The sequence below is a fragment of the Lampetra planeri genome, chromosome 37 (genome assembly GCF_965212315.1).
Source record: "Lampetra planeri chromosome 37, kcLamPlan1.2.h2, whole genome shotgun sequence".
Classification (NCBI taxonomy): domain Eukaryota; kingdom Metazoa; phylum Chordata; class Hyperoartia; order Petromyzontiformes; family Petromyzontidae; genus Lampetra; species Lampetra planeri.
This window is the reverse complement of record NC_136143.1, coordinates 306,080-450,258: the sequence shown is the minus strand read 5'-3', so window position 1 is coordinate 450,258 and position 144,179 is coordinate 306,080. Positions and strand designations below refer to the sequence as shown.

At 48.7% G+C, this 144,179-nt stretch overlaps 1 protein-coding gene across 2 annotated transcripts; it reads left to right on the top strand.

The window, feature by feature from the left end:
* The first annotated feature begins 58,974 nt into the window (after nucleotides 1-58,974).
* On the top strand, nucleotides 58,975-120,683 carry LOC144730847 (nitric oxide synthase 1-like). Of its 2 annotated transcripts, XM_078611620.1 has the most exons (26): nucleotides 58,975-59,360; nucleotides 60,861-60,903; nucleotides 69,711-69,830; nucleotides 70,145-70,290; nucleotides 70,432-70,594; nucleotides 71,348-71,439; nucleotides 72,093-72,234; nucleotides 72,488-72,624; nucleotides 77,858-78,032; nucleotides 78,677-78,778; nucleotides 80,117-80,311; nucleotides 80,423-80,490; nucleotides 80,924-81,068; nucleotides 83,987-84,091; nucleotides 84,310-84,389; nucleotides 85,203-85,377; nucleotides 86,056-86,194; nucleotides 86,597-86,675; nucleotides 87,847-88,040; nucleotides 93,035-93,204; nucleotides 97,659-97,869; nucleotides 100,919-101,006; nucleotides 102,650-102,771; nucleotides 103,352-103,500; nucleotides 103,852-104,046; nucleotides 119,344-120,683. In XM_078611620.1, exons 1-26 carry the CDS (start codon nucleotides 59,167-59,169, stop codon nucleotides 119,431-119,433), a joined length of 3,519 nt encoding a protein of 1,172 aa, XP_078467746.1. In that variant the 5' UTR covers nucleotides 58,975-59,166; the 3' UTR covers nucleotides 119,434-120,683. The 2 variants fall into 2 exon arrangements, with proteins under 2 accessions (XP_078467746.1, XP_078467747.1); XM_078611621.1 differs by lacking the exons at nucleotides 58,975-59,360; nucleotides 60,861-60,903 and adding an exon at nucleotides 66,528-66,709.
* The last annotated feature ends 23,496 nt before the right edge of the window (nucleotides 120,684-144,179 follow it).

The following is a 144,179-nucleotide window of genomic DNA, read 5'->3' as shown; positions in this document are numbered from 1 at the left end:
CAAAATCGCAATTTGCCATCTTTCTTCTTGACCAAAACAACAGGTGCGCCCCATGGGCTGTTAGACGGAGATATTATGTCCGCAGCCAACATGTCATCCACTGCCCCTCGAACATGCTCTCACTCAGCCGGACTCATCCGATGCGAGTTCAACCGAATAGGGGCAGCGTCCCCTGTGTCAATATGATGGTAAAGCAACGAGGTGCGTCCTAAGTCCAAATCGTCGGAGCTAAACACATCAGAATAGCTCGATAATAATTTACGAATCGCACAACGTTGTTCCCCGGAAAGAGCTGAATTCTCCCCACACAATTCAGCAATCTAGCGGTCATCTGCAGCTCCGGGGCCCGAAACACCTCCAACAAACCTCCGGCTGGACAGATCATCATGAGCTGTAAACGCAGTAGTGGCATGTGCCACAACGGTACCCGCTGGCACACACACGCTTTCGGCACTCGCGTTAAGCACCTGCAAAAACGGCTGCTGGTCTGGCCGAACAATAGTTAGTGCCCCAACCAGCGCCGATACACCCGTGATGGTGGCGGACGGCGACAACAAAACCCCAATCGCTCCTTGACGACCAGGTACAGGCTTCCGATAACGCAAAGGAATGAGAATCTGTGAGCCAGGTGGAATATCAACAGACACTTCGGACAACGCCTGCACCTGTGCGACAGGAGCAGGTCGCCCCCAGGGCGACGGCAAAAACGCAATTTTACGGCCTTCCGATAATTGAATGCAGTTCTCATTAATTCTAATTAGAATGGGCATTTTGGCCAGAAAATCGGTCCCTAATAAACAAGGAACCGCAAGAGACCTCGAAATTAACACAATTCCCGAGGCCGACACTCCCCCGATAGCGATTGTAGCGTACACCTGGCCCACAATGCCCATGCTACCCCCGTTCGCGGCGACGCAGGAAGCGTAAGCCGGACTCACGGCCTCTGGTGGGATGTTCAAGAGATGGAATATTACATCCGAAATAATGGTCGCGGACGCTCCGGAATCTACCAAAATCCGTACGTCCACCCCTTGTATCGACCCAGGTACGGTGGATGAACCGGTAGCGGCCGCGACGACCCGCCGAGCCAACTTACGCCACTGCGTTACCGAACGACAAGGCGCAGTCAATGGCCTCCCGTTATTAACAACACCCGGATCGCATGACAACGGTGATGAGTGAGGTGTCAAGCCTTGCCGGGTGTCTGGTGCGCACCGACTTGCCTGTGCTGGCGAATCCTTTCTTGGAGCGGCCGCTGTCGAGGCCTCCTCCTGGGGCGGACCCGGGACGCGGGCCCAGCAGTCCCTGGCATAATGGCCCTTACGCCGCAGCGGAAACAGTCGATGTTGTTGCGCCTTGCTGCGGGCGCCCCGTCCCGACGCGGCCGTGTCGGCGGCGCAGCCCGCGGCCCCGGCCACGGAGCAGCAGCAGCCGACAGCTCCTGCGGGCTCCTGTCGTCCGGCACATAAACTGCCTTCTTGGTGTCCCAACCCACGGCTCCCCCTTCGACGATGGGCCCCCCCGTCCACGCCGTAACTTGCTTCCACCGGCGCAGGTTGAACTGGGCGTCCAGACACCTAGCCGCAGCCCGGGATGTGAGCTTCTCGTGACCGCACACCGGCATGGGAATGCCGAGATCCCGGGACAACTCCAGCATCTTCCCCAGGATGAGAGGTTCCAACAGGTCAGGCTCCATCTCCGGGTATGCGGCCATTGCCAGCTCCAGTACCGCGCCCCTATACGCCACCGGAGACTCCTCGGGTGCGCGTTGTCGTTGCACAAACCGGCGATGAGCATCATCCGGCGGCTCGTAAGCGTCTGCCATTTCGTCGAACACACCACGCAATGTTTTCTTCTTCGCGGCTTTTATAGAGCGAAAGAATCGAACGGACTCGTCATCAAGGAGAGTCGGAAGAACTTCTAATGCCTCGGCGTCAGTCCACCTCGCCGAGCGTACCGCTGCCAAAAATCTGCAGGCGAACGCACTCCAATCGCCCCCGATGGAGAATTCCTTGACAGTCGTTAGGTGACGACTGCGACTCCTTGGCGCGCTCCCTCCAGCCGCTGACTCATCCGGTGGCATGTTCAACATGGCGTCGCAGCGTGGTGTCGACAAGATGGCGGCCTTCCGTCGTGGAGGGCCCAAAATGGCGGCTTCCCGCCTTTCGTCGTGCGCCACGCCCAAGATGGCGTCTTCATGCCGCGTGGCTGATGGCGTCAACATCGAAGACAACCCGGGCTCCTGCGGACCACCAACATCTCCTTCCGACGCCGCCCTCGGCGTAACGAGCTCACACAACTGTGCAAGTACGTTCTTGAGAGTTTTAAGTTGCTCCGCCATCTGACTCCTCTTAAATCCGCGTCCTTTGGTGCAGACTGGTCCGCCGACGCGGCGACATCTTGGACCCCCGGACCCGCACTCGTCCCAGCACGGATCTCCTCCTCTGCCGGAGTCGGGTCCACCGCAGGAGGAAGGTCATCGTCGTCGGAAGATGAAGCCGATGCCGGAGACGGAATATTCTTTTTTCTCAGTTGTTTAGCCATGCCGTTACACTTCTGACACCAGTGTAATAAAAGACTCGGACGCTTCTCTCTGTCCTGTGTCCTTTATTTGGGTTCGATCTCTTTTCCCTCACGGCACTCCCCTATATACTCTCTGCTCTGCAGCCCCAGGCTGCTGTCGCTCACGTAGCCCAACTCCCTCCTAGAAGATCCGCTGCTGTCTCGTCGCGCAGACCCCTGCTGCCCAACTCCTCCTTTGCAGACCCGCTACTCTCTGCAGCCTCCTCGCTGCTCCTGCTGCCCGGGGGTCGGTCACCGTTGGCCGACGGTGCCGATCCTCGTGGCCCGGGTGTGTGGCGATCTCGCCACTCTCTCTCTCTCACCCTTCGCCCTGCGTGGCCTCACACTTTCCCCAGTCTCCGATCACTCCCCACTGCTTCCGGTTACCCCCATTATAGACCTCTACCCTCTCCCCCACGTGACGTAACTCCTCCCCCCATGACGTCACTTCCGGGAGGTCGTTTACGCCCGCATTACAGGTGTATGGCCTTTATTTGAGTGGTGTGAAGTGCAAACAAGGTCATATCCACCTATCCGAAAACACACTGCCCAGTCATCTGAAATATGGATATCCTGTTTGCATAGGACATTGATATGTGTGGTGGCTAATTCACAAATCACATGACGTTTAGCCGAAGATTGTCCTTAGACATTTGAACTGAAAAATAGCAATGCTGGCCTCATGGCACAGGAGCCCAAGGCCTGGTCGAAAGGTGTAACTGTTGTCACTTGTTGGCTGGGATCACACATTCAGCCCCTAACTGCAGGTTTGGTTTCCCTGAACATGCCCGTGTTCGTGCGGGGGACACGACGAGAATGTAGCTGAAATGTCCCCCCTATGATGAACATTGCGTGTGCATTGTACTGTATGTTTAGTACGGAGAACATGCTGCACTTATTTGTGTTTATGTTGTTAAACAGCACACTCCTTAGGAACGTATGTAGCAGGCTAAAAAATGGGCAACTGATCACACATTATTTAGATACGTTGTAGTTTTTGACATTGATTTATGTGACACATTGCCTTGGGACACATTGCCTGATGATGGGATGGAATAGCTGACAGAATTATAACCTGTAAACAAATCAATAATACCATGTGGTAAGTTTCATGCCCCACCCTTTCACCCCACACTGTCTAAGAACATTTGTTTTATCAAACATTTTAGAACACTATATTTGTTATATTTCCATGGATATTTTAATACGTTTACTGGAGTGTAGACATTTTGATGGTAACATGGCATAGTGTTGGCGCATTTGCTGCTTGTTGCATGGGTTAGCGGTTCGAGAACCTCGGCCACCCTGGTCAATACTGTGGGTGTATTAACAAATGGGATGCGTCCTCTGCATAAAATGGACATAAAAAATCCCATAGCTTATACATGTGTAATGAGATAGTGACATCTACTTGATGGAAAAGGGAAGCACGGGTACAGGCACCACTGTAAACATTATCTAATCCCCAAAGGGAGAGATATGTGGGCAAAGGTGAAGGGTGGGGCCAGCCGAGAAAGACCGACTAGATAGTTCCACGAGAGGGCGTGGCCGGAGGTGGGGCCTAGCCACGCCTGTGGCAATATAAGTGGAGGTGGAGGAGGACTCAGGGACGTTGTGGGGAGTCTTGGGTCTGGACTGCGTCGCTGCTCGCTGTCATCTCTCTCCGTCGTTCGGCCACATGGCGGATCTCCTGCGGAGCACCACCGCCCTCCCCGGCACGCCGTCAGCCAGCAACGAGACCCGGAGCGGATGGGCAGAACCCACCGTGTGATTAACCGTGTGTGTAGTCAGTAGAACGTAATAGCTAAGTGTGTACTTGGAGAGTAATCCGATACCGTTGGTCTCTGCTGTGCCTATACGTGGAATAAAGAAGAATATCCTCTACACGACGTGTCACGGAAGTCGCTCATTACATTGGAGTCAGAAGTGGTTTAAAACACGGAATATAGCTGACAGAAAATGTCTAAACATCAGAAGAAGCGTAACCCACCTGTGGCGTCTTCCGACGACGATGATGAAAATGGTACCCAAGACCTGCCGGCCCCAGGAGCCGTGATCCCGGTTATGGAAACCACGGTGGGAGAGGTCGCTGCGCCGGAGACGGTCGGCATGAACGCAACGCCTCCGCACCAGTAGCCCGAAGACGGCTGGAGGAGGGTGACGGAGCAACTGGACTTATTGCGGGCAGTGGTTGTGCAGCTGGTGTCGCTCCTCACCGCTTCTACGGTGGCGGGGCGCTCAACGCACGCATCGCCGGGAGGTAGCGATCGGGAATCTGGCGGGTTCATCTACAGGTGTGACGGCCGCCATTACGCGTGCGGAGGGAAGCACACAGTCAGACGCTGCCATTTTAGGCGGCGCGGGAGAGGCACGGACGGAGTCCGCCATTTTTCAAGAGACGCGTGGTGCGCAAGATACGGTGGTCGCCGCTAAGGATGCGCAGAGCGTAACCTATCGTACTCGAAGACTTCCTCAAGTTAAAGAATTCGTTGCGGCAGGCAGCGACTGGACTGCCTTCACTTGGCGATTCTAGGCGGATTTCCGTTCAGTACATTGGACGGAGGAGGAGGCGCTGGTCGCTCTGCCGACTGTTTTGGATGACGACGCTCTTGCGGTCTTCAGAGTTATTCCTGCTGAGAAAAAGTCCATTCTTCGGGGTGCTTATGCTGATGTAATGCGAGCAAGGAATGAGGGGGCGGAGTCTGGGTCACGTGAGGAGAAGGAGGAGTCAGGGTCACGTGAGAGAGAGGATTTAGGGGGAGAACAGGAAGGGATCTGGGAGTTGAGAAGGAGTGGAAACAGGAGGAGGCCACGCTGGGCAGTGGCGAGAGGGTGGCGCGATTGCCACGTGGTGGAAGGCCACGGCACCGTCGGCCAGCGGTGTACGTGGGGCACAGCAGAGCTAGTGGAGTGTGGGAAGCCAGCCGGGCGTGAAGAGCTGGCAGAGTGTGCGGGGCACACAGAGCAGCAGTGGGGCTGCAGAGCGGAGCAGCGGTGTGGCTGCAGAGCGGAGCAGCAGTGTGGCTGCAGACGGAGCAGCGGTGTAGCTGCGGAGCGGAGCAGCAGTGTGGCTGCAGGGTGTACGGTGGAGGAGGTGCGGGTCTGAGCGAGGACACCGTAGGGGCGAGAGAGAGACGAGAACCCGAATAAAGGACAACGGAGATCTACACTGGTGAAGAGTCCTTATATTACACTGAGATGGCGGACGTCTATGAGCCACCTTCCGACATGCGACGCAAATTTTTACAACGTAGGCGAGGGCAATCCGAGATGCCTCTCGCCTATCACAGCGCGCTGTTGGCGTTAGTGGGTGCTGCTAACCCTGGCGTGAATCCGGAGGCCCTCGACTCATCATGGAAAGAATGTTGGGACTGGCTAGAGACATGGGGGTGGTCCTACCTGTGTGTGACGAAGACATCCAAACGTCCCGGTGGGCCGCCAGGTGTCTTCAGGCCCACGATAATCAACAGCATTGGTCTCAGATGGGTTCGTGGACGGGGGACCCCAGCCGAGACGGAGAACCGAAGGGATGGTCACCGAGCAAGGTGGTGGTGGTGCCGGCCGGTGATGCATCTTCGGTGGGGGTTGTCGCTGCTCCGGTTCCGTCGTGGAATCGGACACAGGGGGACGCTGTGCGCCGTCGATGAAGCTGGAGACCACGTCAACGTGGGGACTGGAGGGCACAGAGGCTGCCTTTGACCTGTTTCCGCTGCGGCCAGCCGGGGCACTTTGCGAGGGAATGCCAGAATCGCCCTCTGACACCGACTGCTGCTCCGGTGACTGCTGCCCCTCCGACGGCTCAACCTCAATCCCAACAGGTGAGTTGATACATATCAGACACCCGGCCTATTTTACAATCTCAGACATCTGATAATTCGGGGTTCACTCACACGTTGGCACCGGGCACCAGGGTTCAGTTGCGCAGGGGTGGCCTAGCTTGAGGACACAGTGGAGAAAATTGGCGCGTCGCGTGGTCGTGGTGGCTGCAGGTTCTTCGGTGGTGTCGGGTTCCGTGCAGGGAGTGGTACGTGTATTGATGGACACGGGAGCCTCGGCTACAATTATTTCGGACATTATATTTCAATTGTTGTCGATTCCGGCTCATCAAATATGACTTGTTGTTAATGCTTGTGTAGTGGCGAATGGTGGGAGCATGGGCATCATTGGTCAGGTGGATTCCCACATTGTAATTGGCGAAGTGGCCGTGCTTGGGCCTGTCCTGATCTCGAGGTCGCTAGCAGTCCCCTGCCTTTTGGGTACCGATTTCCTAGAGAGGATGCCCATCAAAATCCTCGTTGACCAGGGTTGTTTGGAAATGCTGTCGGGTCAAAAATTGCTTTTTTTTGCCATCGTCACAACAACATTCGGCAGCATGTATCAGAAATCAAGCCCTTGTTGATGTTGCGGTGGAGATCCTACCGGGATTCCGGATGCTTGTACCGCTCCGCTATCATAAGGAAATTAAAGGTGTTGATTTGACGGCTGGGGGTCTTTTTGATCCCTTCGAATACGGCGACTTGTGGACTGGCGCTAGTTTGTGCACAGACGGTCCTTTGCTCCGACCAGGCCCCGTTCTTGCAAGTGCTTAACGGGGGCCCGGATGCGGTGGTGGTTCAAGCAGGTACGGTGTTGGCTAATGCCACCACCGCGTTTTGTGAACATGATGCCGTTATGCCGCAGACTGTTGTGGGTGCTATTGATCGCGTTGGGGTCGTGGATGAGATGTGGGCTGAAGCTTTGTGTCCGGAGAATTCGCAGTTGTCTTCTGAGCAACGGAACGACTTGCGGTTGCTCTTGTGCGAATTATCTGACGTTTTCAACAAGAGTGAATTTGATAACGGTCGGACCTCCCTGTTGCATCACCGTATCGACACAGGGGAGGCCGGCCCTATTCGTCAGAACTTGTACCATTTGAGGCCTGTGGAAAAAGAACGTGTACAACGGGCGGTCGATGACATGTTGGCCGCTGATATTATTTCTTGATCTGATAGCCCTTGGGGAGTGCCCATCGTGCTTAATGCAGATGTCTTGTCCCGGTTGCCTCAATTTCCTCGTTGTCCATGTTCGTCAGGGGCAGGCCATTGTGTTGCAGCCAGCTGCCGTTATGTCAGCGGTTGCTGGTTCGGAACCTGCAGGGCCAGCTACGTCGGTTGATAGCATGTTGCAGCTTGCACTCTGCTTGGGTGCACGAGCAGCTGAATGACGATTGCTTAGGGGTCTTGCGGGGTCGCACGGAAAATGCACGGGAAACTATCGTGTCAGCTGATGGGCCCCGATTGATCCTTCATGACGTCCTTTTGCTATGCAGAGAGGATGGCGGCTTGTCGTCCCCACCACTCTCCGGGGTGACTTGGTTTGCACGCTGCACGAGGATAAGCTGTTGCAAGTCCCTCTTGACACTGCAGCGTGACTATTATTGGCCAGAGATGACAGCCGATGTTTCCAGATGGATCCAAGGATGTGTTCAATGCGCACGCAGGAAACCGCCGCAGTGGAAGTCCCATCCGCCACTACAATCCAATTCGGTTTCGCGTATCAACAAATTGAGGATACACCTGCTGCTGCTGAGCTTGCTGCTCCTGTGCCTCCTGTGCTGCAGTCCATGCCCCCGGTCGATCCGGTGGTTGGGGCACCGCCCGAGCGGGAACAGGAGGCCGTCCCCGTGGACAGACCGGCATTGCGGACTCGGTCCAAATATTTGTGGTTCCATTGATCCTTACTCTCGAATTACTCAGGAATGTCGGAGTGTCTAGGGTTGTTACGTTTGGTTCCCTTCCTCTGTCGTGCCCCTTATATATTCCCTTCTCGCCGTGTTCCCTCGTATTACGGGCTATTGTTCCACGCGTTGTCCCGCTCTTTAAGGCACACGTCACGAGTCCTCCTTTACTCCTCTTTATTGTCCATCTTATGCTGCACGTATGTGCTCTTACGTTACTTGAATATTATCCGGGACGGATACCTCTCCCCAAAGGGAGAGGTATCTGGGCCAAAAGTGAAGGGTGGGGCTGGCCGAGAAACTCCGAGGACCAGCTAGAAAGTTCCACGAAAGGGCATGGCCAGAGGCAGGGCCTAGCCGCGCCCGCGGCAATATAAGCGGAGACGGAGGAGGACTCGGGGTCGGTGTGGGGAGTCTTGGGTCCAGACTGTGTCGCTGCTCGCCGTCATCTCTCTCCGTCGTTCGGCCACGTGGCGGATCTCCTGCGGAGCTTCACCGCCCTCCCCAGCACGTCGTCAGCCAGCGGCGAGACCGGGAGCGGACAGGCAGAACCCGCCTTGTGATTAACCGTGTGTGTAGTCTGTAGAGCATAATAGCTAAGTGTGTACTTGTGGAGGAAGCCAATATTGTTGGCCTGTGCTGTGCCCATACGTGGAATAAAGAAGAGTACGCTCTACACGACGTGTCGCGGAAGTCACTCTCTACACATGTGTAGTGTAGTAATTCATGCGCAGCTGATGAGAGGCATGTGTGGTAATTGAGTGACGCACATGCAGCTGAGGATAGGCGTCTGTGTGTGGGCTGCGGGTTGGCTGTCGGGCAGATCCTGGAAGGTGGGCGGAGTCTAGCTGGGGGAATATAAGCTGGTGTGTGGGAACGCACAAGGGTCTTCTTCTTTGTCCTGAGCAGGTGTGGGCGGTATAGGAGAGAGTAGGGGTAGCTGGATTAAGGTGTACCACGCGTGGTGTTTTGCGTGAAGTGTAGTGTGCGCTCACAACTGGCGTGTATGGAGATTAATAAAGATTGCGCAGGTGTTATGTTACCTTGCCTTCGAGTGAGTTCCACACTACACATGTGTAGTGTCGTAGGTCTCTTCTTCCTTTTCGAGGCTTGTGTGTGTGCGGGTGGCGTGTGGCACACACACTCATTCGAAGACAAGGTAGTTGCAGGGGGCACCATCCTTCTTTATTATCTCTTGTTCACGCCACCAACTCCGGCCCCTTCTCTCTCTCACGACCACGCTGCCATACAACCCGGCCCAGACACGACCCTGTCCGCATTGCCCCGACGTCGTCGACCGAGACAGCCAACTATTGTCCAGGAGTGCAATGATCGGGCGAAGGCAGCAGCGACGAAGGGGGCAGCGACGACGACACGAGTCCGCTGCCAGAACCAGCAGCCCAGAGCTCTCGCTCTCCACTGCTCATATTCCCCTCAGTGCGGCTTGGCTCCGGCTGACCCGCGCCTCCATTCTCCAACCCACCAGAGGGTTACAGGGGCCTACCCACGAGGTCTGCTGTGACCCTTGCCCCAGTTCCTCTGCCCTGCCGGTACACCCGTGTATATGCTCAACGGCGTGTGTGCTAAGTGTCTACCTGTAGTTGCAGCTGCTTAGCAGCAATCAGCACTGTGTCACTACACATTAGATTTGAATGACGCGAAAAAAAAATATACTACATTATTCATCACTATTATTGATGTTTTTATGGGGCTATATAAACCTGTCAACTATTCCATCAATGTAACATTTAATAAAACAGTACTGTAGTGAAACCAGCATGAGGTCAGACAAGGATGTGGGGTCAAATAGATCAAATGTCAAGATGTGCACTCCAAAGTAACCACCTGTGTGGTCACTGCAAAAAAGTTCACACAACACCCTCCCCCTCACTTGCCTTATTTTCATCTGTCTTGGACTATATGAAAAAATGCTGTTAGTGGTTATCATTCACTGTGGTGAGATGTTAAGCTCATTGGATTCCTTCAGTATGAATGAATATTCTGATGTTGAACACCCTCGTCTGGTATGGTGGAGTACGTGGGTTTAATCCCGACTCTGATGCCTGTATATTTGGAGTTTGCATGTTCTCCCCGTGGTCGCGTGGACTCTTCTCCGGGTCCTCCGGTTTTGCCCTCCACATTTATAAGCATGCATTTAGAGTATTTGGCTTCTATACATGTAAACGTGATAAGCCACTTCATTGAGCTTTCATTTGTGGCCAGGTCTCTTCAGAAAATAGCTACTGTATATAGCTCAGTGGGTCTTTCCTGGTAAAATAAAAAAGTGTTTAAAGTTTTAGTTTATTTCTGTGGTGGCAACATTGACGATAAATGTTTGAACTTTGGACCCAACCCTAGGTAGACTTATCATTTACTGTTACAGTAAAGCCAGTACCAGGGCAGCAGAATTGAGACAACGTGGCTGTTGTGCTTATCTGTGGAGCGGTGTGTTTACACGTGTGTATTTTTCTGTGCTTACGCAATTACTGTTGTGTAAGCTTACATGTGTTATAAAAGACTCCATCAGGCACTGCTGGTCTCTGCTTGTCTTTTATTCAGGTTCTTCTCCGCACCCCGCTGGTCTCCACCACGGACCAGCGTCGTCTCGCGCGCGCCACTCGCACGCTCCCTCTCGCGTGCCACGCACGCTCCTCCGTTAGCTCCTCTACTCCCGCACTCCGCACACCGCTGGCTGACGGCATGCTGAGGTCCTTCGGCCACGTGGCCGATGGCGCGGATCTCTCTCTCACCACCCAACGTGGCTCAGACTCTTCCCCGACTGCCCCGATCTCTTCCGGGCTCCCACTTATATCCATTCCCCCCACGTGACCCTGACTCCTCCCCTTCCGGATCGTCAGATCCGGCCTTCCCATACTACCCCGCTGGCTCCGCCCCCATTCACCTCGCCTCCCATTGGAGCCGAGGTGAATGGTGGCCCCTCCCACACGCCCCGCAGACCAGGCTCCGCCCCCCAATACCCCGGGCCATGTGATTGGACCAGAACCCAGCAACAACCCTATTTACGCTCGCATTACATGACCCCCCCCCTGATGAAAAAGCCAGCCGTCCTGGCTGCAATAGGACAAAATAATGCGAACGACAGCATCACAATCAAAAATCACCAGACACAACGAAGAGTATAACAACAACACAATTAACGAAAGGGAAGGGATTTGGAACGAGTGCGGGTCGCCGGCCCGTCCTTCACGAGAGGCGGCGCCCTCAAAGGTCACAGTCCCGACAGGGTTTTAGGAGCGGCGGAACCGGAACCATCCGCCGCTGGTGGAGGCCAGTCCGTCCCAGCACCCCGTTTCCCCAGAGAGGTCCGTAGTCGGGGCCCCCTGCAACTGCATCCATGGCGGGGTTGGAGGGGCAGCGGGGCCAAGTGTCCCCGTTGCCGTGGTAGGCCCACCCGGTGCAGGAATCCCTGTGTCCGGCAGGATCACAGCCGGCCCGTCTGACACGGTTGACTCTCCGGCGTTGACGTCGCGTCCCTGGCCGGGGACTCCGGCTGAAGAGGCGGGCGAGGGCGACTCCGACAGTCCCACGCGAAGTGTCCAAGACGCCCGCAGCGGTAACACGACGAGTCGGCCCGTCGCCCAGCTCCCCCTCCGTCTCGGCGATCCCTCAGCGGTGGCCTGGAGCGCGACTCCGCTCCCCCTCGAGGAACCCACTGGCCCACCGCCGCAGTGAGATCGCCAGGCCCCCTCTCGTCCGGCACGAAGACGGCCTTCAACGGAGTCCACCCGACGGCGTCTCCCTCCACGGTCGGGCTCCCTGTCCAGGCGGTCATCTGCTCCCAACGGCGCAAGTTGAACTGCGCGTCGAGGCACTTGGCTGCCATCCGGGAGGTCAGCTGCTCATGGCCGCACACCGGCAGCGGAAAGCCCAAGTCTTTGGACAGCTCCAACATCTTACCCAGTTTCGATTTAAAGCTTTCGTGACTGCAGGGATTCATCTTCTTGGTTATTTCGGTAAAGTCACGTAGAAGGGAAGTAATAAAATAATAAAAATAAAACATAATAAAATAAAAAAAATTATTACGTTTTATTTTTATTATTTTATTACTTCCCTTCTACGTGACTTTACCGAAAGAACCAAGAAGATCTTACCCAGTATCAAGGGCTCCAACAAGTCTGGCTCCGTCTCTGGATACGCGGCCATGGCCAGCTCAAGCACAGCGCCCCAGAAAGCCACAGGCGATTCCTCCATTGCCCGTTGCCTCTGGACGAATCTGTGGTGTGCGTCGTCCGGAGGCTCGTACACTTCCGCCATTTCGTCGAACGCCCCTTTCAGCGTCGCCTTCTTCGCGGCTGCGATGGAGCGGAAGAATTTCAAAGATTTGTCATCCAGGAGCGTCGGCAGAACTTCCAAGGCCTCCGCATCCGTCCACTTGGCAGATCGGACGGCCGACTCAAAACGCCACGCAAATGCGCTCCAATCTCCTCCAACTGAGAATTATTTAATCGTCGTCAGGCGATGGCTGCGAGTCCCCGAGCTGCTGTCTTCCGATGCAGGCATCCCATGTGGCGGCGACAAGATGGCGGCTTCCCGCCGTTCGGCCGCGACCACACTCAAGATGGCAGCATCCTGCCCCGTGTCGGAGAGGGCGGGAAGCCTCGCAGAGGCCCCAATGGTGGACGGCTCGGCCCCACCCGAAGGCTCCCCACTTGAAGGCCCGCCGCGTGGCTGTCGCGGCATCGTCGCTGGCACGACCAAGGAAACTAAATCCAGCAGAACGGCCCGCAGCGAATCACGCTGGTCTGCCACATGTCGCCAGCCGTCCTCGGCACCCGTCGACGCAGACGGCCCAGCCGCCGCGATGACATCTCGTACTCCTGTCGTGTCGCTCGCCGCCACTTCACCCACGTCCTCCATGGTCAGGACTGCTACCGCCGAAGGAAGGTCCTCTTCGTCTTCTGAAGATGGTGCAGGTATATTATTTTTCTTGAGATGTTTTTACATCTTGTTCCACTTCTGACACCAGTGTAATAAAAGACTCCATCAGGCACTGCTGGTCTCCGCTTGTCTTTAATTCAGGTTCTTCTCCGCACCCCGCTGGTCTCCTCCACGGACCAGCATCGGCTTGCACGCGCCCCGCGCACCGCTGGCCGACGGCGTGCTGAGGTCCTTCGGCCACGTGGCCGATGGCGCGGATCTCTCTCTCACCACCCAACGTGGCTCAGACTCTTAACTTCCCCAACTGCCCCGATCTCTTCCGGGCTCCCACTTATATCCATTCGCCCCACGTGACCCTGACTCCTGCCCTTCCGGATCGTCAGATCCGGCCTTCCCATAATACCCCGCTGGCTCCGCCCCCATTCACCTCGCTTCCCATTGGAGCCGAGGTGAACGGTGGCCCCTCACACACGCCCGGCAGACCAGGCTCCGCCCCCCAATACCCCGGGCCGTGTGATTGGACCAGAGCCCAGCAACAACCCCATTTACGCTCGCATTACACATGTAATCTCGTCCATGATACTGCAACACTTTCTCAAATGCTCATATCTGTTTTGTTGTCCTTAATAGGTGCTCACTAATCGCACTTGTCCATGTAGTTTATAAGAACTTTGTCTTAAAGTGTGTATTCAGTAAGGAATGGTAGAGTCCTGGCTACTTAAGTACAATTCTCACTCACAGCCATCATCAGTGACATATTTGATCTGGTCCTGGCCCTCCCCTATGTCGACTCACCCTTCAATAAGTATCTGGTGCAGCACTGCAACCAGACATGGTCCTGACTATATCATCCCATCTTTCCCAATGTCACCCTTCAAAGGTTCGCGAATAACACTTGTCCCAAGCCTATACAGAGATGATTTCGTGACTGCAGAAATTCATATTCTTTGGGTCTTTCTGTGAAGTCACGTCGATAGGTTCAAAGAAAATAACAAAAAAAGACACAAAGAATATGGCTCGAATGTATTATTGACTTGCTCACAAATACGCTTGAACACGTAAAGAAATATATCCTACGCAACCAGAGTGTGTCTCTACATGCGTGTAACTTATTTCACAAATCAATGGGAATCCAATTTTTGGAAGACTCTACCAATAAAATGACAAGTCATTCTTCTGGAAGATGTTGCCTCTCATTGGTTTGTATTGGACATAATAAAAAAAAATTCTGGGAAGAAAATGTTGTGAATTAAAAAAGCATGTTTTAGCTTGATGATTGTTTTGGTTTGATCCATGTGTAGTGGGCTACGCAGAGGCGCACACTCGAACTTGGAGGCAACACGTTAATTTCCTAACACAATGGGGTAACTATATTATCACTCGACAGATAACGATCTAGGATGGTAACCACCATGGGTAACTACATAACCACTCGACGGGATAACTATACAATCGGACTAGGTCAGCGAACACACTGCGTGGTCCACGATGCCGTGCGCGGAGCCCGAAGACCGAAGACTGAGGACCAAAGACCGAGGACCGAAGACTGAAGAGACGTAGCAACGCGGGTTGATTCCAGAAGACAGCCGCAATTGCTCTCGGGCCGAACGTGGCCTTGCTTGAAGTATCTGGAGCCAACATCACGTGTCCCTCAAGTCCCCTTTTGGGCCACCTTGCTACCCCGTGCCGGTCACGTGTCCTATCGGGTTCACCCAGACGTCAAGTCCTCACCCGACCTCTCTCCCACTGTCACCCAAACTATGCTCGCTAGGGGTCCTTCTGTTCCATACTCATTTTGGTGCTAAAGAAAGGCTCCACACATACAGTACTGCTCTTCTGTTGGTACTGGCGCTACACCACATTACCCCCCCTTTGTAAAACACAGCTGTCCCGGCTGATAGCCCCCGTAAAAAAAAAAACACGAGTGTGCCTCTAAAGAATGAAAGCATTTCAACAGTTAGAACAGACGACGACGGTGCAATAAATACGTTATACACACTATGTACAATTCCCGAGAAGGGAGAGGGCGAGGGAAGAGAGGTAAAGAAGAAAAGATAAAAAAATGTGAGCAATGTACAATGGCCGGTTTACCCTCCCACGAATAGCACAAACATACTCCCATGTGTGTGTCAGCACACGCGAGCACAAGAAGAGCCAGGATCAGCCAATGACCCATCTGACTCGCGTGTGTAACCACCAGCAGATGGCGTAGAAAGGAATGGCACGCTGTCATTTAAACTGGGCAGTCTTTGAACGAGTCCTTGTTGCCAGGCCCCCAGCTGAAGTGGGCCTGAGCTCCCTGGAGGTCCCGGGGGAAAATTGAAGATGGCCTAATGGGCGCAGCCCCTCTCGAAGATTCACAATGATGGGCGGAGAATGGGCAGGCGATGGACGCCTTGCACCCTGCAATCCGTCCGGGGTTGGCGTAACCGGCGACGTCGAGGATGTCAGGCACTTCGATCCTGTGGGCGGAATGACAGAACTCCCCTGAGGCACGACATCAGCAGACGCACGCTCCAGCTCAGCAGACACACCTGACACCCGGCCCTTGGGTAATGGAGATGAAGGGATCTCGCAAGGCGACTGGTGCACAAACCAACGCCGGCGACTGCACTGTATCTGCACACACTGTGGCCTGTTAACCTGTACCACGTTGACCGGACCCGCCAAGGTTTGTAGAGTTTGGGCGACATACCCACAGGTACCTGTGGACAGTGCAGCTAAGCCTTGTCACCTGGTGCCCATTTATTTCCTAACACCCGGAGCCCCTTAACCTTTCATTTGCCGACTGCCGCGAGATCGAATTCTGCCTGTAAGCCTCCCGTGCTTCCGACACCCGCTAGAGGGTAAGGCGCATGGGGCCAGGCATGTCAACATTTTTCCTTGTAGGCTCTGGGTTTAGTTGGACATCAATCGGAGGATCGTGTTCCCTCCAGTACATTAAAAAGAACGGCGAGCACCCGGTGGAAGCACGAGGAGTCATCCTGTAGGTTGCAAGAACCCCCAGAATGTGCAAGTCCCAGTCGGACTGGGCTTCGTTGACCTGCTGACTCAACATAGAAGTCAGGGTCCTGTGCAGCCATTCCACCATTCCATCTGTCTGGGGGCAATAGGGCGATGTACGCACTTTTTTTTTACCCAACAGGTCACACACCTCCTTCAACAATTTAGATGATTTTCTTTTGCCTTGGTCAGTAAGGAGGCGTTCCGGAACCCCCTGATCCAACACATAGCCGTGGAGGAATGCCTCAGTAATAGCTGCAGCCGACTGGTTTGGAAGCGGCCAGGCCATTGGCCAGCGAGAAAAATATTCGACACCCACCAATAAATATTTATTACCTCGCAGTGTGGTTGGAAATGGCCCGAGGATACCGAGCCCGATGAGTTCGTTTATCCGGGATATACCAATAGATTGCAAAGGCGGACAGCACATTATCGAAGGGGGTTTTCGGCGAGCGCATTGCACACACCCCTTCAGTACGTTGTACACGTCACCCGACATTCCAGGCCAGAAGAAATCGAGTCTGAGGGTTGCAAGTGTTTTCTGCACTGCCAGATGCATTAGCCGTTCGTGCACAGCCCAAATGACCCTCCTCCGTAGGACAGTGGGCACCACGACACTGTAGCATCCCATTGCATCAACAACCCCCCTATAAGGATCACTGGGACAAACCCACGTCGATCCTCCCCTCCTTTCACGTCCCCGACCCGGCGCCTTAGTTTTAACAAGGAGGCATCCTCGCCGATGGTGGTATCACATGTGTAATGCGTGTCTGACGAGGCACACACTGGGATAGGAGGCACCACACTTTATTCACTTTAACAGTAACAGCTACAACAAGGCTACTCTATACCCCAACGAGAGAGAGGGAGGATTCTTCATACCCGGAGCCTTAACACTCTCTGCTCCCGCTTCCACCAGCGTGACCATACCCCATCAGTTCCCCACACTGACTGTCCCACACTGTCCGAAGGCCCCGCATCTTCCCTTTCCCTTCCCCGAGCGTCACTTCCCCTGACTCTCCCGATGGCACCCGAGCCAGCGTGACAGGCCCCTCGAGTCCCCATCGGCAGGTAAGTGCAGGTAAGAGAGCGTGTCTCCTCACAACAGTCACACCTCAGGGATGCCATTTTCGTCCCTACATCACCCCCCCCTCCCCTTTGTGAAACTCAGCCGTCTCGACTGACCAACCTACATATACAGCGCTACACATAGGCCTCCAACATCAAAGCAACAACAATAACAATAATAACAATTAACCCGATCTAAGCGAAATACTTATTTACACAATATACAGAACACGGCGAACGAGAGAGCATACCGGGATCAATTGGCACCCTCCCACGGGTTATAACTATTTACAAGGCAAACCCATCTCTAAGACAACACCCCCCCCCCGCACATGTGGTGCCCCGCCCAAACACACGATGAGCCCGGATCAGCCATTGACTCATGTGGCCGCGGTTGGCACCCACGACTGCCGAGTGCCGGTGCTCCTGGACTCTAAAGGATGGTCATTTAAACCGCGCATTCTTTGTCCTCGACGCTGGTCCGTCAAGCGAGGGGCCCACAGGTCTCCTGGAAGATCCGGGAACAGCCGGAGGATGAGCTGAAGCCCCTGGCATCTCCTGAGGCGGGACCGTGTCAAGCGGCGGGTCAGGTTATGGTGTCCTCGGACTTCCCCGTTCTTCATGGACCGGAACCCCCTGCGACGTCGAGGGCGCTAGACGCATGGACCCTGTGGGCGGAATCACACAACTGTCCTGAGGCGAGACATCAGCCGACGTGCGCTCCAGCTCGTCAGGCCGATCCGACACCCAGCCCTTGGGAAGTGGAGATGACGAGTCCACATCAGGTGGGAAAAAACGTTTCAGCCGCGACGGGTACACAAACCAACGGCGACGACCCAATTGAACCTGCATGCATTGAGGACTCCTGACTTCCACCACTTCCACAGGCCCCTGCCATGGCCTGTGCAATTTGGGGGAGGTGCCCGTTGGGACCTGGGGGCAGTGGAGCCACGCTTTGTCTCCCGGTGCCCATATTGTCGAGGACAGGCTTGGTTTGAAAAGCCGTTCATTGGCCGCCGGCCTCAGGGCCGAGTTGCCCTTAGCCGCCTCCCGAGCCTCTGCCAACCGTTGCAGGGTAAGCCGCATGGGGTCAGCCATTTTAGCACATTGTTGTGTCGGTCTGAGCTGCGCGTCAATTGGTGGGTCGCGCTCCCGCCCATACATAAAAAAACGGGGAAAACCCGGTAGAGGCATCCGGAGCGGACCCGTACGCGGCGAGCACCCCTGGAACGTGCAAGTCCCAGTCGGACTGGGATTCGTTGACACATTGACATAACATTGAAGTCAAAGTTCTATGTAACCTCTCCACCATACCATCTGTCTGGGGATGATAGGGAGACGTGCGGACCTTCCGGGTACCCAATTGGCCACAGACATCTTTCAGCAGTTTGGAGGAGAAACTTTTGCCCTGGTCCGTTAAAAGACGTTCAGGAGCGCCCTTATCCAGCACGTAACCCTGAAGGAACGCATCCGTAATGACCTGCGCCAATTGGTTCTGTAGTGGCCAGGCCATTGGCCAACGGGTCAAATATTCTACACCAACCAATAAATATCTGTTCCCCTGTGGTATGGTGGGAAACGGGCCGAGGATATCCAGTGCGACGAGTTCATTCACCCGTGACACAACAATGGACTTCAGAGGCGGGCGATCTGCCCTCGAGGGAGATTTCTGGCGAGCACATTCGGTGCACCCCTGCAAAACGTTATGCACATCATCGGCCATGCCCGTCCAAAAATTTGAAACTTCAGGGTAGCCAATGTCTTACGAACCCCAAGGTGCATCAACCGTTCGTGCTGCAGCCGTATAACCTTCCCCCGTAGGACGCGTGGCACTACCAGTGCATAGCATTGAAGGTCAGCGTCCCATTTCGTGAGAAGTCCCTCGTCCAGAACAACTGGTGAACCTCCTCGTCTGGCACCCCGATCCTCTACCTCTGAGTAGGGAGGCGTCCTCCATCTGGAGTTTCCCTCATTCATCATGAGTAAGACCGAGCGTTCAATCCCGCATTTGGACTGTACAGCCGGCAAAACGTCCGCCAACGCCACCACGGCCTGAGCCAAATCGTCTGACAGAATCCTACACCGCCCGGAACCCATGAGGCATGCACATGAGACGCGAGGCGGTAACCTTGAAAGAGCGTCCGCGTTATTATGGCAAACCCCTTTCCTGTACAAGACCGTAAAGGTATAGTTGTGCAGGACTTCCAACCACCTCGATAGTTGCCCGGACGGTTGTTCCACCCGTAGTGCATACTGAAGGGCCGCGTGATCCAACCACACCTGAAACTCCCTCCCATAGAGGTACGGACAGTATACCTGCACAAAATGTACGATGGCCAGCAATTTACGGCGCGTCACGCAATATTGTTGTTCAGCCGGTGATAACACACGACTCCCATATGCCACCACTCTTTCGATACCCTCAACGACCTGGGATAGCACAGCGCCAATCCCGGTGTCGTTGGCATCCGTGTCGAGAAGAAAGGGTCGTGAGAAATCGGGATAGTTGAGAGGGGGTGCTTTGATCAATCCCTCCCGCAAAGCTACAAATGCCGCCTCTTCTTCGGGCTGCTGCAATGAAGCTGCCGGACGCCATCTTGGGAGGGGATGCTACCACGCAGCCGCCGGACGCCATCTTTGGCGGGGCTGCTGCGATGAAGCCGCCGGACGCCATCTTGGGCGGGGTTGCTGCCACGCGGCCGCCGGACGCCATCTTGATGGAGCCGCGAAATACGCGGGAAGCGGGAATGGAGACGCTCGAGGCGTCGAACATTCACCGCGGACGTCGCCTTCCTGAAATCAAGGAATTTGTTGCAGGGGGCGATTGGAGTGCGTTCACGTGGCGGTTCGAGTCAGCCTTTCGATCCGTACGATGGACGGAGGCGGAGGCACTGGAGGTGCTGCCCACGCTGCTAGATGATGTCTCCCTGGCAGTCTTTCGATCCATCCCGGCGACCAAGAAGAAGACGCTTCGTGACGCTTTCACGGAAATGACGGAGTTTTACGAACCGCTGACGGCGGCTACCAGGAAATTTATGTCACGTCGTCGAGGAGCAGAGGAATCGCCCTTGGCCTACCGAGGGGCGCTGTTGGCGCTGGCCATGGCCACCTACCCCGACTCGTCGGCTGATCTCCTGGATCCTCTCATCCTTTCCAGAATGATTGAGCTGGCCCAGGAACTAAACATCTCGTTGCCGGTATGCGGCCACGAACCGCTTACGTCGCGATGAGTGGCGCGCTGCTTGGAGGCCAAATTCAACCTGAAACGCTGGGATCAGATGGCGGCATGGATGAGGAATCCCGAAATAGACGGTCCACCGTTGGGGTGGTCTCCACGTCGGGTCGTCCACGGCTCCGATGACTCCGGCGACGACGAGGTGATGGCTGCTGTTCCTCGCTGGGTCACGAAACGCCGGCTGCGTGACCAGCGTGATGGAGCTGGTCGACCACGTGCAGGGCCCGGGACGAGCGACCGCCGGGCGACGACGGCCACGTGTTTTGGGTGTGGCCGACGAGGCCATTTCGCCCGGGATTGCCACTGCTGACCTCAGCCTTCTCAGCTCCCATCGGGCCGGCTTCCATCTCCTCCACCGGACGCGGATCGACGGCACCCTCGGGCAAGTTGGCACAAATCGGACACCCGGCAGGTCTTGTCACATCACCCATCCACTCGCACACATGTTGACGCTTAGGACGGAAATTGTTGTACACCTGTGTCGATGCCACACTCTACGACACAATGGAAAAAATTGGCCCGTAGAGTGGTAGCTGCCGCGTCGGGCTCATCGACGGTACGAGGTACCATCGATGGGATCGATGTCCGTATTTTGGTGGACACAGGCGCGTCTGCCACCATCATTTCCGATGTCATTTTTCATCTCCTGTCCATTCCCACGTCACGGATCCGACTGGTTAATGACGCATGTGTTACTGCCAATGGGGGTAGCATGGGTATTTTCGGGGAGGTTGATGTGCGCATTGCTATCGGGAATATTACCGCGGAGCGACCAGTGTTGATTTCTCGCTCACTGGCCGTCCCATGCCTATTAGGCACCGATTTTGTTGACCAAGGTTGCTTAGAAATGCCAGGGGGCCGTAGGATGTCGTTCCTGCCTTCCCTGCTGGGCCGTTCGCCCCCGGGTAACGCAGTTAACGCGATTGTTGCTGCCACGGTAGAGGTGCCGTCGGGCTCGCAAATGCTTATTCCGCTGCGTTACCGAAAGCCTTTGGATGCTGCGGATGGTGCAACGGGTGTGCTGTTATCCCCGTCGAATTCGGTGGCTAAATCTTTTTCCCTGGTAGCGGCTCAAACTATCGTTCGGCCGGGTCAGGCCCCGTTCATACAAGTGTTGAATGGGGGCCCGAACCGGGTCGTCGTTTCGGCTGGATCGGTATTGGCTCACGCCACTACCGATTTCACCAGCTTTGAGGGTAAACCACCCACTAAAATAGCCGCTGATGGACCTTGATACGATCGTTCACAGGATCGATGGATCGCGAATTTGTGCAGGGAAAATACATCTTTGTCGACCACGCACAGGAGCGCTTTGCATTCATTATTGTTAGAGTATGCTGACGTTTTCAGTAAAAACGATTTGGATCTCGGCCATACCTCGCTCTTGTCGCACCATATTGAGACCGGTGCGGCGGGACCGATTTGTATGCACCCGCATCGCATGAGCCCTGCTGAAAGGGAACACGTGCGCGGCGCGGTGGACGATATGTTGGCGGCTGATATTATTTCGCCGTCCAACAGTCCTTGGGGCGCGCCGGTGGTGCTGGTTAAGAAAAAAGATGGTGGGACGAGGTTTTGTGTAGATTTCCGCCGATTGAATAAGATATCCGTGGCAGACGCATACCCCTTGCCACGGATGGACGACTCATTGGACGCTTTGTCAGGGGCTTTTCTCAGCCATTCATCTTTGACACGGATGCTAGCGATATCGGCATAGGAGCCGTTTTGTCGCAACGGAAAGACGGGTTCGATGGAGTGGTGGCATACGGCAGCAGGGTTCTATCCCCTGCTGAAACGCGATATTGCGTGACGCGACGGGAACTGTTAGCAATAGTACATTTTTTTCGCCAGTACCGGCCGTACCTGTATGGAAGGAAATTCCTCGTGTGCACTGACCACGCGGCCTTGCAATATTTGTTGAAATTGGACCAACCATCGGGGCAATTGGCTCGGTGGTTGGAATTGTTACAGGAATTTTCCTTCGATATCACGTACCGCAAGGGTACTCGCCATGCCAACGCGGACGCTCTCTCCAGGTTGCCACTCACTCCTCCCTGCGCTTGTCTGATGGGTATGCACCGCTGTGCAGCGCTGCCTACCTCGCCTTGTCCGGTTATGGGGGCAATGTCGTACGATGAAGGCCAGGATGTACCCGTTGGCGCCGACGATACACTGCGGTTGCCGCACTCGGTGTGGCTACGCGAACAGGAGGCCGATGCCTCTCTGGCTCCGCTGCGGAAACTGATCGGGAAACCGAGAGCTCATTTGGCGGGATCGAAATGGCAGATGTTCCGGGGCCATTGATGTGTACTGATGGATTGTCTCACCGTTCACGCCTGGTTGTGCCGATATCCCTTCGCCACGACCTGCTCCGCGCTCAAATTGATGCACCTCGGCGTGCAGAAAACGTTGGCCGCGATGCAGCAGGATTTCTTTTGGCCCGGCATGACGGCAGATGTCACTGACTTTGTCCGGTCATGCCATGATTGTGCGAAGAGGAAGCCGCCTCGGCAACATTATGTTCCGCCACTATGTTCGATTGAGGTATCTCGTATCAATGAACTAGTTGCTCTGGACATCCTGGGCCCGTTCCCTCCATCGGCCAGGGGAAACAAATACCTTTTGGTCGGGGTCGAATATTTTTCTCGATGGCCTATGGCCTGGCCTCTGCCTGACCAAACGGCAGCGTCCATCACCGAGGCTTTCTTGAATGGTTATGTCATGGATAAAGGAGCACCCGAAGGGCTGCTCACGGATCAGGGACGTAACTTCTCCAAATTGCTCAAGGATGTATGCACTGCGCTGGGCACAAAGAAAATCCGCCCTTCCCCTTACCATCCGCAAACGGATGGCATGGTGGAACGGTTTAACCGTACCCTTTCGGCCATGCTTTGTCACACGGTAAGTGAAAAACAAACCGATTGGGACTTGCACATACCGGGCGTCCTGGCGGCATACCGCATGGTTCCGCACGCGTCCACAGGATATTCGCCATTTTTCCTGATGTATGGCCGTGAGAATGTACCCCCGATTGATGTGCAACTGGGTACGGTGGGTAAACAATCGTCCCCTTCCTTGCCTGATCACGTACGGGACTCGCTTAAATGGGTTACAGAGGCGTGAGAGGCTGCCAGATGTGCGACGGCCCGTACGCAGGCAAGGAACGAGAGGTATGCGCGTAGATCACGAACTGACATGCCTTGGTCAGTGGGCGATCTGGCATGGCTCCATTGCCCTCAGGTGCCAGTGGGGAAGTCCCCTAAACTGCACAGGCCTTGGCGGGGGCCTGTGAGGCTGGTGGACATTCGGAACCCCCAGTGTTCGCATCCAGTACGGCCAACGTCGTTGGTATGTCCATTCGTCGCGACTCAAACTCTACGTTGACCCGCGTGCTGGCCCCTCATCTCCACTTGTTGACCTGCCGGGGTCTGGCGTGCCGAATGTGCCACTTGCCTTGCCCGTTGATCCCCAGCGGGGCTGTGTTGTACCCCCCGCAGATGAACAGGTTTTGAGGGACGAGACCCCGGACGTCCCTCCTCCAACGGGACCTATCCCAGATACGACCGAAACCGAACATTCTTCTTCTTCTTCTCCACGGCAAACACCTCCTGCAGATCGGGCGGCGAGGCGACCATGCCTGAAAAACAAAGAGGGTCCTGCGTCGCGTACGCGGTCGAAATCTCTTCCGTTTCGTTAGTAATGATTGCCTTGCGGTCTGTTACCCTGTTGTTACTGCGCTACAGGGGCGCCCTAATGTATGTCTGTTGTTAATGGTTGAATTCCGCGGCGCGTAGACGCCTACTCCCCCCCTTACCTTGTTAATGCGTCTCAGACGCCCTAATAATTATCTAAATTGGATTCGGCTTGTCACCCTTTTCCCAGCCGAGACGGCTGACTTTTTACACCGGGGGGGGGGGGGTGATGTAATATGAGAATATATCCGGCTCACTGACGTATCACAACTTATCATGGTGATTGGCTCTGCCGGTCCTGGTTTACAGCCAATGGAGGGAAGTCTGGGGGCATGGCCCTGACGTGATGGAAGGGTGACAGCTATGGAGATTGGTTCTGCTGGATTTGGCCTCAGCCAATGGGGAGATGAGTCAGGGGCGTGGTCCCGGGAGCTGACGAGGGAGCCTGGAAGATTCGATGCAGGCTAACGAGGATTGGCGGAAGCGTACTACGTGACCCGGGTATTAAATAGGGGTAAAGAGGAACGACACGGGGTCAGAACGGGAACAAACGGAGGAAGGGGCCACACGGGAGCGGGGCTCCGAGTTGCCACGTGGCAGTGCGTCTCTCTCGGTCTATCTGTCCCTTCACGCTGCCTATCAGCAGCGTGAAGTAGTTTTAACCTAAAGTGAATAAAAGACGGATTCCAGAAGTCGTCTGAACGAGCTTTATTACACATGTTTAGGCTTGATGCATATTTTAGCTTGATGCATGTTTTAGCTTGATGCATGTTTGGGCTTGATGCATGTTTTAGCTTGATTCTTGTTTTGGTTTGATGCATGTTTTAGCTTGATGCATGTGTAGTGACTGACTCAGAGCCACTACGAGTAGGAGGCACTCTTTTTATTAACACGGCCTGACAGTAACACTTAGTAACTACAGTTCCCAGTCAGGACAGCTGGTAGACTGCCTGATTGGTGACGCCTAGTTGGTGAAGATGGAGACGACAATGAAGACTCCAGCAGCACGACGGAATCCCACTTCAAATGACAGCCACGAGGTCCCCTCCTGGGGCTCCTCTTATACTGTGCGTGTGGCCCAGCTCCGCCGCCCGGTCACACCCCCTTATGGAACCTCCTAGCGGGTTCTCGGTGTGCCCCTTACGTGACCCTTCCCCTGCAGATCCCCTTCCCTGCCAGCAACCAGCACAATGCTGCTACGTGACTGATTATATGTCTATCACCCCCCCCCCCCCTCCTCATAGCGAGGAGCTTCAAGAACAATAGAAAACCGACAGGGAGAATGAACAATTTCCGGCGACAACCCACGGTAATGAACGCATACCCCAAAGATTAAAAAGGGGCGGGTTATCGAAACATAACACTTTTGGAGCGGGTCCTCGTCACTGGGCCCCCAGGTGGGAAGAGAATTGACATCCTGGGGTCCCCTGGGACGATGCGTAAATGGCCTCACGTGCGCTGCCTTTTCCGAGAAGAAGACGACAAGATGACGGCCGTTCTGTCACCCCTGGTCCGTCTACAGGAGGCGCTGTCGGTGGGTCTGTGGATGTCAAGTGCTGGGATCCTGAGGCACAACCTCCGTGCCTGCTCGCCATGGCTCGCCGGACACATCAGACACCTGGCACTCAGATGGTGGAGATGAACTGGCATCACAATGTGGAAAATAGTGTTTCAACCTACCAACTTTGATACGCACGAACTGCGGGCTCCTGACCTCGATCACCTCAAACGGGCACCTGGGCACGTTCCCTAGCCCCACAAGCTTCTCATTTGCGGCCTGCCATTTGGCCGAATTTCCCCGAGACACCTCCCGCGTTTCTGTTGCCGCCTAATCGTAAGCTGCATGGGCATGGCCACAAATAACGTTTTTTTCGCCCTGGTCCATGCCTAACTGAGCCTTCATGGGGGGGTCACATTCTGTCCCATACATGAGGAAAAAGGGGGGTAACCCTGTTGAGGTGTGAGGGGCCATCCTATACGTGGCCAGAACACCCGGAACGTGAAAACTTGGACGTAAGAGTCCTGTGCAAGCGCTCTACCATACCATTAGTCTGGGGATGGTAAGGTGACGTCCAGATCTTTTTAGTGCCAAGGAAGTCGCACACCTCCTTAAACAATTTTTACGAAAAATTTCGACCCTGGTCTGTAAGGAGATGTTCCGGGGTCCCTTTGTCCAATACGAATCAAATCAGAAATGCGTCCGTGATGGACACGGCCGACTGATCTGGCAGAGCCCATGCCACCGGCCACTGGGACACATCCTCCACCCTGACAAGAAGGAATTTGTTTCCCCTCTGAGTGGCGGGAAACGGGCTGAGGATGTCGAGGGCAACGAGCTCATCAGACACCACGATGGATTGCAACGGTGGCTGGGCCTGCCGCGGTGGGGGCTTGTGGAAAGCGCACTCAACACAACTGTTGATCATGTGGTACACATCCTCTGACATCCCGGGCCAAAAGAAGTCATGTTTCAAGGTCAACAAAGTTTTTTGCACCCCAAGGTGCATTAACTTTACATGGACAGCCTGCAGAGCAGTTGGCACGACGATGCAATAACGTTGGAATTCTTCATCCCACCTCATCAGCAGCCCGTCATGAAGAGCTATGAGAGACATCTCGTGAGTACCTTTTTGCTACCCCTCGTTGCAACGCGATGCCGTAATTTTAACAAGGATTCATCCTCTACTTTGAGGCGGCCCCATTCAGCGTGTGTGAGACCAATCGTATTGTCACAGGGAGTGGTTGTTGCGGGTGGTGGAACATCGACCGATGTTACAACAGCGCATGGCAATCCTGCAACCGCAGGTTTACATCGGCCGGCACCCATCAAACACATGCAGCGGTCCCTTGCCGGTAACCACGACAACTTGTCCGCTTTCCAGTGATGTACACCCTTCCTGTGAGTGACCATGAAGGAGTAGACCTGCAAAATTTCTAACCAGCGGGAAAGTTGGCCGGAAGGCTGGTCAACCCGCAATGCATATTGCCTTCCGTAAAGGTACTGCTGTACAAAATACACTATGGCCAACAACTTTCGGCGCATCACACAATAATGCTGCTCTGCGGGGGAAAGTACACGGCTCCCGTAAGCCACGGCCCTCTCCACATCGTTCACGACCTGGGACAAGACAGCACCGATTCCAGTGTCGCTAGCGTCTGTATCCAATACAAAGGGCAGAAAGAAATTGGGGTACCCAAGGAGAGGTGCATTGGCGAGGCCATCACGCAGCGCGACAAACGTGGCCTCCTCCTTCTTTGCCCATCGAAATCTCTAGTCCTTAGCGGTGAGTGCGTGGAGCTGCTTAGCGGAGATTCCGGCCGAGCAGCAAGAGAGGGACATCGACCCCTTGTTGTCACTGGTCGGAGAGGGGTGGTGCGACCTCACCGGATGTCTTGCGAGCCTGCTCTCCATCGCAGCGGAGCTGGTCGTCCAGCTCGGATCTGTGACGCCTACCGGAGATGCTGCAGCACGGGGGCAGTGGGTGGGCAGCTCGACCATCGCCGCCGTGCCAGCGCAGGAAACAATGGAACTCCTGCCCACACAGGCGGCCGCCATATTGCCCGCCGTGAGCGGGGCTCAGCAAGTGACCACCTGTAGAGATTGTCGCTGCGGGGGACGGCATCTTGCGACCTGGTCGGGTGGTTGGACGAAGAGGCGCTGCGAGCTTTGCACTGGACGACAACTGGCAGCATTCGAGGCCATCCCCGCAGCGGACCGAGCAATGATGACTCAGGCATGCGCCCAGATGGCCGCTATTTTTGACCCGCCGTCCAACGCGCGTCAAAGATTCATGCTGCCAAGGCGGGGGGAGACCGAGACGCCTCTCGCCATCTGCAATGCCTTGGGCCAAGCAGCATACCTGTGGATGGAGCAGACAGTGCTGGATTCCCTGGCGCTGGAGAGACTGCTGTCGCTGGCCCAGGAGCTGGGCGTCTCTCTCCTTGTCACGGAAGAGGACGACCTGTCATCCCTGAAGGTGGCCCGCTGCATCCAGGCCCAGTTCAGCTTGCAGCGGTGGCCCGGGATGGCTGCCTGCGTGGGATTGCCGGAGGACACGGAGGAGCTGGTGCTGCAGGAGATGGAATGAGCCTGCGCATCGTTCGTCCGAAGTCCACACGGGAGGAAAAGCGAGAGGCGATGACTGGAGTCGGAACGGCGAGGTGGGACCCCCCTTCCAGTGTGGAGGTCCCCAATCACCTGTTTTAAATGCGGCCAGCTGGACCACATTGACAAGGGGTGCCGCACCGGCTGTGGATCACTCTCCTCGCCTTCGATGTCCTCCGCCCCGCCGATCTCAGCTTTCTCGGGCCTGCAGGCGAATCGCGATGCATCAGACACTCGGCTGCTAATGTCACTTCATGCATCTCCATTGTCGAGCGCGTCGGGTTCACACATCGTCATCCATCATCGGGTCATGGAGTGTGAGCGGCGGACTTCGGCGTGGAACAGGTGGCTGTGGGGCGTGGGGCAATGGACCACATTGGTGCACCGTGTCGTGGCGGTGGCGGGATCATCCGCGGTGGTCGGGTTCGTGCAGGGGGTAGATCTGAGGGTGCTGATTGATACGGGAGCATTGGCCAGTATGATTTCCAAGCTTATTTATAACTCCCTGGCGCCGAGGTCATGTTGTTTTAACCCGGTGAATAGTGCGTGTGTTGCCGCGAATGGTGGGAGTTTGGGTATTATAGGCCAAATATTGGTGAAAGTCCGCATTGGGGACATTGAGTTGACATGGCCATTGTTAGTTTCTGAGTCATTGGTTGTGCCCTGTCTTTTGGGCACCGATTTTCTTGGAAGGATGCCCCTTAAGATCCTCGTGGATCAAGGATGTATTGAATTGCTGTCGGGATGGCGGTTGGCCTTTTTGAATTCCCCGACTCGATTGAAAAGGCCCCACACCACGGTTCAGGCCCTAGTGCTCATGTTGGTGCCCTTGCGGTTGCGGAAGCAGTTTGATCGTGCAGACACCATTGAAGGGGTCCTTTTAACCCCTTCGGACAGGGCGATTCGAGGTTTCGCGTTGGTGGGGGCACAAAAGATAGCAAGGGGGGGCCAGGTGCCCTTTTTGCAAATGTTGAACGTCGGGCTGGGAGCCGTGGTGGTCCAAGCAGGTACAGTTTTGGCCCACATGATGGCCGTGTGTTGTGAGAAGGCCGGCGAGAGGGCCACAGAGGTCATTGCCGCAGTGGAGCGTCACTATTGCAGCATCTTATCGACATGGGTAACGCCGCTCCAATACGTCAAAATTCGTATAGGCTGAGTCCCAAGGAAATGGACCATATTCGCCAGGCAGTCACCGAAATTTTGGCCGCCGACATTATCTCCCCTTCCACTAGTCTGTGGGGGGCTCCCATTGTCCTGGTTAAAAAGCGGAATGGGAGTTTGCGTTTTTGTGTGGATTTTTGTAAATTAAATAAAGTCTCCGTGGCGGACGGGTACCCACTCCCACGGATAGACGACTCCTTGGATGCCTTGTTGGGTGCACGTTTTTTCTCCACCCTAAACTTGCTGTCAGGGTTTTGGCAATTGCCCTTGTGTAATAAAAGACTCGGACGCTTCTCTCTCTGTCCTGTGTCCTTTATTTGGGTTCGATCTCTTTTCCCTCACGGCACTCCCCTATATACTCTTCGCTCTGCAGCCCCAGGCTGCTGTCGCTCACGTAGCCCAACTCCCTCCTAGCAGACCCGCTGCTGTCTCGTCGCGCAGACCCCCGCTGCCCAACTCCTCCCTTGCAGACCCGCTGCTCTCTGCAGCCTCCTCGCTGCTCCTGCTGCCCCGGGGTCGGTCACCGTTGGCCGACGGTGCCGATCCTCGTGGCCCGAGTGTGTGGCGATCTCGCCACCCTCTCTCTCACCCTTCACCCTGCGTGGCCTCACACTTTCCCAGTCTCCGATCACTCCCCTACTGCTTCCGGTTTCCCCCCTTATAGACCTGAACCCTCTCCCCCACGTGACGTAACTCCTCCTCCCATGACGTCACTTCCGGGAGGTCGTTTACGCCCGCATTACACCACCCTCCCCCGTAGAGAAAATCCAGCCGACCTCGGCTGAACACAACTCCAACAAGCAATGCGAGCGAACACGACCGAATACGAAAAAGGACACAGAACACACAATAATTTACCGAAGAACAAGAACACAACACAATAATTAACGAAATGTGAGGGATTTCGAGCGGGTGCGGGTCGCCGGGCCGTCCCGGACGGTCGGTGGCCCTCCCGCCGAGCGGGAACGTGGCAGGGTTTTAAGAGCGACAGGCTGAAGTTCGTCGTCGCTATTGGATGCCTGGCAACATCCCGGTCCCCTATTCTCGAAGGCGCAGCATCAGAGGCGTCCCGCAATCGTGTCCGCGGCGGGGTTGGAAGGGCTGCGGGCCTCAAAGGTTCCGCAGCCGTGGTAGGCGCACCCCGAGCTGAGTCTTCTTTCCCCTGCCGCGTCACGGCCGGCTCGTCTGTGAAAGGCACAACAGGCGCTCTTGCAAGGTCAGCAGGCAGAGGCAAGGGCGAGTCGGCAGCAGACCCCGGCAAGGCAACCTCAGGAGATGACGCATCCGTTCGAGGGGCCACGTATGGTTTCAACCGAGATGTGTGGACGAACCAACGCCGAGAACCAAACCGAACACGCGCCGACTGTGGGTTGGGAACCTCGATGAGGCGAACCGGCCCTTGCCATGGTTTATGTAACTTAGGAGAGGTACCTGGCCGCACCTGTGGACAATGGAGCCAGGCCAGGTCCCCCGTTTCCCAGGGGCATTCCCCGATTGAAGGTCGCGCACACCGCTCGTTCCGAGCCTGGGCTTTGGCCGTAGCCATGCGGGCCCCTTCCCGCGCCTCAGTGACCCGGCGAACGGTGTCCTGAATATAATCAGGAAGAGGCTTAGCAGGTCCCCTCGCTCCGGTTCCCAACTGTTCATTAATCGGCGGTACGTTTTCACGACCGTACATTAGAAAAAACGGCGAATATCCTGTAGCCGCATGCGGCGTCATCCGGTACGCTGAAAGCACCCCAGGGATATGCAAATCCCAATCCGATTGTTTTTCACTAACCGTGTGGCACAACATGGCGGACAGGGTCCGATTAAGCCGTTCCACCATACCATCCGTTTGTGGGTGGTAGGGAGATGTCCGTATTTTTTTTGTTCCCAGAGCCGCACACACCTCCCCCAACAATTTAGACGAAAAATTCCGGCCTTGGTCTGTAAGGAGCCTCTCCGGCGCCCCTTTGTCCATAACATACCCAAATAGAAAGGCGTCTGTGATAGACGCCGCTGACTGGTCAGGCAAAGGCCAGGCCATCGGCCAGCGGGAGAGGTACTCCACCCCTACCAGCAAATATTTATTTCCCCTAGCGGATGGCGGAAAGGGTCCCAAAATATCTAACGCCACGAACTCATTAACTCGAGACACCTGAATAGATTGTATCGGCGGCACATATGGATGTTTAGGTGGCTTACGGCGGGCACAATCGGGACACGCGCGAACGTGCCCGACGACGTCCGTCGTCATGCCGTGCCAATAGTAGTCTCGCTGCAGCGTCAATAGCGTCTTCTGCACCCACAGATGTAAAAGCGTGTCACAATGCAGAGTCCTAATCAATTCGTACCGCAATGATGCCGGTACAACAAGACGCCAGCGTTCCTGCATCCCTTCCCTCCACATCAGCAAGCCATCACGGAGAGCGGTTTCTGGCACGCCTCCCGCCCAGAGTCCCCCACTCCCCTTCACAGGCCGCTTACGTAACGTTACCAAAGAATCATCCAACATTTGTTCCCGAATCCACACAGACCTCGGGAGATGTAGAATGCCATCAGCCGGTCCCCCATCAGCCGGCCCCGGCTCAAGCGGAGCTTCAGGCACTTCGACTGCCAGCGCGACAGGCTGAGGGGGGTGCTGAATCGGGCCACACCTATGCGTCCCCGACGCACACGCGCAAGAGGATCGCTGCGGCAGCCTGGAAAGTGCGTCCGCATTAGCGTGACACACTCCCTTCCGATGGTGAATTTGGAAGGAAAATTCTTGCAGCGTGTCCAACCACCGCGCCAGCTGGCCGGATGGGTGGTCCATTTTAAGAGCATACTGCAAGGCCGCATGATCCGTGCAAACAATAAACGAACGACCGTACAGATACGGTCGAAATTGGCGGAGAAAAAAAACAATAGCCAAAAGTTCGCTGCGAGTGACGCAGTAGCGGGTTTCAGTGGGAGACAAAAGCCGGCTACCATACGCCACCACGCGTTCCACACCACCTTTGGACTGAGACAACACCGCCCCAATGCCCGTGTCACTCGCGTCTGTATCCAGAATGAAGGGATGTGCAAAATCCGGATAATCCAACGTCGGTGCCGTAGCCAATAGATCGCGTAGGCCTCGAAACGCCGCATCCTCTGGCGGTCCCCAAGCAAATTTGTGTCCTTTACCCGTAAGGAGATGCAAGGGCCTCGCGATCGTAGCAAAATTTGGAACAAACCTCCGATAATATGAGGCGAACCCCAAAAACCAATGCACATCCCCCACCGTGGCAGGGGTTGGCCAGTCACGGACGCACGCAGTTTTGTCCGGATCTGTGGCCACCCCGTCCGCACTGACGATGTGCCCCAAATAACGCACGGAGTGTTGCAGTAGGTGACATTTCTTAGGCTTAAATTTAAAATTATCAGAACGCATCCTGGTGAACACAGCCTCCAACCGCGATAAATGGTCGTCAAATGTGCGGCTGAAGACGATAATATCGTCTAAATATATAAGACATGTCTCCCACTGCAACCCCGTTAATACCAACTCCATCAACCTCTGAAAAGTGGCAGGGGCTGCATTCAGCCCCATCGGAAGACAGTTAAAATGGAATAACCCCTGCGGCGTACGGAAAGCAGTCTTTTCTCGCGAGGACTCGTCAAGGGGAAGCTGCCAGAAGCCCGAAGAGAGATCTAGCGTTGAAAAGAACTTCGCCCCCGACAAGGCATCGAGAGAGTCGTCCATACGCGGCAGGGGATACGCATCTGCCACCGACACTTTATTCAATTTACGAAAGTCTACACAAAATCGCAATTTGCCATCTTTCTTCTTGACCAAAACAACAGGTGCACCCCACGGGCTGTTAGACGGAGATATTATGTCCGCAGCCAACATGTCATCCACTGCCCCTCGAACATGCTCTCGCTCAGCCGGACTCATCCGATGCGAGTTCAACCGAATAGGGGCAGCGTCCCCTGTGTCAATATGATGGTCAAGCAACGAGGTGCGTCCTAAGTCCAAATCGTCGGAGCTAAACACATCAGAATAGCTCAATAATAATTTACGAATCGCACAACGTTGTTCCCCGGAAAGAGCTGAATTCTCCAAACACAATTCAGCAATCCAGCGATCATCTGCAGCTCCGGGCTCCGAAACACCTCCAAAAAACCCCGGCTGGACAGATCATCATGAGCTGTAAACGCAGTAGTGGCATGTGCCACAACGGTACCCGCCGGCACACACACGCTTTCAGCACTCGCGTTAAGCACCTGCAAAAACGGCTGCTGGTCTGGCCGGACAATAGTTTGTGCCCCAACCAGCGCGGATCCACCCGTGATGGTGGCGGACGGCGACAACAAAACCCCAATCGCTCCTTGACGACCAGGTACAGGCTTCCGATAACGCAAAGGAATGAGCATCTGTGAGCCAGGTGGAATATCAACAGACACTTCGGACAACGCCTGCACCTGGGCGACAGGAGCAGGTCGCCCCCAGGGCGACGGCAAAAACGCAATTTTACGGCCTTCGGGTAATTCAATGCAGTTCTCATTAATTCTAATTAGAATGGGCATTTTGGCCAGAAAATCGGTCCCTAATAAACAAGGAACCGCAAGAGACCTCGAAATTAACACAATTCCCGAGGCCGACACTCCCCCGATAGCGATGTTAGCGTCCACCTGGCCCACAATGCCCATGCTACCCCCGTTCGCGGCGACGCAGGAAGCGTAAGCCGGACTCATGGCCTCTGGTGGGATGTTCAAGAGATGGAATATTACATCCGAAATAATGGTCGCGGACGCTCCGGAATCTACCAAAATCCGTACGTCCACCCCTTGTATCGACCCAGGTACGGTGGACGAACCGGTAGCGGCCGCGACGACCCGCCGAGCCAACTTACGCCACTGCGTTACCGAGCGACAAGGCGCAGTCAATGGCCTCCCGTTATTAACAACACCCGGATCGCATGACAACGGTGATGAGTGAGGTGTCAAGCCTTGCCGGGTGTCTGGTGCGCACCGACTTGCCTGTGCTAGCGAATCCTTTCTTGGAGCGGCCGCTGTCGAGGCCTCCTGCTGGGGCGGACCCGGGACGCGGGCCCAGCAATCCCTGGCGTAATGGCCCTTACGCCCGCAGCGGAAACAGTCGATGTCGTTACGCCTTGCTGCGGGCGCCCCGTCCCGACGCGGCCGTGTCGGCGGCGCAGCCCGCGGCCCCGGCACACCGCGGCCCGGCCACGGAGCAGCAGCAGCCGGCAGCTCGTGCGGGCTCCTGTCGTCCGGCACATAAACTGCCTTCTTGGGGTCCCAACCCAAGGCTCCCCCTTCGATGATGGGCCCCCCCGTCCACGCCGTAACTTTCTTCCACCGGCGCAGGTTGAACTGGGCATCCAGACATTTAGCCGCAGCCCGGGATGTGAGCTTCTCATGACCGCACACCGGCATAGGAATGCCGAGATCCCGGGACAACTCCAGCATCTTCCCCAGGATGAGAGGTTCCAGCAGGTCAGGCTCCGTCTCCGGGTATGCGGCCATAGCCAGCTCCAGTACCGCGCCCCTATACGCCACCGGGGACTCCTCGGGTGCGCGTTGTCGTTGCACAAACCGGCGATGAGCATCATCCGGCGGCTCGTAAGCGTCTGCCATTTCGTCGAACACACCTCGCAATGTTTTCTTCTTCGCAGCTTTTATAGAGCGAAAGAATCTAACGGACTCGTCGTCGAGAAGAGTCGGAAGAACTTCTAATGCCTCGGCGTCAGTCCACCTCGCCGAGCGTACCGCTGCCAAAAATCTGCAGGCGAACGCACTCCAATCGCCCCCGATGGAGAATTCCTTGACAGTCGTTAGGTGACGACTGCGACTCCTTGGCACGCTCCCTCCAGCCGCTGACTCATCCGGTGGCATGTTCAACATGGCGTCGCAACGTGGTGTCGACAAGATGGCGGCCTTCCGTCGCGGAGGGCCCAAAATGGCGGCTTCCCGCCTTTCGTCGTGCGCCACGCCCAAGATGGCGTCTTCGTGCCGCGTGGCCGATGGCGTCGACAGCGAAGACAATCCGGGCTCCTGCGGACCACCAACATCTCCTTCCGACGCCGCCCTCGGCGTGACGAGCTCACACAACTGTGCAAGTACGTTCTTGAGAGTTTCAAGTTGCTCCGTCATCTGACTCCATCTTAAATCCGCGTCCTTTGGTGCAGACGGGTCCGCCGACGCGGCGACATCTTGGACCCCCGGACCCGCACTCGTCCCAGCACGGATCTCCTCCTCTGCCGGAGTCAGGTCGACCGCAGGAGGAAGGTCATCGTCGTCGGAAGATGAAGCCGATGCCGGAGACGGAATATAATTTTTTCTCACTTGTTTAGCCATGCCGTTACACTTCTGACACCAGTGTAATAAAAGACTCGGACGCTTCTCTCTCTGTCCTGTGTCCTTTTTTTGGGTTCGATCTCTTTTCCCTCACGGCACTCCCCTATATACTCTTCGCTCTGCAGCCCCAGGCTGCTGTCGCTCACGTAGCCCAACTCCCTCCTAGCAGACCCGCTGCTGTCTCGTCGCACAGACCCCCGCTGCCCAACTCCTCCCTTGCAGACCCGCTGCTCTCTGCAGCCTCCTCGCTGCTCCTGCTGCCCCGGGGTCGGTCACCGTTGGCCGACGGTGCCGATCCTCGTGGCCCGTGTGTGTGGCGATCTCGCCACCCTCTCTCTCACCCTTCGCCCTGCGTGGCCTCACACTTTCCCAGTCTCCGATCACTCCCCTACTGCTTCTGGTTTCCCCCCTTATAGACCTGAACCCTCTCCCCCACGTGACGTAACTCCTCCCCCCATGACGTCACTTCCAGGAGGTCGTTTATGCCCGCATTACACTTGGATGAAGGATACAAACCTATGTTAGGTTCATTATTGACCAAATTAGTTACGACGCTGTCTGGCAGTTGGCCGCATACGCGAGCCGGGCTGTGGCTACCGGTTGATCTGGAGTCCTTCCTGACACTCGCAGACTGTGGCACGCTGGCAGTCGTCGGACATTGTTCAATCCCTGGGGTACGGGTTCATTATTTTTGGTTCTCGCCGAAAGTTGTTAATTCTCCCTGACAGTTTTATATTTTTCATTGAAGCCCCCCGTTACGAGGGTGAATTATGTCAACCAGGATGGCTGATTTTTATTTTTATGGGGGGGGGGTGATGTAGTGACATAGAATCAGTCATGTAGTAGCATCGCGCTGGCTGCTGGCAGGGAAGGGGATCTGCGGCTTACAGCGGCCCTGACCGACAGCAGGCCAGGTGATAGACCAGGTAGGGATCTAGGGGAAAGGTCACGGAAGGGGCACACCAAAAACCCGCGAGTAGGTTCCAGAAAGAGGGCGTGGCCGGGGGCGGAGCCAGGCCATGCTGACAGTATAAAAGGGGCCCCTGTAGGGGACCTCGGGGCTGTTGCATGGAGTGGGATCCCGCCGTGCTGCTGGAGTCTTCGCCATCGTCTCCGTCTTCACCATCTCGGCGTCGCCAGTCAGGCAGTCTACCAACCAACCTGACTGGGAACCGTAATTAATTTCTAGATGAATTATGAAAGTGTTTACCTCCTCCTTTGCCAGTACCAAAATATAATAATAGGGGTTGTCCCATTTTTTCTGGCAATAAAACTGACACCTTTTTACAAGGATTCATGTCTGCATTAACCACAATACTTGCAGTCAAAATGCCAAAAAAAAACATGCTATGATAATATATGCATTGTCCTTGAAACTGATTGGTCCACACCAAAGGACGGCTTTCCCTGATTTCGAAAGTTTTTTGGTTTGGCCATGTTTGTTGTTGTAGTACGGAGTTAAACTGATGGCTTTAATCTAAGTTGTCTTGTGGTTGTTGTTGTTTGACTTGCATCCCACTGGGATTTTTGCACACAGCGTTGGTGTACGGTGCTTTTTCTGGAAGATTTTGCTGTTTTTTCCTGGATTTTTCTGTATGCGCATAGTCACTTTAACATGTTTTCTCGTTTTTTGTTGTTAAGGTTGCACCCGATTCAAGAGCCGAATGGCTCACAGGGCTATACCTAATACATGAAACTGAAACCTCTGGTGTTCTACTCATACTTTGCAAAACGTTCACCATAACCCCATGGCTCATTAATTAGCACACTCTGACTTGCTTCCTATTTCCACCTATGCCCCCAACACATCGGTTGCTACATTTGTATCCTGCCTTCTCCATTGGTTGACTCACCCCAAATTTATCAGTCGCTACATTTGCATTTGTCATGCAATGCAGAGTTAACCCTAGTGAGAAAAGGGGGCATTTGCTCCCGACCTCATCCAGCACCAACCACAAGAGCCTCCACGATACTCGTGCTCAACTCGGGGGGAGGCTGATGTGCAGTAAACACGAGTGACCACTGGCATAGACTACTTTATATGGCCCTCGCGATCAATCAACTCAAAGTTGCTCTTCTTGGCCCACCGCAGTGCGTTGTGCATGCCTCCAAAACCAGCATCACAACCGTAGTCCGTGTCTCTCTGCACCACTTTATGAGTCCACCTGAATGTACAGGTACCTCAAGGGCAATGTGTATGTTGTGATACAACACCACTTGCCTTACTCTCGAAGAAATGCATACTTCTCGCTACACAACATGAGTCTACCCGTGAGATAATGCACGTGCAGGGACCAGAACACCGAGGGATTTGATCAAAATCCACTTGAATATTCCCATAATGCAATGCGCCTATCAAAATAACAACACTACAGGCATGTATTGCTTAATGAGCGAGATACGTTCTGCGAAAGTTGCTCAGTAAGCGAAAACTCATTAAACGATCATTGTTTTGCTATTGATTCAGCCCCAAAATGTCCACTCTTGAACGACTTTTTAATGTAATAAATACAAAATATAACTTTAAAATAATGTAATAAAAAGAACCACAGTGCAAGATCCCCTGTATAGTCTTTACAGATGTTTGGGCCAAGTGCTGTTAGCAAGCACCTATGAAAGCTGGTATGGCACACGAGGGGTGGGTGGCTAAGCACCACGCCCAGCCGCCTTAGTCTCCAGTGGCGATGTTTAGACATTGCACCAGGTACTCATTTGAGGCTGAGTCGACCATTTGTGGAAGGTACATGCACATCTGCCATGTTGCGTTCGAGTACAGTTTAGCAAGGTCCACAGTTTTCATGAGAGAGAGAAGCCCGGTGCTTCCACAGCCGGGTCCTCAATCAGGTGTTTATTTGCCACATGTGTAGTGGCATAACGCGTGGGGTTTCCAAACAGTGGGTGCATTTAAGGGCGAGCAGGTGCAAGCGTCAAGACAGGGAGTAGCCTCCAGAGAGGCCAGAAATTAGGAAGATAAGCAGTAATTAATCGGGTGCATTTGGGGACAGGCAGGTGCGAGCGTGGAAACACGGGCCAGATGTCGGAGAAGTGGGAGATGGAGATGATAAGAGAGAGCACGTGCAGTAGGCGCCACTGAGACACCAGCTAAATGGGGGGTAACTGAGGACCCTTAATGAGGAGGGGGATATAAGGGTGTGTGCGGAGCAACACGGGGTTGTTGGTTGGAGCTGAAAGGAAGAAGAGGACAAGAGTCGAGAAGAAGCCTGGGACCACGCCCTCCACACCTCATCCTCCCCAGCGGTGTTGGCTGATCCCCTGCCGGGGGCAAGGTCGAGGGTGGAGGTGTGAGGGAAGAGTGACAGGCTAGCGGAGTATAGGGTGACAGGCTAGTGGAGTATAGAGTGACAGGCTATTGGAGTATAGAGTGACAGGCTAACAGAGTATAGAGAGAGGGAATTCAGAGCAAGGGTGCTTTGTGTTAGTTGTGAGGAGCATCCATATGGGATGCGAGGTAATCAAGTGACACAGGAGAAAAGCTAAAAGTGTCCGTGTGAATACACCACTACACATGTGTAATGCGAGCGTAAATGGGGTTCGCTGCTAGGCCCAATCATACGGCCCGGGGTATTGGAGGGCGGAGCCCAGTATGGGGGCATATGTGAGGGCCCGCCGTTCACCTCGGGTCCAATCGGAAGCGAGGTGAATGGGGGTGGAGCCAGCAGGGCGTTATGGGAAGGCCGGATCTGATGGGCCAGAAAGGTAGGAGACAGGATCATGTAGTAAAGGGGATATAGGTGGGAGCCCGGAAGGGCTCCGGGTCAGTTGTTGGAATGAAGAAGCTGGACCACGTTGGGTGGCCGGAGGGGATCCGCGCCATCAGCCACGTGGCTGGAGGAGCTTCGGCACACCGTCGGCCAGCGGTGTGCGGAGTGGGGGAGTGGAAGGACTGACGAGGGAGCGCGTGCGGGGATGCGCGCGAGGAGACGCTGGTCCGCTGTCGGGACCAGCGGGGTGCGAGCAAGAAGCTAAATAAAGAGCAACGGAGACCAGCAGTGTGTGACGAAGTCCTTTATCACACATGTATAGCCTCCCATGATCCTATCCAGTGAGTGCCGATGTATTTATTTTCGGCTACTAGAGCGCTGTAACATGATATAATGAATCCGCGACAGAATAAAAGGAAGACGATGGTCGTCAATGGGTGGGCTAATGGACAAAAATTGCACCAGAGGGCTTTTATAATCCACAAATAGTGACAGGAATCACCGTACCGATAAAAAAACGCTACTGATAAAAAATCACCTCTGCTTGATCACTTTTCATGCCATAGCTCGATCGCTGTGAGATTAATCACAATACTTATGGTCAGAATGCAAACAAAAATAAAGGCGATCGGTATTACCTTGGTGTCGCGGCATCTCTTCTGAGAAAAGTATTATTTTGTATTATTTTTCTATCTACGTGACTCTACCGAAAGACCAAAAGAAGATGAATTCCTGCAGTCACGAAAGCTTTAAGTCAAGATGTAACCGCCTCTATAGGGAGGTTTCCACACAACCATTAGATCTTTTAACAGACTCCGAGACAAAAAGGCTCATCTGATCGAGTCTCTCACTTCTCTGAAGAGATGCTGTGATACCAAGGTAATACCGATCGCCTTTATTTTTATTTTCATTCTGACCACAAGTATTGTGATTAATGCAGACATAATTAGCCGAGGTATTCTTAGCTCTGCGATCTTACATTTACTTGCAAATTCCATCTCTAGCTCCACCCACTTCAAACATGTGTAATGCGGGCGTAAACGGCTTCGCGGATATGACGTCATGGGGGGAGGAGTTAGGTCACGTGGGTGAGAGGGGTGAGGTCTTAAGGGAGAGATACCGGAAGAGACGGGAGAGTGTGGGAGACTGAGTTAGAGTGAGGCCACGCAGGGCGGAGGTCGAGGAGTGGCGAGATCGCCACACACACGGGGGAGTAAGACTTGGCACCGTCGGCCAGCGGTGACCAAGCGCGGAGGAACGACGGGCAGCAGTGGAGCTGCAGTAGGAGCAGCGATGGAGCTGCAGTGAGCGCAGCCGGAGGACTGCACAAGGGGTCTGCAGCGGAGCTGCAGAGGTGTGGAGGCTATGGGAGCAAGGGCAGCTACGGAGCCGCCAAGGGGAGAGCTCTGAGCGAGGGCCGTGCGGGAAAAGTGTAAGAACCCGAATAAAGGACGACGGAGACAGAACCAGGATCGAGTCCCTTATTACACTGGTGTCAGAAGTGAAACGGCATGTCAAAACAGCTCAGAAGAAAGAATATTCCTGCGCCATCGTCTGCTACAACATCCGACGACGACGACCTTCCTCGGGCGGTCGACCTACCTGCGATGGAGGAGGAGATCCGTGCGGGAACAAGTGCGGGTCCGGGAGTCGAAGAGGTCGCCGCGTCGGTGGAACCGTCTGCACCTGTGGACGCGGATTGGCGATGGAGGCAGATGGCGGCGCAGCTGGAGACGCTGAAAATCGTGCTCGCGCAATTGTGCGAGCTCGTCACGCTGAGGACGGCGTTGGGGGGAGCCGATGGAGGTCCGCAGGTCGCTGCCTTGCCTCCGCTGTCGGCGCCATTGACCACGCGGCAAGAAGACGCCATCTTGGGCGTGGCAGGAGAAGAACGGCGGGAAGCCGCCATCTTGCGCTCTCCGCGGCGAGAGGCCGCCATCTTGAACACGCGGCGATGCGACGCCATTTTGAATATGCCGCCTGGTGAGTCATCGGAGGAGGATGGTGCAACAAGGAGTCGCAGTCGTCATCTCACGACCGTCAAAGAATTCTCCATCGGGGGCGATTGGAGTGCTTTCGCCTGCCGATTTCTGGCGGCGGTACGCTCTGCGAGGTGGACGGACGCTGAGGCGTTGGAGGTTTTACCGACTCTTCTCGATGACGAGTCGGTGAGATTCTTCCACTCCATCAAGGCGGAGAAGAAGAAAACATTGAGAGGAGTTTTCGACGAGATGGCAGATGCATATGAGCCACCAGATGATGCTCATCGCCGGTTTGTTCAACGTCAGCGAGCACCCGAGGAGTCGCCGGTGGCATACAGGGGTGCGGTATTGGAGTTGGCCATGGCTGCATACCCGGAGACGGAGCCTGACCTGCTCGAACCTCTCATCTTGGGTAAGATGCTCGAGCTGTCCCGGGATTTGGGGATTCCTATGCCCATGTGTGGCCACGAAAAGCTTACGTCCCGGGCGGCCGCTAAATGTCTTGATGCCCAGTTCAACCTGCGCCGTTGGAAGCAAGTCACGGCGTGGACGGGGGTACCCATCGTCGAGGGAGGTGCCGCGGGTTGGGATCCTAAGAAGGCGGTGTACGTTCCTGACGGGGGGGGCCCGCAGGAGCTGACAGCCGCCTCTGCTCAGTGGTCGGCCCGCAGTAAGCCGGGGCCGCGATCTGCGCCACCGCCACGGGAGCGTCGGGACGGGGTGCCTGCGGCGCGGCGTAATAACATCGACTGCTTCCGCTGCGGCCGTAAAGGCCATTACGCCAGGGACTGCTGGGCCCGCGTCCCGGGTCCGCCCCAGCAGGAGGCCTCGTCAGCGGACGTGCCACGTAAGGATCCTCCAGGACAGGCAAGTCGGTGCGCACCAGACACCCGGCAAGGCTTGACACCTCACTCATCACCGTTGTCGTGCGATCCGGGTGTTGTTAATAACGGGGGGAGGCCGTCGACTGGGCCACGTCGCTCGGTAACGCAGTGGCGTAAATTGGCACGTCGGGTCGTCGCGGCCGCTACTGGCTCGTCCACCATACCTGGTTCTATACAAGGGGTGGACGTACGTGTGTTAGTGGATTCCGGGGCGTCCGCGACCATTATATCGGATGTCATTTTCCATCTGTTGAACATCCCACCGGAGGCCGTGCGTCCGGTATACGATTCTTGCGTCGCTGCCAACGGGGTAGCTTGGGCATTGTGGGCCAGGTGGACGCTACAATATCTATCGGGGGAGTGTCGGCCTCGGGAATGGTGTTAATTTCGAGGTCCCCGCGGTTCCTTGCTTATTGGGAACTGACTTCCTGGCCAAGATGCCCATTCTAATTCGAATTAATCAAAACTGCATTGAATTACCGGGTGGCCGTAAAATTACGTTTCTACCGTCGCCCTGGGGGCGACCTGCTCCGGTCGCTCAGGTGCAGGCGTTGTCCGAGGTATCTGTTGATATTCCACCTGGCTCACAGATGCTTATCCCCTTGCGATATCGGAAGCCTGTACCTGGTCGTCAGGGTGCAATTGGGATTTTGTTGTCGCCGTCCGCCTATAACGGGCGGAGCGGCGCTCGTGGGGGCGCAAACTATTGTCCGGCATGACCAGCAGCCGTTTCTGCAGGTTCTTAATGCGAGTTCTGAGAATGTGTGTGTGCCGGCTGGTACGGTTGTGGCGCATGCCACTACGGCGTTTACGGCACAAAATCATCTGGGCAGCCAGATCGTGGTTGGTGGTGTTTCAGGTCCTGGTGCCGCTGATAATCGCTGGATCGCCGAGTTGTGTGGGGAAAATTCTTCCCTTTCCGGGGAACAACCTTGTGCGCTTCGTAAATTATTATTGAGTTATTCTGATGTGTTTAGCTCCGACGATTTGGACTTGGGACGCACCTCGTTGCTTTACCATCACATTGACACAGGGGACACTGCCCCTATTCGGTTGAACTCGCATCGGATGAGTCCGGCGGAGCGAGATCAGGTTCGAGGGGCAGTGGATGACATGTTGGCTGCGGACATAATATCTCCATCTAACAGCCCGTGGGGTGCACCTGTTGTTTTGGTTAAAAAGAAGGATGGCAAATTGCGCTTTTGTGTCGACTTTCGTAAATTGAATAAAGTGTCTGTGGCAGATGCGTACCCCCTGCCGCGTATGGATGACTCCCTCGATGCCTTGTCGGGGGCGAAGTTCTTTTCAACGCTAGATCTCTCTTCGGGATTCTGGCAGCTTCCCCTTGACGAACCCTCGCGGGAGAAGACTGCTTTCCGTACGCCGCAGGGGTTATTCCAATTTAACTGCCTCCCGATGGGGCTGAATGCTGCCCCTGCCACATTTCAAAGGTTGATGGAGTTGGTATTAACGGGGTTGCAGTGGGAGACGTGTCTGATATATTTGGATGATATTATCGTCTTCAGCCGCACATTTGATGAGCATTTACTGCGGTTGGAGGCGGTGTTCGCCAGGATGCGATCCGCAAATTTGAAATTTAAGCCTAAGAAATGTCACCTACTGCAACGGTCCGTGCGCTATTTGGGGAATATCGTAAGTGCGGACGGGGTGGCCACGGATCCGGACAAGACAGCATGCGTCCGTGACTGGCCGACCCCGGCCACGGTGGGGGATGTACGTCGCTTTTTGGGCTTTGCCTCATACTATCGGAGGTTTGTTCCTGATTTCGCGACGATCACGAGGCCCTTGCACCTCCTTATGGGTAAAGGAAGGAAATTTGCTTGGGGACCGCCGGAAGAGGCGGCGTTTCAGAGCCTACGCGATCGACTGGCTACGGCACCGACGTTAGATTATCCTGATTTCGATCACCCCTTCATTCTGGATACGGATGCGAGTGACACGGGCATTGGGGCTGTGTTGTCTCAATCAAAAGGTGGTGTGGAACGCGTGGTGGTGTATGGTAGCCGGGTTTTGTCTCCCGCAGAAACTCGCTACTGCGTCACACGCAGGGAACTTTTGGCTATTGGTTTTTTTTCCAATTTCGACCGTATCTCTACGGTCGTTCGTTTATTGTTCGCACGGATCATGCGGCCTTGCAGTATGCTCTTAAGATGGACCAACCATCCGGCCAGTTGGCGCGGTGGCTGGACACGCTGCAAGAATTTTCCTTCCAAATTCACCATCGGAAGGGGGTGCGTCACGCGAATGCGGACGCGCTTTCTAGGTTGCCGCAGCCATCCCCTTGCGCGTGCGCGTCGGGGACGCATAGATGTGCGCCGATTCAGCAACCCCCTCAGCCTGTTGCGTTGGCGGTCGATGTGCCTGAAGCTCCGAAGGAGCCGGGACTGGCTGATGGGATTTTGAATCTTCCAAGGGCTGTGTGGATTCGGAAACAAATGTTGGATGGTTCATTGGTCTCGTTACGGAATCGGACTGCGACGAAGAGTGGGGGACTGGGTACGGGTAGTATGCCGGAAACCGCTCTCCGCGATGGTCCCCTAATGTGGAGGGAAGGGTTACAGGAACGCTGGCGTCTGGTTTTACCGGCATCCTTGCGGTACGAGTTGGTTAGGACTCTGCATGGGGACACGCTTTTACATCTGGGGGGCAGAAGACCCTATTGACGCTGCAGCGAGACTATTTTTGGCACGGCATGACAACGGATGTCGTCGGTCACGTTCGCGCGTGTCCCGATTGTGCCCGGCGGAAACCACCTAAACAACCATATGTGCCGCCCATACAGTCTATTCAGGTGTCTAGAGTTAACGAATTGGTGGCGTTGGACATTTTGGGACCCTTCCCGCCATCCGCTAAGGGAAATAAATACTTGTTAGTTGGGGTAGAGTACCTCTCCCACTGGCCGATGGCCTGGCCTTTGCCTGACCAGTCAGCGGCGTCTATCACAGACGCCTTTCTATTCGGGTACGTTATGGACAAGGGGGCGCCGGAGAGGCTCCTCACAGACCAAGGCCGTAATTTTTCTTCTAAATTGTTGGGGGAGGTGTGCGCGGCTCTTGGGACTAAAAAGATACGGACATCTCCCTACCATCCGCAAACGGATGGTATGGTCGAACGGCTAAATCGGACATTGTCCGCCATGTTGTGTCACACCGTGAGTGAAAAACAATCGGATTGGGATTTGCATATCCCTGGGGTACTGTCGGCATACCGAATGACGCCGCATGCGGCTACAGGATATTCGCCGTTTTTCCTTATGTATGGTCGCGAGAACGTGCCGCCAATGGATGTGCAGTTGGGAACTTGGAGTGAGGGGACCTGCTAAGCCTCTTCCTGATTACATTCGGGATACTGTTCGCCGGGTTACTGAGGCACGGGAGGGGGCCCGCATGGCTACTGCCAAAGCCCAGGCCCAGAACGAGCGGTGTGCTCGACGCTCGAGGGGGGAGTGCCCCTGGAAGGTGGGGGACATAGCCTGGCTCCATTGCCCGCAGGTGCGGCCAGGTACCTCGCCTAAATTACACAAACCATGGCAAGGGCCGGTCCGCTTCATCGAGGTTCCCAACCCACAGTCTGCGCGTGTTCGGTTTGGATCTCGGCGTTGGTTCGTTCACATGTCGCGCTTGAAACCATACGTGGCCCCTCGAGACGATGCGTCATCTCCCGATGTTGCCTTGCCGGGGTCTGTGGCTGCCGACTCATCCTTGCCTGTGCCTGTTGACCTTGCAAGAGCGCCTGTCGTGCCTTTTACAGACAAGCCGGCCGTGACATTGCCGGAGACAGGAGACTCTGCTCGGGGTGTGCCTGCCACGGCTGCGGGGACTCTGAGCCCCGCCGCCCCTCCGACCCCGGCGCAGACACGATCGCGACGCACCCCCGACGCTGGGCCTTCAGGGACACGGGACCGGGACGTTGACGGGCCTCCAATAGCGACAGGAGGACTTCATCCTGTCGCTCCTAAAACCCCGTCACGTTCCCGGTCTGCAGGAGGGCCGCCGCCCGTCCGGGACGGACCGGTGACCCGAACGCTCTCAAAGTCCCTTACATTTCGTTAAATTTTACTGTTGTGTTGTTGTTGTTATATTTATTGTATGCTTCGTTGTCCTTGAATGTGTGATGGTTGTGTTCGCTCGCATTACTGTTCTCGTTATTGTTTAGCCGAGGTCGGCTGGATTTTCTCTACGGGGGAGGGTGGTGTAATGCGGGCGTAAACGGCTTCGCGGATATGACGTCATGGGGGGAGGAGTTAGGTCACGTGGGTGAGAGGGGTGAGGTCTTAAGGGAGAGATACCGGAAGAGACGGGAGAGTGTGGGAGACTGAGTTAGAGTGAGGCCACGCAGGGCGGAGGTCGAGGAGTGGCGAGATCGCCACACACACGGGGGAGTAAGATTTGGCACCGTCGGCCAGCGGTGACCAAGCGCGGAGGAACGACGGGCAGCAGTGGAGCTGCAGTAGGAGCAGCGATGGAGCTGCAGTGAGCGCAGCCGGAGGACTGCACAAGGGGTCTGCAGCGGAGCTGCAGAGGTGTGGAGGCTACGGGAGCGAGGGCAGCTACGGAGCCGCCAAGGGGAGAGCTCTGAGCGAGGGCTGTGCGGGAAAAGTGTAAGAACCCGAATAAAGGACGACGGAGACAGAACCAGGATCGAGTCCCTTATTACACATATATAACCTTTGGCTGCATTAACTCTGTCGCTATATTTCTTCCTGCCTCAGCAGTCCGCCTGCTGTATTTTTTCACCTGAGTTTTTTTATCATTTTATTATTTTTCTATCTACGTGGCTTTACCGAAAGACACAAAGAATATGAATTCCTGCAGTCACGATAGCTTGAAGTCAAGATTTGAATAATGAAGAAAAAACGTAATTCTTTTTTTTAGGAAATGTTATTTCACGCATACACAAATGTTGCACACAGATACACACATTAAACTAAACTGCCATTTTTTCAGTCAATCGCTGAAGCTACATTTGACTAAATCATACCTGCCCTATAGGAAATTGCCAAAAATTGGAGAATTTCCCTTCAAAACGTAAGAAAAATGTGAAGGTTTTCATCCGAGGGTAAAGTGGAAGATAAGTGGAAGAAAATCTGAAGGTCCACACAAGGCATACAAACACATGTAAAATGCACAAAAGTGCACCTCCAATTAGCATGGTCGGTTATGTATGGTGAAAAAGATGTTCAACATACATATGTAATGACAGAGTGACACCTGTTGGCCTGGAATGGTAATAACGGGTATGGGCAAGGTTATGTAACAACCAATCAGAAGGGGAGCGTATCTGGGGTAAAGGTAAGATGTGGGGTTAGTCGGGACGCTCCGCGAACCTGCTCGAAGGTTCTGGAAAGGGGCGTGGCCAGAGGCGGGGCCTGACCACGCCAAGAGGTATATAAGGGAGATGGAACCGAGGGTTCAGGGTTGTTGCGGGGTCCCGGGTCCTGGCTGTGTCGCTGCTCGCCGTCATCTCTCTCTGTCGTCTGGACGCATTGAAGATCCTCTGCTTGGCTCCCATCGCCGTCATCGTCACACTAGTCAGCCGTGTGATTGTATGTAGGCGATGGGACGATGTAGAGAGGTCGGCTGTGCGTAGCTAAAGTAGAGACGTATATATATCACCCAGTGTTGTGCCCAGTGGGAGGTGACCTATATATGTATTGGCCTGTGTTGTGCCCAGTGTGAGAATAAATAAGAAAAAGCCCTCAACACGAAGTGTCTCGGAAGCCGCTCATTACACATCTATGAATTGGCGTTTTTCTCAGACCAGTTTGTCAATTCCCCCTCACCTTAGGAAACCCATTGCAAGGTGACATGCTAGGCTACCAGGCCAAAAACCTCGGTGATGGGATATATGATGTAAGTGTTGATACACTGGGTTAGTCCTGGATGTGCACATCTGCTGTCCCACCATCCACGTGCCACTATTACTCTGTTGTGGCTACAGGAATGTCGCTCCGCTGCAGGGACGCAGGTCAGAGGTCGCAAACGGGTTTTGATTCCTTACCCGTTCCCGTACCTGGCCGCACCAGAGTCGCAAACGGGTACCCGTACCCGGCCGGGTACGGGTACCCGTACGCTACCCGAACCCTACCAGAAATGAGTGACAAACGGTGACTCACCGGTGACTCACGGCCTACCCGTACCCGTACCCGGCCGCACCAGGGTATCGGGTAGGGTACGGGTATCGGGTACCCGGTTGCGACCTCTGACGCAGGTGCTACGCGTCAGGGGCACAAACAGGGGGGCAGCTTTCAAGGCTGCGGCGTTGCACATTTATGTTGTCAACAAATGTGCAAGTGTGCAAAGACAAACAGCATTGGGCTTGTACTGATCACTTTCCCACTACTGCACACAGTCAATAGTGCCGTCTGCAAGGCAGTGCATCACTTGTCTTGAAGGTCACCAATAATGTCTAGGTTTCTATCTCCATGTCTGTGTATGTCAGTCTCTATCTTTGTCTCCGTCTCTCTGTACGGCTGCCTTTCCCGGTGTAAATATGCGTGTATCCGTCTCACCTTTTTGTCTTTTTCGTCTATGTCTGTATATCTCTATCCATGACTCCGTGTCTTTCTCTGTCTTTCTCAAACCATGTCCCTATTCGTGCCTGTTTCTGTCTCTCTTCAAGTATCCCGAGGGTCCCTCTCACCTCCTCAGCACTGATCCTCACCCACCCCCACCCACCACCGTCGTCTACAATGAACGTTGCAACATCTGTCAGTCATTAATGTGCTTGAGGAAGGTCACAGAAAGGAAGTTAGTAGTGCTGCTATAAATAACATGATGTAAAAGCTGTTTGGCCTGACATGCAAAATCACTGACGTCCTGTTTAATGTCTTCTCTGGGTTTAATGCTTTGAAAAGTTGTGTGTGTGTGGCGGGGGGGGGTTTCGTCCGACTGAAACAACATCATCTTCTTCCGCTTTTCATGCAAATACCTATTCATACATTGCATAGTCCAGCCATGCAGGTTATGACTTGCATGATGCCGGTACGATGTATTTTTCACCCCAAATGTATCCCAATTGTGTTTGTGGCATCATGTTATGAGACTAAGAATCCATTCGGTAGTCTCTCCAAGCAGGACAACCTTCCATGGTAAAGAATGGCCTGCAAAAGCGGGCATCATCAAGCTAACTGAGAATCATTCAAGTGACATCACTTTCCACGCCCAGAATAAAGTTTATTGCATGACAGCCAACCTAATATTTCTAGATTTGAATCTTTCGTGACTGCAATGATTCATACTCTTTGGTTTTTTCGGTAAATTCACGTAGGTAAAAAACAAACTAAATTAAATCACGACGTTTCGGAGGCAACACAAGCTTCCGTCTTCAGGTGAAAACCATCACAGCAAAATTGCTGTATCAAGCAAAATGCTGTGACGGTTTCCACCTGAAGACGGAAGCTTGTGTTGCCTCCGAAACGTCGTGATTTAATAAAGTTTATATTTTTTTTTTTTTTACCTACGTGACTTTACCGAAAAAACTAAAGAGTATGAACCTAATATTTATTTAATTCTCAGCTGGAATATGACGAAATTAAGTGCAAACCCAACATTCACGTGTTGTATGTTATGCAGTTATTGGTGACTGGGATGAGACTATTAACTCGCTACACTGAGCTGGTGCCAGCTCAGCGATCTGGCCCTCTGACCTATGAGTCACCCTCGCTAAGAAAAGACTTATGCAAATTGATCCCCCGAGTTATTGGTGGAAATTCCCCATTGTTATGGACGCAATATTCTTTCGATATGATGACCATGTTCACTTCCCAAAACATCTAATGTATTTTTACAAGTCTTTCACATAATACGATATCAACTTTCATGAAATGACCATTATCGCGATAACAGTTTATCTTAACTTTGAATTGTACGTATTCTGCAATCTTATTGTATTTGTGTTGTGCTGTAATTATAATACGAATGCAGTTTTTCAAATAAAACTGTATAACGGACAGTCATTTAATGATTTAATTGAATGATGGCTTCGTAATATCTATCCCATCAATTATCATTTTGCTGACATGGTTATTTGGCTTGACCACCTTAATGTGAAATTGTAGTTGTTGCTCTGCATCTACATCAGCCAAACCAAAGAAAAAGAAGATTATTCTGCTCGTTTACCCCGGAAAGCCTCACTGAGTTTCAACTTTTTTTAGGAGGGTCCTGCCAAGTTTTTTTTGCAGTAGGTGGCAATGTTTCCGTTGTGTAATCCCAACGGAGTAATTTTCAGGTAATTATTCAGGATTGGGAGGTTTGGTCAATGCCAGTTACATTATTGTGGGTTTTTACCTTTGTTCGAAAACTATTTTTGAAGCAATTATTAATGTAGAATTCTTTATTTCAAAACTTCATTGAATTTGTCATATCATACCTATTTTGTCAGGAAATAAAATATGAAAAATAGTACCAATAAAAATAATGATATTTTGCAAAACTGACGATGCCATTACCGTGGACCTTTATTCATACGATATAGTATCACAATGTGGTGGCTACCCTCGCACAGCCAATATGGGGGTTTCCATTTGCACCCATAGATAGTGTGTGTAAAATAGGTTTGTTTGTGTGGCCTTTCCTCGTGAGGTCTGTGTGTAGTAAAGCTTGGGTCACTCACGTGAATGGAGAGTGGAATTTGGGAAATGACATGCCAACACCACCATTGAGTAAACTCGCTCTCATCATTTCAGTTTGCTTTGTTGGGTTTTAAGTAAATTCTGGGAAATTGTGGAATTTATGCATTACTATGGTGGGGCCACTATTTTTCTTTATATGTATGTAGGTGTTTGTGTATGTCAATCTTGATTTGAAGCTTTCGTGACTGCAGGAATCCATACTCTTTGGTTCTTTCGGTAAAGTCCTTCATAGGTGCTTGCTAACGGCTCTTTGCACCACATTCTGTTTAAGGCTTTATAGGAGATATTTGTTCTCATTTTTGCTTAATTTGCATTTACGGACATCACGATGGTCTGTAAGCGTCACCCCATATCTCGTTTGCTTCCGTGTCGAGCATTCCCAGGCCAAGTACAATAACTGATATACTTTACCTAAACTCGACACTCTGATGTAACTAGCCATTGTAGACTGAAAAAAACATTCCACTCAGGAGAAATCCAAGCTCTAAAAAACCGAGACCGACACAACACATTGAGAAATATTTGCTTACATGAACGGAACATAACACTGAGATTATACGAACATGGACCAACAATACATATACAGTCGGGGGTCCCACAAGGTGACACGTTTTCACTAAAGTTATACACATTAGAACATTTTTCTTCAATTGAATTGAGAAACAACCGCGTAAATAGTTAATTTGCTGACAACATAGTCATCGCATCTTCCAATGCGAATGGATTGCGGGAAATGTTTTTAAATTTTTTTTAATAAAGCTGCAAAGTAGAGGTGAGGATAAGTATAAAAACAAAACGACAACAAATATCCACAAACTCGCCAGTACAACCTGCGGAACACCCTCCCACAACTTTATGACAGTGATCTTTTCATGGGACCTCCTTTGCCAGTACCAAAATATGATAATAGGTTTTCCCCTTTTTTCTGGCAACAAAACAGGTGTTAAGATGTTAAAACACCAAACATCTTAACACTTGTTTTGTTGCCAGAAAAAAGGGTAAACCCTATTCTTTTGATCTTTTCCCTTCTATACTACGCAGCCAGATCTTGCGCACGAGTGTGAAGCCACTCTAACCTTCCATAAGGTGAGATTTAATTTTCGTAACTGATGCGTGGTGATATTTTTAGAGTGGTGTCAAAAAAAGGGAAGTGCCTCTGCATATCATTGATTTTACTGCAGATTTTGACTACTACTCCCACACTTTCGGAATTAGGTCACATAATTTGCTTAAAAGAAAAACATACTAAAAATAATATTAAATTGGACGAGCATTGCGTGCCTTACAACAATAGTGTGTGGGTATTAGAGTGCGCTTAGCGGGTGCGTCTATGTTTTCATGGGTCTCTGCACGTCTGGGTCTCTATATTGGCCTGTGAATATCTGTGTAGGTATGTTAGTTTACTGCTCAATGAAGTCCTGCCCATGTTGTATCGATCATAACTTATGTTGTTTGATCATAACTTATGTTGGTGAGTGCGGTTGATGAATGGGATAAAGCAGGTATAGTTCCCATATCACTTGCCACCGATGCGAGCCGTGGCTGGCTATTACACTCAGGTGATGACAGGGTTCATCATGCAATGCACTAAGCACGACGTACTGATCTTATCTAACTTGCGTATAGCGTTTAACTTCCAGATCTTAAGCGTCATTCCAAGCGTTCTCTTAAATCATGGAAATGTAATCTAAGGTTTCTTTAAGGGAAGGAAGCAGCAATGATTTCACAACACAGATAAAAAGAGATAAGCAACGGCTACATTTCACACCTCAGTCATATAATATAATGGTTTTGGTCAGCTTTTTTAAGGTGAATACGTCATCACTCGTCATTGACAGGGTAAATCGCCGAGGTAATGTACTGATGTGTTTGAGCCATTAACTCAAGATGCGACAATTTGTCTTCTTCAAAAAACTAAATCTATTCACATGTGGACTAAACTGTTAGCGGAGGAATTCCACTTGTGTTTTGTGTTATAGCCATGAATATAAGATCTGTTTTAAATATAGCGTGAAGTATGGTTTAAAAACTCCCACGACTAACACGGTGTCGGTAGGCCTTCATTCAGCAGTAGATTCATAAAGAGCTGTAAAATATAATTTCTATATTTGTATTTATTTAAAACGAGGGAGCGGTGTTGTTGGTTTGGGCACCGTGCTATGAACCCAGCTCCAGAGATCCATTCTCAGCTAAGACTAACATCAGTGGTGATATTTAAAAAGACGCTTGCCTACATTTACCAGCATGAAGCATGTTGAAATAAACACACGTCAGAGATGTGGCGTAAAGAAACCTTTATCCAGCTGTGAATTTAAAAAGCGCGGTACATTCTTCATATTATCAATTAAAATGTGTTCTCCATAACGACGCTGATTATTTGGAGAAATTGTATTTTCCGTCGAACAAGGACCCATGTCTTAAAAATATGGACCTTGCCTTTAACATATGGCAATTCACCAGCATTGCACAAGTAAACTTTACTACTGATTAGACACTGGTCCAGTTTTGATTGTACTGAATCAATGTTGCTGAAATTCTTACTTTCCAGAACGCTGTGGGGTCGATGGACTGTGTGCGATTTTTATATTTTACGTGGAGATATGGATACAGGAGGGAAACATAGTCAACTGACTTATTCTGATATTCATATTTTATATCACGATGTGCGTGATTATTTGTAATTCAAATGCAGGAACGTGGACAGTTTTCACTCAATGTAAGCCGGCCACGTGGTTGGTTGGATTGCAGGTTGGATGGCTCCCCTCACAATCAAGGCCCAATTAAACAATACCACTTCATGGAAAACCAACAGTTTTCATCCTCTGCATGGGCAGACTAACCTCCCCGGCAGTGTGGAATGATCACCACTGGCCCAGGGCTTCCAATGGAACTGTGAACGCTCGTAAATGGGAATGAGAGCAGAATGTACGCCAAACAATCATGGATCGTATCTCTACTCGGAATACTAACCGTGGTGTAACGAGAATTACAATGGACCTGTAATCCAGAGGTCGCCGGTTCGACTCAATCTCCCGGGGCGGTATTTGAATACAGATACCCAATGTCTTAATCCCCTTGGCTCTGTTCACCACATCACAGTGAGTCAATTTGGCAGGTCGCGGTGTGGTGGGGTACAGTGTGGGTAACTCCCACATCTTCCAATACAATAGGTCATCATGGAAGAGTAATTGCTCTCTAGAGCTGCCTGCAGTGGAGGCTCTTCAGCCAACACCAGCGTGAGCGAGCATGACTTGGCTTGTATATTTATTTTATTATGTTTTATTTTTATTATTTTATTACTTCTCTTCTACGTGACTTTACCGAAAGAACCAAGAAGATGAATCCCTGCAGTCACGAAAGCTTTAAATCGAAATTGTATATTTACAATTTACTCAGATATTTTGTGTACGGTATAACATTGGTTTGAAGTTCAACATTATCATGTGCCCCCCCCCCCCACTCTTTGTTCAATAAACTGCGAGATTCGGGCCTCTCCACTACATGCGGCGTTGTGTGTAAGAGTTGCGTAAACATGAAGGCTGCTGCTGCACAAGAGTTGCTGTGAATATTTACCTTTTGGCTTTGGGGTTATTGTAACGTTGCGCAGAGTATTTTTGATGAAAGAGCCGGGATTTGCCCACAACCATGCGCAATCACCTTAAATGCGCCCTGACCTCATGATACCCAAAGCGAAGCGGTGTTTATTTAGCCTGGTTATTAACTTTGGCGTGGAGGCCGCGAGGTGTTTACCAAGGATTGGGTGTGTTAAACACGATTACGCGGGTTTCCCCCGGGTTTATTTGTTTCCTCCGATACGCAGCCAAACGCTTCTCCATTGAATTGGCCAAACATTCCAGTGCAGCAACACCCTCCACAGAGAGTGTTCAGACTCGGCGAGGCTTTCCACGATAAATATTTGTTTTACTACTATTACAGTATATTAACTTTAGGTATCTTCGAGAGCCATTTTAATGAATAGGCTCATACATTTGTATGTACTGTATGTCGAACTTCTTTGGCACCATACGTAGCCAACCGTGCGAATCGGATAAACGTTGATCGACGTTCACAAGATGAACATATTTCTAGATTTGAAGTTTTCGTGACTGCAAGGATTCATACTCGTAGGTTTTTTGGGTAAAGTCACGTTGGTAAGAAATTAAAATAAATTCAATCACGACGTTTCGGAGGCAACACAAGCTTCCGTCTTCAGGTGGAACCGTCACAGCAAAATTAATGTATCAAGTGATACAGTAATCACTTGATACAGCAATCACTTGATACATTAATCTCTTGATACAGTAATTTTGCTGTGACGGTTCCACCTGAAGACGGAAGATGTGTGTTGCTTCCGAAACGTCGTGATTTAATTTATTTAAAAAAATTACCTACGTGACTTTACCGAAAAAACCAAAGAGTAAGATGAACATACCTCGATTCCGTTTCGATAGTTTTTAATTGGTTAAACAGTCAACGCAAAAGGAGATTTCAAACAAGACAGGGAACTGTCGTCGGTTCCATGGCTCTGTGCGCAATGGACCGTGCGGACAAAACTCTTCTAGACGGCGCCACGTGGCTCGCGAGCGCCCACTGTCGCTCAACCTCTGCTTTGCGTAACACATCAGCTGTGGTCTATCCACTGCTGAATGAAGGCCGCCCCTAATCCACTCACCTGCTTAGACACACTCTTAATACATAATACGCAGCGGTGGCGCAGTCGTGCGCGCAGTGCGCTATGAACCTAGACAGGCAGACAGAAAATCTTGCGGGAAGTCAAGAAGGTACGTGGTAGGCATGTAGATTTTTAAAACAGGCAATGAAGTATGCTGTTAAAGGAGCGCAAGACACTTAATGTAAAACAACAACAATTACGACTTCACGTTGGTACTGTATTGCTCTCTGTTTTCTGGTTGCATTGAGTTTTGTTCGGAATGATGTTCGACGTTTTGTTCCACGTTATTTGTCAGGAAAAAAATCGGCTTCAGGAATATTTAGTCCCTGAGAAGGCTCTCAGCACGTGGAGCGAAACGATGGACACACCGGATATCACGCCGTACAACCAGTGCTGGATGAAGCTAGTGCGGGGCCTATAGCATACGTTATAAAGGGGCCCTAAATTAAAAAAAACATACATTTTCTACTTGCATAGTAAAGTAATTGTTTTTTTCATTTGCTATACAGCGAGATAATACGACAAATCGCTAACCTTAAACACCCAGTCGTTCATAAAAGTTGAAGGCAGTATAGTACTCGAGTCATCGAGCAAGTGCATAATCACTGAACCAGAATTGATAGCTTGAAAGCATTCAGCGCGAGGCCCTTGAAAGTGTGGGCCCGTAGCATATGCTACTTTTGCTCCTAGGATAATCCGGCACTGGGTACAACTCGAAAACACTTTAAAACTTTTCTACAAAACTATGAACTAAAGGGCTCCAAACTATACCTCCAAAAGAATAGCCCTGCACGAACAAGAATGAGAAAACAATGTACATGCCACGCATACATGAAGGAATGGTCCACTCCCTAATCGATGTCTCTACGCATGCAATTGAGCGGGCACAACATGCCCCCGCGGTAGTGACGAACACGAGCGCTATTTTGAAAGTAGTGTTGGTTACAGATAAATACTGGCATCACTGACCGCTGCTCTCAGGTGATGGACTTCAACACAACATTTGCGCAGGCATTTGTAAATACAGCAGGACCAAATTCCCGTGCAATCTCATTTGTAAATTTGGGCTGGGTCCAAAAAACAAATGTGTACGCTTAATTGCTTAGGGGCCGTCCATAATGACGTAACGCACCTGGGGGGGGGGGGGGGTCAGACATTTGTGACGATGTGTGACGAGGGGGGGGGGGTGAGAAATGTGACGTCACATTAAAATGCGCAACTTTAAATAAATATAAACACGTTCTACTTAATTAAATACACTTTTTAATAAATGTTTTTTCCTACAACATCAAAGTGCAGCGTCACATTAAATAAGCACTACAATGACAATAGTTTAAAGCGATTTGAAGCATGTTTTATTTTAATTTTACTCTTATCACATTTGTAATTTCTCCACACAGACCGGCCCACTGGCCTTCGGAACGGACTTGCCTACCGGGCGCTTGCTCGGATTGCTGCCCCGATGGCCAGTCCGGGCCTGTGCTGGTGCATTTTTTGTGGGGTAGATGGCGGGTGTTATTAAGTGGATGGGGTGTCGGGTACGGTAAGGATGTGATGTGTGGGGTGGGTCCGATAAAATACGGTAAATGCGGGGGGTAGTGGATGGTGTGATATATAAGATGGCGCGTGGTGTGATTTAGATGGTACTGTATGTGCTGAAGTGTGCGAGGTCGGTGGATGATGTGCGATATGTGGTAGGTAGGTGGTGTGATGTGAGTCGGGTAAAGTGAGGTGAGTACTATGCGTGTGGTAGTTGGTATGTTGGGTATGCCATGTGGTAATTGCTAGATGGTATAGGCCTACCGGTTCTTGGCAGGGGAAACTGATGGGAGCAATAATAACCCTGAACTGGACACTTGGGTTTAACTACTTGGAGTCAGTGTCCTCGGGGCGAAAGAAAGAGGCTGCTCCACAGGGTCTGCGTCCCACGGATGAAGCGCACACACACAGACTCGCCACTTCGACCACTTTACGAGGACTGTACAGCGAGCGAGAAGGATCGAGTATGCGTTGTGTGCAGTAGAGGGTAATACGGTACAAAACGGCCACCTTCATACTTCACCAAAGACCAGCAAGGCGTGGGGGGCGGGGGGCTTCCGACCAGCATTGGATTGACAACCATTGGCCGTTGCAGCTAATGGAAATAATATAATCAAATGTCGGCCCTTTTACATCTTCGTTTGTGGTATAAATGATACATTCCGTTGGCGGGGAACAGTTAAGAAGAATACATTTATGAGCCATTGGGCTGAGCTGAGCCCCGACGGGGATTTGAACTTGGAAAGTTTGATATTTAGCGGCGATCTCTCAGACTGATAATTTTCATAGACTACCATCGTAAGCCATGATCCATCCACCGTTGGATGAAGGTTTCCCCAAGCTCTCGCCATATATCTTGGTTTTGCGATGCTTGACTAATCTTTATTGCATTTTTTAAGTCGACTAATTATTGGAACAAAAGTACTGGATCTACTCACTCAAATTTTTGACAGAAATGAAATGCATCAGATGTGAAAACATTCATCGATCGTTTTTATACAGAATTCCAAGCTGGAGATATAACTGATTCAAATTACTCATGAGCCTCATATCGCAAGTAAGTATTCAGGGTTTAGGAAAAGATGAATATCAAAACCATTGTGCCTTGCCTTTGTAGGCAATGAATACGCATTTGACTCACTAGAAATTTATGTAGTAATCCCAGCTTTCAGAAACCGAAGCATAAATATGTTTTTATAAATTACTCGTAAAAAAGAGTTATGTAAGTGGGCTTTGGCAATAAACGCCGCTAAGAAGAGATGACGGCCGATGGTCAAGAATAACGACGGAGTGGCAGGCAATGAATGGAACATGTTCACGATTGACTGAGGAGATGAAGCGATGAAATCAATGTATGTGTAGGAGCTCGATAGATTCTTACATCATATGGTCATGAGAGGTGGCGGCGGCAGCTGAGAGAGGTCTTTATTCAGCAGTGAATTGACCATGGCTGATGAAAGATTACTTGCAAGAACGGGACAACTGCATTGATATTACATGAAGGAACAAAAACAACTCTGCAAGGCTTCGCTTATCTCGGACCTAAATTAATTTATTGTGCTCATTACAAGCATCAGCAATGGGAAACAAAGGCGGCTGGGTGTGGTGTTATCCACCCCACCGACACTGTTCCACAACCACAGCCGGCACATGTCGTACATTATCCACCACCCACCTTTGAGCGCCCCACCCTTCCTCCACCAGTCTCATCAATACGCACCCCTCCCATCCCCTCCCCACACCGGCACGTGGCGGGGTAGAAAGCGCACAGGTATCGCTGCAAGATCTCCTATAAATAGGGTCCACATGCAGGTGTCTTTGCAGACAAGGAGACACGAAGCTGTCTACGCGCGGTGGTGTAACGCGAGTGACGAGGCAGCAGCAATAGGAGTAAGGAGGTAGTGGATAACGAGCTATAGAGCAAAGATAATCACTGCCTAAAAGTGATGGGTCAAACATCAAGCAAACAAGGAGGCTTCTACCATTCCAAATCTTCATCCCTCCACAAGTCATCCGATGAAGTGAAGAAGATCAGGGCCCTGGTGTACTTGGGCCCAGAGGGAAAGAATCACGAAGCCTGGAAAGTGCACTCCGAGATAGCAATCGACCGGCCATATGACGGCGACCTTCACACAAGCGCGTGAGTCCACGTGTGTGAATGAATGGGTGTTTGTGTGCGGAATTAACCGTTCCTCGCTGAGTGTATCGGTCCCTGCTTTGGTTCGCGCCCCGGGCTATAAACAGAGGACCCGGCGATTCTACTGCTGAAAATTATTTACAACGTTCATGAGAAGTGCTATGAACCTGGCCCGAGCCTCCGATAGGTCGACTCAACTATAACGAGTACCTGGCTCGGTAAATAAACATCAGTATCATAGAGAAAAAGGCGACCATGAGAGGTGGATCAGATCATTAAGTCTCCTATTACGCTGTTTCGGCCATATTATAGGTTCTTGCTAACAGTAATTGACTATACGAGGGATATATGTGTGTGTGTGCATCACACATTAAACAATTGATGCACGGGGAAAATATTAAACGGCTGCTAGAACTAATTTGTGACAAAAACTGGGTTTGTCGTACATTTGGATACATTCTAATTTCTCGATGGTCGAAGCAAAAAAAAAGTCAGTTTTTGGCCCTATAACTCTCCGACTTATTATGGCTGCGATGAAAACATGTGTTAATCGTCAATATTGTAGGGATGAAAACTGGCTAACAGATGACCCGCATTTTTATTCTAGTGAAGTTGATTGCCAAGAACCTACGAGTCCGGAGTCGCATGCGGCTCTTTAAGGACTGCTTTGTGACGTTATTTATTAAGGACCGTCCCGTTTTCACATACATTGCGCCTCTTAAAATATATATATATATTTACTGAATTCGAAAAATACGTCTCTTTTTGTTATTGTTGCCGACCCCTGGCCAAGACCACCATGACGTGTGAAGGCGTTCAGCAGCGTTAACGGAGACGTGACCACACATTTAGGTGAATGTTTTGAAGCTGGAAGTGAGAGAAAAAATATATATATGCAAACAATTCGGGTAATTTTTCAGCATTGAGACGTTAGGCCAATACCAGTTACATTGTTATTAGTTATAGGAGGTTGCTGGAGAACGGAGGAAGCTAATGAAAATTCCACACCGAGAGGCGTCTGAGTCGGGAATCGAACCCAGGATATTTGCTGTGAGGCGCAAGCGTTACCACGGCCGCCCTGTGGCTTTAAAAGTCGACGATCTCTGCGTTTTTGTTTCCGTATGTTTAGATTCACACAACTGCATGCGTTGATGTACCCGGTATTTATTAGCGTGTGCTTGTGTGTGTTTACGCATCGGGCACCTTGGGGAATGGTGGCGCAGTGGTTGGCACACTGCACTACGAACCGGGAAAACTGAGTTTGATTCCTGGCCACGTCTGATATCTGTGGCAAGTGATATCTGTACCGGTTTTAGGTCTCCCCCCAACGTCAACTCATCCTTAATGAGTACCTGGTGCGGCGTTTTAACATCAGCACTTGGGATACAATGGCGGCCGGACGTGGATCTAGCTACACCACCCCCAAGTGTGTTGTGTGCTAGGGGATTCTTTGTTTACATGTGTGTGTTGACACGTATGTTTGTGTCACATGTGTGTTCATAGGCATTGCACGCTGACAAAGTCCGTACTCCAAGAGCCCTCAAAGGTAATGCAATACACCCTGGCTGGGATGTGAACTTATGTGCTCACAATCATGAGCCGATAATTTTAAACCAATGCATTACACTATGACATCTCCCATTTTCCAGTAAAAATGTAAAAAGAACGATTACTCGCAGTTTCTCTATGTGCGGCAAACCTTCCTCGTTCGCCGCTCGAAGCCCTGCCTCTTTCTGCTTAGGCCCCACCCATTACTGTTTAGGCTCCACCCATTACTGCTTAGGCTCCACCCATTACTGTTTAGGCTCCACCCCTTTCTACTTCGGCTCCACTCCTTGACGGACATGGGCTTGGTTTTTAATGGAGACTGCATCTGGGCGAAATTCAAAAGTCGATATGAGGGGGTGGGTGACCAGCACCCCGCCCGGCCGCCTTTGTCTTCCAAGTGGTGACATTTACAAATCGCACCGGGTACTAATTTAAAGCTGAGTCGACCTAGGGGAGGCCCATCACCGGTTCAGATAATTGTCACTGGTGTTGGTCGTGGGGCAGGGATCAAACTCGGGTGGCCGTGTTCGTAGCGAAGTGCGCGAACCATCGCACTACCACTCACCACTTGCAGACAAACGCACACACATCATCACTATTCAGTATATACTAATTTATTTAGGTATGTTTTCTATGTGAAGCTTTTACATATTTATTTCAATCATTTAGTTTTTAGCTTATTTGGCATACAGTACAGTGCTTATTTAAGTTGTGACGTGTCTATTTGTAGTATTGCATATCGCGGTTTTGGCTTTCGCTGAACTTTCCAAGAACGTAACCTCCGTGTTAGTCAAAGGTATCCTGTATTCTAAGAAGATGAATTGGAATAGGTGACAAAGCCGTTGCCGTACCAACGTTTTGGAACAACCTTGTTTCCTCCCTTCACATCGTACATCTTCCAAAAATATTCAGAATCTCAAGATTAGTATTGGACACAACCACATTTGCAAATTTGATGTGTAACTTTGATGTTTAACGAACTAACTTAGATTGTGAATTAATGATAGTTCAATTGTAATGTGCCATTTTATTAAGGGATTGTGTTGTCTTGGTGTGTCTGGGACTTTTTGCTGTTGTTTTGCTGCCTTTCGCAAGCTTGGGAATTGATGTACTTATACAATATGAACTTTATTAGTATTTTTTTACGTGGGTTCGATCTCGACCCTGACGCCTGTATATTTAGAGTTTGCATGTTCTCCTTGTGGTCATGTGGATTTTTTTCCTCCAGGACCTCCGGTTTTCCCCTCCATGTTGAGATTGTTTAGATTATTTGGCTTCTATAAATTTCCACATGATAAGCCACTTCGTTGAGCTATCATTTGTGGCCAGGCGTGTTTCGATTAACGTGCGTTCTTTGTACGAGAATTCGCTATCACAAGAAATTTGAATTTAGACAAATTTGTTCGCAAAACGAGCAAATGTTTGCGTAACCAGTGACGACCAATCGATCAAATGCCTCCCGTGGCCGCAGGGGGCGCACCACGGCCCTCAGCTGCTTGGGGGCCATCCATTTAGGCCGCTGTCGGTAGCCTAAAAGAGGCCTAGAAATAGGGTTTCCTTCCACCAAGTGGGGCACTACCTACTTTTTTTAATATTTAACATCAGAAATATATAGAGATTCCGTAGGAAAAAGTTCTCCGCACACAACCTTGCAGTTATTGAGAAAAATGATGCTAAAGGTGCCCATTTTGAAAAAAGGGAAACCATAGGGAAGTTTGCACTTTTAAACCTGTTTATCATATAAACCCAAAAATGCAGAATTACCACTTGAAGTACAAAATAAACCAGTTTGAAATGTGTGATATACCTGAAGTTGCTATCTATGCACAGTAAACATGATAAGATTATCAAGAAAACTTCTGCTGTAGCATTAACATCCCAATTACTTCTCATTATGTTGTTCCAATTGAAAGGTAATATTTGAGGTAAAATCTGAATAACAAATAGAATTAAGCCAAAATATTATATATAAAAAAAGCACTTTTCAAAATAACACATTTAATGGTGAATTGTCAATTCTCATACATGAGCAGCAACTGCACTACATGTACATATTCACAGCAATGATTATTGTAAACAAGATTTAATTTTGATTGATTTATATTAAATATATATGTCCTATATTAATTTTATTATCATATACATATCACTAAATATCAAGATCACTGTCTTCACTATCAGATTCACATGAAACAATATCCTCAGTTAATCTCATATTGTCACAATGAACACATTTACATAGGTCAATGCAGGCCAGGTCAGCCTTGTGGCATGAGCACCTTCCACCTGTACAAGTACCAGACTTACACCCACAGTGGAGTGACCCCAAAATCTGTTGAGAAGCATTAGTCATCCATGATATGATGAGATCACCATCCTTGACAATCCATCCAAAGCCGTCTGGACTGGGAGCATTTGTAAAAGGATCCAATGCTCTCCTGTGGATTGCAGCTTGGTAGTTAGCACGCTTGAAGTGCTCTGTAAGTGCATATTTAGTTGGAGGTAATGCCTGTTCGGAAGAGGCCTGGACACAGAACCTATTGTATCTGGCCAAATTAACATCTGATACCTTTTCTCCATACAGCTCACACACAAAACGTTCTATGGTCACAAATGTGGTGCTGTCCACTTCAAATTGCCTCCCAAGAGCAACAAATGCACTGATGTACTCTGCATTTCCAGACACTATATTTAGTGGTTTCTCTTTTCCTTTCCCATAAAAGGAACTAGTTGAGTCACAGTCAGTGAATGTGTGTAGTCCTATCAGTGCCTCTGTTAGTGAAGGACCCAAAGCAGAACCAATAGCCTGGAGATCTAACATTCTTTGCCTGTCTTTAGTTCCTGTCAGAAAGTACATGTTTGCTGAGGGAAGCTTAGCCATTATTGAAAGTGAAATGATAGCAACATCAATGTCACGACTCTGGATGATTATCTTATTATAAAGTTCACTCCAGGCATGTTTTGCATGAAGTAGGAGCCTCATGTCAGCTTCTTCATGGTCATAAGTCAAAGATTCTACCTCTTTGACAGACATAATGCCATCTTTAAGAGTGAGTTGATGACATACATTTCTGTGTGCCACAAACATAGCTATGTCTTTTCCAGCTGCTTGTAAAGGCACAGTTCTCCATGTCTCAAAGAGAAAGTCTGTCAAGGCTTCTTTATTTTCACCACTGGCTAGAAACTTGGTCCACTGACTTGGAGTCTTCTGCTTGATGCTGTATATTTGCAGTAATTGTTGTCCAGCAACAGCATGTCTTGATCGTTCAGCATTTTTGATGCTCACTGCCGGGTAGCGATCAATGACAAAATCGACCCTTGGACAACTGAATTTTCTACCCATCTTAATCATAAGTTCAAGAAGATCATCAGCAAGCTCACTGAATGTGTCTGGTATATTCTTGAGACTCCTGATCAATGCCATGCCATCTATCAGTAGGGCACCATTATCACCAACAGTCTTGTTCACATGACAGTCCTTGTTCTTTGATTCTAAACAAGCTAGAAAAGCAGCCTTATTTGTTTTGGCTAATGAACCATCAGTGCTTGCTAGCGGGGATGAGATATTGCCAAGTGAATATGTCAGAATCTCTTTCAAGTTTTACAGACAGGGATTGACTTATCACTAACAGTCGTGCAAAGAGTCTCCTGTCATTTTTTAGAATGACTTGATTTCCATCTTTTGTCTTGGATGATTTCTTCATTTGATCCCCAAACGTAGTGAGCTTCGAGGACTTTATTGGAGAGAAGAAGTCTGTTTTTGATGACTGGACTCGATCTTGGATGAAAATTTTCAGAGCTGTTTCACCTTTATCACAAGCACTTTGTATGCCATCTCTGACAGTCTTTGTAGCAACAACATCAGAGCTAATACATACAAGATCTTCACGAGGCAGCAAGGGGTTGATCATAGACTCAACCGCTGAAACCAAAGATATAACAGCAGCATTGTCTTTTGCAATTCTTGTTGCATCCAACTCTGTATGACCCCTCTCTTCATGTTGCATTCCAGCCATCATTTCACACTGCCTTGTGATTGCAGAACGTTCAGGATGAGACAGTATCCATTTCTGGACGGCACCTCTGTTCAATGTTATCACAGTTATGCCGCCTTTGGTCTTTGAATCACGGTTGCAGGTTTGTTCTATTGCTTGGTCACAAGCTATGGATGAGAACCTGTTAGCATCCTTACGCTGTACTGTCCAGTTTCCTTTGCAGTAACTTCTTCATAGCAGTGTGGATGAGTCTTTGGAAGATTGATCATCTCGACCCAATATGCTGATAGGTACCTTGCATAATTTTGGCGGTCATATGCAAAATACCATGCCAGCACACGTCTCACTGTTGCTAAGTGAAGGCTCCAGTCAGAGCATTAGATAGGACATGTATATTTAAAGCCCTACCTTCTATAGAGAAATAATTTGATTATGGAATTACAATGCATTCACAGGCAATATGTAAATGTAATTGGAGTGACCCCACAGATTTGTGAACAAACATTTTTTTGTACCTACCTATATGTTTTTTCAGTTTTGCCAAGAAATCTTGTGTAATCTCGATAGCAGGATTTGTGGTATCGGACCTCGATTGCAATGCAGTCTTTCCCACGAATGTGTGTCAGAATGCTCTCATCTGATTTCATTTGAGCTGCCTCACGAAGAAGTCCTATATTAAAGATATGAAGAATAAATTATAAACCCATTTGGCAATATATTAGCTTGCATAACATTCAATTCAAGTGAGTAAACATACCTGTGTTAATCGAGCTTGATCGCCGCTATCAGATGAAGCTGCGCTGCTTAAGTCCTCCATGTTTACATGTGCGTAGTGATATTGGCTTGATTTTGGCTCTGACATACTTACATTTTCGATGCTGATTGGTTGAAAATCGAGCTCAACAGTTTTATATGTCTCAATACGCAGTCAATATAGTGCGCCAATAAATTACACTTTTCTCATTAACTGCAGGATAATGCGTGGAGAACTTTTTGCTTGGATACCTTTTATTAACGTTGAACATATTGAGAAAAAGTAGTGCCCCGTTTGTCGGAACGAAACTGAACGATACAGCTCACGTACAGCGGCCTAATTTAGTACGTCGCAAAAATCTGGCAAAACTTGAATCCTCCCCCCCCTCCCTGTACTCACGCGGACTTTTTACCCCCCCCCCCCCACCTGCGTACGTACGTTGCGTAGGTACGCTTGACGCACCCCCCCGCCCCCCGAATCCTATAGAACGGCTGATATTTAATCCACGCAGAAACGATCAAGGATTAATAATGTTAACGTGTTTAAGCAAACAGGCAGTCCACCGCCGGACTGTCTAAATAATTTTGAAGGCCAATGTAGACAAATTATTATCGAGGCTTCACCCTTTCCTATGCGTACGTACATTGTCAGTAGACCCCCATACGCAAGCGTACGCATTTGGGTTAACCCCCCTTCCCCCCTCCATGCGTACGTATTCAATGGATGGCCCCTTAATTGGCAGCTGGGCTGTGTTGCGTGAACCGCGGGGAGGGGTGAGTGGTGGGTGGGGGCCTGGAGGTGGCACTGTAATGGGTGGGTGTGGGAGAGCAACAGTTAGCACGCGGCCCTACGAACCCGGCGACCAGTGACGAGTATCTGGACCGGTCCTTGTCCTCGCCGAGGAAGATTCAGACTCAAATGAGTACCTGGTGCGGTGTGTAAACATCGCCACCGGGAAGACAAAGTCGGCTGGGCGTGGTACTAGCCACCCCCCTCGTGTGCCGTACCGGCCTTCATAGGTGTTCGCTAATAATAACACCTTGCCCAACAGTCTGGTAAGGCTATACGAGGGATCTTTGTCTATGGCGGGAGGCTGGAGGATAGGAAGAGAGCGAGAGAGCACGTGTGACTGAGTCGAGAGTATCTGTGAGACTTTCAAATATTTGGCTGTAAGTAGGTGATATCATAGGCTTGCACTGTGGCTCATGTGTGGTGTTACCTTTGATGTTTTATTACTTTATTTAAAAAAAACAGTAATTTGTATTGTCATGTTAAGAAAGTTTTTCAAGAGTGGAATATTTTGGGGCTTAAACATATCTCAGATTTTAACATGGGAGTCTGGAAAAATGATGATGGTTTCATGAGTGTTAGCTGAACGAGCGATTTTCATGGAACCTATCAATCGTTAAGCGAGAGATGCCTACGGTTTAGTTTCAGAATATTTATTTTTTTGTGATTTGCTTACCTTTTCTATACTTTGCACTCATTGTGTTTTTGTATTGTTGTAACTTTTTGACCCACCCCTAATCGACATCTGTGAAAAAGAACTTCATAGCTCGTCAGATTTATCCAGGATAAATAAAGATTCTGATTCTGAAATTAAATAACAATACTAACCTCAGGGTTATTAGTTTTTCCACAGTTTCTCATAAAACGGCTGTGAGTAAACACAACTATTGGTGCTGACCCTTGCATAAGACCTGGACCATCTTCACCATCATCAGCTGCCAGTGAGACACTGCAATAAATAGGGCCGGGTTAATTATCTTCAAGTATACAAAACACGTCAGAATCTATTGCATGACCGTGAGACACTCAATTGTGAAAACCCGAGTCTAAAGGGTACATTTTTAGACTTGACATGTAGAGGTGGGTGTTGTGGAGCTGTGTGTGTGCGTGCAGCGCGAGGTAGTAGTGGGTGGGCCCAGTGTGGGTGGTTGTGCTTCACAACGGCCACAATCCGCTTCGAACAGCAATATGATTACGGTATATAACATGCTAGCAATCGCCAGATAACCCTGCCTGCTTTATATTGGCTTCAGCGTCGCATTCACTGGAAGGCACATGACTTGGTTCACAGATGATGGGATGGTATGTCTGTTTGCATGTGCTTTGCATGATACTTGAAGCAATGTACAACTTTACTCTGGCTCTGCGCTATGAGTTAAATATATCGGCCCTTCTAGAACATCATTAGGATTTACATTTCTTCCATCAGTAGCGACCTGACTTTAAATAAGTGCATGGTACCAGGGGCGGTTTCTTCATTAGGGCGAATGGGCGACGCACCACCAATGTCATTCAACCACAGAGTCACGCTAGCCGTCACTGTGCATCTGGATATAGTCCAATCAGCGTCATGCTACGTTCTGTGGAGTACCGCCTCTTTTTGGGCGATTTCCCTCCGACTGAGAATCGCCCCGAGTGGTCCCATAGACTTACATTCAAAGATGTTTTTTTTCGAACGGGGGGCGCTGCAATGCATTCTCTATGGCTTCCGGGAGGGCTCGCACTAACGTGCTTACGTCATCATACGTAAGCACGTTTCATCCAACAAAATTATTTGTCGCCACCTAGTGGAATCTTTAATAAAAGAAACATGAGTGGATTGTATTAATAGTGAGTATAGAAACAAACAAGATGTATTGTAAGAGTCACTTTATTTTTCATTAATATTAAAGAAGTGAAGTTGCCTTTACATGCTTAAGCTGTTAATTTATCCTTTGCATGGGTGGACCTTATCCTTATCAATCATCCAGACATTTGCCCCCCCTGAGAGATTTTGCAGGAGCCGCCACTGCATGGTACAGAGACAATGTCGGCTTTGTACGGTCGTGGCCACACCGGCTTAACAGCTGCTCACTATCTGAATCAGAATCTTTAGTGAGACTGGAGAAATCCAATGAGATATGAAGCCTTTTCACAGATGTCCAGTATGAGCGGGTCAGCAAGTTACAGCAACAAACAATACTAAAACATGATAGGAGTGCAAAATAGAGAGAGTCGTAAGCAATTCACTAAATAAAAATTACAAATTAATTCATTATATAAGTCAAGATTTATCAAGATTGGGCAAGGCAGCAAACACAACAAAACAATCCCAGACTACAAGATAATACCACATAGCAGTAGTTCCTCAATACAGTGGCACATTAACATTTAACTATCGATACACAGGTAAGGATAAAAGTTACAATTACATTTGTAAATGTGACTGTTTTCAGCACGAATCTTCTGCTTCAGGATATTTTGCCACAACAGTATATACGGGCTCATCTTCTTGGTTCTTTCGGTAAAGTCACGTAGAAGGGAAGTAATTAAATAATAAAAATAAAACATAATAAAATAATTCTCACGACGTTTCGGCCACAACGCAAGCAGCCGTCCTCAGGTGAAGAACATGTCTGTCGATAAGACAGAGTCTAAATGACACGTCTTAGGCTTGGAGTGTCTATTTAAGCTGTGAGGGAGGAGGAAGAGAGCCTTGACAAAAGAATTTGCATTTGAAGAGGAATTTAGCATATTTATGGGAAATGCAGGAATGCGAATAGTGCTAATTGTGAAATGCGTGGGAGTTGGGCGGGGGGTTTTTCAAAGTCATATTATGCCCATGCATTATGCAGGATTAGCAGCATCAAAGGGAGGGGGCAGGGGCAGGGGCAGCACCAACAAAGGGAAGGAATGTGAATAGTATGCAGCTGCAGCAACCAAACAACCACGTAAAAAACTAAAGTATAAACTTCATAGTATCATCAGTATACTAAATATACTCTCCAATAAGCTGAGCTCCCTCACAGCTTAAATAGACACTCCAAGCCTAAGAAGTGTCATTTAGACTCTGTCTTATCGACAGACATGTTCTTCACCTCAGGACGGCTGCTTGCGTTGTGGCCGAAACGTCGTGAGAATTATTTTATTATGTTTTATTTTTTTTATTTTATTACTTCCCTTCTACGTGACTTTACCGAAAGAACCAAGAAGATGAATCCCTGCAGTCACGAAAGCTTTAAATCGAAATATATACGGGCTATGATGGGATATTTTTGTCTTGTGCAGGGAGTAGTGCCCAGGTCGTGCCCTTTAAGAACCACATCCTGCAGGGCGCGCTTCACGAAGATCCGAAACATAGAGACAGGACACGAGTTCCGAGACACCCTGCACCTGCAGAGCAACAAGGTACCTTGCACCCCCGTACACCCCAGATACCCCGCACACCCTGCATCCCCCACAAACCCCACATATCCCGTACATAGCAGACGCCCTGCCTCCCCAGCAAACCCTGTACATCCCATACATCCTTCATACCATGCAACCGCAAACTAACAAGGTGTAGCACCATAGGAACATGGAATTTGCACCACTGCTTCACGGTTTTGAACAGAGATGAGCAGAGGGACACGATGAATGATGACACATTGTTCATCACCATCTCTATCCGTTCCCTCCCCAATCATCTCTATATTTCTCCCTTGTCACCTGGACTGGTTCAGTCCGGGATGTGTCCTGGAATCTGCAAGGGCTCCATCATGTCCCCTGAGGAGCTCATGTGCCCCAGCAGAGACTCCCCCAAACCACGTGCGGAGCTTCTGAATGCGGCGCAGAAATTCATCACTCAGTACTACGCCTCCAGAAAGGGGTATGGCTCGGATTGGTGGAAGGCACAGAGGGATGCACTATCACTTTGCACGATATGCCCAGCCTGACTCTAACCCTTTCTTTGACTATAACCTTGTCTCTGACATCCCTGACTCTAATCCATAACTCTGAACTCGCACAGGCTGGAGTCGGCCGAGTATGTGGAGCGGCTGATGGAGGTGGCACAGGAGGTGGAGAAGAGAGGCACGTACGACCTCACACGGGATGAGCTCATTTACGGGGCCAAGACTGCGTGGCGCAACGCGGCCCGCTGCATTGGCCGCATCCAGTGGTCAAAGCTGCAGGTGAGCAATCGGTGCTGTCAATTCACGGGTTAACACCTGAGTCAATCATTCATTAAGTGAGTGATTTGACCAGTGAGTCAGTAAATGGATTAATCAGCAACACAGCTGGTAGTTTGTGTGCTTATCCATCAACCTAAAATCAGTCATTGAGTTAGAAATTCTGTGAAAGGGTCAAGGTCAATTCTTCTTGCAATTAGCCAACTAGTCCGTGAATCATGCAATGTTTTCAAGAATCATTGAGCTAATGAGCTGTTCAATAACTCACTTATTCAAGGGTTAGCTACAAAGAAGGTTATTGCCCGACATGTCCCCTTTTTATACATATTCTTTTAAGGCCAGAGTGTTATTGACGAATGGGAGTTTATTTTAATTGGTTGTACTCAAATTAAGTGGTCAGTGATTCTGTCATTAAGTCAACAAATTGGTTATTATGGCAGTTAGGTTGCCAGCTAGTAATTTAGAAACTCTGTGATGCATTCAACGTGTTAATTTATTAAATCAGTCAATGAGCCAATCACTCATTTAGTAATTTGTGAAGGCCTTCTCACAGTGTCAGGGGTTGTTTGTCCATATTTAACTTGCTGGTCAATCTGGGTTGGTAATGGGCAGAAGTCAAGATTGGTTCAGATATTGATGTCAACAATTTAATACAAATCCCTTCACCCTTCCCTCTCCCGTTGTCTATTCGCTTTCTGTCGACTACTCCTGCCTACCCCTCACTTCCCATCACACCACCATTATCGGATTAATCAGCTGTTTGACGCCAGAAACTGCACCACGCCGAGCGAGATGTTCACCTGCATCTGCGACCACGTGAAATTTGCGAGCAATGGCGGCAACATACGGTAAACAGTTTTCCGCAGCTCATATGCTCAATTCCTCACCCGTTTTCTGTAGCGTAGCTATAGAGTACGCAGGCGGTGCAATTTCACCAGGGTGCACTGAACGGAGGGGTCTAGGTGCTTTGAAGGGGGGTGGAGGAAATTGGATGGTTGAGCCTATGTTTTTCTTTGCCCCAGAGCCTATGTTAACTAGGGTTGTCACATCCCATGGTACAAAAACACTAAGACACATAACTACGCAACTGAAAATATATTGGACTCTCAGTACCGCTTCCTCAACAAGAGGATATCCTGGGGAAAAAAATTAAAGGAGGGGTGGCATCCCTATCTATAATGCAAGTAAAATTAATGAGCACAGATGTAAAAGTCAGGCACCTCATGATTTCAAATAAGCGTTGGCTTGTCCAGTTATCTTCTCAGGTCGCACTCTTGCAACATTAGTTTGGGTAGTTTTAAAAATGATGCAACCACAGTCAACATTTGAAAACTAGTATAATTATCCATAAAGGTGGCACGAAACAAACATTCGCTGCTCTGTGTGAGCATCAACACTGTTCATGTGTGGTACTGGCCCCACCCACTGCGTAAAAAGTATGCCATGCTAGCCTAACACCTTAACAGGTGCTCGCTAACAGCACATTTGTTTTCACCACCAGCTCTACCATCACGGTGTTTCGGCAGCGCATGGACGGGCAGCACGATTTACGTGTGTGGAACTCGCAGCTAATCAGCTACGCGGGTTACAGGCAGCCCGACGGTTCCATCCTGGGGGACCCAGCTTACGTGGAGTTCACAGAGGTGGGGGAACGGGAGGGTGCAGGGGGGGCTGTGTCCCCGTGTCGTATGTATGTTACTGTGTCACAGTGCCCCTGTGTTCCCATGTCCTCGTGTCTCCGTGTTTCTCTGCCCACATGTTCCCATTCCCGTGCACCCCCGCATCCCATCGTTCCTTTATCTTCGTGCCTCGTGTCCCCATTTCCTCGGTCCACGTGTCCCTGTGTGACTGTGCCTCCGTGCCATCCTGTGTGCACGCATTTGTGCTATCCTTCAGCTGTGTGTGGAGCTGGGCTGGCAGCCCCCCCGTACGCGCTTCGACGTGCTGCCTATCGTGCTGCAGGGGAACGGGGAGCCTGAGCTCTTTGTGCTGCCACCTGAGCTCGTGCTGGAGGTGCCCATCCGACACCCCAAGTGAGGATAACACAGATATAGATACACACACACACAAATATTCTCCATATAGCATTACCAGATTGTTGGGGAAAAAGTTGTTAGCAAGCATCTATGAAGGCCGGCACAGCACATGAGGGGGTACTCATTTGAGGCTGAGTCGACCTAGAGGAGGCCGAGGACAATTTCAGATAATCGTCAGTGGTGCTGGCCATGAGCGGGAATTGAACCCAGTTCGTCAGAATTGTAGCGCGATGCGCTAACCACTACACTACTGCTCCCCTATAAAGATACAAACAAAGTCAAAGAGAGAGATACATACACAGATTCACACGCAAATACACATGCAGATACACATATACACATGCAGATACACATATACACACAGATACATACAGAGATACACAGTTACATATACACGTGGCTAGATGCAGATGTGGATACATATTGAGTGACACCCGACACGGTAGTCTTCAATAATTATATCATAGGAGTCTTTATTTATTCCAGCATGAGACACGTTATTTAAAGATTCCCTTCACTCCAAGCGTCCCGAGCTCTTGTGTTTCTCCATTTATATTCCACAAGCCCCTTTCTCGAAGGTGCCTTGACCCACTTTCTCTCCAGCCAATCACCTTCCACTTTCTCTAACAGAACCAAACCATCCACTCTGTCAGTTATCCTCCGTTTCCGACCCTTTCTGTTTGTATATTTTTTCCAATCCCTTTGCCCTGCCTCTCAACAATCCTCTTTCAGTCCTGTTAAGTACCAATCAGGTAAGTATCGTTGGTAGTGATACATTCTCTCTACACATATGTAACGGGTTCCGGAGACACTTGTAGAGGTAAATCCTTTATTACAATACAACACTCCAACAGTCCTGATACTCTGTTACAGCCGAGGTACACAGCCTAGGTACACAGCCTAGATACTCTACTCTGGCTACGCTCTGGAACTCGCCCTCACAAGGTCGCCGAGTCTGGAGTTCCAGAGTCCCACCACTGGCTCTCACAGCGTCCCAGGATCCTCCGATGGCTGGTCTTGGGTCTTGGGTCTTGAGCTACAACTGGCCCCGATCGTCCAGGGAGCTCCGCTTTTATGCCCAGTCCCCAACGAGGGGTGGGGCCGTGTGCGCCCCCAGATATCCCACAGAGCACACACAGCCCCCCCTTTGGCGGCGCCAAGGGGATTAAGCGCCTGGGAACTCAACGCCTGACGCCAAGAGGCTTAAGCGTCTGACCCGCCTGAGAACCCACGCCTGGCGCCAAGGGGATTAAGCGCCTGGCCCTCCCAGGGACCCAGAGCCCCCAGCAGCCCCTCCCTTCTTATGTCACTACACATACGCGTAGATTTATACACACAGATACATACACTTATATTTGTACATACAGATGCATACAGACCTACAGACATGAGAAGAGATTTCATAATGAAGTGTTTTGGGGTGGATTGCATAAATATAAATGTACTAGGGGTTCGGGGGCGCCTGCGGCGCCCCTCACAACCATTTACGCCTTTAGCCAGGAAAGTCACAAAAAAATTGCACACGAATGACACATTCACGCAAGCACCCGATGCTCCGTTTTTAAGTGTTAAAGTGAAACATCTTTGAATTGTATTATGTTTTGAATTAGATCATTGTATTTCTTCATTAAAAGCTTATATCATTTTACATCTGGAAGACTTCATTGAAAACGACATTTTGTGTGAATTTTCTCTCGTAGTTAAGTAGGTGGCCTTGCTGGGGGTTCGGTTTGATGCGGACTTTCACCTGTTTGGGATTGCGGGATCGAGATAAGGCGACATAGAGCTGGCCATGCGAGAAGACCGCCGTCTACAGATCGATTCCAATGTAATCGAACATCTGTCCCTGCGCCTCCGTCGTTCATGCAGGGGGCGTATAGGTTTGCAGCGTCCCCTGCATGAAAACGACGGAAAGTGCAGCGTTCATCACAGATAAAGTTGTGCGCTTATATAAGAGTATTGTAAACTCACCTCCACCCAACAGCCAATTAATGAGGTTTGTCAAGTGAGCAAAACCAGCCAATTACTATTTCAGCACACTGGGTCCAGGTGTCGTGGCTGTAGGTTAGGATCGGGATGAATATTAACTGATAGACCGAGAGCTTTGCTTGAAGGCTTTGATCGCGTCTTGAGACCACAGACCGGTTCATCGCCCGCATCACTTTGGGAGTTGCTCCGATCTGGGCTTCGATCTCCTATTCCCTTCTTCCATCCATCGAGAAATATACCCCGAGATCCTGGAAGTCTTTGACTTCTTCCTCTACTTCACCATTGATGAAGAGGGACTCTGCCACTCTGGTCCACGCCACAGCCATGGTCTTGGTTTTGGAGGTGCTGATGTTCATGTTGACACTCTCACGTTTCGCCACAAAGCTGTTCAGCGCATTCTGGAGGTTGGTGTGCATTGAGGCTCGGAGGACGATGTCATCTGCATACAGCTTGGCTGACACTGCCCTTCCACCAATGTTGATGCCCTTTCCCACCTTGCACTGTCTCATCAGTCGATCCATGAACAGGATAAACAATGATGGTGATAGCACACAGCCTTGACGAAGTCTGACCTGGACTGGGAAGGGGTCTGTTAGATGTTCTGCGTGCTGGACCCAACTCTCGCTTTGCTTGTACAGCAACCGACCTGATCGTGCGTAGCAATGAGTCAGGAATGCTATGTTCACGCATCACCTGCCACATCAACTCATGAGGTACTCGGTTGTAAGCCTTCTCCAGGTTTAGAAAGCACATGTGGACAGGTTGGGCATACTCACATGACTTGTCGAGGAGTTGCTGCAGGGTAAAGAGTTGATCCACAGTCCCCTGCCCCGGGCGGATACCTCCTTGTTCTTCTGTCACTCTTGCCTCGACCACTTTCTGGAGCTTTTTGTTCAGCACTGCAGCATAGACCTTCCCAGGTAGGCTGAGGAGGCTGATGCTCCAGTAGTTGGAACACTTCCACCTGTCAACTTTCTTGATTATGGGTATGATGACCCCATTTTGCCAGTCCCTCGGTGCTGTTCCGGTCCGCCATGCCTTGTTGCATAGCTTAGTTAGCCATGCAACACCCACAGGGTCCAGTGCCTTGATCATCTCGGGGCGAATCTCATCGATCCCAGCCACCTTGCCATTCCGCAGTTGTTTGACCGCGTCTGTGACTTTGGCAGCCGAGATGTCACCACCAAATTCTGTGAGCGACTCAACTGGTACCACAATCACCACTGTAGATGCGCCGGGCGGTCCAGAAGCTCCTGGAAGTGTTCCTTCCATCTTTTGGTTACCATCATTGCTGATGTGGGCGTTGAAATCTCCCAACAGGATTAAGGAGCCGCTGCACAGTATTTTAACAAGCACTACGCCAAGGGTCTCTAAGAAACCTGGGTCGTCAGTGGGCAGATTCGGGGTGTAAGCCCAAATCAGTGAGAGTACACGTCCTTCCATCAGTCGTAGTTGTATCTAGGCTATCCTTTCGTCCACCGGGTTGAACTCCAGCAGAAAGGCCACGAGCCTGGGTTCAAGCATGAATGCAACCCCAGTATTTAGTCGTTGTCCCAGTGCCACTCCAGAATAAGCAATGCTCCATCTATTGTCAAGGGTCCTTGTGCCAGGTGGAGGTCAGCCTGGTTACATCCAGTCTATAGCGCTCTGCTTCCCGCACCAGCTCTGGCTCCTTTCCAGCCAGCTTGGTCACCGCCATTAACTTCCAAAAGGGCGACAAGTTTGCATTGGTTTCCTCATGTCCGAAAGGCACTGCACCGGTCGCTTGACCTTCATCTCATATTCATATAAATTATAATGAATTATTATATTTGAAATTATGCAGAACATGTTAACGGTTGGTTGAATTGCAGTTAATCAACACATCGCCAACACCACTCGCATATGCCGCTTCCATCTTTTCAATATCAGGAAAATTCGTCTCCTCATCACCATTACCGCTGCCAAATGTCTTGTGCACTCCCTAGTCTTCACTCGTCTAGGTTATTGCAACTCATTCCTGGTCGGTCTCCCTGCCTACGCCCAATTCAAAAGTCGTTTGCACGCACCACTGTCTTTCGCCTCCAATTCACCACCTATTGCTCCCCTCTCCTTCAACAACTTCACTGGCTTCCTATTACCGTTGCCTCTTTAAATTGCTCACCTTAGTTTTCACAAGCTGCCTATCTTATTGCTGTCCCACCTCGACCCTTGCGCCCAGCCTCGCTTTCGCTCATTCTCACTGCTTGCCCCCTTACACTGGAATAAGCTTCCTCTCCGCATCCCACTCTCCTCCTCACTTTCCTCTTTTCGCACTACCCTCAGGCTCTATCCTTTTTCTCTTGCCTTTTCACTTCCTCTTCCGCTACCCCTACCAGCACCATCTAACACCCTTAATTCCTCCACAGCCGCAGGCACCACCTCACTCCCTCCACCCTAGTCACTACCCGATCCCCATCCCTTATTTAGCCATTTTGTACTGTAGTCAGCAAGCATTTTTAAGTACCTTAGTGAAAGGCGTGTTATAAATGCAAAATAGAATAGAATAGGCATGTTGTGTACAGACTACAAGCATGCATTATACAGAGATACATACTATACATACACACATACAGAGGCACAAAGATACATACACATAAACATATATGAATATACATGACAGTTACACATTCAGTAGACTTGAGAGGGGGAGGGGGTGCCAGATTTTCAAAAATTACGGATAATCACATCATAATTTAAAATAGCTTATTTTGCACATCCTTATATTACATGTTTTAGGTGTTGTTATATTTTTTTTAGTGTTTCAAATTTGTTTACGTTGTGAAATTGGCATAAATAAACATACAAATAGAAAATCATATTCTGTAAAAAGTTATTGTATTTACTGTATCGTACTTACTAATCCAATCTCGAAGACTCGGCATGGGGTGATGTATATGCTGCAGTATTTTCATTGTTACGTTGTATGTAGTGTACAGTATAAAGCACTGTATATAATATTTAACTTTGAAATCAAGCATACCTACTTTATTTTGTCACGTACATGGTGCCGATCCCCAGACTAGTACAGCATTTGGAGCAGTTTTGCTGGTTTTGACGGATTGGCTGCCGGATAATGTTGGATCCCAGATAATTGTATGCCGGATAATCGATGATCAACTGTACATGCATTTAAAAGAAAGACGAAAATACCCCTGTGATATCCCATGACTTCCTCGTGACCTCCTCAACCCCCTCTTGACCTCTCCATGCCTCCCTACAGGTACGACTGGTTTGTGGATATGGGTCTGCGCTGGTATGCGGTGCCAGCCGTGGCCAACATGGCCCTGGAGGTCGGCGGACTGGAGTTCACCGCGTGTCCCTTTAACGGCTGGTACATGGGCACCGAGATCGGGCTAAGGGACTTCTGCGATGCCGCCCGATTCAACATCATTGAGGTGATTGGACTTCCCTACCCACGTAGAATGACTCTCCTTTAATAAATGGTGCGCTAAATTGGTTTTATTTTCAGCAGTGGCTTATGGTGACTAAAGGAGATGAGCAAAAGCTAGTCAGGGGTTTGACTTTGTGACCTGGTGCGATGTTGGTGGTACTGGAGAGACAAAGCGGGCCGGTGTGCGTGGTCCTAGTTACAGTATCCATGCCACACCATTCTTAATAGCTGCTTGCTAATGGATGTTTTCAAAAGCAATTTTAAAACAAGTCATCTTTGTCATCTGTCATGGATAATTTAATATTTACCTTATGATGATTATTGTATTGTGTCCCACTTGCTGGTCCTAATCCCAGTATGGAGTTGGCCAAAATTATTAAGCAGTTAAAGTTGTCAGCTGTAACCTCCCACTGCTGGCAAAGGCCTCCCCCATTTTATTTTATTTCTTCCTTTTCCGAGTTCCTGTCTAGCAATGGCCTCCAAACTATTTGATATTGTTTCTTTATTTCTTCTGCTGAAAATGTTATCGTGAGCCACTTAAGTTTTCACGGATCAATTAAGTATGTATTTATTATCATCGTGGGTTTTCTTGCCATTTTTCTATTGGTCCTCCCATGACTCCTGACTCTCTACTCTGCCTCCCTCCAGGATGTGGGCAAGAGGCTTGGTTTGGACACGGGGAACGTGACGTCGCTGTGGAAGGACCAGGCGGCCGTGGAGATCAACATCGCCGTGCTGCACAGTTACCAGGTGTCACACTCCCACCTGGTGTTACTTCTCAGGAGGTGTCACTTTTAACTGGTGTCACAGCACACTAGGTGTCATACTCTTACCTGGTGTCAGAATTGGGCAGCAGATTAAACTGTTTTTGGAGACTGAAATAAAAATAGTAAGACATTCGAAAATTGGTGATTAACCTGCTTAATGATTTTTTTATTTGCTAAATCAACAAAGGGCAAAGTTGTTATGAGCAGTGCCTGTGGTGATTTGACGCATTCAAGTGTATGGGTTTACCGACTGCAACAGTTCACCACGTGCTCTGCTTGTGGTGACCATGCATTCTCTCACTGAGTCTAACTTTTATAGGTTTTACCATATTGGCTGCATTTGAATGCAAGCTGGTAAATAGGTTTGAGGGGTTTTAGCTTTGTTAGCCGTAGCCACCCACCACCTATGGTCAGAACTTACCAGATAACACGACTCCCTAGCTGTCACCCTCTAGGTGTCTCATATCTTGTTTGGTGTCGAATTTCACCTCGAACCAGCTATGGCACTTACCTGGAGCCAAGTGTCACATTTCCCCAGGTGTGACCTCTTGTCAGGTGTCAATTATACAGGTCCCATGTGTCGCAGCTTTCCAAAGTGACAGGCATCATCTCCCTCTGAAATACAATAAAATCAATAACTCCCGTTAGAACCTGGTGAGGTCCCATGAAGACAAGTAATTTTTTGACAAGAACATCTACAGGAATACCTTGCACTTTCGTCTGGTTAGGGACCAGAGCATGGACGAATGTCAAAAATGGACGAATGTCAAAGCAGAGCCTTTATTTAGCTTGCAATGTTTATTTTAGCCGGCAAAAAGCGTATATGCAAATAACTACAGTAACTGTATAACACATGCGTGCGAAAACTAAATAAACAGAAATAAAAGAAAAATAAACATAAGAATAAATAAACAAAACGAAATAAATAAATAAACAATTTGCTACCTTCAAATATTTTTATTCTTGCGTAAGTAAACATTGTAGTATTATACTGTTATCACAAAAATAACAATGAATTGTTTACAGTATAATCACAGAAATAAGTACAGTATTAATAATACATGAATGAACACAAATATAAGAGATTCTCACTGAACAACTTATATTCAAAGACTGAACGAAAAAGATGGTGCGTGGCACGAACGTTGTGGAAGGTTGGATGAAATTGGACGAAAGAAGAAAGCACGTGGACGAAATTTTAAATGTGGTTATAATTGAAAACGGCCAAAAGAGCGAAGAGACGAAAGTCCAGTGGATGAAAGTCAAGGCATCGCTGTATTCCGGTATCATGTGTGTGTGCACGTGTGTGTGCTCCATCCAGAGCGACAAGGTGACCATTGTGGACCATCACACGGCCGCGGAGTCGTTCCTCAAGCACATGGAGAATGAGTACCAGGCGCGCGGGGGTTGCCCGGCCGACTGGGTGTGGATCGTGCCGCCCATGTCCAGCTCGCTCACGCCGGCCTTCCACCAGGAGATGCTCAACTACACGCTCTCCCCATCCTTCCTCTACCAGGTGAGACACCTCCACCCTTTACCTGAGATTCCTCTACCAGATGAGAAACCTCCACTGTGCACCTAGCCTTCTTCTATGTAATAATGATACATTTACATTTTTTTCTCACAGCAACCCGCATGGAGAAGATGGAAATCTGCGAACAAACAGCAGGCGATCGGACTCAAGCCACTGTCGATGTATGCGTCGCGTGACAAACAAGGAAACACGTGGCTCCACCATTTAATTATCACCACATTTACAATATCAGCATGTGGCAAGCACGATACTACTTTTACCACATGCAGCCACATGACACACAAGACCATGTGGAAAACACACCAGCACATGTCTAGTATGGTATCATGTGTCAAACCGGACATCATGTAGAAACACTGGCAACCAATGTGCAGTGTGCATTCTGCACAACAGAAAATTCAGCACCGTGGACAGTGCCACATGCTTTAACAAAAAAAATACAAACACAACCACGTACTTAATTAATAATGTCGTTATCATGCTTTGCCTTGGGTATGGTGGTGTTGAAGATGGAGTGTAGGTAATTGCTGTTGATGTGGGAATGCATTGTTGTTTATGCGTTGATATTTCTGTTGTTGATGTTTGATCATTCAGAGCTGTGCATTTCGTCGCCACGTTGATGAGCCGTGTGATGTCTCGACGCATCAAGGCCACGGTTCTCTTTGCCAGCGAGACTGGGAAATCTCGTGCATTCGCCAAGACGCTGTGCGACATCATGATGCATGCCTTCAATGCCCGGGTGAGATATTGGCCACTGCTGTATGTGTAATAAAGGACTCGATCCTGGGTCTGTCTCCGTTGTCCTTTATCGGGTTCTTACACTTGTCCCACACGGCCCTCGCTCAGAGTCTCCCCCGCTTGGCAGCTCCACAGCTGCCTTCGCTCCCGTAGCCTTCCGCGCTCCTGCAGCTCCGCTGCAGGTCCCTGCTGCAGCTCTCTGGCTGGTCTCACAGCAGCTCCACCGCTGCTCCCCGTTCCTCCGTGCTCGGTCACCGCTGGCTGGCGGTGCCGAGTCTTACCGTGTGTGGCGATCTCGCCACTCTCCAACCTCAGCCCTGCGTGGCCTCTGTGGCGATCTCGCCACTCTCTAACGTCCGCCCTGCGTGGCCTCTGTGGCGATCTCGCCACTCTCCAACCTCAGCCCTGCGTGGCCTCTGTGGCGATCTCGCCACTCTCTGTCTCTATCCCCAACTCTCTCTTCCACCCCGCTGGCTGGCGCCGTCATGAGCCCCTCAGCCACCAGGCTGAGGCACGGCGACCACCCAACGTGGTCTCCACTCTTCACTCCCCCGACTGACCCAGATGTCTTCCTGTCTCCCCGCTATAACATCTCCCCCCACGTGACCCTGACTCCTCCCTCTCGGATCGTCACATCCGACCCGCCCATTTATGCCCGCATTACATATGTAAAGAATACTCGATCTGAAGATTGATTTTTTATTATTGCATTCAACGCCCAATTAAAATCCCACCCACTGCTGCAGTGAGGTCCCCAGGGCCAGTTTAACAGCAATTCAGTTGGTACAACTAGAAGCGCATTTGTATGAATGCATATAGAAGCGAAATGCTGAGGAATGGTGGCGTTTGTGCACAGACTATCCTATATTTCATCATAATAACAGTCTGAACCACTGGACAGGTTCCGCAGGGTTGGAAGGATGCCCTGGTGGCCCCCCTCTTTAAGAAGGGGGGACCGCACAGACTGTAACAACTACAGAGGCATCTCCCTCCTCAGTGTGCCTGGAAAGCTCCTGGCAAGGATTATTCAACATCGCCTTGCCAGGCACGCTGAGGAGAGGCAGAGCCCCAGTGTGGTTTCAGGCCAGGGCGGTGCTGCACAGATGCCATATTTTCTGTCATGTCTGCTACAGCAAAGGTGTAGGGAATTCCAACAGGTCCTACATCTTTGCTTTATTGACCTGGTCAGGGCCTATGATACCATCAATAGGCCTGGGCTCTGGGTTGATTTTATGCTTTCGGAGTCCCTGACTGCCCACAATCATTAAGGACCTTCATGATGATGGGCAGGCCCAGGTAAAACTATGTGGCTGGGAGTCAGAGCCATTCCCTGTTCACCTTGGGGTGCGACAGGGATGTCCTCTCGCTCGCACATTATTTAACATCTTTTTCAACCACGTAGTTTGTGAAACCTTCAATGGCTGTACAGGAGGAATCTCCATCTGGTACAGATACAATGGGAGGCTGATCGATGTCCGGGTGTGGTGAGGAGATGGCTCCCTATTGGTCAACCATGTTATATATCCTGATGATCTGGTGATTGCTGCTCACTCAGAGGAGGAGTTGGAGGCTGCTGAACCTTTAGCGTGCCACTTAGAGGTGGGGCCTTACTATCAGCCTCACCAAAACTAAGCATCTGCCTGGGTATTTTGTGTCATCAAACACTTCACCCCCTCAACTCCCTATTGGTGATAGGGCAGTTGTGGAGGCAGTGGAGAGTTTCCATACCTGAGCAGTGTGCTCATAACCGGCTCCAGTTTAATAGCAGAGATCTCACTCCGAATCATTCGAGCGGCATCATTTTTTCATCTGCTCCTTATCGCTGTGTGGAAGCTGCCTGGTCTGTCGCTCCGCATGAAGCTTCGGGTCTTCTCGACCACGGTCGTTCCCTCCATTCTCTATGCTTGTGAAACGTGGACTCCCCTAATGGAACATCTTCGCCGGTTAGAAACATTTAGGCTGGCCTGCATACGATCCATCCTGGGTTTAACCAGACTGGATTGTGTGAAAATCTCACAAATCCTTGATAGATCTGGACAAAGTCCCATCGGTGAGCTCCTCCGGCAGGAAAGGCTGCATTGGTTGAGTCATGTAGCCCGCATGGCTGAGTCATGTAGCCCACATGCCCAGCCACCACATACCTAAACAGCTTTTGTTTGGCCGGATATAGGGGTATAAACGGGCACAGCATGGGCTAGAGAAGAGATGGAGTGATGTGGTACAATAGGATGTGGAGCTGAGTGGACTTGCCAATGACGGCCTCTGTGCAAGAGGCTCGTAAAGGACGCTACTAGGCAGTTGGAGGCAGTCACCCTCCAGCAACAATGGAGGGGAGAGGAACGATGCTCACAACAACTAGCGGAGCACCGGGTGGATAAAACTCAGCAAGGTGGCACAGTAGGGGGCACAGGTGGTGCATCGGCCAGTTATCTCAGTCAGCCAACCCATGGCACCTGGGTCTGTCTCGTGACTTGCTGCCAGTAGGTGTTCGACACTTCAAGTGGCCTTAACATGCACATCGCCTGGCACAAGCACCGTGGTGATGTCACCGCCACTTCGTGGCGAACAGCGGTTGTTGTTGTTGTTGTGTACAGGTTATGTGGAAGCGGTAATGTAGCAGTTAGCACGCTGTGCTACGACCCAAGTTCGTTTCCGGCTCACAGCCAACACCAGTGCCGCTTATCTGAACTGGTCTTGGGCCTCCCCGAGGTCGACTCTGCCTCAAATGAGTACTTGGTGTGATGTGTTAAGGCTATAAGGGGGGCCTTGTCTTTGTACACGTTGTGAACATATATATAGTAAGTCTGGAAAAATATGGACAGGTTGTGTGCGTGTATATATGTATGTAAATGTGTACATGAACACATGTTTTGCATATATATCTACAGTATGTGTGTATAAATGTGTGTGTGTGTACAGGTGGTGTGCATGCAAGACTACAACATGGTAGACCTGGAGCACGAGGCGCTCGTTCTGGTCGTCACCAGCACCTTCGGCAACGGAGACCCCCCCGAGAATGGGGAGGTGAGGTCGAGTAATAGTGAGGAGATTGGGTTCGAGTTAAGATTCAGGGTCAGGGTTATATGATGAAGGTGGATTTGATGGAGGATCAGATTTTACTAGGATTGAGGCCAATAAAGGACCTACAGACCTCCCAGAGGTATTGTATTGTTGATGTTCATGATGTTATTCATGTTGTTATTTACTTGTTGTTGTGGTTTGTTGTTGTGTTCATGGCGCAGACATTCTTCAAAAACCTCACAACCTTGCTTCACCAGTGCTCATCAGCAGAGCAGAAAGTCGGATCCCTCAAGAATGTCAGGTGACAGAATGCTCAAATCCTATTTATTCATACTTGCTCGTCCACTCTACTGTTCACACTCACTATATCACATGTTTAGCCTTGTAGGGTCTAGGGTTAAATTGTGTTAGTAAGCATCTATCAAGGCCAGTGTGGCACACAGTATGGGTACTCTGGCCCCTTTTGTCTTCGCAGTACCAGCAGACACTAATTTAGGCTGAGTTGACCTGACCCTGAAGCCTGTATATTTCTAGTTTGCATGTTTTCCCTGTGGTCACGTAGATTTTTTCTGGGTTCTCCAATTTTTCCTTCCACATTTAGAAACATGCGTTTATAGTATTTGGCTGTTATAAATTTCCACGTGATAAGCCACTTCGTTGAGCTATCATTTATTTTAGCCAGGTCACTTCTAAAAAAGAGCTACATAGCTCAGTGGGCTTTACCTGGCAAAATAAAAATAGTTTAGGTTAGAGGGGAGTTCAAGGAGAGATACAAATTCTCACAATATGCATCATAATTAGGTTTCGAAGCCGGATCGCAAGTATCGCAATGCACTGCTCGATGACACTGCACCACCAGTGCAAACACACCCAAAAACAAGGGATGGTGTACTCATGGTCTTTCTATAGTAACACCATAGAGATACATTTTGTCCAGGAAATATTGTGCATATTATTAATTGAATTGTTAGTATGACGATATGTCCTGTACAATATAAATTGGTTTGTATCCTCATGCTTATAACTATGGTATTTGATGCATGGTAGCATCACAGTATGTCTTTGGTATGTTCACGAGATTTTTATGGCGTCTCTATGGGCCGGTGTCCTTCAGGTTCTCGGTGTTCGGGCTGGGCTCCCGTGCCTACCCTCACTTTGCGGCGTTTGGCCACGCAGTGGACGCGCTGCTGGGAGACGTGGGCGCGGAGAGGATCCTGCGAATCGGGGAGGGGGACGAGCTGGGGGGCCAGGAGGAAGCGTTCCGCACCTGGGCGCACTGCGCCTTCCAGGTGACGACGGGCATAACTCATAAGTCTACTCGAAGCTCAGCCTAAATCCAACTATAGTTATGAATTGAAATAAAACCATAAACCTTACTCTTATGCACCTGAGTGGACAACGTCTTTAAGGTGACAATAACTCTAACCCTAAGCATAACATCTAAGCCAAACACTAACCAAGTAATAACTCACAATTCTGAACCCAAGCCCTAAACTCTGAATTTATTTCGAAAATCCAAATTTAACTGTAAATAAACCCCGACCATAAACATTATCATAAACCGCGCTCGAAGCATAAACCTAACACTATCCATAAACTGTACTCAAACTGTGTATGAGTGTGTATTAAATGTGTATATATGTATAAAGACACAGACTTACCACTCACAACCCGAGTGGTTTGTCTGTGTGCGTTAGTGGTAAGCGGCTTGGGCTCGCTAACAGCACTTACCTCTAAGCTCTGGAATGCTGAACTCGTTATCTTTGTCTTGGTGATGTCGTTTGGAGGAAGAGACACACATGCAGGATGATGTTAAGATTTGACATACAGTTAAGAGCTTCTTCGAGATGAGATACTTCCACGGAATGAGTATAGGTGTAAAGTTGTTCAATAGATGTTCTATTGTCTGAGGTCATTCAGCACATTCGCACCGTGAAGTGTCCTTAATTCTGTGTTTGTACACACAGGCTGCGTGCGAGGTGTTTCACGTGGGCGGGGGAGTGAGCATGGACAAGGTGGCGACCTCCCTGGCGCGGAGTGAGCGGACGTGGCGGCCTGACCGCTGCCTCTTAGTGCCGGCCAGTGAATCCCCTGACCTCCTGTCAGGTGCTGAACACATCTTCCAGCCACCACCTCAACTATATGTACCTACTAAATTGGTTAACTACACACCAAATAAACTGCTTAACCACTCATCTGATCACTTGTACAATCATTGGAATTGCCGTCCAACTTACTTGTGTAACACCCACCTAGCCTCTCACCAAATCCACCCATCTGCTTAATCATCCATTCAAACATCTATCTACGTAACACATCAACTCAACCTTGAGCGGTGCGAAAGTTGTTCAACATACAATTAAGCATACAATTAAGCATAAACGCAATAACTTACCCACCGACCTATGTGCCTGCCTACATGTGTATTATGCTAATCATTGTTCCTGTGTTTGACTCTATGACTAAGACCTCATATCCCTGATCCCTCGCCCTCTCCCCATCACACAGCTCTCTCCACGATCCACAAGCGAAAGATTTCCTCAGCCTCCCTTCTCTCCTGCGAAAATCTGCAGAGCAGCAAGTCCAGGTTAGCAACTGTGTGCTCTGGCTCAGATTAATACCACAGCTCCATAACTTGCTGTTAGTGTTTATGCTGCTGTTATTTTAGCATAGTTGCTGTTGATTATCAATGTGCTATTGTTATATTTAGCCATTCTGTCTTAGTGCTTCTTTAACATGTTTAAGACAGAATGGCTACAATAATGCTCAAATTAACAGAGCACTAAATGCCAAATCACGATCGCAAAGCAACACTGCTGAAAGCGATCAGATTATCAAAACAATAAAAATACCATTTATCTCAGGAGTAACTGACAAATTAGCCCGTGTTTTGCAAAAGGAAAACATTACAGTAAGATTTGGTACAGTACACAAAATTCAACAACTAGTAACGTGCACTAAAGACGAATTACCTAAATTATCAACAGACGGTGTATATCGGATTAATTGTGTATGTGGCAGATGCTATATTGGACAGACAGGGCGTAACGTTAGTGTAAGACTAAAAGAACACCAGAGAAATATTAAACTATCGCAAACACAACTGTCGGCAGTGGCAGAACATGCATGCCAACAGGGACACTCAATTGATTTTGACAACGTTGAAGTATTGTGTAAAACTAGTTACTACTGGCAAAGACTAATTAGAGAATCCATTGAAATTGAGAGAAACAGAAATAAATTTAATCGCTCAGACAGCTACAGGCTTAGTGCGGCCTGGAAGCGTATTATTAAATAAGATACATTACAATTCCTTATAAGGGAAACAAACACTAACTGATTACTAATGTAACATAATCACAATAAAACACATGCCAAATGATTACTAATCTACAACTCGCATCGTAACAATAGCCTGATTACTAATCTAGTATATAATTATAATAACCCCCCCTCAAATCTTTGCACCTGACGAGTTAATGAGTTAATGATGACGTCACCCTGCTGCTACTCTATATAAGAACGGGAGACAACACACCGGTGGGCTAAAGCAGTGAACTATTTGTCTTTTGTCAACATGACACTTTTTTACTGATTGGCCGTGTCGGGTGGTGGAGGGTTACGACACATTTATAAATAACGCGATCTAAACCCAAAAACGTTGATTATGAATAATATTGGTCGCGAATGCCTACGTGTTATGTTGATGTTGACGTTGATGTTGACGTTGATGTCTGTGCCCTTGGATGCCGGTGAAGCCGCTCCACGGTGCTGGTTCGCCTGGATGTGCACGGTCGCCCGGAGCTGAGCTACGAACCGGGCGACCACCTGGGTGTGTTCCCGTCCAACCGGGACGAGCTGGTGCACGAGCTGCTGGCGCGACTCCAGGACACATCACCTGCCACACAGATCATGCTCCTGCAGGTCTCCCGGGAGCTCGACACTCCCTTCGGTGAGTGCAGCTCTCCTGAGTTCTCAAGCTCAAGGAAGCAGCTGCTGTCTGGGGTTCTGAATCTGATGCAAGTGTTGTGCTGTCTCGGGTTCTGAATTTAATGTTGCCACCAAGCGGATATCCCTGGGCATTGTAAAGAGCTATGATGGAACTTGATCAGTTATATCCTATGTCCATCCGATATTGCTGCTGTGTCTTCTAACTTACTTCCCATACTTTTTGCTGATGATATTAGCTCTATTTTATCACGCAAGAATTTAAATTCACTAATCAATGAATTCAATACAGGCATAGTAAACTTTTCCGAATGGTTCCAGAAAAACAAATTATCTTAAAATGTTAAAAAATCCAACTTTATGATATTCACTGGTAAGAATAATAAATATTGTAAAAAAAAAGAACCAGAATCTTTATATTTTTGGTTCTTTCGGTAAAGTCACATAGAAGGGAAATAATAAAATAATATTAATATTGTTTTTTATTGTTTTATATTTATATTATTTTATTACTTCCCTCTACGTGACTTTACCAAAACAACCAAGAATATGAATCCCTGTAGTCACGAAAGCTTTAAATCAAAACCAGAATCTCTATTACTGGGAATTAAATGGGTCAGGTTTCATCCACTAGATTGCTTGGAATATTAGTTGATGGAAAATTGTGTTGAAAAGATCAAATTCACTTTGTCTGCAGTAAAGTGATGACGTCCATTGGTATCATCAGAAAGATGGGTGGTCTGGGTCATCAGGCCTGCTTCATAAATCTATACTACAGCTTAATTTACCTATATCTCATCTATTGCAATATTGTCTGTGTCAATGCATATGCTTCCTACCTACATAAGTTACATATCTCGATTTAAAGCTTTCGTGACTGCAGGGATTCATCTTCTTGGTTCTTTCGGTAAAGTCATTTAGAAGGGAAGTAATAAAATAATAAAAATAAAATAATTCTCACGACGTTTCGGCCACAACGCAAGCAGCCGTCCTCAGGTGAAAACCAGGTCTGTCGAGACGACAGAGTCTGAATGAAACAGCACACGAGCTTGGAGCATATATATAAGCTGGGCGCCTTGACAAAGGAATTTGCATATCAAGAGGAATTTAGCATATTTATGGGAAATGCAGGAATGTGATTAGTACTACATATGCATGTGCATTATGCAGGCCACAGTTGCTGCTGCTGCCGCAGTTGCTGCTGCTGCCGCAGTTGCTGCTGCTGCCGCAGTTGCTGCTGCTGCCGCAGTTGCTGCTGCTGCTGCCGCAGTTGCTGCTGCTGCTGCCGCAGTTGCTGCTGCTGCTGCCGCAGTTGCTGCTGCTGCTGCCGCAGTTGCTGCTGCTGCTGCCGCAGTTGCTGCTGCTGCTGCCGCAGTTGCTGCTGCTGCTGCCGCAGTTGCTGCTGCTGCTGCCGCAGTTGCTGCTGCTGCTGCCGCAGTTGCTGCTGCTGCTGCCGCAGTTGCTGCTGCTGCTGCCGCAGTTGCTGCTGCTGCTGCCGCAGTTGCTGCTGCTGCTGCCGCAGTTGCTGCTGCTGCTGCCGCAGTTGCTGCTGCTGCTGCCGCAGTTGCTGCTGCTGCTGCCGCAGTTGCTGCTGCTGCTGCCGCAGTTGCTGCTGCTGCTGCCGCAGTTGCTGCTGCTGCTGCCGCAGTTGCTGCTGCTGCTGCCGCAGTTGCTGCTGCTGCTGCCGCAGTTGCTGCTGCTGCTGCCGCAGTTGCTGCTGCTGCTGCCGCAGTTGCTGCTGCTGCTGCCGCAGTTGCTGCTGCTGCTGCCGCAGTTGCTGCTGCTGCTGCCGCAGTTGCTGCTGCTGCTGCCGCAGTTGCTGCTGCTGCTGCCGCAGTTGCTGCTGCTGCTGCCGCAGTTGCTGCTGCTGCTGCCGCAGTTGCTGCTGCTGCTGCCGCAGTTGCTGCTGCTGCTGCCGCAGTTGCTGCTGCTGCTGCCGCAGTTGCTGCTGCTGCTGCCGCAGTTGCTGCTGCTGCTGCCGCAGTTGCTGCCTTATACATTTTAATATAACACTATGTATTATTCTACCCACCCTAATGTGTATCACCAAGCATACAAATGCCACAACATCTGCCACTATACCCTGTACCATTGACCGTCGTGTCAATGGGTGAGTGGTGAGGGGAAAATTGCAGCGGAGCAAAGAATCCATTCCCTGCGGAGAATACAATGCCAGTGAGTGGAACGCGGTCTGAAAGTCACCGTAAACGTGAACACAATCAGTTAAGATCCGAAATGGTTTATTACGTCCTTCGAATGATTGCTAAGCCAGAATCCATCTTCTCGGTTGAAATTGTCTCTGTGTTTGTATATGTGGATCGCCTCATGAACGAATCTCTCATGATAGCCAGATGGCTTGCAGAGAACCTCTGTCTTGGAGAAGTCAATGTCATGTGAGCCCACTGAATTGTACCATCAGAGTATGAGAGCTCGGGGCAAGCATCTACACTATGGGAACCTCATTTGCCAGTAAAAATATGATAATTGGTTTTTTACCCTTCTATCTGGCAACAAAACTGTCTTTGAGTTGTGCGCCTTTTGGTGTCATCTGGTCCAACCCATTAGAGACTAGGCTCTAAGGAAAGCTGTCTCGGGTGTGGACCAATCAACTTCATGGACAGTGCACATTATCAGAGTTATGTTCTTTTGTTTGTATTATGACTGCAGGTATTGCGGTCTATGCAAACATGACTCCTTGTAAAAAGGTGTCAGTTTTGTTGCCAGATAGAAGGGTAAAAAAACAATTATCAACCAAGAAGAAGTTACACATCATCCAAAATAAATTTGCAAGACTGGCCACCTCCTCAAAGTACTTGGCTCCATCTGCCCCGATATTTAAGAAACTCAATTTAATGTCCATCTACAACATTAATATACTCCAAATATGCATCTTTATCTATAAATGCACGTACCTCCGTGACATCTTACCGAAACCCTTCAAAGTATTCTTCCAGGTTAATTCCCAAATCCATGCATACAACATGAGACACTCCGATCACCTTCACCCTCCCCACTGCCGTACCACCCATAGTCAATTCTCTATCAGATATAGAGGTTCTGTACTCTGGAATTCCTATCTTCACATTGACAAACTATCATAAACATGCTCACCAGCTTAAAAACCAGGCTACAGTCTACATTATAGACTGCCAGTACACTCACCAAGGTTAAGAACCAGGCGACAGACTACATTATAGAATACCAGTATGCTCACAGATGTTAAGAACCAGGCTACAGTCCACATTTGTATTTTTTTGTTTTTATTCTTTTATTTTTTATTATTTTTATTCTAATTTCCTATCTACGTGACATTACCGAAAGAAGCAAAGAATATAAAAATATCATCATCCCTCAATAACTTCAAGCATAGACTACAGGTCAGCCTAAAGATCCAAACTACCCAGTAGTCCCTCCATGTAGTCTAACTCTTACATACACATATGCACACATGCACGCACAAAGACACGTTTTTTTGAACACTGAGTTTAACATGTTTATTTGTAATTAGTATGCTTTGTTTAATTGATTGGTGAATACGTTTTGTATATACATTGTTCTTTTTTTTGGTGTGGTTTTCATATAAGCCCTCTTGGGTTTCCAACTTCAACTGCACATGTTTTTTTTACCTTCTTTATTTGCACTGTTTGTTTTTGCCTTATTTTTTTTTGTGCGAATAAGCAATAAAATACAATTTATGTTAGGAATATGTTGATGGGTAGAGGCCTGCGTCTCTGTTCTCTAAAGACAAGATTTACCAAAAAGGAACAACTTTCAATTCCTGACCATGCATAACATCGGTGACAAGTGCTATGTGAACTTGGCCTGGACCTCATTTAAGTTGTCTCAACCTTACAGTGGCATGAGGTTTCGTGATTAATACTGCAGGTTTGTTAATCATAAAAATACACATTGTCTGCATCATCGTGAAAGTTAAAGATCTAGTGATGTCATTTGTAAGAGTAGGTCATTGCATGCTGCATCATGGTCCAATATTGCCAAATTAGAAAAATGCCCCACAATTTACTAAATTAAAATATACATCGAAATCCTCGCTCCTTACTGTAAGGACCCTCCTAAAAATAGTTATGAGACTCAGTGAGGCTTTCCTGGGTAAACAAGATAAATAATCAAGTATTTGTGATCATCAGCAAATTGCAAACAAAGGCAGCCACTCTTCATAACTTCACGGTGGTGAGATGTTAACTATCTCGCCTGATATGCAGGAGGTCGTGGGTTCGATCCCGACCCTGACGCCTGCTATATATTTGGTTTGTATGTCTCTCTCTCCATGGTCGCATGGATTTTTCTCTAGGTCCTCTGGTTTTTATCTCCAGATTTAGAAACATATTTTTAACGTATTTGGCTTTTATAAATTTCCACATGATAAACCAATTCGTTGAGATATTCTTATTTGTGGCCAGATCGCTTCTGAAAAAGAGCTATTAGCTCAGTGGGCTTTACCTAGTAAAATAAAAGGAATTTTTGGTAAAAAAAAGCATTGTTTATTTTAATAGGTGCTCACTAACAATCAGAATCTTCATACTGGAGGGATTTGAGAAGCTATGAAGCTCTTTTTCACAGATGTTCAGTAGTTTTCACAGATGTCCAATAGATTGTTGGGACAATATTTGCGACTAGATTCAATACTTGCCCCAACAATCTGGTAATCCCTTTTCCACTGTAAAATCCGAGTTGAGATTGCATGGTGTTCATGGACTATTTGCCATATTGAGCTGGAACCAAACAATGATGCGCAGACCTCCCAATACGTCTGAATCTGGTAGGTCAGTCAGTAAACTCTGAGGAAGCATCACTACCATGTCGTCTACATATGACTAGATTCAAGCATTGTTTATGACGTCAGCAGGACAGCTGGTCCTACAGTGGAAAATCAGTCCAGTGCCTCCTGAACCATTCCAAGCTCATGCGCGGCACGTCCCTAGCATGGCTTGGCTGTACAGTGGAAAAATTGGTATTATTCTTGCTTGTGTGGTGCAGGCACGGTGAGCGAGTGGCAGGCTGAGGGGCGGCTGCCCCCTTGCTCGCTGGCGCAGGCTTTCTCACACTTCCTGGACATCACGACGCCCCCGTCTCCACAGCTGCTGCTCCACTTTGCGGGGCTAACCGACGACGAGGATGAGCGAAAGCGCCTGCACCTCCTTGCCAAGGTGAGACGGTGGGGGACACATGGAGAGCATTGTACTGCGAGTCAGGACCAGTGTTGTATTAAGGGTAAGAGACATGGGGTAGGATTCAAGAGGTAGGATTCAATGTTGTGATTAGGTCAGGGCTAGTATTTCATTCTTCAGATCATAAGACACACTTTTTGCCCTTTGTTGTTCTAGCACATATCTGTCATTTATTTAAATATTTGATTAGTCTAGGGTATTATTGATTTTCTTGGTTCTTTCGGTAAAAGGCACGTAGAAGGGAAATAATAAAATAATAAACAGAAAACATAATAAAATACAATTGTCAACTTTTATTTTTATTATTTTATTATTTCCCTTCTACGTGACTTTACCGAAAGAACCAAGAAGATGAATCCCTGCAGTCACGAAAGCTTTAAATCGAAAAATATTATTGATTTGTTATACACAATGATAGAAGACAACCTTATTGTTCAGATTCTTAGGTATCTCCCATGTAAGGGATGCATTTGATACATTTGTAGTGAGTCCAACTGAGTCGCAGACGTTATCTTAGGAGCAACACTATTTATTTACACAACAGTACGTAACATAACACAATCTACACTTGGGTCTCGAATGCCCATCTAACCACGCTACGGCAGAACTAGACACGATTCGCTATCCCAGTCCGGACCACAAGCTGGGTCCCAGACCGCGTGACTCGAGACTTCTTCTCCCCGACGTGGATCTTCATAACACCTCGAGCACACGAAGAACCCCGAGCTCCTCACGGGGTCTTTGTTATATGCCCCCGGGCTGGGGCTGGCTCCTCCCTTCGCCACGCCCACCTTTCAGGTCTCTCGAGCTCCTTCTCGAAGGTTCCCGAGAGCTCTTTTGGACCACGTGACCACCCCGTGGCCCCCGTCCACTGGTAGCCCCCCTACAATATCATCCAGTCACATGTCAGCAGGTCAACCAGCGTATCATGCCCCACGGTAAACCTGGCTGGCTGACGCTCCCTCTCGCTCCCTCACTGGGAGCTCGCACCGCATTCAGCTCGCGGTGCCTCCGCGCTGACCAGCGCTCACCCAGGCTGGTACTACATCCTGTAACCCAGACTGCACATAATGACAACACATTACCCGCCGTGGCTTCTTAAGCCCAGGCACCATACAATGACAAGCACAGTCACTACACATTGTTCAACCACACACATGAGAGTCATTAAATAGGCAACTGACACTCAGTCCAAAAAATACTTGATACTGTTATACAAATAAAAGTAAAAATAAATTAATCAATGGCTTCATTCAGAATGCAGGTTAATAAGGCATCACCTAGTACACAATATGAGGTTTATTATAAGGCAAACAACGCAACAAAGGTAATCTTTCAGTTTGTAGCAGATCGTCTCTCGCACTAGTATTGAGGTGACAACGACAAGCGTGGAGGAATTTTCTGTGCTAGCGAACGTTAACGCGTTGTACACCATCTCGCAAACAGTGCAGACAGCAGGTTGATGAGTGATGACACAGCAGCAGCCTAGTGGTTGATGCAGCAGCTGGCGACTTGCCAGGTTTGGTCGGGTCTTGACGACGTGTAGAACGATGATGTTCGTCTTTATTTAACATCCACTGTATAGATGTATTCACCATGATAAATATGCCAGGGCTTGGTGGTTTACAATACCTTTTTCTTTAGCTCGTGTCACCCATGATATGTGACCTTGTGGCACAGTTCGATGCATAGCCTTTCCTTCTCCAGTAGGAAAATGTGGATTATCTTTTTCCTCCAACATTTCTTCTGTAACACTCACCTAAAGTATCCCTAATTTCGCTTGCCGTATATATTGACTTTATATTATTTGACAACTGCAAATACTACAATTACAGTGAGGGAAAAAGTATTTGATCCCCTGCTGATTTTGTACGTTTGCCCACTGACAAAGAAATGATCAGTCTATAATTTTAATGGTAGGTTTATTTGAACAGTGAGACAGAATAACAACAACAAAATCCAGAAAAACGCATGTCAAAAATGTTATAAATTGATTTGCATTTTAATGAGGGAAATACGTATTTGACCCCCTCTCAATCAGAAAGATTTCTGGCTCCCAGGTGTCTTTTATACAGGTAGCGAGCTGAGATTAGGAGCACACTCTTAAATGGAGTGCTCCTAATCTCAGCTTGTTACCTGTATAAAAGACACCTGTTCACAGAAGCAATCAATCAGATTCCAAACTCTCCACCATGGCCAAGACCAAAGAGCTCTCCAAGGATGTCAGGGACAAGATTGCAGACCTACACACAAGGCTGGAATGGGCTACAAGACCATCGCCAAGCACTTTGGTGAGAAGGTGACAACAGTTGGTGCGATTATTCGCAAATGGAAGAAACACAAAAGAACGTCAATCTCCCTCGGCCTGGGGCTCCATGCAAGATCTCACCTCGTGGAGTTGCAATGATCATGAGAACGGTGAGGAATCAGCCCAGAACTACACGGGAGGATCTTGTCAACGATCTCAAGGCAGCTGGGACCATAGTCACCAAGAAAACAGTTGGTAACACACTACGCCGTGAAGGATTGAAATCCTGCAGCGCCCGCGAGGTCCCCCTGCCCATCTGAAGTTTGCCAATGAACATCTGAATGATTCAGAGGACAACTGGGTGAAAGTGTTGTGGTCAGATGAGACCAAAATGGATCTCTTTGGCATCAACTCAACTCGCCGTGATTGGAGGAGGAGGAATGCTGCCTATGACCCCAAGAACACCATCCCTACCGTCAAACATGGAGGTGGAAACATTATGCTTTGGGTTGTTTTTCTGCTAAGGGGACAGGACAACTTCATCGCATCAAAGGGACGATGGACAGAGCCATGTACCGTCAAATATTGGGTGAGAACCTCCTTCCCTCAGCCAGCGCATTGAAAATGGGTCGTGGATGGGTATTCCAGCATGACAATGACCCAAAACACACGGCCAAGGCAACAAAGGAGTGGCTCAAGAAGAAGCACATTAAGGTCCTGGAGTGGCCTAGCCAGTCTCCAGACCTTAATCCTATAGGAAATCTATGGAGGGAGCTGAAGGTTCGAGTTGCCAAACGTCAGCCTCGAAACCTTAATGACTTGGATAAGATGTGCAAAGAGAAGTGGAACAAAATCCCTCCTGAGATGTGTGCAAACCTGGTGGCCAACTACAAGAAACGTCTGACCTCTGATTGCCAACAAGGGTTTTGCCACCAAGTACTAAGTCATGTTTTGCAGAGGGGTCAAATACTTATTTCCCTCATTAAAATGCAAATCAATTTATAACATTTTTGACATTCGTTTTTCTGAATTTTTCTTGTTGTTATTCTGTCTCTCACTGTTCAAATAAACCTACCATTAAAATTATAGACTGATCATTTCTTTGTCAGTGGGCAAACGTACAAAATCAGCAGGGGATCAAATGCTTTTTTCCCTCACTGTAGATTTAGCATCTCCACTGGTTTAACACAATACCTCCTGCACTGCTTTACCACTATACCTCTCAGTTATTATTCGGCATTTAGGCCATTCTCCTGCAATGCACGACTTCTATCGAGAGCAGCTCCACATGCAAAGGAGTGTACGCTACCTGGCCGACATGAAAATCAGGGGGCTGGCCCCTCTGTGTGCTCTCTGCACTCCGGCGCCTCAGACCTTCTCATATCTTCTCTTCCCTCTTCTGTTGCTTCTCCTCTCACATAGCCCACTGACATACTCGCTGTATGAATGGGCCAGTGTGTAAGATTTAATCATTTGTTTCTTATTTATGTTTCTCTCTTGTGAGACAATGGAGACCTTAAACATTTACCAGACTTCCACAGCTTGGCCCTCACTCCATCCTCCTTTTTCAGAGATAAGGGTAGTATTTGCTTATTTTTTGGCATTGAGTCCCGTGCCTGGTATGGTAACAGCTGGATCATCAATCTACTTTCCTTTCTCCGAGGTACCGGGAGTTTTATGTTTGTTTGGCCTCAACTTATGTGTCTCGTGTGGCCACAGCTTGTCAGTAGAAAGTAGTGCTCTGGAGTAGGGGAGCCTCCGGCGTGCTTTGAGCCAAACTTCATACCTTGTTAGATAGCTCTCAAGTCAACTTAGATTATATATACTCAAACAACCATGAACTAATCAATTACAATTTTCCTCTTCATCGTTGTGATTATCATTATTATTATGACAAGACATTATATGATCGAGACTTATGTAATCCTTCTTAACACTCTTTTTTTATAAGGGTATATTCACAACACCACGGTTTTTTAAGCTAAAGCTAGGGATGCATCTTTTATAGTCTGGTAGGTGGGTGTTGGTGACCAGATCGGTGTAACTTTACTGACACCTGCCATGAGTTTGGGGTGCATCTCCTTATTTTCTGGAGCATCGTATAATGCAGAGAATGTGGAACATCACAAAGAGCTGAGTGCCAGGTTGGCGCTTCACTGAGCCGCCACCACTGCACTGCCCCCAGGGTCAGCAGGCCTACGAGGAGTGGAAGTGGAGGGGCAACCCCTCGGTGCTGGAGGCGCTGTGCGAGTTCCCCGGCGTGCGCGTCCCCGCCTCGCTGCTCGTATCTCAGCTGCCGCTGCTGCAGCCACGCTACTACTCCATCAGCTCGTCCCCGCGGGCGCAGCCCGGACAGATCCATGCCACCGTCGCTGTGGTCTCCTATCGCAAGCACGGTGAGACGTGTGCCCAGCGCAGAACTTGGGGTGCCTTGCACAGGGCACCGATGGATGGAAGGTGACAGCAGGGGTGTCGTGTGGTTGATACAGGCCCTGGTTCAAGGAATGAAATGGGCTCTCCTCTGCCCATTTTCCCCTCTCTTCATCGCTTGGTAACTGGGCCCCTTCGTCCAGTGGACTCTGATGCAGTTGCATAACCTGCATACTTAATAGATACACCACTCTTATTATAATTATATACACAGGAAAGCCTCACTGAGTCTCATGACTTTTTTCAGGAGGGTCCTGCCAAGTTTTTGCAGTTAGGGGAATGATAGCTATGCAGATACATGTATTTATTTTAAATTGCCAAATTGAGACCATGATACTGGCACACAATGACCTAATCTTGCAAATGATGTCACAGGATCATGAACATCCACTATGAAGCAGCCGGCACGTAATTTTTTTTAACTAATACACACCACAGTATTAACTAGGGCAGCAACTGGATTTGAACTCTGAACTTCTGCAACAAGCGACGAACGCGCTATCGCTAGGCCATGTCGCCACTATCTTCATGTGTGTGTGCTTGTAAATATGTGTGTGTGCTTTTTTGCTGTATACATAACTATGTTATTTATGCTGATGATCTATGTATGCTGATGATCTGGTAACTTCTGCTCACTCTGAGGAGTTGGAGACTCTGCTACTGAGCCTGGTACATGCCACAAAGAGGTGGGGCCTTACCATCATCCTCACAAAAACACAACATCTGCCTTGGTATTTTGTGCCATCAAACACACCGCAATTTAAACTCCTCATAATTAATGGGGCAGTTGTGAAGAGAGCGGAGGAGTTTCCAAACCTGGGCAGTGTGCTTATGATCAGTTCCAGTTTGGCAGCAGAGGTCTCACTTCACTGTGTGGAAGCTACCTGGTCTGTAGCTCCACACAAAGCTCCAGGTCTTCTCAGCCACACTTATTCCCTTCTTTCTTTATGCTTGCAAAACCTGGACCCCTCTGAAGGAACATTTGGACCAATATGAAACATTAAGGCTGGCCTACCTAATATTCATCCTTTGTTTAACTAGGTTGGATTATGTGAGGAAATCACAGATTTTTCAAAGATCTGGACACTGTCCCATCGGTGAGTACCTCCAGCAAGCGAGGCTGCTTTGGCTGGGGTACGTGGCCCGCATGTCTAGCCATGGAATTGCCAAGCAGCTACTGTTTGGCCAGATAGAGGGGCTAAACGAGCATGGCATGGACTACAGAATATATTAACTGATATAGAATTGGAGGATATGGAGCTGAGTGGATATGCCGATGGCTGGTACCAGCAGTATTAAGATCAGCTCCTATGGAGGAGGCTAGTGAAATATGTGACTGGCCAGTTGGAGGCAGTCGCCCTCTAATAACAGCGATGGGCAGAACGAAGTGCCGAGCGGCTAAAACGCAGCAAGTTGGCACAGTAGGGAGCACAGGTGTAGCCCGCATGCCCAGCCACCGCATACCTAAACAGCTTTTGTTCGGCCGGATCGAGGAGGCTAAACGGGTGCGGCATGGGCTAGAAAAGAGATGGAGTGATGTGGTACAAGAGGATGTGGAGCTGAGTGGACTTGCCGATGACTGGTACCAGCGGTGTCAAGATCGGCCTCTATGGATGAGGCTCGTGAAGGACGCTAGTGGGCATTTTGAGGCAGTCGCCCTCCAACAACAACGGAGGGGGGAGGAGCGACGCTCACAACAACGAGCGGAGCGCCGGGTGGCTAAAGCACAGCAAGTTGGCACAGTAGGGGGCACAGGTGGTGCATCAGCCAGTCATCTCAGTCAGTCGACCCGTGGCACCTTGGTCTGCCCCGTGACCTGCCAGCGGGCATTCGACACATCACGTGGCCTCAACGTGCACATAGCCTGGCTGGCACAAGCGTTGTGGTGACGTCACAGCCACTTAGTGGCGAATGGCGGTTGTTGTCAGTAAACAGTGGTGTAGCAGTGGTTGGCATTGGCCTTGTTTTATTTTTAGTCATTATTGACCAGGCACAGACCACCAGCTTGCTACACTTGAGAACCCTGTTTAATTACAGGCGGCTGCAACCCCGATTTGAACCCAAATTCTTAAAGGTTGGGAGCTGAGTGTGTTCTTGCACGGTAATAGCCCTCTACCCACTTTAAGTGCAGAATTTTAATAAGTTATAATTTGCACTGTAAGATGCACTCAGTGGAAAACTGTAAATGTCACTGATAATGATGATGGATGTTGCTACTCTTGAAGGTGATTGTCTTGGTGATAATAATGAATGCTATTATTGCTGCTGCTGATGATAATGAATGTTCATGGCGTAATAACTCAAGTCACTCAATGCTCATGTCAGTAAGGCACAATAGATGTGTGAGTAATTATGAAATGATAACGATCAGCGTGCATATAAGCAGCACAATGAACCCAGATTGCTAACTTTCAGCGCACCTCACCTATGTGTGCCAAGCCATCTGCTGTTTACATCGTTGGAATTCTGCCTGCGTCTTTGAACACTTGGCAAATTCCTGAGTTCATATCTTAAAGGGGGTGGGGGCAGCGGTGGTCACAGTGGTTATTCGCTCACCACACTATGAAACCGGTAACGCAAGTTATTCATAGCCATGGCTAATATTAATGGCGAGTAGTCTCTGAACTGGTTTTGGGCTGTCCCCATCTTCACCAACCCGCACTGACCAGCGTGGTGAATAATGGTTAAAAACGACCCCCATGAAACTGATACGGTGTAGGAAGGCCTTCATCAAGCAGTGGATTGACAAAGGGCTGTGCATAATTTTTATCACGTGTTAAGTACACATGCTATTGTCTTACAGTTGCATTGCCGCGTCTCACACCTGCGCATAATGTGTGACTCCACGCCAAGTAATTACAATGGATTCATACAGAAGCTGTTGCTGTTATTGCTGTTGTTTCTGCTGATGCAGGTGTGCGAGTGTGCGATACTATCGGTCTGATTGTGATGCGTTGACAATGATGGCTGCCCCCTCCCTCTCCCCGTTCCGTGACCCCTATGTTCTCTGAGCAGGGGGACATGGGCCCCTGCACCATGGCGTCTGCTCGTCCTGGCTCAGCCACATCGAGCCCGGGCACAGTGTGCCCTGCTTCGTGCGCCCGTGAGCTGCCACACAAACACTTGGTGACACGGACACAGACACACATTTGGTGACATGGACACACACACATTGAGATCGATGTTCGGTTGCCATGTTGAAGGCATGCATAGTGATTTAGCACTTAACAGAGTGGGCCTTGTGAAGGCATCTTCCACTCCACATGAACCCTATACCATAATTTAAAGACCCCCCGTATATCCGTAACAGACTGATGGTGAAAGTGTTGTGAGCAAGCAACTAATAAAGGCTGTGGTCAGCTACACACATGGCTCCCCTTTTCTAGCCAATATTGATGTATACACATTGCACCAAGTACTAAGTTTGAAGGCTGAGTCGACCTTGGGAATGCACCTGAGAAGTTCTAATTCCACTTGCCACTTATTTTGAGTGGGAATAGTAACCAGGTTGTCGGTCATAGTGTAATGTAGTAACGTACAAACGAATAGCACAATGACGCACACCCTGAAACACCGGGACATCTTAAATACACACATACCTCTATCTCGACACATGCACACACACAGACAACTGAATTGTACACCAGAACAGATTCACATGCCAGAGAGCATCTCAAATGCATCGAGGAGCACAGCAAGTTTCCTCTGTATATGCAGTAACAGTGCCACTCACCCACCAGGTCAATGCCTCTTTTGAAATTCTGCAACCTTTGATATATTTCTCACATGCATAGTTTTGCCAAAATGGATACATTGGTCCTTTTTAATATTTATATATATGTCCATTATTTTTAAGTCTTTGAGGTTGTGCAATGGTTTGGGTTTAATATGAAGAGGTCTTGGAGTTAATTAACTCTGTCACAGTGCCCGGCGATGCACACAGGCGGGACTGTCGCACACGTGAGCTGGCCAGACATCAACGCAATTAATTAAACACAATGTGTTGAATAACGCGAGTCCTTCATCTCTCCAGGACAACTAGCCTTCGTCTCAAGACTCCTCTTCAGGGCAAACCTACTTAAGATATTTGCTCATTTTCATAAGTTTTTTGACAGCCGTCTTGTCAATAAACTGTTGGGTAAAGGCCTCCCCATGCCATATCGATCATGGGGATGTGTTTGACATGACTTTATCACACTACTCAGGATGGGCTAGCGAAGTCAGGGAGCATAGATGTGGGAGCATAGATGTAGAGAACAACAGTGGATATTGCTGCACTATCCTTTGCTGCCCACCTCAAACCCCTGCAACCTATAACACATAAGGCATTATTGTTATAAATCCAAGCACTATTCATGCTCGCTACTGATTAGTTTTTGAGATTAGAATAAATGTAGAGCATATTGGTATTATTTGATCATCAGTAAGTATCTTTAATTTAGCCAAGCTGTTAAATAAACCCATGGATTAAGGGTTGTGTTTTAGCTTGAATGAATTGGAAACTGATGGCTCTAACTGACTCATCAGTAGCCCTCATTATTCGTGACAATTGCCTGGAATGTTGGCTGATTGCACGTTGTTGTGCCAGTTATGATTTAGAAAGCTGCCCAAGGCTATGAAACTGCACTGTGAGACGTGTGTTACTTTCTGGGCGCAATATAAATGCGCGTTGTTGTGATAGAGTGTTGTCAATCATTGCAGTTATTTAGTATATGATGATTGTGGTGGCGGTTTTTGTCATGGCAGGGCCCCGGGGTTCCGTCTGCCCTCTAACCCCAGCCTGCCCTGCATCCTGATTGGTCCCGGCACGGGCATCGCTCCGTTCCGCGGGTTCTGGCAGGAACGGCTCCATGACATCGAGCACCGAGGTGCTGTCACACGCAACCACAACTACGGTCCAACCACAACCACAATGCAACCACAATGCAACCACAACCACAATGCAACCACAACTACAGTTCAACCACAACCACACCACAACTACGGTTCAAGCACAACTCAACTACTACTCAACCATGACTACGGTTCAACCACTAGTCAGCCACAACTACGGTTCAACCACAACCACTACTCAACCACGACTCAACCATTACTCAAGCACAGCGAAAGTTCAACCACAACTCAACCACAACTATAGTTCAACCGCAACCACAAGGTTCGACCACAAAAAACTTTACCACTACTCAACTACAACTACTGCTCAACCACAACCCCACCACTACTCAACTATAACCTTAACCATTATTCAACCACAACTAAAGTTCAACCGCAATCACTACTCAAGCACAACTACAGTTTCACTACTACTCAGCCACAATTATTATCAAACAAGCACTGTTCGACCACAACAAAAGTTCAACTAAAACCACTACTCAACCACAACCACCACTTAGCCATGACTTAACCCTAGCCACCGCTAATCCACGTATGTGTGTTTGTGTGGTACAGGTGTGCATCCGTGCGGGATGATGCTGCTCTTTGGTTGCCGGGAGAGATATGTGGATGACATCTACCGTGATGAGATGGAGCTCGCACGCAGCAAGGGCATCTTCTCTGAGGTGCACACGGCATACTCACGGGAGCCCAGCACCCCCAAGGTGAGCACCATCACCATTACCACCATCACCACCATCACCAGCATCACTACCATCACTCACGCGAGCCCAGCACCCCCAAGGTGAGCACCATCACCATTACCACCATCATCACCATCACCAGCATCACCACGATCACTCACGCGAGTCCATCACGCCAACGTGAGCACCACCATCATCACCACCACCATCATCACTCATGCGAGCCTAGCACCTGCTAGGTGAGCACCATTATCCTCACCACCATCACCATCATCACTCATCTGCCTTAGATGAGGTTAGGCGTGTCTGATGTCTCATGTTTGGGCTGCATCTGTGCCCCCCACACTGCCCCCGCCCCCCCCCTCCCCCCAGATGTACGTGCAGGACCTCCTGCGCGAGTGCTTGGACGCGCAGGTGTTCTCGGTGCTGCAGGAGAGGGGCGGGCACCTGTACGTGTGCGGCGATGTCACCATGGCGGGCGACGTCCTCAAGACGTTGCAGCAGGTGCTGAGCCGGCATGGAGACATCTCGCTCGAGAAGGCCGGGCAGATCGTGAGCCGCCTGCGGGTACGTGAGCGCCAGCGGCTTGAGCGGCAAGGACACGGGGAACGCACGGTGGGGGGGGGGGATGTGTGAATGTTTGAGGCGTGTGCGTTGTTTGAAGTGGTTTCAGAAAGATGCCAGTATTCCCAATGAAAAGCAGAATACATAATAGTTATTTTATCACATTTAATGTGTAACTTATATTTTTGAAAAAAAAATTGTGATGAAAGTGTTAAGAAACTCTTGGTTTATGTTAACATGGGAAAAGGGGCTCAAAACACTGCACCCGATTGAATCTGGTGAAGAATGGGTTCCAGCCCAATTGGTAGGGGAAGGGGGATTGGCAGGCAATGGTGCGACCTTGGCACAATAATGCCGGCGATATGGCATGGGTTGAGGGGTTTTGGTGACCATGTAGTGGAATGGCTACTTTGCAGGTGGCCGCTGGCATGAGCACATACCTGCTATGAGTGTCAGAAAGTCGGCATGTGAGGGGCTGCCGTGTGTCTGGGTTGAGAGGCCACTTGTGGGTGAGTTTTAATGGCTCTGGGGCCAGGTTGATTGAGTGGAGTGTGGGTAATAATGAGTTTGCCCTACTTGCCACTAATATTGTGTTAACCTTTTGCTCACACCACAGGATTGGTGTGGTAACCGAACCACCACTTGTGCTTCCACATGTTCCCTCGATCCGTGAGCGTTCCGCACACCATAGCACTTGAGCCTACAACATGGCAGTGCGTTACAAACACCACATAGCTGGTGTTGTAACTGCCCCTTACGTTTCTCCTGTGCTTTCCAGAATGTTCCCTTGCTTTCTGAGCATTCCTCACATGATAGCGTCTGAGCCCACAGGATGTGCTGAAGAAAACTGAGTGGCTTGCATGAAGAAAATTTAACATATCGAAAGGAAACCACCCACTTTTATTCAGCACATCAAATGTGATTAATTTTGGGGTCAAAATGATTTATTTTCAACTTTTGCGTGCAAATAAAATTGTGTGCATTGAAAAACTAAAACAAATGTTTTGCCATGAAAACTACTAAACTAGTATTTTATTTTATCAGGTAACACCCACTTGAGCTATCTAGCTCTTTTTCAGAAGCTACCTGTCTAAAAATGATAGCCCAATGTCCGGTCTCAGGATTCAGATATTGCCGCATGATACAGTTCTTACAATTAAGATACGTATGCATGAACTTAGGAAGAAACCACTCAGACTATTTCTGTGTTAAGCGAATTTAATATTTTTCGATTTAAAGCTTTCGTGACTACAGGGATTCATCTTCTTGGTTCTTTCGGTAAAGTCACGTAGAAGGGAAGTAATAAAATAATAAAAATAAAACATAATAAAACAATTCTCACGACGTTTCGGCCACAACGCAAGCAGCCGTCCTCAGGCGAAGAATGAGAACATTATCAAGCTAGGAGCTTATATAGGTGTAGCGAGGAGGAGCGCCTTAACAAAAGAATGTGCATATGAAGAGGAATTTAGCATACCAATGGGCAATGCATAGGAGGTGGGCGGAGGGGTTTCAAAGTCGCATTATGCCCATGCATTATGCAGGATCAACAGCACCACGGGGGGGCGCAAGGAACAGCGTTAATAAAGGAAAGGAATGTTAGTGATATGTAGCTGCATTTGCCAAACAACCACGTAGAAAACCAAAGTGAAAACTACATAAAAAAAAAAACTAAAATATAAACTGATACTTACTATACTCTACAATAAGCTGAGTTACTAACAACAAATAATAAATTACAATTCTACGTCGTAAGAAGTATATAATATACTTCCATCTAAACTTTATTCTCTTAGCATATACAGTACTATATACTGCCATAGATAAACCCAACATTAAATTATATACTGTATTGCTGTAAACCACCCTATACTTTATACATTTTAATATAACACTATGTATTATTTAACTCACCCTAATGTGTATCGAAATGGTTTATTACGTCCTTCCAATGATTGCTAAGCCTGAATCCATCTTCTCGGTTAAAATTGTCTCTGTGTTTGTATATGTGGATCGCCTCATGAACGAATCTCTCATGATAGCCAGATGGCTTGCAGAGAACCTCCGTCTTGGAGAAGTCAATGTCATGTGAGCCCACTGAGTTGTAACAGTGGTCTGCCACGGCTGAGGTGTTTGTCCTACCGTGTTTTAGATCAGCTTTATGTTCACGAATGCGGTCTGAGACGTGTCGTTTGGTTTCCCCAATGTAACTGCTACCACAGAGGCAACTTAGTTTGTAGACGCCAGGGTACTGTATGTCTGGAATCACATCTTTTACAGACGGTACCAGATCACGGATTTTATGTACTGTGTTGAATCGGACCTGGATCTTGTGTTTAATCAGGATTTTGGAGATCTTTTTTGTGACCCCAGCAATGTAGGGTAAGGTGATGGTCTTGAAAGGCTCCTCAACAGGATCTTTCTTGATGGTTGGAGTGATGGCTTTGCGGATTGTGTAGTCGGAGTAACCATTAGCTTTAAGAGCTTGGCGTACGTGTTTGAGTTCACTGGAAATGTGTTCATGGTCGGAGATGCATTGGGCTCTATGATATAGAGTCTTGATGAGGGAATTCTTCTGGGATGGATGGTGGTGGGAATCCGGTTTTAGATAAGCATCCGTGTGGGTGGCTTTCCTGTAGACAGAGTGGCTCATTGAACCATTAGGTCTCCTTTTGATTAGGACATCCAAAAAGGGTAGCTTGCCATCATTTTCGACTTCCATGGTGAATCTGATGGCTGGGTGTATGGAATTGATGTGGTCGAGAAATTGGTCTAGAGCAGGCCGGCCATGTGGCCAGATGACAAAAGTGTCGTCTACGTATCTCTTCCATAAGGTCGGGCGTAGAGTGGCAGTCTGGATGGCGTCCGTCTCAAATTTCTCCATGAAGATGTTGGCTACAACCGGAGATAGGGGGGAGCCCATTGGGGTGCCCTCAATTTGCTTGTAGAAGGTTCCATTCCAGGTGAAGTATGTATTGGTTAAGCAGTGTCTCACCAGGGGGGGTACCCCAGCATTTAGTCCTTGATGAACCAAGTCTTCAATGATTGCGATGGTGTCAGGCACAGGCACCTTGGTGAACAAGGAAACCACATCAAAACTGACAAGCAGGTCGTCTGGGGACAGGGCAATCCCCTTGATTGTCGATACCAGGTCAGTAGAGTTTAGTACTGCAGAGGTGGTTTTTCCAGTGAAAGGCCGTAGGATTTCGGACAAAAAACGAGCCAGTTTGTAAGTGGGGGAGTTGATAGTAGAGACAATGGGACGAAGAGGTGTATCTTCTTTATGTATCTTTGGCAAGCCGTACAATCTTGGTGGCCTGGCTGCAGAAGGTTTCAACGAGAACTGTTTGGTCTGATCAATTAATGCGGTTGAAGCAGAGATGATGTTGTTGGTTTTGGAGACGAGGCTGTTGGTGGGGTCTCTTTTTATTTTTGTATAGCTGCCATCGTTGAGTAGTTCTTGAATTTTGTTGTTGTATTCTATTTTGTCCATGATGACAGTGGCATTGCCTTTGTCGGCTGAGAGGATGACAATGTCATCCCTCTTTTTTAATTGAGCTAATTCAAAACGCTCATCTTTGCTGATGTTCGTGAACATAAAGCTGATCTAAAACACGGTAGGACAAACACCTCAGCCGTGGCAGACCACTGTTACAACTCAGTGGGCTCACATGACATTGACTTCTCCAAGACGGAGGTTCTCTGCAAGCCATCTGGCTATCATGAGAGATTCGTTCATGAGGCGATCCACATATACAAACACAGAGACAATTTTAACCGAGAAGATGGATTCAGGCTTAGCAATCATTGGAAGGACGTAATAAACCATTTCGATACACATTAGGGTGAGTTAAATAATACATAGTGTTATATTAAAATGTATAAAGTATAGGGTGGTTTACAGCAATACAGTATATAATTTAATGTTGGGTTTATCTATGGCAGTATATAGTACTGTATATGCTAAGAGAATAAAGTTTAGATGGAAGTATATTATATACTTCTTACGACGTAGAATTGTAATTTATTATTTGTTGTTAGTAACTCAGCTTATTGTAGAGTATAGTAAGTATCAGTTTATATTTTAGTTTTTTTTTTTATGTAGTTTTCACTTTGGTTTTCTACGTGGTTGTTTGGCAAATGCAGCTACATATCACTAACATTCCTTTCCTTTATTAACGCTGTTCCTTGCGCCCCCCCGTGGTGCTGTTGATCCTGCATAATGCATGGGCATAATGCGACTTTGAAACCCCTCCGCCCACCTCCTATGCATTGCCCATTGGTATGCTAAATTCCTCTTCATATGCACATTCTTTTGTTAAGGCGCTCCTCCTCGCTACACCTATATAAGCTCCTAGCTTGATAATGTTCTCATTCTTCGCCTGAGGACGGCTGCTTGCGTTGTGGCCGAAACGTCGTGAGAATTGTTTTATTATGTTTTATTTTTATTATTTTATTACTTCCCTTCTACGTGACTTTACCGAAAGAACCAAGAAGACGAATTTAATATCTAAAAAACTCTAATATGCGAACAGTCTTATCATCAGAATTACCACAACAGTATTCATGCAAATATCATACTCCTCGATTCGTACAAATACAAACATAAATGGTCAAGTCTTATGGTTGCGTTGTTGAATAGGGCAATAGAACGATGGGCTAACTTATCATGGCAAAATTCATTCAGAAACATGCTAAAGAAATGTGTGCCCGATGGCAAAACATATTCACTGGTAAGATTATGCGATTAAAAGCAATATCTCAAAACAATCGTATTCATGCAAGTGTATAGATTCAGAAAATTGATGCTTATCAATTGACTAGTAGGACATCAATGAATTCATTGGTAGGATTATGCGATTAAAAGAAACAAACAATTAAATACTTCTAACGACCGTATTGATGCAAGTTAAGGGACAGAACAATGCTTCTCAATGTCCGGTTAATACTTAACACACCAGCTTCGAATGGCAACCCTATGTGAAACAAAACACTGCGGAACAACATTATTCATACCGATTTGCACGTCGTGTGTGTATGTGTTGGAGGGGCAGTCACCACGAGGTCCAATCATTATACTGGTAGCAACGAAGTGGACCAGACCACCAATAGATTAATGTGTCCGTCCATCCGTCCGCGTTTGTCCGTCCGTCCATCCGTCCGCGTTTGTCCGTCCGTCCGTCCGTCCGTCCGTCCGCGTTTGTCCGTCCGTCCGTCCGCGTTTGTCCGTCTGTCCGTCCGTCCGCGTTTGTCCGTCCGTCCGTCCGTGTATCAACATCGCCCCCTACTGCAAACACTTGGCATGACCCTGTCCGACAAGATGGCCGCCCGCTCCCCCTGGATATGTGAATTAAACAAGATGGCCGTCGCTTCCGGCGCATCACGGCAAAACTTTAAACTTCGCTTCAAAATTACTTTACTGAAACGCAGCACGTTTATTTAAAAAATTACGTTACTGAAACGCTGCACGCTTTTTTAACACAGAGACAAGAAACATTTATTAACACAGAGACGAGATACATTTAATCGCCTTATTTGTGCACGAAAAGCACGGCACGAGGCCTAGTGCGGCAGGCTTCGTGAGGCCTAGTGCGGCAGGCTTATTAACACAGAGATGAAACGCAGCACGTTTATTTAAAAAAAATTACTTTACTGAAACGCAGCACGTTTTTTTAACACAGAGACAAGAAACATTTATTAACACAGACGAGATACATTTAATCGCCTTATTTGTGCACGAAAAGCACGGCACGAGGCCTAGTGCGGCAGGCTTCGTGAGGCCTAGTGCGGCAGGCTTATTAACACAGATATGAAACGCAGCACGTTTATTTAAAAACAATTATTTTACTGAAACGCAGCACGTTTTTATAACAGAGACAAGAAACATTTATTAACACAGAGACGAGATACATTTAATCGCCTTATTTGTGCACGAAAAGCACGGCACGAGGCCTAGTGCGGCAGGCTTCGTGAGGCCTAGTGCGGCAGGCTTATTAACACAGAGATGAAACGCAGCACGTTTATTTAAAAACAATTATTTTACTGAAACGCAGCACGTTTTTTTTAACACAGAGACAAGAAACAATTATTAACACAGAGACGAGATACATTTAATCGCCTTATTTGTGCACGAAAAGCACGGCACGAGGCCTAGTGTGGCAGGCTTCGTGAGGCCTAGTGCGGCAGGCTTATTAACACAGAGATGAAACGCAGCACGTTTATTTAAAAACAATTATTTTACTGAAACGCAGCACGTTTTTATAACACAGAGACAAGAAACATTTATTAACACAGAGACGAGATACATTTAATCGCCTTATTTGTGCACGAAAAGCACGGCACGAGGCCTAGTGCGGCAGGCTTCGTGAGGCCTAGTGCGGCAGGCTTATTAACACAGAGATGAAACGCAGCACGTTTATTTAAAAACAATTATTTTACTGAAACGCAGCACGTTTTTTTTAACACAGAGACAAGAAACAATTATTAACACAGAGACGAGATACATTTAATCGCCTTATTTGTGCACGAAAAGCACGGCACGAGGCCTAGTGTGGCAGGCTTCGTGAGGCCTAGTGCGGCAGACTTATTAACACAGAGATGAAACGCAGCACGTTTATTTAAAAACAATTATTTTACTGAAACGCAGCACGTTTTTATAACACAGAGACAAGAAACATTTATTAACACAGAGACGAGATACATTTAATCGCCTTATTTGTGCACGAAAAGCACGGCACGAGGCCTAGTGCGGCAGGCTTCGTGAGGCCTAGTGCAGCAGGCTTATTAACACAGAGATGAAACGCAGCACGTTTATTGTTGTTGTTGTGCATATTGGCAGTGGTACCTGACTCGGCTGAATCTGCAGCCCGGCAGCGGCAGAGCAGAGGCAGCGAGAGGCCTCGTCGCTGCTGCTATTCACTCGCTTATAGTTCTACCGTGTTCACTACATCTGTCGTGTTCACTACATCTGCTGTGTTCACTACATCTCTGCCGTGTTCACTATCATCTCTACATCTCTGTCATGTTCACTATCATCTCTACATCTCTGTCGTGTTCACTATATCTCTGTCGTGTTCACTATTATCTCTACATCTCTGTCGTGTTCACTACATCTCTGCCGTGTTCACTATCATCTCTACATCTCTGTCGTGTTCACTATATCTCTGTCGTGTTCACTATTATCTCTACATCTCTGTCGTGTTCACCACATCTCTGCCGTGTTCACCACATCTCTGCCGTGTTCACCACATCTCTGCCGTGTTCACCACATCTCTGTCGTGTTCACTACATCGTATTCACACGCAAGTATTTCTACTTGTGATGCAATCTTTGATTATTTAGCTGCTGGCTGCATGTTTGGTGGCGATGCTACCGTTATAGCAGCACCAACTGCGGTTGGTTCTGGGTCCATGGAAACGACGCTTTTCACTGCGAGTTTGTAAAGGGTTCCAGCAGCAAATGCGGTCTCTGTTTCAGCAAGCATCTTTTCAACGTGGGCGTCCAGACAACCATTGGGGTCTTCAAAGTCGTGGTTGTTTTCGGTATCCATGTCGTGCGCGCGAATTAAAACTCGAAGTGCCAAACAAACACTGCTCAATGTAGTACTGTTATATGAATATGCCAAACGCCCGTTTATTCAACTCTATGTAGACGACATAAAATGCACCAAGGTACCGTTTATTCCCTCTATTTTATTTCACCTTTATACTAGTAAATGCATTCGAGTTTCCCCATCTAAGGTCAATAAATCTCAGATGTGATCGTTTGGAAATGAAAGACTACGAGTCTTTAAATCTCACAGCGTTTCTTGTCAAAACAAACACTTTTAATTAACGTTACACTAGAATACAGTAATTTTTTCTTTAACTCCTCTATACCTGGTCGATATCCCTGTACCGGTACTAAGTATTATTCCTACCAGCCCACCCCGCAGGGTCCTGTTATCGGGTAGTATGGTTTGAGTTTGTCCACGTACGATCTCTGCACATGGATCACGTTACCAACTGTGGCTCTGGGCTCGAGAGAGCAGTGGGCGGCTTGTGTCGCGTGTTCCCTTGTACCGAAAATACCTCAGGTCCCCAGCAGGGGGCGTTGGGTCGACGGGTGTGTGTCGGCACACGGCGTGTGACCACTCGGGCTGCGCGCCCGTTCGATTCCGTCCACAGTTGGAGTGACTGTCGAGTCGGCACGCTGGCGGCTCACCGCTGGCTGCGGCGCCCATGCTGGCAGGGGTCGATGGGCCAGGCTCATTCTGCAGCGGTGTGCATGGTGGCCACGTCGCCAGATAGCGCTCGCAGATCGTCCGCCGGGCGGCAGCGCGTCACCCCCTTAGCACCAGGCACGGTTGACCCTTGCAGACTGAGGAGCGGCTGGGAAAGACAGCGCCCATCGTGTCTTCCCCCCTCTTCTCGAGAGTTCTCCGGCAGTTGCCTGCATTAATTGTAGATTTTAAGCTTTCATGACTGCAAGGATTCATACTCTTTGGTTTTGGATATGAATATGAAAATAAATATAAACTGGCTGTCTAGCAGTAAACTGCACGGCAGCTAAAGTTTAACTTGGTTAATTACATCCTTCAATATCCCCAGTCTTCTACTCCCAGCTTTACACACTACCATCACCATTTTCACACGTTATTTCGAGCGTGCAAGTTTAGCTTGCGCCTTTCTAATTTTCCAGATGTACAAACATAGACATAACTTCAACTGAGATGAGGGATTCAAATTGAGCAATCATTTGAAGGATGTAATTAACCAAGTTAAACTTTAGCTGCCGTGCAGTTTACTGCTAGACAGCCAGTTTAGATTTATTTTCATTATCATATCCTTATTCCCAGTCTGTTACCCCCAGCTTCACACACTACCATCACCATTACCACACGTTAGTGTTCATCTTTCGCATTTCTACTCCCCCCCCCCCCGCAGCATAACAAAAGGCTGCTTAATCTTAGCTTTCTTATCTAGTAGTAGGTTTTTACCCTTTTAAACTGGTACAAAACTGACACCTTTATTCAAGGCATCATGTTTGCAATAACCACAACACAAGTAGTCTTTCTTATCTACTTCCGCCCCCTGCATCACAAGGCTTCAGTTTGAGCTCCATGCGTTGCCTCCCAACGCCCTTCCCATTCTTGGAAGGATGTAATTAACCAAGTTAAACTTTAGCTGCCGTGCAGTTGCCTGCATATCTCATACTCTGCTCAGTGAACACGCTCCAGATCCGGTTCTCTAGTTCCGCGTCAGTCTCTGATCCGACCCTCAACTGTCCTTCGCCTGTGGTTTGGCGAGGTACTGGGCACACTCATGAATGGTGGTTGCTTCAGGTCTCCTCTCGGAGAGGTTGACTTTTATCGGAGCACTAGCAGTAAGTACCTGGTGTTGCCTGGGCGAAAAAGACAGACACACACATGGACTTACACACAGACATCAACCCACACACATAGAAACACATGGACTTACACGCACACACACATACACATATGGACTCACACACACAGACATCGACTTTAGACACACACATGTAGTTACACACACAAATCGACTTACACACACACATATAGACTTACTCACACATACATACATAGACTGAACAACAACAACCGCCATTTGCCACTAAGTGGCGGTGACGTCATCACAACGCTTGCGGCAGGCTATGTGCACATTGACACTACGTAAAGTGTCGAACGCCCGCTGGCAGGAGGTGACGGGGCAGACCCAGATGGCACAGGTTGACTGACTGAGACGACTGGCTGATGCACTACCTGTGCCCCCTACTGTGGCAACTTGCTGTGCTTTAGCCACCTGGCGCTCCCCTCGTTGTGAGCGTCACTCCTCCGCCCTCCGTTGTTGTTGGAGGGCGACTGCCTCCAACTGCCCAGTAGCGTCCTTCACGAGCCTCCTCCACAGAGGCCGATCTTGACACGGCTGGTACCAGTCATCGGCAAGTCCACTCAGCTCCACGTCCTCCTGTACCACATCACTCCATCTCTTCTCTAGGTCCGTGCCGTGCCCATTTAGCCCCCTCGATCCGGCCAAACAAAAGCTGTTTGGGCATGCGGTGGCTGGGCATGCGGGCTACATGACTCAGCCTTGCCTGCCGGAGGAGCTCACCGATGGGACTTTGTCCACATCTTTCAAGGATTTGTGAGCTCCTCATACAATCCAGCCTGGTTAAACCCAGGATGGATCGTAGGTAGGCCATCCAAAATGGTTCTAACCGGCGAAGATGTTCCATTATGGGGGTCAAAGTTTTGCAAGCGTAGAGAAGGGAGGGAATGGCCGTGGCCGAGAAGACCTAAAGCTTCGTGCGGAGTGATAGACCAGGTAGTTTCCACACAGCGTTACGCAACCGATGAAAGATAATGCGGCTCGACTGATTTGGAGTGAGACCTCTGCTGTTAAACCGGAGCTGGTCATTAGCACACTGCCAAGGTATGGGAAACTCTCCACTCTCTCCACAACTGCCCCATCACCAATTGGAAGTTGTGGGGGTGGAGTGTCCGATGGTACATAGACTCACACACACATTGAGCTACACAAACACACTTATGGACTTATAAAGACACACATATAAACTTACACACACATATCGATGCACACACACACTCTCACACACATTGCCGTACACACATCGACTGACACACATAGACTCCCAGACAAACATCCATGGACTAACACAACAACCGCCATTCGTCACTAAGTGGTGGTGACGACGCTTGTGCCAGGCCATGTGCGCCTTGAGGCCACGTGAAGTGTCGAACGCCCACTGGCAGGAGGTCACGGGGCAGACCCAGGTGCCACGGGTCGACTGACTCACACATGCACAGAGCCACACACGGCATGGACTGACACACACACGTAGAATTACGCACACACATACCCATGGACTCACACGCACACATGGACCAAAACACACACACAGAAATAAATGGACTTACACTGACTGACATGGAGCGACACACACACAGCGACTAACACACACGCACACCGATTGACACAAACACACAGACATATCGACTCACACACACAAACACATCGACTCTGATACACAGACAAATGGACTCACACACATTGACTCACACACAGACACATCGACTTACACACACACATCGCCGCAGACACGCACATCGACCCACACGCACACATGGACTTAGACGCAGCCATTATTATTGTGAAAATAATTAACTTCATTTAAAAATAGTAGTTGTCTACACACGCACAGCATGCACACACATTGACTAACACACACACATCGACTTACGCACACACACATCGACGGTATGCACTATCACTACAGCAGTGCATACCGACTGTGGTGGTACCTGCTTTCACTACAGCAGTGTACACGGACTGTGGTGGTACCTGGTATCACTACAGCAGTACCTAGTGACTGCGTTGTAGCCTGCTATCACAAAGGCAGTACATACTGACAGTGGAGGTGCCTGGTATCACCAGAGCAGTGCATACTGACTGTGGTGGTACATGCTTTCACTTCAGCAGTGCATACATAAGTGGATGGTACCTGCTATTAATACAGCAGTGCATATTGTGGTGGTACCTGCTTTAGCTACAGCAGTGCATACTGAATGTGGTGGTACCTGCTATCAGTACAGCAGTGCATACTGACTGTGGTGGTACCTGTTATGATAACAACAGTGCATACTGTGGTGGTACCTGCTTTAGCTACAGCAGTGCATACTGAATGTGGTGGTATCTGCTATTATTACAGCAGTGCATACTGTGGTGCAACCTGCTCTCAGTACAACTGTGCATACTGACTGTGGTGGTATCTGCTCTGATAACACCAGTGCATACTGTGGTGGTACATGGTTTAACAACAGCAGTGCATACTGAATGTGGTGGTACCTGCTATGATTACAGCAGTGCATATTGTGGTGGTACCTGCTATGATTACAGCAGTGCATACAGTGGTGGTACCTGCTTTAACTACTGCAGTGCATACATACTTTGGTACCTGCTATCACTGCAGCAGTGCATACCGACGTTGGTGGTACCTGCTTTCACTACAGCAGTGCATACTGTGGTTGTAGCTGCTATGATTACAGCAGAGCATCGTGCGTGCGTTGCTAGGGGCAACCCATGTGAGCAGTGCAAAGTGTAATAAGATAAATGCGTATAAGACTAATTTGTGCGACTTACATCTCATATAAATGCATATAATACAAAAGTGTGCGACTTACCTTGGGCGATGGCGCGTGTGGATTGGTAGGAGGTAACGTAGTGGGCATTGTGCACAAGTGCAGCTGGCTGCGTTGTCACCCAGCGCGAGGCGAAGGGAAATAAATAAAAAATGGGTAAACTAATAAAAGATCATAAAACAATCGCCAAAAAACGCTAATTTAATGAATTTAAAGTTGACGGACATGAAAAAGCACCGCAGGGCTTAGGGCGTGCTGACTGGCAATTTTTTTTCGTCGTCAACCCCACCGTTTGAGAGCCAAATCCCTCGCAAGCGCGCGCGGAGACTTTTAAATATAAAAAAAGAAAAGAAAGAAGAAGAAGACAATAGGAGCGATCTTTGCACAATGATTTTGTGTGAAGGCTGTATCAAGCAACCTCGCCACCGGGGAGCAATCTCGTTCACAGTACTCTCCACCACGTATTGTATCGCAATGCCACAAGCGCAAGCCTTAGCTTTGCAGTGACTCCCCCAATGACACGTATAAAATAGAAGGGAAAAAACCTTCCCGTGATGCGTAGAGTATGTCAAAGCAGAGCTCCCTACTATTGCCAGTTACGAGGGTAAGTCTCGGAGTGTGCCTGGAGCAGATCTAGTTTGTGTGGTTTGGCTTCCTCACATTCGATATTTTTCCTGCCTCTTGCTTCCTTCTCACAAAGGCTCGGATGTTCCTTTGATTTAGCTCCTTGGCTCGTCATTGGTCAGTTGCTGTCCTTTTGATTTCCTCTCACAAAAGTGCCGCTGTTCCCTTGAGGTCGTGAACATTCTGTTTCCCGGGTGTGTACGTGTCTGTGTCTTAACCACCGCCATATTTGGTGCACGTTGTGAGCAGCGTTCGCAGCACTCACGTCGCGGTTAGAACTCTCGCACAGCACTTGATAAATCAGAGGGAGGCGCCGCCCGCATAACAAAATTTCCGGCTCCCACATGCTATGATAGCTACTGGGAAGACAAAGGCGGTCGGTTAGACCCCTGGGATAAATATTATTTTGGTCGTAGAGAGTTGGCATAATTCGTATTATGTATTTTCCTGAGTGATCTTTGGTCTAATACTTACATTATTGTTATTTGGTTTATGGTTAACCAAGATTTGTGGCGTACAGTAATTCTTACCAAGGATATTCTGAGGGTCCTATTAACCTTTTGTTCCCCATCTGTATCGCCAAAGACGCGCACTTCTTATTCTCAAGTTATCTTTTAATATTATGATCTTGAGAGTATGGCTATGCTTGTGACTCGACTGGTAAACTTTTAAACTTTCCCAAAACTGGGCTTGTAATGATTAACCACCCTTATCCGGATCCTGTTGTCTGGTGGAGGCCTCTTTCTCCCTGTGGTTCTGTAATTATTCCTCTACGAGCTTTGTCCCACCCTTACTCTTTTGACTGGTTGTCCCTGCTGTGTGTAATTTCCATCTATTGTCTGCCATGTGTTGTCTACTTTACTGCTGTTTTCCCTGAGAAGGGAATTCCAGAGCTTTCTCAGGACTCTCATCAGTCCACATTCTGTAGGCTTGGCACTTTAAGTCTCACTGTTTGTCCTTTCATTGTTCCTTAACTCTCGGAACGCGTTGAGAAAAGACAGGAAAAAACCTACCTATTACATTGAAACAGGCAAATATCACTCTTAATATATATATTTTGGAAAAGGCATGTATACAGCAACAGGCAATCCATGACATACGCGATAGATGCGTTCCTGGAAAAACACGTATATCTAAAAATCGTGTATGTCAAAACCAATTTTCCCATAAGAAATCATGGAAAAGGAGTGGGTTAGGGGATTTCACTCACACTCGCAGGCATAATCGCCGACATTATCCTAGCATATATAGGTATATTGCCAGTGACGTTCCCCTTTTATATCTCCCTCTCAGTCTTAATTATTCTGGTATTCTCTTGCTACAGTATCCTCTCATCAATTATCCCTTCACCACCTGTGCCCCTTCCTCTCTGGATATTAGACATCCAGCCGCCTGTGTTCTTAATTATACCTTCACAACTTGTTTGCTTTCTAATTCCTCTCAGCGCCTGTGTTCTTTCTATTTTATACATCTTTAATAGTTCTGTGTAACGTTTCTTCATTTAGTCCATTACACTTGTAACTATGCTGGAGTTGCATTGTGGAGACAGGGAAGAGCGCCGGTAGTAAACACGCAGCGAGATTCTTACAGTGTAGCACTCTAGTTATTGTACCGGACTGGCTGCTGGCAACGCCATTGAGTGCCAGGCTAGGGTGGCGTATGTCACGTTGCGGATGACGTTATTCTGTAAATTACCTCGTATGTGTCAATAAAAGGTCTAAATACAAAGCGCACTATTCCAAAATGGCGTACCACAAAAGCATGTAAACTGAGGATTGCCTGTATTTAATATTTTTATTATACAGAGTACTCAGCCGGTGGTGGGAAGTGTGATCATGTGTATGCCCATTTAAGCACCACATCATCAGCAGGCACTACATATACACGTGTGAAGCTAGGGGTGCGGGAGTGTATTTTAATCCATAATATAGCCAATTACTAAGGTTTGTCATGTAAACAGAACATGCCAATTCGTTACTAGTACAGCACACCAGTGTGTTTGAGAGAAAATCCACAACATTTACAATCTGAGTACGACGTTTCGCTAATATTATGGATGATATTGATCACGAAAGCCTACATGTTAACACAGGGTATTTTCAACGCTATATCAATTACAATACATAATTTTCCCTATGCATATTCTTTGGGTCTTTCGGTAAAGCCACGTAGATAGAAAAAAAGAAGAAAAATAATTATTATTTTCCCTCCTAGATGCTTTGTTTCTGTGACTGATACTGTTCGTTTTTATCTTACCGGTGCATACCGCCTCTCTTGAACTACTGGTCATGTGTGCTTAGGGTACATGAATTAGCACTATGTGCACTCAAAGATGACACCTGTAATGCTTTCCTGCCAGTGTATTCCAAACTTACAAGTTGTTACCCTATCCTGTCATGCATTTCCTAGAATCCTCTGCATGTACTTGTATATAAGGGCCAGAATCTCTCCTGATTTTTGTGTCCCATCCATCCTCTCCTGACCCCATCCGCCCTTTTCTGACCCCACTGACCCTGTAGAAGGAAGGTCGCCTGCACGAGGACATATTCGGAGCGAACCAGCGATGGCGCGGTGTGGACTCACGACCAAGTTCTACCCCACAGGGGTAGGGGCAATACCATGGGCAAGCTACACTTGTCCTTCACGAGGCAGTCAGTCTGGAGTCCTCAGGCAATGCTGTGCTCCTTTCCGGTGGCAGTTTGTGGCTCAAGTCGTCGGTGGGCAGTGCCAGTTCCACAGCAGTTTGATGATGGTGGTGGGGGAGGATCATACAGCTTTCTCTTGGCACATGACCTTCGAACGGTGGCTTGTCATCTTCCAGAGGTGGAATTATTTGTGCTCATTTTGCTTTGGTGTTTTTCAGTGTAGGAAGGGTTTTGATCAGCCAATGACATGTCTAATCATGGTTATCATTGGGGAAACAAACCAGGCACCCAATATATAGATTCTATTTTAATTGATTCGATCCGAGTTGATCCAAAATGCCAAAAAAAAAGTTACTTGAATTATCCATTTATCTAAATATTTGGAAAGAAACTTTTATTTTAAAGTAATGTATATTCAAAACATCTAAGCAACTTGTTTTTAATATTGTAAAACACCTCCAATAATATCCTTGTGGATGGGGTGATGAGTTTCTTCCTGCATGATGTTTCGATGTGACAGCTCAGCCCAGAGGCCGAACAGTGCATTCTGAATGCTGTCTCTAATTATCACTAGATCTGGCTAGATGGAGTGAGGCTTCCTTGAGTACATTTAATTACCAGTGTTATTTTTGTCACAGTAATTCTAATAAAGCGTTATTGTGTCTTTCTGAACTAAGTGAGCGCCGGGCAGTGCTCATCTCCATTTGAGGCCATAAGCTGGCAGTAGATCTTATTGATTCCCATAATAATTTACATGTATAAGGCACCACGGTTTTTTGCCATTTCTCTCTGTTGTTGAGCACCACTTTGTAGGAAGTCAAGAGTGGTTATCCGATAAACATGCTGGCCCTGGGCCCCATCATGGGAATAGGAAATTTCCAAAATTGTCTTGGAGGTGATTTTTTTGTTAATGGGCAGATGTAGATTATTTCACTTTTAAAAACAATTGTGTAGATATGCAGGTGTATAAACCAAGAAAAAATGTACGACGGCATATGTTATTTTTGAAATTATATGATACGCAACTTAAAAATGCTTTATTTTTTATTGTACATAGTATTATTACTATTAAGGATATTTCATTCCAATGTATATTTCTTAATTGTATATAGCGTCATAATATTACGTATTTTTTACACTGTAGTTATGGTAGGATTGAAAACAAGGTTTGTGTATCGATGAGCAGATGTGAAATTAAAACACTATATAGAAAACTGCAAGAGCTTGGATTTTTGACCCGTGTGAAATATTGCTATTTGGTAAAAATGGCACAACCAGACATTTTGCATTAGGTTCACTGGCCACGAATATGAAAATACTAAACCTTTTTTCCACTGCAACCGAGCCACGTCGGGATTGAGCAAAGCCAGACCAGCACCGTTTAAGAGGTGCTATGTTGTTTCTCTGTTTCACTCGCCGAAAGTGCTGCTGATGGTCCGCTCAATGCTCGTGTTGAGTGACATGTAGATGAAGCAGTGACACTGGTGCACCCCACACTGTACTAACTGATATCACATGCAATGAATGTGAAATTAGCCCGCCCCTAGTCTGAGCCAGATTCACGTCTTGTTTGGGCAGCGCATAATGATTTGGTTTTGGTTGGCACAATACCCAGTGGAAAACAATCTGTACCATGAGGGCCGTGTGCTTGCTCAGCTAGGATGTGCCAGTGGAAATGGAGTACAGTATAATTGACTGGGTATATGGAAAAAAAACTTGATGAACGCACAAAAAATTATCATCTAGAAAACAATGTTTTGCTGATATAGGAAGTTAGTAGCAGGTAAAAGTTGTCTAAATCTGCCATTCATATGCATGATTATGATGTGTTTATAATACAGGTCTTTTTGGGTTAGATCGCATCAATATAAATGTGTATTTAAACCCGCCACCATCCGAGAAAGCCAATTAGCAAATGCTTTGTTGGTCAGACAGGACGAATGATCAGCACGAGATTAAAAGAACACCAAAGGAATATGAAATACTATCAAATACATCTGTCGGCAGTAGCAGAACACGTATGCCAACAAGGACACTCAATTGATTTTGATAATGTTGAAGTTCTGTGAAAAACTAGTTACTCCTGGCAAAGACTAATTAGAGCATCTACCAAAATTGAGAGAAATAAAAATAAATGTAATCGTTTGGATAGCTACAGGCTTAGCGCTGCTTGGAAGGGAATCATCAAGTAATACACTGTTTAACTGCATGTCTATACAGGTCACCATATGTCGACAATAACAGGTGCACACAAACGAGGTGATGTACAAAAACAGCAACGCGCATGCATAATGTACGTTGATTACCATATGAATAACCCAACCGATATTGGATACCTATTGTAATTTATATGTATTACTTAACCCCCCCCCCCCCACCTCTAGCCTTCGCACGTGAGGGGTTCACAAGTGACAACTTCACATCTGTCCATCTATTTAAGAACGAAGCAGTAGGAATTCTCCACAAATCTGGCTGTCACTTGATGATGCTCGTTGTAATTACTGGCGAAACCTCGTACTCAGATTGTAAATGTTGTGGCTTTACTCTCCAACACACCCATGTGCTGTCCTAGTAACGAATTGGGATGTTCTGTTTACGTGGCAATCTTTACTAATTGGCTGTGTCGGGTGGTGGCAGGTTTAACGACACATATACGCGATCTAACCCAAATAACATTATGGATAATATTTGTCCCGAAAGTCTACGTGTTAAACTGTCATGTGTTTGTTGGAGGCGGATGTGTGGTGGATGGGTTGTGGCTGTGAGGATCCTAGGCTTGAATCCGGGTTTCCGTTGCGCACGATTAAACCAGGTTTTCGAGTGCAGCAAGTCCATTGTAACTTATCCCAGTTGCCAAATGCTGAATAAAACCTTTATTTTACATTTTATCACTTCATTATATTAAATTCATGAGAATTAAAAGTGTTAGACTGCCATCTGACGGACACATTTTTCAGGGCATATAAAAAGGTATTTTACCAGAAACATGTACATTGAGGGAAAAAAGTATTTGATCCCCTGCTGATTTTGTACGTTTGCCCACTGACAAAGAAATGATCAGTCTATAATTTTAATGGTATGTTTATTTGAACAGTGAGAGACAGAATAACAACAACAAAATCCAGAAAAACGCATGTCAAAAATGTTATAAATTGATTTGCATTTTAATGAGGGAAATAAGTATTTGATCCCTCTGCAAAACATGACTTAGTACTTGGTGGTACAACCCTTGTTGGCAATTACAGAGGTCAGACGTTTCTTGTAGTTGGCCACCAGGTTTGCACACATCTCAGGAGGGATTTTGTCCCGCTCCTCTTTTCAGATCTTCTCCAAGTCATTAAGGTTTCGAGGCTGACGTTTGGCAACTCGAACCTTCAGCTCCCTCCACAGATTTTCTATGGGACTAAGGTCTGGAGACTGGCTAGGCCACTCCAGGACCTTACTGTGCTTCTTCTTGAGCCACTCCTTTGTTGCCTTGGCCGTGTGTTTTGAGTCATTGTCATGCTGGAATACCCATCCACGACCCATTTTCAATGCCCTGGCTGAGGGAAGGAGGTTCTCACCCAAGATTTGACGGTACATTGCCCTGTCCATCGTCCCTTTGATGCGGTGAAGTTTGTCCCCTTAGCAGAAAAACACCCCCAAAGCATAATGTTTCCACCTCCATGATTGACGGTGGGGATGGTGTTCTTGGGGTCATAGGCAGCATTCCTCCTCCTCCAAACACGGCGAGTTGAGTTGATGCCAAAGAGCTCCATTTTTGTCTCATCTGACCACAACACTTTCACCCAGTTGTCCTCTGAATCATTCAGATGTTCATTGGCAAACTTCAGACGGGCATGTATATGTGCTTTCTTGAGCAGGGGGACCTTGCGGGCGCTGCAGGATTTGAGTCCTTCACAGCGTAATGTGTTACCAACTGTTTTCTTGGTGACTATGGTCCCAGCTGCCTTGAGATCATTGACAAGATCCTCCCGTGTAGTTCTGGGCTGATTCCTCACCGTTCTCATGATCATTGCAACTCCACGAGGTGAGATCTTGCATGGAGCCCCAGGCCGAGGGAGATTGACAGTTCTTTTGTGTTTCTTCCATTTGCGAATAATCGCACCAACTGTTGTCACCTTCTCACCAAGCTGCTTGGCGATGGTCTTGTAGCCCATTCCAGCCTTGTGTAGGTCTACAATCTTGTCCCTGACATCCTTGGAGAGCTCTTTGGTCTTGGCCATTGTGGAGAGTTTGGAATCTGATTGATTGATTGCTTCTGTGAACAGGTGTCTTTTATACAGGTAACACGCTGAGATTAGGAGCACTCCCTTTAAGAGTGTGCTCCTAATCTCAGCTCGTTACCTGTATAAAAGACACCTGGGAGCCAGAAATCTTTCTGATTGAGAGGGGGTCAAATACTTATTTCCCTCATTAAAATGCAAATCAATTTATAACATTTTTGACATGCGTTTTTCTGGATTTTGTTGTTATTCTGTCTCTCACTGTTCAAATAAACCTAACATTAAAATTATAGACTGATCATTTCTTTGTCAGTGGGCAAACGTACAAAATCAGCAGGGGATAAAATACTTTTTTCCCTCACTGTAAATGGTTTGAAGCATCAACGACCGTATCACAAGATTATGCGATTCAAAGAAAAACAAACAGGTTAGTACCTCAAAACAACAGTATTCAAGCAAGCATAATTATTCATGTTTACCAAATGGTTAGGAAAGCATCAACAATCGAATTGCAAGATTACCACTTCTCAAAAAAACGTATCTAGATCATTCTGTCCCTGCACACTATCACGCCATTTCCTTGCTTTCTTATTTCTCCAAACTCCTTTAAAGTTTAGTGCTCTCCCGCCTCTCATCCTACATCTCTTCCCACTCACTGTATCCCCTCCACAAGGCTGGGTTCCGCCCTCTCCATTCCATTTAAACCACCCTCCTTCACATCCACAACCACCTGGCCAACTCGCATCACTCCGGTCTATCCTCTGTCCTTATCTCTCTCGACCTGTCTTCTGCCTTCGACACCCTCGACCACTGCATCCTCCTATCCACTCTCTCCAAACTCGGCATCTCTGAAACCCTTTTTTCTTGGATCAGTTCCTGCCTAACTTCCCGTTCATCGACTGTCTCTTTCAACCACTGCTCTTCCTCAACCACCCCCCTCCCGGTTGGTGTTCCCTAGGGCTCGGTACTTGGTCTCCTTCTGTTCTCCGTAAACACATCTCCCCGAGAGTATATTTCTTCCTTCGATATCTCCTATCACCTCTTTGCCGATGACACTAACATTTTCTTCTCCTTCAAATCATTCATCCCCGATGTTTCCCTCCACATCTCATCCTGCCTGGATGACCGAAAATGTCCTTTCCCTAAATCCTTCCAAATCCTCGGTGCTTTTTTTTCCATCCTCTCGTTCACCCCCACCTGCACCCTCCATGTCTTTCCCCCACCTTAGCCTCTTCCCAAACTCTACCACACTAACTCTTGGTATTACCTTCGATTCCACTCTCTCCGCTTCCGACATTGCCATTACCACTCGCACATGCCGTTACCATCTGTACATCAGGAAAATCCGCCCACTCATCACTACCACTGCTGCAAAACTCCTCGTACACTCCCTTGTCTTCACTCGCCTGGATTACTGTAACTCACTCCTGGTTGGTTTCCCTGCTTATGTCTTTATCCCTCTCCAACACATCCAAAACGCAGCTACACGGACTGTACTCAACCTTCCATACACATCTCACTGCTTTCCTGTCCTTCAACAACTTCACTGGCCTCCTATATATCTCCACTGTCTCTTTTAATCCCTCACCCTAGTATTCAAAGCTTTGCATAGTCTTGCCCTGCTCTACCTCTCTTCTCTCATTTCTTTACACGTTCTTTCATGCTCCCTTCGATCCTAATAATCCTGTTTTCTCACTTCCATCAAATCCTTGCGCCCAGTCTCGCTTTCCACCTTTAGCTCGGCCCTAAAGTCCTTTCTTTTATTTATTGATTTTTCTCTTCCACTGTCTCCACCCCTCCCGGTTCCTTCGCCCGCCTCTCACCTACTCCCACCCCCCCCCAGTCAGCTTCCTCCGACGACCCTAAATCCTGACCCAGCTCTAATGTCTGGCTTTTAATGTGCACCTAACCACATCTCTCCCATAGTCCTTCACTGTGCTCCTCCATCAGCTCAACTCACCGGCCACCAGACCTCTCCCCCTACCACCTTTTACCTACCCTAATCCACTTCACGCATGTGCCCCATACCCCACTGCCTCTCATCAATGTGGCTTGGTTTGCGAGCACCCCTGGTTGCTCACTCTCGAAGGTCTCACGCTGTGTAACAGCCTATACGTGACAATGCTCACACGCTCCCGGCCTCTTCACACATAATACAATGTCAGGTTGACTTGACAACAAACTGCACTTTTCCAGTCGAGGGCTTGGATAATTTCTCCTTACACACTCGATATTGGTGTGTAACTCAAATCTCCACTTAGGGAATTTGCGTTATGGACGTTTTGCCAACAATTCCCTGACACCTCTTAGCTTAGCACAGTATTCTATTAATATTAATTCACGCAACAATATCTTGAGGAAGAGCTGTATAAGGCTACCCTGCCACCAGGTGCTCTTATCAACAATTTTCCTGGACCACGTAACTTCTCAAACCTCTTAGCTTATCACAACACAACTTCTCGAAGTCCTTGCATCTGCAAGAAACACAAAATGTAACACAAAATATGAACAAAACTTGGATACTTTCAGGTACACTTGAAGTCTGCCTCAGCAAGAACTCAAACTCTTAGCGACTCAGAACCTTTGCCTCTGCAAAGCTCAAATTTACGACTGATGATGAGTGCCAACCCTGGAGTTTTCTTCTGCAAGAGTGATTTGTATAATTTTGCATGCTGTTTATATAGGAATTTCTTGTCTTTTTCATTAATTACCTTGGTCACATCATACGTCCAAAGCTCCACACACTGTACTACCCCTCGAGCATTCATCCGGTCAGTCTTAGTTAAGTTTTTTCGGTCAAGTCACGTAGGTAAAAAAATAAAATTAATAAAAGTAAAATAAAAATAAAATAAAATTCACGACGTTTCGGAGGCAACACAAGCTTCCGTCTTCAGGTGGAACCGTCACAGCACGATAGCTCTATTAAGTGAGAGAAATACCAAGAAAACAGTATTTGTATATATACTGGATGAGGGTGGGAGGAGCCAAGGTAGGCCTGAATATTATTTTTGTGAGGTTCGGTGCGGCTGAAGCACGCTATTAGGAATGAGCCTTTGTTGTGTAAACTAGGTGCGGATGATGTAAAGGTGCGTGTAAAAGGGACTGAGCCTTTTTATTATGTAGAGATGATGCGGCTGAAATCACTGCCAGGAAATTAGTCTTTGTTGTGTAGAATGGTTGACTGAGCCTATTATTATGTAGAGGTGGTGCGGCTTAAATCGCCGCCAGGAAATGAGTCTTTGTTGTGTAGAATGGTTGACTGAGCCTATTGTTATGTAGAGGTGGTGCGGCTGAAATCGCTGCCTGGAATGCTCCAAATATGTGTAGTTAAATCTTTTTTGCATGGTTAATGACATCTTTCCAATGATTACTAAGTTTGTACCCATCATCACGGTTGAAATTATGTCTGTGTTTGTTTATTTGGATGGCCTCGTGTACAAACCTTTGATGGTAGCCAGGAGGCTTGCAGAGCACCTTAGTCTTGGAAAAAACAATTTCATGAGAGCCCACAGCGTTGTAGCAATAATCAGCAACGGCAGAAGAATCAGTTTTGCCGTGTTTCAGATCTGACTTGTGCTCGCGGACACGATCAGAGATATGACGTTTCGTTTCTCCAATGTAGCAATCACCACAACTGGCCTACCTTGGCTCCTCCCACCCTCAATCAGTATATATGTAATAAAGGATTCTTGCACTGGGTCTGTCTCCGTTGTCCTTTATTGTGGTTCGTACAACTTTGCCCGCACAGCGTCTCGCTCAGAGTCTCCTCCGTCTCCCGCTCGGCAGCCCCACTGCTGCCGTCGCTCCTGCAGACTTGCTGCTGGCTCACTATGCAGCCCCGCTGCTGGCTCTTCCCTCAGCCTCTCTGTCCCCGACCTGCAGCCCCACGGCTGCTCTCTATGCAGCCCTGCTGCTGGCTCTCCGCCTCCTCCGTGCCCGGACACCGCTGGCCAACGGTGCCGAGTCCCGACCTGTGGCGATCACGCCACTTCCACCTCCTGCCCTGCGTGGCCTCCTCCTGTCTATATTCCCACACTCTTCTCCAGCCCTTCCGGTTCCTGCCCTTAAAAGCTCTCCTCTCTCCCCACGTGACCCAACTCCTCCCCCCTGTTACATCATATCCGCGAGGCTGTTTACGCTCGCATTACACCACCCTCCCCCGTAGAGAAAATTCCAGCCGTCCTCGGCTGAAACAGCACAAGTAATGCGAGCGACCACCAACCATCAGCCGTGAACGGACAACCGAGAATACAAGGAATATAACAATAACAACAAGAACGAGAACAACAATAATCAACGAAAAGAAAGGGACTTCGAACGCGTGCGGGTCGCCGGCCCGTCCCGGACGAGCGCCGGCCCCCCTGCAGACCGAGAACGCGACGGGGTTTTAGGAGCGACAGGATCAAAACCGCCTGTCGCTATTGGAGGCCCGCCAACGCCAAGGTCCCGTTTCCCCAAAGGACCAGAGTCCGGGGCGTCCCGCAACCGTGTCTGTGGTGGGGTTGGAGGGGCGGCGGGGCCAGGTGTCCCCGCAGCCGTGGTAGGTTCACCCAGAGCAGAGTCCTCTGCCTCCTGCAGTGTCACGGCCGGTTTGTCTGTAGAAGGCACGACAGGCGCTCTTGCAGGGTCAACAGGCACAGGCAAGGGTGCGTCGGCAGCAACAGACACCGGCAAGGCAACATCAGGAGATGACGCATCCGTTCGAGGGGCCACGTATGGTTTCAAGCGAGACGTATGGACGTACCAGCGCCGAGATCCGAACCAAACGCGCGCGGACTGCGGGTTAGGAACCTCAATGAGCCTGACAGGCCCCTGCCATGGTTTATGTAACTTAGGGGAGGTCCCTGCTCGCACCTGCGGGCAATGCAGCCAAGCCATGTCCCCCACCTTCCAGGGGCACTTCCCCTTTGAGCGTCGAGCGCAACGTTCGTTTCGGGCCTGGGTTTTGGCAGTAGCCATTCGGGCCCCCTCCCGCACCCCAGCGACGCGGCGAACGGCGTCCTGAATATAATCAGGGAGAGGCTTGGTAGATCCTCTCACTCCTGTTCCCAACTGCACATCCATTGGCGGCACGTTTTCGCGACCGTACATGAGAAAAAACTGAGAATATCCTGTGGACGCGTGAGGCGTCATCCGGTATGCCGAGAGTACCCCAGGGATGTGCAAATCCCAGTCAGCTTGCTTCTCATTAACCGTGTGACACAGCATGGCGGACAGAGTCCGATTTAGTCGTTCCACCATGCCATCCGTCTGCGGGTGGTAGGGAGATGTCCGGATCTTTTTAGTCCCCAGAGCCGCGCACACCTCCCCCAACAATTTAGAAGAAAAATTCCGGCCCTGATCCGTGAGCAGCCTCTCCGGCGCCCCCTTGTCCATGACATATCCAAATAGAAAGGCGTCCATTATGGACGTCGCCGACTGGTCGGGCAAGGGCCAGGCCATCGGCCAGCGGGAGAGATACTCCACCCCAACTAGCACGTATTTATTACCCTTAGCGGATGGCGGGAAGGGTCCCAAAATATCCAACGCCACCAACTCGTTAACTCGAGACACTTGAATAGACTGTATCGGCGGCACATATGGGTGTTTAGGCGGCTTCCGCCGGGCACATTCGGAACACGTGCGAACGTGCCTGACGATATCCATCGTCATGCCGTGCCAGAAGTAGTCTCGCTGCAACGTCAACAAGGTCTTCTGCACCCCCAGGTGTAATAGCGTGTCGCGATGCAGAGTCCTAATCAATTCGTACCGTAATGACGACGGTACAACAAGACGCCAGCGATCCTGTAACCCCTCCCTCCACATCAGCAGTCCGTCGCGGAGAGCGGCCCCCGGCGTCCCCCCGGAAACCAGTCCCCCCCCTCCCTTTGCAGCCCGACTCCGCAGGGTCCCCAACGAGTCGTCAAGCATTTGTTCACGAATCCACACAGCCCGTGGAAGGTTCAAAACCCCATCGGCCGGTCCCGGGCACACTGGAGCCTCAGGCATCTCGACCGCCAATGCAATAGGCCGAGGGGGCTGCTGGATCGTCGTACACCTATGCGTTCCCGACGCGCAAGCGCAAGGGGATCCTTGTGGTAACCTGGAGAGCGCGTCCGCATTCACGTGACGCGCCCCCTTCCGATGTTGAATTTGGAAGGAAAACTCCTGCAGAGTGTCCAACCATCGTGCCAGCTGGCCAGATGGTTGGTCTACCTTCAGAGCATATTGTAAAGCCGCATGATCCGTGCGCACAATAAACGAACGGCTGTAGAGATACGGCCGAAATTGGCGGAGAAAATAGACGATAGCCAAAAGTTCACGGCGAGTGACGCAGTAGCGGGTCTCGGCGGGGGACAAAACGCGGCTACCGTACGCCACCACGCGTTCCACACTGCCTTTGGACTGTGACAGCACGGCCCCAATGCCCGTGTCACTCGCGTCCGTGTCCAGAATGAAAGGGTGATCAAAATCGGGATAGTCCAATGTCGGCGCCATTGCCAAACGATAGCGCAGGCCCTTAAACGCGGTCCCCAACTGAATTTCCGTCCTTTACCCGTAAGGAGGTGCAGAGGCATCGCGATCGTTGCGAAATTGGGAACGAACCTACGGTAATATGAGGCAAACCCCAAAAAGCGACGCACATCCCCCACCGTGGCCGGGGTTGGCCAGTCACGGACGCACGCCGTCTTTTCCGGATCCATGGCAACCCCGTCGGCACTGACTATATGTCCCAAATAGCGCACAGACCGTTGCAGTAGGTGACATTTCTTAGGTTTAAATTTCAGATTGGCGGAGCGCATCCTGGCGAACACCGTCTCCAGTCTCAGTAGGTGTTCGTCAAATGTGCGGCTGAAGACGATAATATCGTCTAAATATATCAGACATGTATCCCACTGCAACCCCGTTAATACCAGTTCCATCAACCTCTGAAATGTGGCAGGGGCAGCATTCAACCCCATCGGAAGACAATTAAATTGAAATAGACCCTGCGCGTACGGAAAGCAGTCTTTTCCCGCGAGGACTCATCGAGGGGAAGCTGCCAGAATCCCGAAGAGAGATCCAGCGTCGAAAAGAACATCGCCCCCGACAAGGCATCGAGGGAATCATCCATACGGGGCAGGGGGTACGCATCCGCCACGGACACTTTGTTTAATTTGCGAAAATCGACGCAAAATCGCAATTTCCCGTCTTTCTTTTTGACCAAGACTACAGGCGCGCCCCATGGGCTATTAGACGGAGATATTATGTCCGCAGCCAGCATGTCATCCACTGCTTCACGAACATGGTCTCGCTCCGCCGGGCTCATCCAATGCGAGTTCAACCGAATCGGAGCAGCGTCCCCCATGTCAATATGATGGGAAAGCAGGGAGGTGCGTCCCAAGTCCAAATCGTCGGAGCTAAACACATCGGAATAACTCAACAATGCGGGCGAAGTGCGGATCGCTGTTCCCCAGTCAGGGAAGAATTTTCGCCGCACAATTCGGCGATCCAGCGATCATCTGGGGCCGCAGGGCCCGAAACTCCGGCAACCATATCCCGGCAGCCCAGATGGTCCTGGGCCGTGAACGCCGTTGTGGCATGGGCCACGACCATTCCGGCCGGCACGCAAACATTTTCCGTACTCCCATTAAGCACCTGCAAAAATGGCTGCTGGTCCGGCCGGATTATAGTTTGCGCCCCGACCAGCGCCGATCCGCCCGTTATGGTTGCGGACGGCGATAACAAAACTCCAGGCGATCCTTCCCGACCAGGCACCGGTTTCCGATATCGCAAGGGGATAAGCATCTGTGAGCCAGGTGGAATGTCAACAGATACCTCGGACAGCGCCTACACCTGGCAGACCGGAGCAGGTCGCCCCCAGGGCGATGGCAAAAATGTAATTTTTCGACCCCCCGGTAATTCAATGCAATTTTGATTAACTCTTATTAGAATGGGCATTTTGGCCAGAAAATCAGTTCCCAACAAACACGGAACCGCAAGGGACCTCGAAATCAACACAGTCCCCGAGGCCGACACCCCCCCGATGGATATTTTGGCGTCCACCTGGCCCACAATGCCCATACTTCCCCCGTTCGCTGCTACGCAGGAATCGTAAACCAGGCGCACTGCGCCCGGTGGGATGTCCAACAGATGGAAAATGACATCAGATACAATCGTGGCGGACGCACCGGAGTCCACTAAAATGCGCACGTCCACCCCTTGTATAGAACCTGGCACAGTGGACGAACCAGTAGTGGCCGCAACAACCCGCTGCGCCAATTTACGCCACTGCGTTACCGAGCGACATGGGCCAGTCGGTGGCCTCCCGTTATTAACGACACCCGGATCGCGCGGCAACGATGATGAATGAGGTGCCAAGCCTTGCCGGGTGTCTGGTGCGCACCGACTTGCCTGTCCAGGAGGGTCCTTCCGCGGCACGTCCGTGGTCGAGGCCTCCTGCTGGGGCGTCCCCGGGATACGGGCCCAGCAATCCCTGGCGTAGTGGCCTTTGCGACCGCAGCGGAAGCAATCGACGTCATTACGACGCACAGCACTCCCCCCCTCACGACGCTCCCGCGTCGGCGGCGCAGATCGCGGCCCCGGTCCTCCGCGGGCAGGCCACTGCGCAGAGGCGGCCGTCAATTCCTGTGGGCCCCCCCCCGTCAGGAACGTACACCGCCTTCTTGGGATCCCAACCCGCGGCACCCCCTTCCACGATGGGCCCCCCCGTCCACGCTGTCCGTATTGTGACTTCCGGCACATTTCCTAGTCTGGCCATTCGTATGGGATTCAATGCTGTTGTAGTTTTTGTTCCACCTTCACTTGAGATTTTCTTTTCCTCAAGGGTTTTTTCTGGATTCTTCTTGTGACTCTTGTATTTCACCATCCATATCTTCAGAAATTGTTGATGGTGGCAGTGTTTGACTTGTTCCCGTGCTGTCTTTCTCTTTCTGCTGTATTGTTTCAATGAAAGACAGCAGGTTTTTAACGTATGCACAGGCCTCATCATCTTCTTCTTGGTCTTCAACTTCATCAAGTACTCTTTCTGCCATACGAATCAAAGCCCGTCTGCTTTTATCTTCACCAGTCTCATCATCATTAAAACACTTCAAATATCTGCATGTTTCCATGAGCTGGGCTTTCTGCAGCTGATTCAAAGCAGCACTGGCCTTGTCCTGCAGCTGTTCCAGTGCCATGATGTGAAGACCGTTAAGATCTTTGCACGAATGTCTTTATATAGGCTGCCTTTATAATTGCTTGGTCCGTCTCATTGGCAGAGTTGATCCCCATCAGTGAACTCAGGGAAACTCTCCTGCCAGGCTCGCCAAAATATGTTGCACACTCGAAATGAAGGACGTGGGCAGGTGCTCCAAATCGAGGGCAAGCACATTTATTTATTGTAGTTAATATTCATCTTGTGAAGAACCGCACCGTCACTCTGTAAAATGCAACAGCGAGTGTTACACGCAGAAATTCTTCCGAGACGCCATTAACCATGTGGCTGGTTTACACGTGCGGTTATTCATTAACCCTGCCAACCACCTACAGGCCCGACTCAGTCATCACATGCTGCTGTACACACATGCATTGATGCACTGCACAGCACATCAGGACCTTCACAGAACCACACTTTACTCCCTTGCTGCACAAGGATATAATTAAAAGAGTGATCCATTCCTAATGTGCCACAGACTTATGAAGGAAATTGCGGATGAAATGAATTGGACCCCAGTGACGTAATCAGAACTGGTAAATCCCGCGAGACCCCTTCCCACTCAATAGCGAATTAAAGAGCTCGGGCCCACAGTGAGCGGAATCCAGGAAGAGGGAGGCATAGAGAACTAAGGTGATTCTGGGGCATATGGAGCTGTCGAGAGGACGCGTGTTGGTTGGTGAGGATCAAACCGTTTTGTTCCATGTGTAATAAATGACTCTTTAGGCGATGTAGGTCTCTGTTTGTCCTTTATTGGGTTCCTGTCTCGCACCCCGCGATGTCCGCGTTCTGGACCCGCGCCTCTTCTGTCGTGCGCCCCGCGCACCCGTCGTGTGCTCCGCACACCCCGCAGCCACACCATTGCTCCGTGTGCCCCGCACACTCTGCAGTGCCTGTCAGATAAGATGGTCCAAAAATGTGTAATTAAGTCTTTTTTGCATGGTTGATAACATCTTTCCAATGATTACTAAGTTTGTACCCATCATCACCGTTGAAATTATGTCTGTGTTTGTGTAATAAACCTTCTTGAGACGGCTTCCGGAATCAGTCCTTTTTATTATCAACTTCCACAGTTACACTTTACACACTCCCCGTTGCTGACAGACAACGGAGAGAGGGCAGACTTCTCGCCAAGTCCCCACCGCGCACGTGGCACCCAGAGCCCCCATACGCGCGTGACTCCTGCTCTGCTCGTTCCCAAGTCTGCTCACGACCGCTCTCCCTCCCTCTCTCTTTATCCTTCCATCACGTGGTACCCCCCAGCCAATCCTCTCTAGACAGCGTTGACCGTTCCCGATGGTTCCCTGTCACTCCCGGGACCACGCCTCTGATCCAGCTTCCCATTAGCTGAGGCCCCGATTGGCCAGGCCAATCACCCCTGCTGACATGCCGTGATCACGCCGAGGCCATGCTCCCTGGATCATCCCTTATTGGCTACAAAGCTGGACCGGCAAGCCAATCCCCACGTGAACCCTCTATGGCTGTTATTACATTTGTATATCTGAATGGCTTCGTGTACAAACCTTTGATGATAGCCAGAGGGCTTGCAGAGCACCTTAGTCTCGCAGAAAACAATCTCATGAGAGCCCACCGCGTTGTAGCAATGATCGGCAACGGCGGAAGACTCAATTTTGCCGTGTTTCAAATCTGACTTGTGCTCGCGAACACGATCAGAGACATGACGTTTCGTTTCCCCAATGTTTACAGTCACCACAGCTGCAACTCAGTTTATAGACTCCAGGATATTGCAAGTCAGGGATTATATCCTTCACAGATGGAACCAGATCACGGATTCTATGTACTGTACTGAATCGGACCTGGATCTTATGTTTGCCCAGAATTTTGGAGATTTTTTTGGTCACGCCTGCTATGTATGGTAACGTGACAGTTTTGATCGGAGTTTCAAGTGGCTGTTTCTGTATGGTGGGAGAAACAGCTTGGCGGATGGTGCGTTCAGAGTATCCGTTCATCCTGAGGGCCCGATGTACATGTCTCAATTCAATGGCCAGATGGTGTTGGTCAGAAATGCCATGAGCTCTGTGGTATAACGTTTTGATGAGAGAATTCTTTTGAGATGGGTGGTGGTGGGAATCTGGTTTCAAGTAGGAATCTGTGTGGGTGGCTTTCCTGTAGACAGAATGTCCCAAGGATCCATCACGTCTCCTCTCCAACAGAATATCTAAGAATGGTCGTTTGCCATCTTTCTCCACTTCCATGGTCAATCTGATGGATGGATGTCTGGAGTTGATGTGGTCCAAGAAGTGGTTCAATGCTGGAAGGCCGTGTGGCCAAATGACGAAAGTGTCATCCACATACCTCTTCCACAGGGAAGGACGCAGGGTGGATGTCTGGATGGCGTCTGATTCAAACTTTTCCATGAACATGTTGGCTATCACTGGTGACAAGGGGGAGCCCATAGGGGTACCCTCATTCTGTTTGTAGAAGGTGCCATTCCAGGTAAAATAAGTGTTGGTGAGGCAATGCCTAACCAGCACAGGTACATCCGAATTCAATCCATGTTGGACCAAGTCCTCAATTATTGTTAGGGTGTCAGGCACTGGAACTTTGGTAAACAGAGATACCACATCAAAACTGATGAGGATATCATCAGGAGATAATACCATGTCCTTGACCAAAGAGACTAGTTGGGTTGAGTTGAGTACTGCCGAAGAGGTCTTGCCTGTGAAGGGAAGTAGAGTATCTGTTATAAAATGGGCTAGTTTGTAGGTAGTGGAGTTAATCGTTGACACGATGGGTCGTAGCGGGGTGCCTTCTTTGTGGATCTTGGGAAGACCATAGAGTCTGGGAGGTCTAGCAGCCGAGGGTTTTAGAGAGGGACGTTTAGTTGGTTCGATTAGGGAAGTCGAACTAGTGATGATACTGTTGGTTTTTGTCGGTAGGCTGTTAGTAGGATCGCTTTTAATTTTGGAGTAACTACCATCATTAAGTAGGTCCAGGATTTTGTTGTTGTATGATTCTTTATCCATGATGACCGTGGCATTGCCCTTGTCTGCCGAGAGGATGACTATATCATCTCTCTTTTTTAAGTTCGCAAGTTCAGAGCGTTCGTTTTTGCTGATGTTACTAGTGGGTTTCTTAGCATTCTTAAGAATCGTGGCTATTTCAGCTCTTGCTACATCCGCATGGATGTGTCCTATGCCTCTGAGGGCAACATCAACCTGAGAAATGACATCATCTACTGGTATATATTTAGGGGTGACAGCGAAATTTAGTCACCCACACAGATTCCTACTTGAAACCAGATTCCCACCACCACCCATCTCAAAAGAATTCTCTCATCAAAACGCTATACCACAGAGCTCATGGCATTTCTGACCAACACCACCTGGCCAGTGAATTGAGACATGTACATCGGGCCCTCAGGATGAACGGATACTCTGAACGCACCATCCGCCAAGCTGTTTCTCCCACCATACAGAAACAGCCACTTGAAACTCCGATCAAAACTGTCACGTTACCATACATAGCAGGCGTGACCAAAAAGATCTCCAAAATTCTGGGCAAACATAAGATCCAGGTCCGATTCAGTACAGTACATAGAATCCGTGATCTGATTCTATCTGTGAAGGATGTCATCCCTGACTTGCAATACCCTGGAGTCTATAAACTGAGTTGCAGCTGTGGTGACTGTTACATTGGGGAAACGAAACGTCATGTCTCTGATTGTGTCCGCGAGTACAAATCAGATTTGAAACACGGCAAAATTGAGTCTTCCGCCGTTGCCGATCATTGCTACAACGCGGTGGGCTCTCATGAGATTGTTTTCTCCGAGACTAAGGTGCTCTGCAATCCCTCTGGCTACCATCAAAGGTTTGTACAAGAAGCCATTCAGATATACAAACACAGACATAATTTCAACCGTGATGATGGGTACAAACTTAGTAATCATTGGAAAGATGTTATCAACCATGCAAAAAAGACTTAATTACACATTTTTGGACCATCTTATCTGACAGGCACTATTTTACTTTACTTTACCGAGTGTTAACATCCCCAGTGTTTAACAGTACTCTCTTTATTGTTCAGCCAGCACTGGTATAAACATGGGCTTTTTCGTTCTTTTCTATCATGTGTATCAACAGGTGCTTGTACATACACATGTCCACGTACACTTGCACCCCACACTCTCTTTTGGCCCCCTCTCCTCCTCTCCATCCAATACGTTAGCATGTGCAACAATAGTTACTTGCGCACAACCACTTCCACGTCGCCGACTCTCGCGTACCACTTCGTGCATCCTTTTGGCCCCGCCCCCCTCCCCCTCCCGCTACGTTCTACGTAGCACTTCGTGCCTTCTTTTAGCCCCGCCCCCCTCCCTCCCGATACGTTCCATTCATTGGCTACCACATTCTGATGAGCTCCCCCCCCCCTCTCCTCCCCCCTCAACTTGCTTTTAAGGGCTCACATCTTGAATCCTTGCCTCACTTGATGCAGCAAATCTGGCTGTGACGGTCCCACCTGATGACGGAGATTGTTTTATTTTTATTAATTTAAATTTTTTACCTATGTGACTTTACCGAAAGAACTAAGAGTATGAATCCTTGCAGTCACGAAAGCTTCAAATCTAGAAACAGTACGTCATCCTTTACAATGCACAGTGCTAAAACCCCTCCAATTGAATATATCACAAACTAACATGTAAAAGCCAAGCTTGAAGTCTAGAACAAGTCTAGAGCAAGTCTAGAACATGTATATAACGATCAAAAACAACCTTTGGGTCCTTTACCTGTAAAATGCAACAGCGCGTGTTCCGAGACGCCATTAACCATGTGGCTGGTTTACACGTGCGGTTATTCATTATCCCTGCCAGCCACCTACAGGCCCGACTCAGTCATCACATGCTGCTGTACACACATGCATTGATGCACTGCACAGCACATCAGGACCTTCACAGAACCACACTTTACTCCCTTGCTGCACAAGGATATAATTAAAAGAGTGATCCATTCCAATTGTGCCACACTCTCCCCCACAGAATGAGTGTCGTCTCGACACTCCATCTTTCTCCTTGCAAACATTTTGCAGTCTTTTTCCTTAAACTGGTCATGAAAAGAGTTTATTAAATCGTGAACACAATTTCTCTAGGGACCATATCCCTTCCAAGATAGTGCCACTCCAGAAGCTCTCTATTTTGGGGTGAGCTCCAACTCTTTGTGCACGAAGAGATAGGAGCCCAAGCATTGTATTATGCTTTTGGAATTACCAGACAATCTGGTATTATTAAACCATGCTTCACATTTTACTGACCAGAAATGGTTAGGATTCTTTTCCCAGTATCTGTCAAGATAAAATCCCTTACAGCTTGTCAATGCCATGTGGAATTTACCTCTTAGGTACTTACTTATCGGCCTACCAACATACTTGAAACCTTTTCCTCACCATTTTTTTTCTCATCTTAGGCAATGACCCCTTCTTAACCTATTAAACACAACACTAACAAACAAAAACAACTTAAACAACTAACAACTATATGACAACAATTTACTGTTTGTCTTGATCACCCATCTTGTAGTCAAAAGTTCCTTGTTTCACCATGGTCTCCAGTAGCAACCAACAGTTATCCCTTGTGCTCTCGGGCTCCTTCTCACGATGGTCGGTTCACCTAACTTGTCATAGGTGAGTGTTTTGGCTGTCTCCTCTCTCTTTGAGGGTGGAGTCTCCTGTCGTGATGACTACTCTCATCCTCTTCATCACTCTGTTCCAGGTCCCTTGCAGATTCACCTGCTGGACTCAACTGCTCTCATTTATTAGTTATAGCCAAATCGGTCTCACTATATTCTGATCCCTTCGGCAACAACCGTCCCTCAGTTGCTTCAGTTAACTGATATTCACTCTCTGAATCTGTCTCCCTGCTCTCCGTACCAGTTGGTGATAAATGTTCCTCGGCTGCTGCCGATAACTGTTGTTCACCTTCTGTGTTGTGCGGGTGGAATTCTTCAGCTTCTGGGTTCAATGGTGACTCCGTGTCTTGTATTACTGTAGCTTGCTGAACAGTTTTTGGCCAACTGAAGTACCCTCTGTCAAATCCATCCTCTGCTTCCAACTCACTGTCTGTTGGTTCCTTCATGTCTTTCCATGGGCCTCTCGTCCTTGTTTGGTGAGTTTTCTTTGTTGCTTTCTTACTCCGTTGGTTTTGTGATAGCTGCTCAGTTGGGAGGAAGTCACAAGGTAGCAGCAAATTCCGATGAATCACTTTGGTTCTCCCTTCACCGCTCTCAGGTTTCACCTCGTAAACTGGGCTGTCATTACTTTTTCTTCCAATGACAACATACACCTTGTCCTCCCGGTACGAGCGAATTTTGCCTGATCCTCCTTTCTCATTCATATTTCTCACTAGGACACGATTGCCTTGTTGTAGCTCTGCCCCATGAATTTTCTTGTCATACTGGTCCTTCCCTTTAGTGGCTTCTTTTGTTGCACAGTCAGATGCTAATCTGTAGGCTTCCACCATTCGCTGTCTCCACTTCTACACATATTGCGTATAGGATCCTTCCTCTCCCTGGTGTTCGAAACCAAAAATAAGATCCACTGGTAGTTTTGGAGACCTCCTTAACAGGAGATAAAAAGGCGAGAATCCTGTGGCTTCACTACGAGTACAGTTGTAGGCATGCACTACCTTGGCCAAGGAGTTCTTCCAATCTGTCTTCTGCTCTTCAGTCAGAGTCCTTAGCATTGACAGCAGGGTCCTGTTGAATCGCTCTACCTGTCCGTTACCCTGTGGGTGGTATGGGGTAGTGTGGGAGCCTCTTATTCCACAATTTTTCTTTAATTGGGCCATCAGCTGATTCTCAAATTCTCTTCCTTGATCATGGTGTATTTTTGTGGGGAAACAAAATTTAAGGGCATAGTCATTGAATAGCTTGTCAGCCACTTTGTTTGCTGTTTTGTTGGTTGTAGCATACGCTTGAGCAAACCGTGTAAAATGAGCCATTACAACCAGGATATATTCATATCCCTGCTTACATGTTTCAAGGTGCAGGAAATCAATGGAAACCATCTCAAAAGGGTATGTGGTTTTGATGTTAGCCAAAGGTGCCCATGTTGGTATGTTTGGCTTTCTTTTCTTTAGGCAGTCACATACCTTTGTGACAAAATGCTCGACGTCGTTCTGCATCCCGGGCCAATAAAATCGATCTCTGATCAAGTTCAATGTCCTTTCCACGCCAACATGGCCCATTTCCTGATGAATTTCTTTATAGACCAATGGGTGATACAGTTTAGGCAATACCAGCTGGGACCTGGTATTGGTTTTCCGGTACAGAATTCCCTCCTTACTGATGTGAAGCTTTGCCCATTCTCTTAATAATGCCCTCACATCACGGTTTTCTGTCTGGCTGGCTTTTACCGTGGGCCTTCGATTTTTGCATTTGTACTCCAATACTTTGCCAATGACTGGGTGTCTTTTTGCTGGGCTTGTCTGAGTTCACCCCTTGGGATTGGCTGAATCGAGCAAGCTAGTGAGTCACAATCCCCCTGTATTTCAATGGCATGGAGTGGTATCAATCTGGACCAGGCTGTTGATTCCTCATGCTGAATGGTGACTCCCTGCATTGTAGCACTAATCACCTCTGGGCTGACTTTTTCAGTGCACTGAGCTATGAATCCATTAATGTCCAGGGGCATCCTTGACAGTCCATCCGCATCTGCATTGGTCCTACCCGGGCGGTACTTGATTGTGAAATCAAAGTCGACCAATTTGGCAACCCATCTTTGTCCAGTTGCATTGAGTTTGGCAGTGGTGAGGACATATGTGAGGGGATTATTGTCTGTGTATACCACACACGAAGGGGCATGATACAGATAATCCCGGAAACGTTCACAAATTGCCCATTTCAGTGCCAGAAATTCCAGTTTGCCTGAGTGAAGTTGGTCATTTTTCTCTGGTGGAGTGAGAGTTCTGGACCCATAGGCTATGACTCTCATTATTCCATCTTGCCTCTGGTAAAGGATAGCTCCCAGGCCTTCTTGTGAGGCATCGCAATGTAAGACGAATGGTTGATCAAAGTTTGGGTATGCCAATATCGGTGGACTGGATAGGTGATCAACCAATTGAATCAAAACTCTTTGGTGGGAATCTGTCCATGTTATTGGTGTTCTGCTCAGCAGTTGGCCTGATGTTGTTCCCTGTACTATTTTGTTCTTTTGAAATTGCCTAGGTGTTGTTAAAAGCAAGTCATACAGTGGCCTGGCAATACTTTAAACGTTCGATATATACGACCTGTAGTAAGAGATGAATCCCAGCATCTTCCTGAGCTCTCCCACTGTTTTAGGCTTCCTTGCTTTAAGTGCTTGAACTGGGGCAGTCTCTGCTGGGTCCATAGTATAGCCATCTTTCGATACGATTTTGCCTAAGTATCGCACCTTGCTCTGGAACAACTCACATTTCTTTGCTGTCAGTTTGACACCATGTTGTTGATACCGACGCAATACCATTTGTACATGCCGCACATGATCTTCAAAGGACTTGCTATGAACAAGGTTGTCATCCAGGTAAGGCTGACGAATTTCATGCCGAAGGCCAGACAGGCAGTCCTCCATGCTCCTCTAGAATTCTGCTGGTGCTGAACTCAAACCAAAGGGAATACGCACCCACTCATATAATCCCCATGGTGTGATAAAAGCTGTGAGGGGGCGACTTTCTTCATCGAGGAAGCCTTGATGGTAGGCTTTCCCTTGGTCTAAAACCGAAAACCAAGAACTCCCACTCAAACTGTCAAGCATGTCTTGGATCCTTGGGATGGGATGCCTGTCAGGAACCGACTTCCGGTTCAGCTCTCGGTAATCACAACATAGTCTCAGGTTTCCGTCTTTCTTCCTTACGCAGACTATGGGTGAAGAATATGATTATCTCGATTTTATTTCGATTTAATTTTCGATTTAAAGCTTTCATGACTGCAGGGATTCATCTTCTTGGTTCTTTCGGTAAAGTCACGTAGAAGGGAAGTAATAAAATAATAAAAATAAAACATAATAAAACAATTCTCACGACGTTTCGGCCACAACGCAAGCAGCCGTCCTCAGGCGAAGAATGAGAACATTATCAAGCTAGGAGCTTATATAGGTGTTGCGAGGAGGAGCGCCTTAACAAAAGAATGTGCATATGAAGAGGAATTTAGCATACCAATGGACAATGCGTAGGAGGTGGGCGGAGGGGTTTCAAAGTCCCATTATGCCCATGCATTAAGCAGGATCAACAGCACCACGGGGGGGGGCGCAAGGAACAGCGTTAATAAAGGAAAGGAATGTTAGTGATATGTAGCTGCATTTACCAAACAACCACGTAGAAAACCAAAGTAAAAACTACATAAAAAACTAAAATATAAACTGAAACTTACTATACTCTACAATAAGCTGAGTTACTAACAACAAATAATAAATTACAATTCTACGTCGTAAGAAGTATATAATATACTTCCATCTAAACTTTATTCTCTTAGCATATACAGTACTATATACTGCCATAGATAAACCCAACATTAAATTATATACTGTATTGCTGTAAACCATCCTATACTTTATACATTTTAATATAACACTATGTATTATTCAACTCACCCTAATGTGTATCGAAATGGTTTATTACGTCCTTCCAATGATTGCTAAGCCTGAATCCATCTTCTCGGTTAAAATTGTCTCTGTGTTTGTATATGTGAATCGCCTCATGAACGAATCTCTCATGATAGCCAGATGGCTTGCAGAGAACCTCCGTCTTGGAGAAGTCAATGTCATGTGAGCCCACTGAGTTGTAACAGTGGTCTGCCACGGCTGAGGTGTTTGTCCTACCGTGTTTTAGATCAGCTTTATGTTCACGAATGCGGTCTGAGACGTGTCGTTTGGTTTCCCCAATGTAACTGCTTCCACAGAGGCAACTTAGTTTGTAGACGCCAGGGTACTGTATGTCTGGAATCACATCTTTTACAGATGGTACCAGATCACGGACTTTATGTACTGTGTTGAATCGGACCTGGATCTTGTGTTTAATCAGGATTTTGGAGATCTTTTTTGTGACCCCAGCAATGTAGGGTAAGGTGATGGTCTTGAAAGGCTCCTCAACAGGATCTTTCTTGATGGTTGGAGTGATGGCTTTGCGGATTGTGTAGTCGGAGTAACCATTAGCCTTAAGAGCTTGGCGTACGTGTTTGAGTTCACTGGAAATGTGTTCATGGTCGGAGATGCATTGGGCTCTATGATATAGAGTCTTGATGAGGGAATTCTTCTGGGATGGTAAATGCAGCTACATATCACTAACATTCCTTTCCTTTATTAACGCTGTTCCTTGCGCCCCCCCCGTGGTGCTGTTGATCCTGCTTAATGCATGGGCATAATGGGACTTTGAAACCCCTCCGCCCACCTCCTACGCATTGTCCATTGGTATGCTAAATTCCTCTTCATATGCACATTCTTTTGTTAAGGCGCTCCTCCTCGCAACACCTATATAAGCTCCTAGCTTGATAATGTTCTCATTCTTCGCCTGAGGACGGCTGCTTGCGTTGTGGCCGAAACGTCGTGAGAATTGTTTTATTATGTTTTATTTTTATTATTTTATTACTTCCCTTCTACGTGACTTTACCGAAAGAACCAAGAAGATATCTCGATTTTGTCACCCAGCCTCGATTGATCAAGTCTTGCAGATACTGCTTCACTTCATTATGCAATGGTTTTGGGACTGAAATGTACGTCTTTTGCACTGGAGTCCTATCCTTGAGGGCGATATGCATTTTCAATGAAGGTATGCTCCCAACATCATTGTCATCCCTTGAAAAAGAATGGCATTCCTCTCTGAGCATTATCTTGGCTGCCATTTGCTGCTCCTTTGTTAGGTGGTCCAGGTTTACCACTCTCTGTTTGCCTGTCTTGACTGCCCCACCATCACTGTCCCAGTTGCCAGAAGACAACAGGTGGATGAGGACGTTTGTGTCTCCTGGAGTGATGGAGAAAGCCTCACCCACAACCCCCACTTTAATGTGGTCCGCAATTGTCTCTCCTCCTTCCACCAGCCCATTGATGACCTCCTCGATGACATTAAAACCAATAATGGGATCTTCTGCAACCCTGGGGTCACTGGATACCAGCATTGGAATGAGAAAGCACTGACTGGTCCCCATATTACTGTTCAATCTGAATACCACCTCTATCCAACCTGTGAATGGTATTTCTGTTTGGTTAACTGCCATTCCAGTAATTGTACCCGTCCCCAAGAGCTCTTCAACTGGTCTCACTCTTGACTTAGGTAGATGCTTATTTCGCCATGCTTCATTTATAACACTGGCTTGAGCTCCTGTGTCCCA

Bases quoted from the DNA above. Each gene is read 5' to 3' on its own strand.
- LOC144730847 (XM_078611620.1), top strand. From the start codon at position 59,167: ATGGGTCAAACATCAAGCAAACAAGGAGGCTTCTACCATTCCAAATCT. The intron at 81,069-83,986 runs GTGAGATATTGG...GTGTGTGTACAG, and splicing joins TGCATGCCTTCAATGCCCGG to GTGGTGTGCATGCAAGACTA. The intron at 104,047-119,343 runs GTACGTGAGCGC...CTGACCCTGTAG, and splicing joins AGATCGTGAGCCGCCTGCGG to AAGGAAGGTCGCCTGCACGA.